Below are 144,179 nucleotides of genomic sequence, written 5' to 3' on the forward strand. Positions count from 1 at the left end.
GAGAGAGAGAGAAAAGGAAAGACGAGAGAGAGAGAAAAGGAAAGACGAGAGAGAGAGAAAAGGAAAGACATGAGAGAGAAAAGGAAAGACAAGACGAGAGAGAAAGTAAAGGAAAGACGAGAGAGAGAGAAAAAACGAAAGACGAGAGAGAGAGAAAAGGAAAGACAGGAGAGACAGAGAAAAGGAAAGACAGGAGAGACAGAGAAAAGGAAAGACAGGAGAGACAGAGAAAAGGAATGACAGGAGAGACAGAGAAAAGGAATGACAGGAGACAGTGAAAAGGAATGACAGGAGAGAGAGAAAGAGAGAGAGAGAAGGAAAGATGAGAGAGAGAAGAAAAGACAGGAGAGAGAGAAAAGGAATGACAGAAGAGAGAGAAAAGGAAAGACAAGAGAGAGAAAGAGAGATAAAAGGCAAGACGAGACAGAGAGAGAGAGAGACAGAGAGAGAGAAAGACCTTTCCGGAAGGAACAGGAGGAGTTATGCAGCACAGGAACAGGCCCTTTGGCCCATCGTCTCTCTGCTGGCCATCAAGCACCTATCTATTCTGATCCCATTTTCCAGCACTTGCCCGTAGCGTTGTATGCTGTGGCATTTCAAGTGCTCATCTAAATACTTCTTAAATGTTGTGATGGTTCCTGTCTCTCCCACCTCTTCAGGCAGTGTGTTCCAGATTCCAACCACCCTTTGGGTGAAATTTTTTTTCCTCAACTCCCCTCTAAACCTTCTGCCCCTTACCTTAAATCTATGCCTCCTGGTTATTGACCCCTCCGCTCAGGGAAAAAGTTTCTTCCTCCCTTACCCATCAATGCCTATGATAATTTTGTATACGTCAATCAGGTGCCCCCTCAGCCTTCTCTGCTCCAAGGAAAACAACCCGAGTCATTCCAGTCTCTGTACAAAGTAGAAATGCTCCAGCCCAGGCAACCTGGTGAATCTACTCTGCTCCCTCTCCAGTGCCATCACAACCTTCCTATAGTGTGGTGCCCAGAACTGTGCACAGTATTGTGCCTAACTAGCATTTTATACAGTTCCATCATAACCTCTCTGCTCTTATATTCTATGCCTCGGCTAATAAGGCCAGTATCCCATATGCCTTCCTAACCACCTTATCTACCTGTGCTGCTGCCTTTAGTGATCTATATGGGCAAATACACCAAGGTCCCTCTGACCCTCTGTACTTCTTAGCGTCCTACCATCCATTGTATATTCCCTTGACTTGCGAGTCCTCCCAAAATGCATCACCTCACACTTATCAGGATTCAATTCCATTTGCTACTGCTCCGCCCATCTTACCAGCCCGTCTATATCGCCCTGTAATCTAAGGATTTCCTCCTCACTATTTACACCACCACCAATTTTCATGTCATCTGCGAACTTACTGCTCATACCTCCTATATTCAAGTCTAAATCATTAATGTACACTACAAACAGCAAGGGTCCCAGCACCAATCCCTGCGGCACACCACTCGTCACAGGCTTCCACTTGCAAAAACTACCCTCGACCATCACCCTCTGCCTCCTGCCACGAAGCCAATTTTGGATCAGATTTGCCAAATTGGCCTGGATCCCATAGGCTCTTACCTTCTTAACCAATCTCCCTTGCAGGACCTTATCAAAAGCCTTACTGAAGTCCAAGTAGACTACATCAACTGCCTTACCCTCGTCTGCACATCTAGTGACCTCCTCGAAAAATTCAATCAAGTTAGACACGATCTCCGTCTGACAAAGCTATGATTATCCCTGATTAATCTCTGCCTCTCCAAGTGGAGATTAATTCTGTCCCTTAGAATGTTTTCCAATAGTTTTCCTGCCACTGATTTTAGACTCAGTGACCTGTAATTACCTGGTTCATCCCTGCTACCCTTCTTGAATAATGGTACCACATTCGCCGTCCTCCAGTACCTCGACTGTGGCCAGAGAGGATTTGAAAATTTGTGGCAGAGCCCCTGCTATCTCCTCCCTTGCCTCTCATAACAGCCTGGGATACATCTCATCTGGGCCTGGAGATTTATCCACTTTTAATCCCGCTAAAACAGCTAATAGTTCCTCCCTTTCAATGCTAATATGTTCGAGTATAACACAATCCCCCTCTCTGATCTCTACACCTACATTGTCCTTCTCCATAATGAACACAGATGATAAGTAATCATTTAAAACCTCACCTATGTCCTCCAGCTCCACACACACATTGCCTCTTTGGTCCCTAATGGGCCCTACTCTTTCCCTGGTTATCCTCTTGCCCTTAATATACTTATAAAATGCCTTGGGATTTTCCTTTATCTTGTGTTTTTTCATGTCCCCTCTTCACTCTCCTAATTACTTTTTTTTTTAAGTATCCCCTACACTTTCTATATTCTTCTAGTGCCTCCACTGTTTCCAGCGCTCTGAATCTGCCGTAAGCCTCCTTTCTTTCCCCGTATCCAATACCCTATATCCCTTGGCATCCAGGGTTCCCTGGACTTGTTGGTCCCATCCTTCAACTTAACAGGAACATGTTGGCCCTGAACTCTCACTATTCCCTTTTTGAATTATTCCTACTGGTCTGATGTAGACTTTCCTACAAGTAGCTGCTCCCAGTCCACTTTGGCCAGATCCTGTTTTATCATATTGAAACCGGCCTTCCCCCATATTAGTGCCTTTATTTCCTGTCCACCTTTGTCCTTTTCCATAACTACCTTATGGAAAGAGAGCTGAGGAGGCTTGAGTTAGCTAGAGGGTGGCAGAGTAACCCCAGTAATAGCATGGCCAATATGGAGAAGAGTAATTCGGGGCTGTGTGCTGAGTTTTTAAACTTTTCCCAATTGATTCCAAAATTCAACGAGGGAGACGTGGGAGCATTTTTTCTATCTTTTGAGAAACTGGCAAGGCAGTTAAAATGGCCGGCTGAGAACTGGACTATACTGCTACAAAGCAAGCTCACAGGAAAAGCCCATAAAATTTATTCCCCGTTGCCAGATGAGAGTTCATCAAATTATGAACTGACAAAAAATGCTATCCTCGAAGCATATGAGCTCGTACCAGAAGCCCACTGCCAGAAGTTCCGAACCCTATGGAAACCAGCTGATCAAACTTACTCTGAGTTTGAGAGAAGTAAGCAGCTGGCTTTTGACCAGTGGTTGACAGCTCTTAAAGTGCAGCACAGCTATGAAAACCTGAGAGGTAATTCTCCTCGAGGAATTTAGAAACTCTCTCCCACTTTTCATAAAGACCCATGTGGAGTAACAAAATGTACATAGAGCGAGGCAAGCCGCAGTACTGGCTAATGAATTTGCTCTAATATACAAGTCGGTTCCCTAGGGGAAAACTTTTCTTAGTCACCCTCACAAACCCGAAAAGGACAAAGGGTGGGAAGGTGATAGGAGCCCAAGCAGTCCTGGGAGAGAAAGAAAATTTGAACACACGGGGGGCCCCCCTCAAGCCAAAACAGATAGTGCTGTAAGTAAGAGTAAGATCCGAAGACCTGTGTGCTTCCATTGTAATAAGGCAGGTCATCTGAGAACTGATTGTTGGAGGGGAGAAAGTGGTGGCTTTCCCAGTAGTGAAAGAGAAACCAAAGGAGGAGAGAGAGACAGGGCAGTGGCAGGAGTCTCCTGCAGTTCCCCTGAATGTGTAGTGAATCGGGCCATGACCAAACCATAGAGGAGACTGAATTGGCACTGCAAACAGATGACCATGCGGTCTGTCTGTCTGAAACTTTCTTTGGAGTGCTAGAGGACCCAGGAAATGGATTAAATGGACCTTCCCTAGCTGAGGCGCAGCGAGCCGACCCAGTACTGAGAGTGTTAGCACAGGCTGTCCGAACTGAAATTGAAGCAGAGTGAGTCTCTGATTGCTACAATTCAAAAAATGAGGCACTGATGAGGAAGTGGAGTTCTCTCCACAGACCTGAGAACAAAGAGTGGACAGGAGTTCACCAGTTAGTGGTGCTGCAGAGGTACCAGAAGGAAATATTAAGAATGGCTCATGAGATTACAATGGCTGTGCATGTTGGTATACGAAAAACCAAAGCCTGCACAAGACAGCAGTTTTTATTTGTCGAAACTTCACAAAGATGTGGTGGAGTACTGTAGCAGTTGCCACATGTGCCATATTGAGGGAGAACCCCAACCTGCAGAGAAATCTGCACCCCTAATTCCTGTATCAGCTTTTGGGAAACCCTCCAGCAGAGGGCTGGTGAATTGTAAGCGATTCCAGCCGAGAACAAAAGGGGACAGACAGGCACAGGGCTGGCAAAAAGTTAGAGAGTAAAGGGGTAAAAGGGACAGGTTAAAAGAGGTTCGAGAGGATTCCCAAATGAAAACCCCTAGTGTCCAGTCAGCCAACCCTGAAATGTTTGAAAAATTAGCTCCCACATCCTCCTTTGTAAATGCAGATACCAGAAGGGTTGCTAACAGCATTTACAGAAACCTGCAGGGACAAAGAACGTCCTCAAAAGGACAGATAAACCGTGAGGGTGACGTCTCACCTAGTTGAAGTGCCGCAGGGGAGTGCAGTAGAATCTGGACAAATACCTGCAAGCAGGAATGCCCCAGAGGACAAAGAGAAGATTAGCAAAGAATCCACCCCGACAATCAGGAGAAAAGGAAACCAACAATGCCCTAAAGTGAGTAACCCTTGTATGACTCACTAGAGCACTGAAAGTGAGGTCTGAGTGGTTCCACCCACTGCTGCCTCCCATGATCAGAGTTCCAAACCAGGGCTAATTAAATCTAACCATCCCCCTGCAGACCCCAACAGGAACAAATGCACCCTAGACATTCATGGAAATGTGCAAACTTCAAACCTCCCCAAAATTCACATGTTTATTGGGATGCCCATTCCCAACGTATTGCAAGCGGATAGTAAAGAAACTTTAAACCCCTTGGGCAACACATAACTATTTCAGAACCACCTCAAGAAAAAGGGGCAGCTTAAAGCAGCACTGCTACAAAGGAAAGACAGGCTGTAACAATTTTAAAATTCCTGAATGAATGAGAGAAACGCATGTGTGCTTTCCTTCTAATTTATAATGACATGCTCCCCTAAAGTCGCATTTCATTCGGCAAGAGGTGGAGGTGTGACGGAAACCACACCAGCCAAATGGAAACATATTAATTTCGTCATATGGAACATCACTGGAACTTTTTACTGGACATTGAACATAACTTGTTTAATAAGAGCTGAACAGCTAAAACACAGCTGCGCATTTGCATTCTGAGAGACAGTTGCATAGACAATGGGAGTGCTCCCTGATTCATTTAGCGAGATGAGTTTTGTCAATAGTGATGATCAAAAGACATCGAGAACCATTGTCTGTGTAGGAGCCAGCAAACCTCACCCATCCCCCCACCCCCACGTGTGTCCAGTAAGCTTTGAAGAAACAACAATCCTCACAGCCGATGCTGTGCCAAAAAGCTGGTCACATGACTAACCTGCTGGCCAAACTGGGGACTTTTTGAATTGTGCCACATGGAAAGAGCAGACTGCAATTTGAAGACAAAAGGGAAGGAAGCTATCTCCCAGTCTCTCTCCCTCTCTCAAGCAAAGTCCCAGGGACCCATGGAAGCAATTTAAGCCTCAATACAGAGGGCCTCTTCAGCCTTCTGGTACCAGATAAGCGAGTTTGAAAGTGTGCATTGGGCCCCAGCAAGAACTACAAGACTTCAATTCCAACCAAAGACTTTACAGCAAAACTAAAATCAGTAACTGAATTCCATCTACGACTCCAAATCCTCCCCCTTTAATTCTTTCTCCCCCTCTCTGTGTGTTTATCTCATATGCATGCTAGCGTGATTACATCACGTATTTTTAGTAATTTTAACTGAGTTAGAATGATAAGGTTAATAAACATTCACCTTTCTTGTTTAAACCAAAGAAAGCGCGACTGATTGGTTCATTTACAATTACAGAGAGCAGTAAGGACTCGCTGAGATGTTCAATTAAAAACACTGTTTTAAAAGTTAAACCCTGTTATGGCCAAACCAGGAAAAAAGCCAGAGGGGAGCCTGAGACCCCTTCATCACCCGGTTGTAACATGAGGTTTCCCACTGTATTCGGGTGTTCCAGTGCTTTTCCTTTAATCTGCAGGAGTAATGGCCGCCATCTCTGGACACGCCCTCACAGGCGATCGACCTTTTTCTTCCCATCTCGCCTGCCCAGTGCACCATTAAACACTGAATGCACCCTCTCCAAAAGGTTCCTCACCTGATCCCCGACTGTCGCTTGGTACTGTAACTCACAGCCCGATCGCAGGACCTGGATTTTGCTGCAGACCACCACACTTATGTGGTGCAGCCTGAATGCCTGCACGGCTGACTGATTGTCCAGGTCTTCCTTCAGCTATGGAGCAGCTCTGGATCTCTTTGCAGTCTCCCTTTGAGATCTGCTGTCTTCTTGGTGCTACTGTTACCACCATATTGTGTATTGTTATTAGCATAGTTCGAGCCTGGTTTACAGATGTCTGAGTTTTTGTATAGTTTAGCATTTATTTTATATACATAACTATTTCCACTTTGATTAAGCGTGTCCAGGTACCACCTCTCACGATGCTTCTAGCTTCTTCCAAGCCTAATACCCACTGACACACAGCATCCTACCCTCTCTCTTACAGGAGAAGCTCATCACCCACAAAAGCAGGGAGACAGAAAGGACCAGTGGAGGACTACCAAGCATCCATCCCCTGAGCACCCTCAAGATGGTCCACAGGGCATTGGGCACGAATACCACAGAGCCAGTGGCACCTGGCACTGCTGAGCCCATCTGAGATGATGTACCTTCTCCACTTACTCCTCACCATCAAATGGAAACTGCCAATGGAGTGACTGTGGACCTTCTGCTTTCCTCACCACCCTTGGCACCCCCAGCCCCTGCCCCCAAGCCTGTCCACACCTCTACCCTTCCTTATGCTTTTGTCCTTTCAGATAGTCAGGAACTGCTGGCTGCTCAGCCACTGCAGCCTCAGGTGGAAGAGCGAGAGGAACAGCACAGCTGTGAGGAAGAAGCACCGAAACTTGACCTTGCAGCCACCAACTCAGAAACTGGCACTGTGCAAACTTCAGAGGGTAGTAGGGTCCAGATCTGCACATCTGAGTGTCACCAGGCTTGAGCGGGCCTGCAGCCAGGTGAGAAGGAGAGATCAGCTCATGCGTGAGCAGTACAGAGGGTGTGGTCACAGATGAGTTGAGGATCTCATTGCGGCGGACAAGAGGATGGTTACAATGCACACCGAGATACTTGGTGCATTGGCAGGCCTGCCAGATAGTCTACAGTCAATAGCTAGAAGCATGAAGGATCCAGCTCCACTGGGCACAGGGAATCAAGCAGAACTTGTGGCCCATCCTTTCCACTATGCAATGCTGCTAGACCCATGATGGAGCATCTAATAGTTGTTCTCAGTTTCTACTACAGCACAGCCTCTCAATGCATAATCACTGCAGTGGAAACTCAGCGGTCATGAGATTCCTAGCTGCTGGCATGCAAGCTTAGACTGCTCAATTACTCATACCCCATGAACTAAAAAAAAAAATGAAGTCCCCTCTCCTTCTGTAATGCAGCTTTCACCTCCCTGACGATTCTGTGGACAGCAAACTGCGGCACGTTGCTAATGTCGCCTGCTTCCACCTGGATTGCGTAGAATGCAAGGGCAATGGTGGTCTTCACAGTCACTATGAGGGCCATTCTTGCCCTGGTTTGAGGCTCCAGGCCGTCATAAAGGAAATGGCACGATGTTATTACTACATCCTTAATGAAGCCTCCTGAGGCACTGCGCCTGGCTCACCCCAACAGAGGATTTCTGCTCCTGGAAGATGTTCTTGGGTTAGGGCCTTCTAAACAGACCCCTCCTTCTCCTCCTCCCTCGCAGAGGTTCTCGTCTCTGCCTCCATCTTTGCATGTTCTGCTCATCTTGCAGAGCAAGTAGCACTGCAATTACTGTCCAATGCAAGGCAATATAATTCTCTCAGCCTACAGTCAGCCAAAACCTCCAAATTGCTCCAGGAACTCACCACAGTGCTTCCGCCAACTCTGTCTGAGCACTGGTCAAAAGAACCTCAGCTGCAACTTGTTGAGTGGCCCTTTAAATAGCCCCAAAAACATAATACTTCAAAACGTTTTTTGTTTCAGGAATAAGTATGACGTTGCCAGCACATTCATTGACCAAGATTGGTTACCTGGCATTGCATCAGCCTGTTGACACCATTGCGATCATGATTGCACATGTTCAGCAAATCCAAGCACATGCACGAGACGCAACGGTGTGCACCCCTCCAGTTGAGTAAAGCTGCGCGAAGCGGCCAGTGGCACCTTGTGCACTGGGACTCATCGGGTAGGCCTTTGTAGTGAGTGATGCTGAGCGACTGAATTTCACAGCCATGGTTTGCCCTGTTGTCAAAATGTCCTGCTGTCTGTCAATGCCATCCCAACTCCAACATATCTGCTGACACAGTAGTGTAAACGTGTGCTTTTCTGGTCTTTATGACTCAGTACCATTCCAGGATGGGCATCCACCCATTGAACCATCTGGGGTTTGAACAACAGAATGCTATTTTTTAATTTCAGTATTGATTAAAGTTGGATAAAACTGCGGCCAGAGATAAATTCAAGTTGGACAGATATCTAGAAATTTAAAGGCTGAGAATACAGCTCTCTACCTCTCACCCAGTTCATACTTACTCTGAACTCTGAATACAAATTAGGAGAAAATGGTTACATATAAAAAATGTTTGCTGGCTACAAGGATGGCCTATGAAATGCATTTGAGCAGTTGGAATTGCTGTTTTTGTATCAGTGACAATTTAATTTGGGTTCTCAAAGATTCTTGTGCTTCTATAAGCCTCTTGCTGGGATAAGAAACACAGATTAGTCGCAAAGTTGCCAGCAGCTGCCTCACAGCTGGTCTCCTGGAATCCAAATGAAAATCACAGGTATAAAAAAGCAGCTATTCAGCTCCCAGATGAGCATACACAAAACTGCCAATCTTGGACTGGCCACAGGATGGAAGAGGAGGGAACTGGCCCAGGAGACCTTTCTGGTTGTTATTATACAATCCCAAACAAAATTAATTGGTGCTTGGAAAATTATGGGCTAATAAATGTAAGTATAGATTGATTAAAAACAAATTGTGCTTGATAATTTGAAGTTCTTTAATGCAGTAATTGAGAGGGTTGATGAGGGTAGTGCGGTTAAATGCACTATCAAAAGGTGTTTGACAAAGTGCCATAAGATTAAAAGGACAGTGACTGCGTGGATACAAAATTAGCTAAAGGACAGAAAGCAGAAAGTAGTGCTGAATGGTTCATCTACAGACTGGAAGTATGTATTCAGTGTTATTCCCCCAGGGGTTCCTATTGGGACCACTGGTCTTTTTAATGTATATTAATGACCTAGATTTGGATATACAGGGCTTAATTTCAAAGTTTGCAGATGACATGAAACTCAAATGTAATAAACAATGAGAAGGATAGTAACAGACGTCAGCAGGACAGACTGGTGAATTGGGCAGACACATGGCAGATGGAAGTTAATGCGAAGTGTGAAGTGATACCTTTTGGTGGGAAGAATAAAAAGGTAATATAAACTAAAGGGCACAATTTTAAAGGGGGTGCAGGAACAAAGATCTGAGGTGTATGTACAGTAATCTTTGAAGCTGGCAGGACAAGTTGATCAGGTTGTTTTATAAAAAAAAGCAGAGTACAAAATCAAGGAAGTTATGCTAAAGATTTATAAACTGGTTAGACCTCAGCTGGAGTGTTGTGTTTAATTCTGGGCACTGCACTTTAGGAAGGGTATTAAGGGTGCATAAGAGATTTATAAAATGATACCAGGGAAGAGGAACTTCAGTTATGTGGACAGACTGGAGAAACTGGGGTGGTTTTTCTGAGAGCAGAGAAGTTTAAAAGGAGATTTGATAGAGGTGTGTTCGAAATCATGAATGGTTTTCAGAAGTGTAAATAAAGAAAAACTATTGCCATTGGCAAAAGGGTTGATAAGCAGAGGATACAGATTTAAGTTGTTTGGCAAAAGAATTGGAGGCAACATGAGGAAATACTTTTTTACCCAGGAAGTCATGGTCTGGAATGCATTGCCTGAAAATGTGGTCAAAGCAGATTCAGTAGTAATTCTCTAAAATTAGAGTTAGGCCATTTAGAAGTCAAATGGGGAAGCATTTGTTCACAGGAAGGATAACAGAAATCTGGAACCCTCTCCCCCAAAAGGAGATTTGATGTTTGCAAAACCGAGCTCGAGATTTTTCTTTATAAAGTAAGCATATCAAGGGATATGGAACAAAGGTAGGCAAATGAAGCGGAGGCACAGATTAGCCATGATCCAACTAAATGACAGAACAGGTTCGGGGGGCTGAATGGTCTACTCCTGTCTCTAGGTACTGCTTCTGTTATCCTATTTTCAGATTGACTATGGCCAACCAGTTTCTCAAGCCCAATGCTTGCAGCCAAGATAATTGGATTTGAACCATTTGTAAGAATTAGCATCAAGTGCTTACCCAATATGCTCTTTTCCACTGTCTATCCCCAGACAACAAAAAGTTACCTGAGGGGGGAAATATGGATGCAATTAATAATTTCTTTTTAAAAAGCTATTCCATTTATATAATTTACACACTTTAAAGTCCTCAGATTGGTAATCTCCTCCGCCCTCTATCCAGTGGCCTCCCAGTAAGGAAAATTAACCTGGGAAGCAGCTGTCAAGAATTATACTGGGGGGAAAAATGCAGGCACCTATCAATAGATTACAGTCTAGCTATTATGAGACTATTTATACTTCATTTCACTCAAACTACACTCTCAAAGAGAAGAGTTCTTCCAAGTGGTTCAAATCTCAATTATACTTCTCAAAGCATTTCTGCACAACAGGACTTGAAGTTAAATATTTCTGTGTGGTTATATACTATACACCTAGAGTGCCAAAACACCATTTATGGGGCAAATTCTTAATTGGTAGGGAACCATACATAGTGTTTGTCATTTTTAAACAATATGGTTCAGTTTTAGACAATCTGTTTTCTGAATTGCACTGGTTTGCTAGAATAGCATTTTCACTTTAACCATTTCTATCCCAGTTAAAACAAGCACTAAACATCTGTTGAAGCAAAGCATTTATTTTCTTAAGGTTCTACCTTTCCTTCTTAATAGATGTGTGCACATGGATGACCAGCTTCCTGGTATTTGCCAATACCACTATAGGCTGCCAGGACTTTTTAAAAAAAATATCCCATTTGTTCTTGAAATGTGGGCAACACTGACAAGGCAGCATTTGTCAGGCACTGAAGGACGACATAAAATGTTGGACTAGAATCACATGAAGGACATTAGTGAATCATGTGGTTTTTTTTTTAAACAATCCAGCAATTTCCACAGTTATTGTTTCTGGTGCCAGCCCATAAATAACCAGGTTTATTTCACAACTTGCCATGAGGAGATTTGAACTTACAACATCTGGGCTGCAAGTCAAGTACTATAACCACTGGGCAACCAGACCATGTACTTCCTGCTGATCATCTTGGCAAACAAGGCAATGGACTCTGTGTTAATAGCATATGTGCACACTGGTAGTTACTATTGACTTTTATCTTCCAATTGTCACCCCCTTTCTGAGGATGAAGATTTGTCCTACAACATACTCACGCTACCAGACTGCCAGTGAATTACCCAATAGGCCATTCTTCACCTGACTGTTGCTGAACTATTCAATCAGACAGTATCACAAGTGAACATGATCATAGATTCACCCAACATCCACATAAATGCACTTTATTACACCAGCTACCGCAGGGTGACCAAGATATTGTGCAGCCCTAGGAGACTAGATTTTACTGGACAGATTTTTGTCTCTCCCTAGTCCGGAAGGACTGAGATGAACTATAGCACTCCCATTACTGCCCTGACTGAGAATGGCAAATGCAACACAAACCAGGGTTCAAACATTGGTCCCTCCTGTCCTGCATTTAATCATTGAGTCACTAGGGAGGTCACCTATTTCCATGATTTTCTTCCTCTTTAGTCCTTCACACTGCATGGGTTCCAAACTTTCATCGTCGCCTCCATGCATTCACATACAAGCCACAATAGCTTGTGCACTGACTCTATTTGATTGCCTGCCTTCTTAAGGGCACTTGATCACAAACTCCAGCACTCTAGTTGGGGTATCTACTACACAGGGGCACAGCCTCCATATAAGTGGTCAATCATTTAGGAGTGAGATGAGGAGAAATTTTTTCACTCAGAAGGTTGCGAACCTTTGAAATTCCCTACCCTAGAGGGTTGTGGATACTCCATCATTGAGTGTATTCAAGGCTGGGGTAGGCAGATTTTAGATCTCTCAGGGAATTAAGGGATATGGGGTGCAAGAGATAATTGGAATTGAGGCTGAAGATTAGCTAAGAAAATATTGTGTGATGCTCGAGGAACCATACGGTCTACTCCTGTGACAATTTTTTATGTTCTTATTCTTGTGGCATATTTCCATGGGGCTCACAAGAAGCTGTTTGACCTTCAGTTCAAACTAAAATGTAGACTGGATTCTCTTCTTTCAGTAGATCTCAGGTACATGGGAGAGCAGCATACAGAAATCATTGAGCTCTCAGCCATGTCCTTTCATAGTTTAACAGTACTGGTAGAGTCCAATGGGTACTGACACTGAAGGAATCTCCCCAGGGCAACTGCACTTACATACTTACAATCTCACCATGTAACCAATAAATGAACTTGAATTGCTCAGAGAGAAACTAGTTGAAGTATTTAGTTGTGTTAGTAAAACTACTTGTTAGACTAAAAGCAATCCCAAGCTCCCGTCTGAAGTGCCAGATCACCTCCAGTGTGTACTGCATAGCAGAATAAACCTTGCAGCTTCACTGGGAAAACATGACAAGCCTGACCACAAGGAATTGTAGGATTGGGTTATGTTACAGCATTAGTAATCTAGAAGTCTGGACTATGCTCCAGGGACATGAGTCCAAACCTAACCTCAACATCTGGGAAATCTAAATTCTATTAAATAAATCTGGAATAAAAGCTATTAATGGTGACCATGAAACTACCTGATTGTTGTAAAAACCCATCTGGCTCACTAATGCCCTTTAGGACCTATATGTGACTCCAAAACAGCAGCACTGTGGTTGACTCTTAAATGTCCTCTGAAATGGGCTAGCAAGCCAAGAAACTGTATCAAACTGCAACAAAAAAGTTGAAGAATAAAACCAGACAGACCACCTGGCATCGAGCTAGGCACCTGATGCAACAAAGGCCCAGCTGGTTTGCAAAATCCTCCTCAATAATAACTGGATACTCGTGCCAAAATTTGAGAGAGTTCTTCCCGTCTAGTCAAGCAACAGCCTGACAGTCATACTCACAGAATTAGGCTTGGGCTGATAAGTGGTGACATTTGCTTCAAAAGTACCAGACAGTGATCATCTCCAATGGTTCAGTCTAATCACCCGTCCCTTGACATACAATGCAATTATCATTGCTGAATTCCTCATATCCCTGGAGGTCATCAACTTTAACTGGACCATGACTACAACAGGTTACCGCCTAGGAATTCTGCAGTGAGTGACTCAGCTCCTGATTCCCCAAAGCCTGTCCACTACCTACAAGGAAAAGTCAGGAGAGTGATATAATGTTTCCCACTTCCCTGTATGAGTGCAGCTCCAACACTTAAAAAGCTCAGTATCATCCAGGACAAAGTTGCCTGCTTGATTGACACCCCATCCACCACCTTCAACATCCACTCTCCCCACCACTGGCACACAGTGACAGCAGTGTGTACCATTTAAAAGCTGCACTACAGCAACTCATCAAGGCTCCTTCGACAGTACCTTCCAAACCAACAACCTCTACCACCTAGAATGAGTGTATCAGGTGCATGGGAATACCATCACCTTTAAGTTCTCTCCCCAAGTCTCAAACCATCCTGAGTTGGAAATGTATTGCTGTTCCTTCACTGTCGCTGGGTCAAAATCCTGGAACTCCCTCCCTAACAGCACTGTGGGTGTTATCTACACCACACAGACTGCAGCAGTTCAAGGCCGTTGCTCATCACCACCTTCTTAAGGGCAATTAGGGAAGGGGAATAAATGCTGGTCTTGCTAACGACAGCCACAGCTTATGAATGAATTTTTAAAAAGTACACTTGTTGGGAAGTAATTGTTTTACTTACACCTAGTTTTGTGCTGCAGACTCAGCCAATAAGAACAGAGCAGACACTCTTCTCTAATTTGTCTCATAAAAGGGCCATTATTTGGGTACACAAGCTACACTGCAAAATCGACGTCTAGTGCAAATAACTGTTTCCCCTAGACTGTGTGTATATATGATAAAGAGGAGGTACTTAAAAGGTTAACAGTCTTTGAAGGAGAAAAGTTATCTGGGTCTGGATGGGAATCATCCTAGGTTACTGAGCAAGTAAGGGTGGAAATTGTGGAGGGTCTGACCACTATCTTCTAATCCTCCTTGGATATGGGGGTGATGTCAGAGGACTGGAAGATTGGAAATGTTACATCCCTGTTTAAAAAGGGGAGGATAAGCTTGGCAACTACAGGCAAATCACACTAATGCTGCCGTTGGGGAAACTCTGATAATCCGTGAATAAAATTAATTGACATTTAGAAGAATATGGGCTAATAAATGAAAGTCAGTATGAAGTTGTCAAAGGCAAATTGTGCTTACTAACGTTATCAAGTTCTTTGATGAAATAATGAAAGGGTTGATGAAGATAGTGTGATTGATGTCATGTACATGGACTTCAAAAGGCATTTGACAAAATATCACATAATAGTCTTGTCAGAAAAATTAAAGCCCATGGGATTAAAGGGACAGTGGCAGCATGGATACAAAATTGGCTACGGGTCAGAAAGCAGAGTTGTGCTGAATAGTTATTTTTCAGACTGGACGGAGTTATATAGTGGTGTTTCGGGGGGGGGGACAGCATTAGGACCACCGCTCTTTTTGACATTAATGACCTGGATTTTGGTATACAAAGCATAATTTTAAAGTTTGCAGATGATACAAAACTCAAATGGAGTAAACAATAAGGTGGGTAGTAAACTTCGGGGCCACATAGACAAACTGCAAAATGGGCAGATAAACTGCAGATGAAATTTAATGCAGAGAAGTGTGAAGTGATGCACTTTGGTAGAAAGAATGAGGGGAGGCAATACGATTTTTTTTTTTTTAAGTTCATTCACGGGAGGTGGGCATTACTGGCAAGGCCAGCATTTATTGCCCATTTGTAATTGCCCTCGAGAAAGTGCTGGTGATCGATCATCTTGAATACAACTGAGTGACTTGTTAGGTCAATTCAGAAAACAGTTAAGAGTTAACAACATTGCTGTGGGTCTGGACACACAGGTTAGACCAGGCAAAGACAGCAGAATTTTCTTTTCTGAAGGACATTTGTGAAACAGATGTGTTTTTACAACTATGCAGTAGTTTCATAGTTACCATTACGATACTAGCTTTTTATTCCAGAATTTATTTCATTAATTGAATTTATATTCCCCAGCTCCCATGGAATTTGAATTCATATCTCTCGATCACTAGTCCAGGCACACATGCTACTGTACTCCAAATAGTACAATTATAATGGAGGTGCAGTTACAGGGAAACCTGGGGAGTACGTACATGAAACTTTGAAGGCAACAGGACAAGTTGAGAAGGCTATTAAAAAATCATACAGGGCAAGAAAGTTATGCTGAATCTTTAGCTACAGTACTGTATTCAGTTCTGGGCACCACATTTTAGGAAGAATGTCAAGGTCTTGGAGAGGGCACCAAAGAGTATTACTGGAATGGTACTGGGAAAGAGGGACTTCAGTTATTTGGAGAGACTGGAGAAGCTGGGCTTGTTCTCCTTGGAAAAGAGCTGGTTAAGAGGAGGTTTTACAGAGGTGTTCAAAAATCATGTCAGATTTTGAAATAAGGAGATTCAATATTAACATTTAAAAGAGAACTGGATAAATACTTGGAGGAAAAAAATTACACGGCTCTGGGAAAAGAGCAGGGGGGGTGGGATTAATTAGATAGCTTTATCAAAGAACTGGCAGAGACACAATGAACCAATCTGCCTCCTTACATAGAAATCATACAGCAGAGAAGGAGGCCATTCGACCTATTATGTCTGTGCTGGACGAAAAAGAGCTAAGCAGCCACTTTCCAGTTCTTGGTCTGTAGTCCTGTATGTTATGGCACTGCAAGTGCATATCCAAGAGCTTTTAAATGCAATGAGGTTTTCTGTCTCTGCCACTCTTTCAGGCAGAGTTTCAGATATCCAACACACTGGGTAAAAAAAATTCTCAACTCCCCTCTAATCCTTCTGCCAATTACTTTATATCTATACACCTTGCTTATTAATCTACATGCTAATGGAAATATGTCATACTATCCACCCTACCTTTTTAAAAAAAATTTCATGGCATGTGAGCATCACTGGCAAGGCCAGCATTTTGTTGCCCATCCTTAATTGCCCTCGAGAAGGTGGTGGTGAGCTGCCTTGTTAAATTGCTGCAGTCCATCTGGTGCAGGTACACCCACAGTGCTGTTAGAAAGAGTGTTCCAAGTTTTTTACCCATCGACAATGAAGGAACCCATTGTCCTTTACGTGTTACTAACTTGCACCCTGCTTTGAAAAGAGACTTTGATCTGGGTTCCTTGTCCTCATGGAAACCGAGACCTCTGGCTTCTCTGGGCAGAATTTTTGTAAGGTCACATGTTTCCTCTGAATATCTATTTTACACTGCATTCAAGATCACAGTTTTTAAAACATAACCATAATACAAAGTCCACATTCATAACACCCAATGTTCACCCTATCCATTATCTCTATCATCTCGGCTTCTACTGACATTTTATCAGCAGCCTCTTCCGAACACCGAAACAAAGTACTCATTAAATATTCTAGCCTTGCCCTGCACCTCTAAGCGTATAGCACCATATTCATATGCCAGTATTTTATGTTAATTGCCATTCTATTCTCGCACCAAGGTCTCTGTAAATGTAATTGTAATACGCACTAGGATAGCCTGGGGTGACTCTAGTTATTTACCTCCTCACTGTGGTAAGTATGTAGCATTCATTCAACAGGCTGAGACTGGAAATTCATCATGCGAGGAACACAACCTTCTGTCTTACCTGATGAAAAGTTATTGACCTGAAATATTAACTGTTTCTCCACAGATGCTGCCTGTCATAAGTATTTCTGGCATTTTCTGTTTTTATGTCAGATTTCCAGCATCCAAAGTCTTTTGCTTCTGCCTTACCTCTCTTATGCGCAACATAGTAGTGTTCTGACATCTTTTTCTTAAAAGATTTAAGCTTCACCTAAGCATAATTTAACCCACTGCTATAAATAGAGACGTGCATTTATATAGCACCTTTCACGACCACTGGATGCCTCAAAGCACTTTACAGCCAACAAAGTATTTTTTGAACTGTAGTCATTGTTGTAATGCAGGAAATGCAGCAGCCAGTAGGCACACAGCAAACTCCACAAACAGCTATGTGATAATGGACAGATAATTTGTTTCTGTGATGTTGACTGAGGGATAAATATTGGCCAGAACTCCCTATTCTTCTTTGAAATAGTGCCATGGAATATGCAACATCCACCTAATGAAGCAGATTTAAGTTTAAGGTTCAATTCAAAAGACAGCACCTCCAACAGTGCAGTATTCCCTCAATACTGCACTGGAGTGTCAGCACAGATTTTTGTGCTCAAGCCCTGGAGTCGGACTTGAACCCCAAGGTATAGAGGCAAGTGTGCTGCCAACTGAGCCATAGCTGATGCAGCTGAAAAAGAAATCAAATGTAAATTATAAATCAGAACTCAACTCTGAATGTTTTCAAACTTAAGGCCCACTAATTAGTGATTAGTGAACTCCTGAACCAGCTATGAATAACTAGGGGGAAAAAAACTAAGCATTATTGTCGCTTGCTAAAACACAAAGAAACTACTGGAAAAAAAACGAACAGAAGATCTTGTGCACAGCTGCATTATACAGACTTGTGTTTGCTTATGAATAAACAGTCTAAATCACTAAATAAACTCAAAGTCAAGCAGGAAGTTTCAGAATCCATAATGTGGGTGGAATTCAGTTGGCTTTTCTGAAGGTCAGTCAGTGGGATTCAAAGAAAAAAAACTTACTTTGTGGAAAACACGAGATATCCCCTGGAGAGGACTTTTAATTTAGTGACATTGATATTTACAAGAACATTCAAAAGCAACTTTAAGAGTCTCCTTTTAGTCAAAGATAGTACACAGAGAAATTCTCTTGGTCTCTGTCATTCTCAAGACAACAAACTGACATGGCTAGTTTTCTCTCTCCATCGCTTGTTTGATGGTGGTAGTTTGTCAATTCTCGAGGAAGGCCACGTAGTCAGTTAGTCTGGCCAACTGTTGTTCATTAGGAATCTGTGGTACTGGAGGAGGTTCTGTCAAAATTACAAAAAAAAAAATCACTTTATACATTGATGTTAATATCATTTATAATGTGGGGGCTCAAATGAATGTAATGGACACTTGGGTGTTTAGCTTAAACAGCATAAGTGCAGGGAGTAGCAAATGCTACAAAGGATAAACAGGAAAAGACATATTAAGCACTAAAAGCAAGTTCCTTTTATTTCCATGCATGGTTATCATTTGTTTTTCTTTTGGGAAAAAAAATCTCCTTGCAAACATTAATTAAATTACATCTGCAAAACATCTGTTGAATTGCAATCACACGGATGCAGAAAGAAAATCCGTCAACACATTTAAAAACGTCAAATGGAAGGCTGCATTCAAAAGTCACATTGAAGTCACTAAGTAAACTTGAGAAGGTGTCTTTCTCATTGGATTTTTTATTAACAGCCAACCCATGAAATGTGACTCCAGGAAGCAAGGCAAACAAAAAAAATAAGTGGTTTGGAGATGCAATCAGATGCAGACATAACTTTAAAGGTTTTTAAGCCAAACCAGACTATTTCTGTCAGCTTGCTTTAGGGGAAATGATTTACATGTGAAGTATAAAGAAATCTTTCCATTCGCTGAAAGGCAGATACACAACTGTTTTTACACTGCAATGACATTTTTTTAAACAAGTAGAGCAACAGCACCACCTACCCGTTTTTTTGGGTATGACCATTCGTGTAGATGGATCTGCCTGCCACCCTTGTTCTAATACAGCTGCAAGTAGAATAGAAGGGAAACTAGATTGAGCTTTAGAAAGATAGAAAAGACACCATTAAAGAAACAAAACAGATGTAAACTAGACCAAAAAAGACATTTTTACAAGCAACTGTGTCATGCTTAAGACATATATAGTTAAATTCCAGGTCCTCCCACACCTTATATTGCACAGTGAAGCACAGAAGCAGGCCATAGAGTCCGTCAACTCCACGCCAGCTCTCTGCAAGACCAATTCAGCTACTCGCACTGCCCTGTCCTTGCCTTGGAATGCTACAAATTTATCAAGTGCTGATCCAATTCCCTTTTGAAAGCCACAACAGGGCAGTTGGATGAGAAAGGGAGAGGCAGGACGGGTGGGAGCGAAGTAGGGAGGGCAGACGACGAGGGAGGGAGGGAGGGCGGCCGAGTATTCTCCCATTAATAGTGTATTCCTTTTCCTCGTTTGACCTCCCCAAATGCATCACCTCTCACTTCTCCAGGTTGAATTCCATTTGCCACTTTTCTGTCCATCTGACCAGACAATCACTATCTTCCTGCAGCCTACAGCTATCCTCCACGCTATCCACCACACGGCCAATCTTTGTATCATCTGCAAACTTCTTAATCATGTGTCTTACACTTACATCCAAATCGTTAATATATACCACAGAAAGCAGGGGATGCAGTACTGCACCTTGCGGAATGCCACTGGAAACAGCCTTCCAGTCGCAAAAACACCCATCAACAATTGCCCTTTGTTTCCTGCCACTGAGCCAATTTTGTACCCAGCTTACTACATTCCCCTGGATTCCATGGGTTTTTATTTTTTTAACCAGTCTGCCATGTGGGACCTTGTCAAAAGCCTTGCTAAAATCCATGTAGACCACATCAACTGCTCTACCCTCATCAATCTTCCTTGATACGTCTTCAAAAAATTCAATTAAGTTAGTCAGACACAATCTTCTCTTGACAAATCCATGCTGACTATCCTTGATTAATCCGTGCCCTTCTAAGTGACAGTCTCTCAGAATTGATTCCAATAGTTTGCCCAGTACTGAGGTTAGACTGACTGGCCTGTAATTATTCGGTTGATCCCTCGCTCCCTTTTTAAACAAAGGTACAATGTTAACAGTCCTCCAACCTCCAGCATTACACTTGTATCCAGTGAGGACTGGAAAATGTTCAGACATTTCAGACTTTCCGCTATTTCCTCACTGGCTTCTTTTAACAGCCTGGGGTGCGTTTCATCTGGGCATAGTGATTTACCCACTTTCAAAGATACTAATCCCATTAATACGTCCTCCCTCCCTATGTTTATCACATTCAACACTTCACACCCCTCTTTCTGAACTACAATATCTGGATCGTCCCCCTCTTTTAAGACAGACGCAAAGTATTCATTAACAATACGAACATCTTCCGCCCCTACACATAGGTTACCTATTTGGTCTTTTATGGGCCCTACTCTTTCCTTAGTTATCCTCTTACTCAATGTATTGATAAAACATTTTTGGGTTCATCTTGATTTTGCTTGCCAACATTCTTTCATGCCCTCTCTTAGCTTTCCTAATTTCCTTTCTGATTTCAACCCTCCACTTTCTATACTCCTCTTGGCTTTCTGTAGAACATAAAGATTTCCTTTTCTGCCTTACCTTATCCTGTAAGCTCCTTAACACGCATGGGGCTCTAGATTTGGCTGTCTCACCCTTTTTCTTTGTGGGAACATACTTACTCTGAACCCCTTGAATCTCCCATTTGAATGCCTCCCACTGCTGTGACATCAATTTCCCTTCAAACAGCAGTTTCCAGTCCACTTTTGCTAAATCACTCCTCAGCTTAGAAAAATTAGCCTGGCCCAAATTGAGAACTCCTGCTCTATCCTTGTCCTTTTCCATAATTATGTTAAAACTAACTGAATTATAGAAACATAGAAAAATAGGAGTAGGCCATTCTGCCCTTCGAGCCTGCACCACCATTCAATATGATCATGGGTGATCATCCAAATGCAGTACCCTGCTCCTGCTATCTCCCCATCTCCCTTTAGACCTAAGAACTATATCTAACTCTTTCTTGAATATATTTAATGATTTGGCCTCAACTGTTTTCTGTGGTAGGGAATTCCACAGGTTCACCACTCTGGGTGAAGAAATCCCTCCTCATCTCAGTCCGAAATGGCTTAACTCTTATCCTTAGACTGTGACCCCTGGTCCTAGACTCCCCGCCGTCGGGAACATCCTTCCTGCATCTAGTCTGTCCAGTCCTGTTAGAATTTTGTAAGTTTCTATGAGATTCCCTCTCATTCTTCTAAACTCCAGCAAATACAGGCCTAATCGGTCTAATCTCTCTTCATATGTCAAGTCCTGCCATCCCAGGAATCAGTCTGGTGAATCTTCATTGCACTCCCTCCATAGCAAGAACATCCTTCCTCATGTAAGGAGACCCAAAACTGCACACAATAGTCCTGATGTGGTCTCACCAAGGCTTTGTATAATTGCAGCAAGACATCCTTGTTCCTGTACTCGATTCCTCTCACTATGAAGGCCAACATACCATTTGCCTTCTTAACTGCCTGCTGCACCTGCATGCTTACTTTCAGCGACTGGTGCACAAGGACACCCAGGTCTTGCTGCACCTCCCCCTTTCCCAATCTATCACCGTTCAGATAATAATCTGCCTTTCTGTTTTTGCCACCAAAGCGGATAACCTCACATTTATCCACATTATACTGCATCTGCCATGTATTTGTTAGTTCACTCAACTTGTCCAAATCACACTGGAGCTTCTCTGCATCCTCCTCACAGCTCCCACTCCCACCCAGCTTTGTGTTGTCTGCAAACTTGGATATATTACATTTAATTCCCTCATCTATATCATTAATATATATTGTGAATTGCTAGGGTCCTAGCACTGATTCCTGCGGTACCCAACTAGTCACTGCCTGCCACTCAGAAAAAGACCCGTTTATTCCTACTCTTTGTTTCCAGTCTGCCAACCAGTTCTCTATCCATGTCTGTACCTTACTCCCAATCCTACGTGCTTTAATTTTGCATGCTAATCTCTTGTGGGACCTTATCGAAAGCCTTCTGAAAGTCCAAATACACCACATCCACTGGTTCTCCCTTATCTATTCCACTAGTTACATCCTCAAAAAATTCTAGAAGATTTGTCAAGCATGATTTCCCTTTCGCAAATCCATGTTGACTTTATCTGATCCTGTCATTGTTTTCCAAGTGCTCTATTATTAATCATTATTTTATAATGGACTCTAGCATTTTCCCCACTACTGATGTCAGGTTAACCAGTCTAGAATTAATTTCTTTCTACCTCCTTTTTTAAATAGTGGGATTACATTAGCTACCCTCCAATCCATTGGAACATTTCCAGAGTCTATAGAATTTTGAAAAATGACCAGCAATGCATCTACTATTTCTAGGGCCACCTCCTTAAGTACTCTGAGATGTATATCAGGCCCTGGGGATTTATCAGCCTTCAATCTCGTCAATTTCCCTCACACCATTTCCCTACTAATACGGCACAGTGGTTAGCACCGCAGCCTCACAGCTCCAGTGACCCGGGTTCAATCCTGGGTACTGCCTGTGTGGAGTTTGCAAGTTCTCCCTGTGTCTGCATGGGTTTCCTCCCACATGCCAAAGACTTGCAGGTTGATAGGTAAATTGGCCATTAGCAATTGCCCCTAGTATAGGTAGGTGGTAGGGAAGTATAGGGACAGGTGGGGATGTGGCAGGGATATGGAATTAGTGTAGGATTAGTATAAATGGGTGGTTGATGGTCGGCACAGACTCGGTGGGCCGAAGGGCCTGTTTCAGTGCTGTATCTCAAAAAAAAATACTGATTTCATACAGTTCCTCCTTCTCACTAGACCCTATGTTCTCCAACATTTCTGGGAGGTAACTTGTGTCCTCCTTTGTGAAGATAGAACTAAAGTATGTAATTAATTGATCTGCCATTTCTTTGTTCCCCATTATAAATTCCCCCGTTTCTGACTGGAAGGGACCCACATTTGTCTTCACTAATCTTTTTCTCTTCACATATCTATATAAGCTTTTACAGTCAGTTTTTATGTTCTCTGCAAGCTTACTCTCATACTCTATTTCCCCCATCTTAATCAATCCCTTTGTCCTCCTTTGCTGAATTCTAAACTGCTCCCAATCCTCTGGTTTGCTGCTTGTTCTGGTCATTTTATATTTATCCTCCTTGGATCTAATACTATCCCTAATTTCTTTTGTAAGCCACGGTTGAGCCATCCTTCCTGTTTTATTTTTGTGCCAGACAGGAATGAATAATTGTTGTAATTCATCTATGCGCTCTTTAAATGCTGGCCATTGCCTATCCACGGTCAACCCTTTAAGTAACGTTCCCCAATCCATCATAGCCAACTCACGCCTCATACCTTCATAGTTTCCTTTATTTAGATTCAGGACCCCAGTCTCGGAATCAACTCCCTCACTCTCCATCTTAATGAAGAATTTTATCATGTTATGGTCGCTCTTCCCCAAGGGACCCCGCACAACAAGATTGTTAACTAATCCTTTCTCATTACACAATACCCAGCCTAGGATGGCCTGTCCTCTAATTGGTTCAACGTATTGGTCCAAAAAACCATCATGCACGCACTCCAGGAATTCCTCCTTTACAGTATTATGCTAATTTGGTTTGCCCAATCTATATGTAGATTAAAGTAATCCATAATTATAGTTGCACCCTTATTGCATGAGTCTCTAATTTCCTGTTTAATGCCATCTTCTATATCACCACTACTGTTTGGGGGTCTATATACAACCCCCACCAATGTTTTCTGCCCCTTGGTATTTCTTAGCTCCACCCACAAAGATTCCACATCAGGATTCTCTGAGCTCATATCCTTCCTCACTATTGTATTGATTTCCTCTTTTACTAACGCTACTTCACCTCCTTTCCCTTTTTGCCTGTCCTTCCTAAATATTGAATACCCCTGAATGTTCAGTTCCCACCCTTGGTCACCCTGCAGCCATATCTCCGTAATCACAACTATATCGTATCCATTTACATCTATTTGTGCAGTTAATTCGCCTATCTTACTGGGAATACACCGCGCATTGAGACACAATGCCTTTAGGCTTGTCTTTTTAACATTCTTAGTCATCTTTGCATTATTTCGCACTATGGCCCTATTTGTTTCTTGCCCTTGATTTCTATGCCTCCGCTTTTGCCTTTTTGTTTCCTGGCTTTCGTTTCTATCCTTGCTTTCTCCTCCTCAGTCTCCCCTCTCTGGTTCCCATCCCCCTGCCATTCTAGTTTAAATCCTCCCCAGTAGCACGAGCAAACGTCCCTGCGAGGACATCGGTTCCGGGCCTGCCTGGGTGTAACCCGGCCCACTTGTACAGGTTCCACCTTCCCCAGAACCGGTCCCGATGTCCCAGGAATCTAAATCCCTCCCTCCTGCACCATTTCTCCAGCCACGCATTCATCTGGTCTATTCTGCTGTTCCTATACTCACTAACACATGGCACAGGAAGTAATCCTGAGATTACTACCTTTGAGGTCCTGCTTTTTAATTTAGCTCCTAACTCCTTAAATGACTGTTGCAGGACCTCATCCCTTTTTCTACCTATGTCGTTGGTACCGACATGCACCACGACCACTGGCTGTTCACCCTCCCCCTTCAGAATGTCCTGCAGCCGCTCAGAGACATCCTTGACCCTCGCACCAGGGAGCCAAAACAGCATCCTGAAGTCTTGTTTGCGGCCACATAAACGCCTGTCTGCTCCCCTTACAATTGAATCTATTATAGGTCTCCCAGACTTTTCACCCCCTCTCCTGTGCAGCAGAGCCATCTGTGACGCCACAAACTTGGCTGTTGCTGCTTTCCCCTGGGAGGCCATCTCCACAACAGTATTCAAAGTGATATATCTGTTTGCGAGGGGGATGGCCACAGGGGACTCCTGCACTACCTGCCTGCGCCTACTACTCCGCCTGGTGGTCACCCATCCCTTTTCTGCCTGTGCAGCCATTACCTGCGGTGTGAACACCTCGCTAAACGGGCTATCCACGACATCCTCAGCATCGCGGATGCTCCACAGTGAATCCACCCGCAGCTCCAGCTCCATAATGCGGGTAGCCAGTAGCTGCAGATGGATACACTCCCTGCACACATGGTCGTCAGGGACACTGGAAGCGTCCCTGATTTCCCACATAGCGCAGGAGGAGCATAACATGGGTGCGAGCTCTCCTGTCATGACTTACCTTTAGATTACTTAGTTACTCCTTACTAATTTACAGTAGGGGCCTTGTTCTACTCCAAAGACTACCCACTACAATCTAAAATCCTTGATAAATTACACTAATTTAAAAAAACACACTTTAGTAGTACTCACCTTATCACTTATACAGGAGGTTTTGGGGTTTTTTCCAAAAAAACTTTTCTTTTTTTAAGCTATTTAAATGCAATGACAGCTGTTACTTACCCAACCAATCAGCTTACAGATTTCCTGTGATGTCACTTAGTCTTTTTTTTCCTCTTTTGAATCTCTGCGGAGACACAGACAGAGTGAAGGAGCCTGCCGCCGCTCTGGTCACCAGGTAAGTAAGGGCCTCAAGCCCCGCTCTTTCCTTTTCAGGTCCCGCTCCGGATCAGCCTCCTCCCAGGTCTGCCTGCCGCCGCTCTGGTTCTCGGGTAATTATGATCACTACCATCAAAATACCCTCCCCACTGCCACTCCTTCCACCTGCCCAGCTTCATTTCCTGAAACTAATTCCAAAACTACACCCTCTCTTATTGGACGTGCTGATTATTAGCCAAAAGGTTATCCTGAATGCACCTCAATTCCTTTCATACTAAAACTATCCCAGTTAATATTGGGGTAGTTAAAATCCCCCATTACTGCCCTATTGTTTTTGTACTTCTGAGATTTGCCTATATATCTGCTCTTCTATCTCCGTCTGACTGTTTGGGGGTCTATAGTACACTCCCAGCAGTGTGATTGCCCTTTTTTTGCCCCCTTAGTTCAATCCATATGGCCTCATTTGATGAACCTTCCACCATGTCATTCCACTTCACGGTTGTAATTATTTTTTTGACCAAAATTGCCACTTCCGCTCCTTTCTTATCCCCCTCTCTACTGTGTCTGAAAAAGGAGAGAGAAAGATGGATAGAGACAACGAAAGGCTGGCCATCTGATTGTCAACTTAGGATTTGTATAACAAATGCAGAATAAAATCTGTAGAATCTATTTAGTTATTTTGAAGCTAATAGGGAAAAGCTAAGCTGATAGCATACTTGGTTTCAACGTTTTAAGGACTTCCTCAGAATTAGAGCAAGAAATCAATGTACCAAATTCTAATAAGTACGTCAGCCAGGAAATTATGTTGTGCAATTACTGTATGAACCGCTAACATATAAATTCTTAACTGCTTTTTTTAAAAATATGGAGACACTAAACGATTCTTTAGCAAATCTTAACCAGATTAAAGATATAAATTCAAAGAAGTTGAATGATTTGTAAATCACCACATTGCCTCTGTGTGGACATTACATGCTGTTTGCAACATTTGATATTACACTATGTTTGGTGCGTCCTGTAGTTTTTTTTTTATAAAAGCCTCAAACTCTAAAAACCCAGAGACCATTTACCTGGCACAGTTGGCTTTTATTGCCTCACAACGTACTTCACAGTTCTCTGCTGTACAATTAATTTCAATGGTTAAAACCCCACAACCTTCACACTGGAGTTCAAAACCTGCACCAATCTCCACCTAAACTACTTTCTTCAACAGTGAATTGAAAGCTGAGCAATGGTTTGATTGACATTTTGTTTAATATGATTTAGTCATATCCTTTACAGCATGTTACATCTGCTACACAATTTATATTTAAAAAAAATCTTGTCCAAAACATCTGGAACACAATAAGTTTTTACACTTGCAAATACATGAAAATATCGAGTGAATCACGCAATATTTAGGATCAGATCCCAGATGTACGAAGCAGTTCTTGTGGAACTGGAGTTCACAACGAGCAGCAAGGGCAACATGACCATTTTTAAATTCTTGGTTTTGTACACAACTATATTTGGTCATTTGCCTCAGAAATCAGTAAAAAAAAAAAATCCTACCTTTAACAGCATCTTCTACTGGAAGTCCCACAAAAGCTGCGAGATCATCGGCACTAATTGAGGTGTACGCTTGAGCTACAAGACCAAAGGCACGTCGTCTTGTAGCATCTTCAAAAGAAAATGAATAGGACAGCTGTGAGAGTGCTTAATCAGCTGCAAACCTGCACTGCTTACCTTTCAGTAAATGCCCGTTTGTTTTTATCTTAAAAATGAAGTACACTAAACTAACGTGATGCAAACGTCATAACACAACTTATCCACTGAAGCGAAAACTGCTTGGGAAAGCTATGAAAGGAGTGACTCACTTTTATTCTGACAACCGCATCATAATTTACAGAGAAGATTATGTACTTATTCTGCACTGATCTGCAGGAGGAGCAAACTTATCCGAGTACTCCATCATTAAACAACAATTTCATGATAAGTATGTCACACAAGAATTTACACAAATGTCCAAAACATCTCCTCTAAAAACAGAAAGGTTCCTTTTACAATAGTGCTTCCATGAAGTGCATACAAACCGACAGAGGGTGCAAGTAGTCTGTAGGTATCAATGTAAACCTTGGTACCTTTGTAACCTACTCTATAAAAATTTATAATGTGGCTCCTGGAATAGGACACAAGATTTGTAGAATCAAGAGGACTCTGCAAAAACATGCATATGATGAACATGGTTAACTGGCATAAATTTTATGGAGTTGAGCTTTTTTTGCTAACAAAACCTTAAGGTTGGAATCAACTGGAATAAAATTAAACACCAGCTACAACAATCCTTCAGCATTACAAACGGAATCATTCTTTCACGAGAGCTGGTTTTAAAAGGAGGAAAGATTGTTACCTTGGATGAGCTACAAAAAGGTTAAAACCAAATCCTCTCGTTTGGAGGCACCGAAACAGCTGAGGCAGCTAAATGGTAAAGCTTTCCTTTCCCTTTAAATTCAGGAAACCAGTGAAGATCAGGTGATATTATTGAACTCCAAACTAAGCCAGGGCTGAAGGGAGGAGAAGGAAATAAGTGGGACATTAAAAAGTCTGATTTTTAGTTGTTCTCACACCCTCACTAAACATTTTTGCTTTTGAAAAATGTGATAGTCGTAGAGAGATACAGCACTGAAACAGGCCCTTCGGCCCACTGAGTCTGTGCTGACCATCAACCACCCATTTATATTAATCCTACATTAATCCCTTATTCCCTACCACATCCCCACCTTCCCTCAATTCTCCTACCACCTACCTACACTAGGGGCAATTTACAATGGCCAATTTACCTATCAACCTGCAAGTCTTTGGCTGTGGGAGGAAACTGGAGCACCCGGCAGAAACCCACGCGGTCACAGGGAGAATTTGCAAACTCCGCACAGGCAGTACCCAGAACTGAACCCGGGTCGCTGGAGCTGTAAGGCTGCGGTGCTAATCACTGCGCTACTGTGCCGCCCTCAATTACAATGATATTGCTCAGGTTGTGCTAATTCAGTGAAACAAAAACAGGCTTGTATTTATATAGTGCATTTCACAACCTCAGGATGTTCCTAAGTGTTTTACAGCCAATGAGGTTGTTACGACCAGGTGAGAAATGTGTCCAGGGGTCTTCTGCTATCTTTACCTGGCTTTATTTTAACAGGGTTTTATTTTTGAACAGTGTTTAAAGCCACGCTTTTTGTGAATCCTTGTTCACAGCTTTCCAATAATAAGACAAAGAAACCAACACATCAGGTTCTCTCAAGTTTAAAGGAGAAAAACGAAATTTATTAAAACTTAGACTTAAACTTTAATACAGTTGATGCCTATGGATATACAACGTGCCCACGCGAGCATGCACACATGATATACACATGCAGGTAGGGACAGAAAAAAGAAATGATAAAGTGGAACAGTTTGAGGCAATACCTTGTTACTGTGCTTTGAGCTCACGGTATGGTCCTTTTGCAGGTAATTCTTGTATTTCGTTGGGGCCCAGTATTCTGCTTAAACCTTGTTCACATAGGAGACTTTTCTCTGAGGTTTATGCGTTTTCACAAGATTCAGTTCTGTGGGAAGGAGATGGAAGCAGGCAGGAGAGAGGTCTTCTCAAACCAGGAGCTCAAATCCTTGTTGGAAGTTCAAATTCCAGCAGCCAGCTAGTCATGTGACTAAAACTGGTCTGACCACTACTTCTGTGTTTGTGGATCCTGCTATCTTATCAGTCAACCTGGAATGCTAGTTCCCCACACCTTCAACGTCTGGTAATCAAAAGTCCATTGTTGGTTGAATGGGTCAGGGCAGTGTCCTTTGTCCCTTGTTCCAACACTGTCTGTAACTATGCAAATGTCTTTCCAGTCAGGGGCTTGCAATTTGAACTTTTAATGTTTATGTGGAATGTGTGCCTCAGTCTTGGCAGGTGGTGGCGGGGCTGGGGGGGGGGGGGGGGGTGGTGGGGGTGAGGGGTAGGAGTGCTTGGCTGACAAGGTACTTTCTGTAATGCAGTCAATGTTGTAATATAGGAAATGCTACAGCCAATTTGCACACAGCAAGCTCCCACAAGCAGCAGTGTGATGACCAAATAGGACACCCAGTTGCAATGGGTTAGATCTCCCAGACCTTTTCAAAAATCAATATCCTCTCCTCTCACTTCCAACCTGGATATCCGTTAATAAGGCATTTCCTGATGATCCTGCTGGTCTTCTACTTCTCCACAAGCTTCAACTTTCAAAACAGATTCAAGCCTTCATAGCCTTTTACTGTAACTGGCTTCCGAGAGCAGGTGTCTTCTATCGCTCTCGAGGCCGTAACCACAAATTTCATCTCTTACAACCTGTGTGAGGTTGCAACCGCTGTGTTCCCTTCTTCCTTGAGGCCACAACTGTTGAGTTCTTCTTACAGCTTGTTTGCCTTCAGAAAGTCTTAAATTTATCTGGACTCAGAAGTCAATAGCTTATTGTACTGCTTCAAAAATGCAGAGCCCAGAAGTCTGGTTTCACAAAGCCACTTGGGCCTTTCCATTGTTTCCAGGTGCTAACAGCTACCTAGTACATTTACATCTCCCAAATTACTGACTCCTTGTTTTACAACACGAAGGTCTGGGAGGGCGAAACCCATTGTTCTTCAGGTATTATCCCTGCAATATCTATTTTTGAGAAGAAATTCTTTGATTTGTGTTCTCTGTTGTCCTGGTAACCTTTCGCAGAATGGAGGTAAGGTCACTGACCTTCCAGACTCCATCCTGAACATTTAAAAATCACAATTTTTAAAACAAACATGTTACAAGGTCCAACGTTCAGAACACTGTGCTTTTGTGTATGAAATATTAGCAAAAGCAACTTTCAGATATTCCAACACAAGTTGTCGGAAACAAGATAGCGAAATGTATATTGATTTACAGCACGGCTGTGTTATTTTTTCAGGTTCCAAAGATAGGCGTAGCCACCTTTACAGAGGATCCACATATATGCAGGTGTCTTGGGTGAACACTTTTTTGCATTTGTTTCCTTGTTGTGGATGACACTAGCAAGACATTTATTACCCTTTTCTATTTATTATCCAGGCCCTGAAAAGGTAGTGGGCGAGCGAAACACTGTTAAAATTTAAAGTATGCGCCTAAAACAGGCTTCTACTTGTTGCACTATCCTGCTGAAACTGCAGCTGTACAACTAAAAATTATGTTTATATGACCTTTGGCTAATTGATACAGACTTGTGCAACTCATTCCACAATATTTGTTACTCCTTGACATATAAACACTGGTGGGACTCTAGGTTAAACACACACAGCAGTACAGATACATTCATTCTGGTTAGGCCTGAAATTCACACATTCTGGCCTATAATCTGAGCAACCACAATGATTGACCAGTCTGATAATCGCTAAATTACCTTGACAGCTGGATCTGCTTATTTTAAATTAAGCCACCTTTCCATAGCACAAAAATTACATCTAAAATCAAAGAAACTGGCTGATCCATCCAGACTGCCCTGGCACAACTTTTAACATCCATCTGCTTCTCCCACCCCCCCCCCCCCCACCCCCACCCATTGCTCCCACCAACCAGCCACCCAATCTCATTGTAACAAACCCCGCACTAATTTAGTGGAAGAAAATTCTTTGGGAAATTTCGCTCCAGCTCCCAAAGGTGATCCAACATGTTCCAGGAAACCAAGGTTATGAGGAAACACATACCCAAATACCCTCTTATCTTCTATACAATAAAGTCAATGCAACTCTTGCAGCATGATGTATCCTCTGTTGTAGGAAAGGGCATTCCTCTTGTTACGAATCATCAGTTAATTTAATTTTTTTCCCTCTGATTAAATTTCCCTGTTTTTTAAACCACCTGTCCGTAACTAGATTTGTGATTGAATTTCCTTCCCTCCCTTAAACCCTAATAATAAATGACCGTTTTAACGACACAGATTTTAAAGTTAAATCAAAGAAGTAGAGTTTATTAACATACTCCTAACCTCGGGAAGGGAATTTATCTTCGCCACACATGCTTACAAACATTCAGGGAAAGGTTAAAGACATTAAAAAAAGAGGCAAGGACATTTACTAAATAGAAACTTATCTTACCTACTAGCTAATAGGGATTTCATTTAAAACTAGTGTCGATGAATATCAAAAAAAGTCCAAAGATTGGAGATCATAGATTAGAAATGCCAAACAGGGGAGGAGCTGTTGGAGATATCTCTTCTCTTGCAAATTTCTTTTTCTTTGCACTCTCAAAGGTGATAATGGAGACAGCCAAATTGCTGAAGCCAACTTCTTTTTTGGACGGAGAGGAAATGGGTAGAAATCAGACCTTTTCTGCTGTTACTGCAGCTTATCTTCGAGTTGGTTTGTTTCTTGCTGATTTTTCAAAGTGTGGCTTCTCTTTAATTTTTCATGTTGAAAGGCCTTAGAGGAAAGTCTCTCCAGCTTCAAGCAGGCTGTGGCTTCTTGCAAGGAATTCTCAGGGAGAAGTACAAACTGAAAACATGCTGCATAAAATGACAGTTGACATTAATACTCAAATGCACAACATAATTTACAAGGGGGTTTCGCATCCATTCGTGACACTCTCAAAAAGCAAGTGGGTAAAACATCTATGGGATAAATATCAACTTGCACAGATAATGCAGTTTCTGTATTAAACTTGGCGCTCAGGCAATCTGGATGCTTTTCCTGGAGATCTTCACCAATGGTCCCCCTCCACCCTGCCCCAGTTTCTTATGAATTCCAAAACCCATCAGAAATGCAACTGAGCTCCACAACTGTGATGAGATAAAACACTATCAACTGCAAACTCTGAACTGGGCAGTGACCTAACCCAAGGCACTGCCAGTCTTTACTAAATCAGCCTCCTTGGGCCACAGTTATCAAAATGTCTCAACCTCCTGCCAAACACAAGCTATGCCAACAAAGTTGTTACAAACTTACATCATTAATACCCAAGTAAAAATTTTCAATACCATATGAACAGAGTACAGCAACTGTATTTTTTCATGGGAAATTACAGCTAACATACCCTCTAATTTGTTTTTGCAGCGAGCAGTCGATTTGTTTAATTATGCAGGCCCTTTATAATTTTGTGCAGTCCCACATGCGCACTAATTAAAATCTGTGTTTGCCAACAACACAACCACTAGGTGGCACAGTACTGGCACATGCACAGATGCAGCCTTATCGACAAATGTCATTGTCTGCAACGTTCAGGTAGAAAGCAATAAAGATGGCGCTGCTCAATTTGCCACTAGAATTGAACCCAAATCCCCTCACTCACCAATGGCCACGATCTCCACCTCAATCTCCACCCACAACAGTACCCTGCTCCATTCCACGATCGCCAACTCAATTGCTGCTTCTCTTCACTGCTCCATCCTGCCATCACCACCTCAATCGCCATGTTCAGTTTTCTCCTCACTCCTGTGATCACCACTTCCCTTCACCACGCCATCCCGCCGCTCGCTCTTCGCCTGGTGAACGGCAGGGAAGGGGAGCAAGCGGGGTCTGAGCGGCGGGGTGGTGGGGTAGGGGGCAAGACAGTGAGGTGGGAAGTGAGCGGTGAGCAGTCGGCAGCAGGAGAGAACGGTGGGATGGCGCAGCTAGCAGATGGGCGCAGCAGGGAGTGGTGAAGGGAAGCGGCGATCGCAGGAGGGAGCAAGGGAGAGGAGTGGCGATCGAGGCAGCGATCATAGGAGAGAATGGGGAGAGAAGTGGCAATTGAGGCAACGATCATGGAAAGGAGCATGGGACAGAAGTGGCGATCGCAGGAGGAAGTGCGGAAGAGAAGTGGCAAATGAGGCAGTGATCGCGAGAGGGAGCGGTGAGAGAAGTGGCGATTACAGGAGGGAGTGAGGAAGAGAAGCAGCGACTGAGGTGGTGATCACAGGAAGGAGCAGGGAAGAGAAGTGGCGATCACAGGGCTAAGTGGGGTACTGCTGGGTGGATGGAGGCGGCGATCGAGGCCTTTCTGGCGTGAGGCAACACTTAGAAGTCATTGTGTGTGATGTCATTACCTGATGTGCCGCCCGCAAGCGTGGATTCATACTGGCATGTTGGCAAATGTTTGGACAGACTGATGACGTCAGCAATCGCTCTGCGTTGTCAGGAGACACTCGGTATTTTAAAGGGGTCAACTTGTGCACAGCCTATGTGGGAACTTTCAGGTTGCTGTGCAGCCATGCAGCTTAGAGGGAACATTGGTGATAATGTTTGGAAAAGGAAATGTTAATAGGAATGAATGTTCAAAGTCAACTGATCAATGCAAGTTGTAACTATGCAAAGCTCCTACAAGAAAATTGACTGATCAACTGGTTAAACATCTTCTGAAAGGAGACCAATTGCTCAGCTGAGTAAGGCTATTATGTAACTGAGCCACACAGAGGTGTAAGGTCCTAGATTCAATAGGCAGTCTGTACTGAGTTGGTTGATGCGGATAGGGAAGGGAAAAATGTCAGGGTTTTTAAACAAGTGCTGCTAGACATGTTTGCATGTTGAAGTTAGGTGCTTGACTATAATATCCCTAGTGGCTGAAAAGCTTGGTGACACGCAATGTTTACACTCACACACCAACAACTGCCATTTGGATGATGCATGAGGGATACCAAGTTGCCATGGAATAGTACCCTTTGAAGGAAACAAACCTATTAAGCAAAGAAACGAAGAAAGAAAATTTGGTGGGAACAAAATGTTATTTGATATCTTATTTATAGCACATTGCAATCTCAGTTCCTACAGACGTAGTTTGACTGTGTGTAGACGTCCTGCAGAGAACTGTAAACTGCTCACTGTAATTAGAGCATGTTTGACCACATCAGGCTGCTTCTATACTATTAGAAAAAATTGATGACATTTCCCAGGAAATCCATAACTTTAAATGAATGCAACACTAAGCAGAAAGTAGAAATGGTTCGCTAGAGGGTTGAAAGATTGGGGGAGGGGAGGAGAAAGAGAGCAGGTTAGGCAATCAAAATGTAAGGGATGTATACCTGTCAGTTTTGGTACAGAATAACAAAGCTTAGCTTCTTTATCTCTAGGGATCAGGAATACCTTTAGCTGACCTTTCCCTTGGGAGTTATACTAAGTGCTGTATCATATATGAAATGGTAGTCTGATGGGCCAAATGGGCTTTTGTCATTTCATATTTCCTTATTTAAGCCTCTGCAGCACTTGATCCATTTGACAATTCACAGAGAAGCCATCCTGAGCATGCAGATCTAATCTACTGCATACTGACATACTCCAAGCAGCATGGGATCCACTCTACAGCTCAATGAGTCCACTCCAGTCAATGCAGGATCTCCTTCACAGCACACTGAATCTACTCAAGGAAATATGGGATCTACTCCACATTGCGCAGATGAGTTACTTTGAGTAGTACCACAGATAGTCCACATCCTGTACAGAAGGCACTCAAAACACCAGATCCACTCCGCAGCACAAAATGAAGCCATTCCAGAAAGTGCCAGCTCTATCCCAGAGATAAGAAGCTACTTCCACAAAGGCTTCAAAAGCTGCTCAGAGCCTAGCTGGCAACATCCTAGGGGCTATCACTGACCAGAAACTGAACTGGACCAGCCATATAAATGGTGTGGTTACAAGAGCAGATCAGGAGGTAGGAATTCTACAGCAAGTAACTCACCAAAATCTGTCCATCTACAAGGCACAAGTCAGGAATGTGATGGAATATTCTCCACTTGCCTGGATGGGTGCAACTTCAACAACATTCAAGAAGCTCAACACCATCCAGGTCAAAGCAGCCCGCTCGATTGGCACCCTATCCACCACCTTAAACATTCACTTTCTTCACCACTAATGCACAGTGGCAGCACCATATACAAGATGAAATGCAGCAACTCTCAAGCCTCATTCGACAGCACCATCCAAACCACTGACCTCTACCACCTAGAAGGATAAGGACAGCAGATACATGTGGATTTGTATCGCCGTTCCTTCTCTGTCACTGGGTCTTTTCCTAACAGGACTGCGGGTGTACCTACACCACATGGACTGCAACAGTTCAAGAAGGTGGCTTACCACCACCTGCTCAAGAGCAATTAGGGATGGGCAATAAACGCTGGCCTTGCCAGTGACGCTCACATCTCATGAAAGAATAAAAAAAGTTACAGAAAGCCAGATTTGTAGTTTAGAATCAGAAAAATTATCAAAGCGAAGTTAACAGACTATTCCGCTTCTCCATCCTCCCGCCATTGCAATGCACATATCCTGCTTCCTCAAACTCCAGGTCACACAATCTCCCTGAAAATACCTGAATTCTGAAGCACTGATCATACCTCTCAGTTCCTCCATGATAGGCTGGATGGTGTCAGACCATTGATGTGAGCTAATCACTGTGTAAATTCCAGGAAAGTCCCTTTGCCAGATACGCTGTCCCACAGACCAAATTGCTCCCAGCTCAGGATTAGCCTACAACATAGAAGAGAACAAAATATCACAGATAGCAAACAATTGAGAGTTCAGCTATTAACGTTAAGTATGGGAAAATATTTAATTGGCCTTGAACGACCTTGTCAAATTGAGAATGCTTTCTGAGATTGAGCAGTCAGCATACAGGTACAGCAAGTAATTACGAAAGGAAATGGAATGCTGGCATTAATTGTAAGGAGATGGAATTATAAAGTAGGGAAGTCTTGCTGCAACTGTACAGGGCATTGGTGAGACTACATTTAGAGTACTGCGTACAGTTTTGGTCTCCTTACTTGAGGGATATACTTGCATTGGAAGCAATTCAGAGAAGGGTCATTAGGCTGATTCTTGGAATGAACAGGGTGTCTTATGAGGAAAGGTTGAGCTTATAGTCTTTGTAGTTTAGAAAAATGAGAGGTAATCTTATTGAAGCATACACGATTCTGAGGGGGCTTGACAGGGTAGGTGCTGAATGTTTCCCCTTGTGGGAGAATCTAGAACAAGGGGCCACAGTTTCAAAATAAGGGATTTCCCCTTTAAGACGGAGGCGAGGAGGAATTTCTTATCTCAGAGGGTTGTCAATCTCTTGGAATTCTCTTCCCCAGAGAGAAGTGGAAGCTGGGTCATTCAATATATTCAAGGCTGAGTTAGATTTTGGATCTACAAGGGAGTCAAGGGTTATGGGGTGGGGTAGAAGGAAAGTGGAGTGAAGGCCACAATCAGATCAGCCATGATCTTACTGAATGACGGCGCAGGCTCGAGCGGCCAAATGGCCTATTCCTGTTCCTATTGCAGGAAGTCACTCCGTAGGCCCATATAGAAAACGTTTTGAGAAATGGCAGATACTGCTGTTGCCCAACATTTGAGCTGGATTTAACTGACCACTTTATATAAGCATTCCAGTCATCTATTCAGGACAGGTACATGGCATGTATGGTACTTCTAAGGTAACGTTCCATTAGAAGTGCTGGGCCGCTATGAAAGATTTTCCTAAATGCATGAAAAAAAATTTAGCAATGGGATTACTGCAAAAACTAATTCTTCTCAGCACCCATGGTGGCACAGCTGGTTACAGCAAACAACTGACCGCCACAGTCAGACCCCAGGCTCTACTCATGATCGTTACTGAGTTAGCCGATCTCAGTCGAGTAAAGTCTGTAAAGGGTTGAAGTGTTCAAAAGCCATTTGGTGCAGGATCTTACCAACGTTGAGAAAAGGAGAAACTGCAGCAGCAGCGGTGAGCAAATTGAGTAATAAAAACATGAACTGTAAATATTTGATGTTTGTATCAGATGTTTGTATTGTTACGACCTCAATGAGACCATTAACGTTAAAATACAAGCTATGAACCCTCAGACCAATTTAAAGAATTACACAATATTTCACTTAAGACTTTTATTATAACTAAAGAAATCCCCATTAACTAAACAGTACTTGTAAATCACTGATACCAGAAATTACAGTTAGTTATTTTCTTTACTGATTAAAACACTTGAAATCCTCACATCACACTTATACATTATGCAGTCTTCCTTCATGGCAAAATATTTGTGGTTAAAAGTCCCAAACTCCTCCCAGTTGCAATGGGTTGGATCTCCCAGACTTTTTGCAAAGTAAATATTCTCTGCGCTCACTTCTCCAAACACTTTTGAACTGGACATCTGTGAATAAGGCAATTCTTGGTATTCCTGTTGGTCTTCTACCTCTCCACAAACCTCACCTTTCAAAACAGGTTCATGTCTTCGCAGTCTTTCACTGCATCAGTCTTCTGAGAGCAGGTGTTCCCTCCCTCTCTCTCCTTTCAGGCTGCCACTGCTGGTTGTCTTCCTTTCTTAAAGCCCGCTCTGAGACAGCCACTGCTGCTTTCCTTTCATACAGCCTCTCCTAAGGTTGCTACCGCTGGTCTCCCTTCTTTCTTACAGCCTGTCTGTCTTCAGAAAATCTGTTAAATTTATCTGGAATCAAGAGTCAATAGCTCATTGTCCTTTTCCAATATGCGAAGTCCAGAAGTCTGGATTCAGCAGAGCCACCGAGACTTTCCATTATTTCCAGGTATTAGCAGCTGCCATGCACATTTGCATCCTCAGAATCACCGACTCCCTGCTTACGATCTAAAAGTCTGGGAAGGTGAAACCCTACAGGTGTTATACCCCTGCAGTCTGTTTCTTTTTTCCCCCAAATAAGTCTTTGATCTTGGATCTTGGTTGTCCTGGCAACCAAGATTCCTGCCATGTCTTCAGGCAGAGTGGATGTGAGGTCATATGACTCCTCTGACTCCAACTTTTACAAATCACAGTTTTAAAAACAATCATGGAACAAAGTCTAGGGTTCATAACAGTATTGAGGATTTAATTAGAAGGGAGTTGCTACACAGTATTTCTATGCGAGAATCAGACTGATAGTTAAGTAGTTCAGTGCAATAGGCTGTATTGAGTCTGCCAGATATACTCTTTTGCTGTCTAAGATCTGCAAATAACAGTTTCGAACTTGTGACAGAGCATTTACCAGTATAAATATTGCAATCTTTGTTGACTCAGGAAGGAAACATGACAGGGAAGAGCTTTAAATCATGCACTGATAAGAGCTATTTCAGTTGTACAAAATGTACGCACTTTCTCTTAGCATGGTGTAATGGAGCAAAGTCTACACTTAAAGAAACAACTTCAATTATATAATGCCTCAACACTTTTCAGAAATGTCTTCAAGCACTTGACATAGAATGAATAGTCAAATGTTATAAATCACAATGCACTTATAATGCGAAACATACGTGGTTGAGTACACATGGGTGGTATTACTGGCTGAGATTACTTCCAGGTAGGGAAGCAACATGGGGTCCCATGCGACAGAGGTCGAGTGATGTATGGACCCTGTGCAAATTCAGGGGAATCTATGATGGCAGTGATCATTCAGACTTGAGGTAAAGCAATCCATTGTAAACCTCATTTGCACAGCTTGTTATTGATTACTGTTAGTTTCATCAGAGAATGAGGAAACTCAGAAACCACTGATGCTTATCCCACCTGCACCCTAACTTTCCCATTTTACCATCCAGCTGTATTTTCAATGCCTCAACTGCTTTGCCCAGCAGATTTATTCCAAACAATGGGGCCAGAATTTGCTGTCAAAATAACAATGAGGCAAATGGCACTCACCATTATCTATGTGCAAATGGTAAAGCAACCTCAGGCAAGGGGCAGATGTGTGGTTAAACGCAGGTATCTAAAATTTGCTACTGGAATTGTGCCACGCAGTTTGCTTCGCAAAAACAGCATTTTACTGACTGGCTCCCCATTGACATGCAACAAACAGCAATATTTGCATGTTAGATTCAAATATAAATTTAAATTGGTGAGTAGCAAATTTAAAACTATTATATTGGGTCATAATTTACTGTAGCAGGGCATCAATGACTTGCGCCTGGATGTTTAGGTTTTAAATTTTTTGGTGTGGCAAATTTCTGAAAATGCAGGCTGGTAACAGCACAGTGAGGGAAATGGTATGTATGAGACCTGAGTGAATAGGACAAGCAACTGTGCATCTCCTTAACCCAGTCAGAATGAAGGATTGATACAAACTAAACTTACCACAGGAAGTTAAATCTGGTCATTTCAAGTCTAAAACAATGTGATAAGTAATTACCAATATCTGTGGCACTGCAAAATAACTATTACAAATGCGGAATCTAATTCTTTCTGCCCTATTCACTCAGGATCCAGATGTCCTATGTCCCTCAATATGCTGTTACCAGCTTGCACTTTGAGACTTGCCACTGTGACGGAAACCGCACCTTTCAGATGGAAACATATTAATTTTGTCATATGGAACATTATTTTGAACGCTTACTGGACATTAAACATAACTTGTTTTAAAAAGACCACAGAACAGCAGCTGAAAACATGGCTGCATATTTGCATTCTAAAAGACAGTGGCATGGATAGACAATGGGAGTACTCCCTGATTCAGTCAGTCAGATGGGTTTTGTCAGTAGTGATGATCAAGTCATTGAATGTGTAAGACCCAGCATTCCAGCCCCTCACCGAGTGTTTCTGGTAAGCTGTGAGGAATCCCCAAACCTCGCAGGCGAGGCTCTCTCAAGCAAAAAGCTAATCACATGACTAACCTGCTGGCCAACCTGGAGTTAATGGAATTGTTAACTGAACAGAAGAGTTTTTGGAAGAGACTGCAATTGAACTTCAAGGAGGAAGGACTCTCTCTCACGCAAAGTTCCAGGGACCCACGGAAGTAACTTAAGCCTCAAGATAGAAGGCCAGCAAAACAAGTTTGCAAGTGGGCCCGACTGGGCCCCAACGAGAACTGCCAAGACTTAACTTCAATCAAAGACTTTACATCCAACCCAAAACCAGTAACTCAACTCCATCTATTACTTTAAACCTTTTCCCTTTAATCTTTCTCCTCCTCTGTCTCTATTTGTATGGGTGTTTATCGCGTATGCATGTTCGCGTGATCGCATCATGTATTTTTAGTAGTTTTAACTGAGTTAGAGTTTTAAGGTTAATAAACTTACACCTTTCTTGTTTAAAATCTGAGAAAACCTGCCATGTTGATTTCTTTACAATTAGAGAGCAGTGAGCAAGGACTCACTGAGGGGAAGCTAAAAACAGTGTTTTAAAAGTTAAACCCTGTTACGGACAAACCAGGAAAAGGCTGAGGGGGGAGCCCGAGACCCCTTCCTCACCTGGTCGTAACAGAAATTTGAGGGCTAGTGTCAGGGATTGGACCCACAGACAAATGAGAAATTGGAAGTGGGAAGTGAATTGATCCAATCAAAAAGAGAAAAGTTTTAAATACAGGTTTTCTGGTGGTTGAGTGTGCTAGAATATTAACATGCCTGTGACTGAAGCCAGTAACTCCCCAAGCCAGGGTGAAGTAACTTGGGATAAGTTAAAGGTACTGTCGATGGAAGAGTTGAGAAATATGGCTGAGCAATGTGGGATCACTTTCCATGCCAAGGCCAAGAAACCAGAACTCCTAAGACTAGTGGCCAACCATTTTTCCTTCGAATCTGAAGCAGCAGAAACAGGGTTAGAAATAGACTCTGACAGGGTATTGCTAGCACAGATACAACTGCAACAGAAGAAGCTTGAGTTAGAAGACAGGAAAAGAGAGAAGGAAAGGGAGAGAAAGAGAAAGAAATTTCCAGAAGCAACAGGAGGAAAGAGAGCTGAGGAGGCTTGAGTTAACTAGGGGGCAACAGAGTAACCCCAGTGAAAACATAGAAAATAAAAGTGGTGCGGGGCTGTGTACGGAGTATTAAAAAAATTATCCCAATTGATTCCAAAATTCAATGAGGGAGACGTGGAAGCATTTTTTCCATCTTTTGAGAAACTGGCAAGGCAGTTAAAATGGCCAGCTGACAGCTTACTTTGCAGCAGTAGAGTCAAGCTAACAGGAAAAGCACATGAGGTTTACTCCCTGTTGCCAGATGAGAGTTCATCAAGTTATGAAGTGACAAAAAAATGCTATCCTCGGGGCATATGAGCTCGTACTAGAAGCTTACTGCCAGAAGTTTGGACCTTCAGGAAGCAAGCTGACCAAACCTGCTTGGAGTTTGACAGCAATAAACAACTGGCTTTTGATCAGTGGTTGAGGGCTCTTAAAGTGCAGCACAGCTATGAAAACCTGAGGGAGGTGATTTTGCTTGAGGAATTTAAAAACTCTCCCCTTCTCCATAACGACCCATGTGGAGGAACAAAAAATGCATAGAGCGAGGCAAGCCACAGTTCTGGCTGATGAGTTTGCTCTAAAATAGAAGTCGGATCCCCAGGAGGAAACCTTTCCAAATCACCCCCACAAATCCGAAAAGGACAAATGGTGAGAAGGCGATAGTAGCTCAAGCAGTCCTGGAGAGAAAGAAAAGCAGGGCACACAGCAGGCCCTCACCAGCCAAAAAGGATAGTGCTGTAAGTAGGAGTGAGACCCGGAGACCTGTGTGTGTCCATTGTAATAAAGCAGGCCATCTGAGAGCTGACTGCTGGAAATTACGGTGAAAGCCTGTCAGGTTAATCAGGGTACACCCACTCAGTGAAGAAGGAACCCTGATGGAAACACAGTTGAACAAGCTATGGCTTTAACTGGAGCAACAGAAAGGCCCAGAAAACATACTACTGCGGGTGCAGGGAAATTTAATAGGATTCCTGAAGGTCATCACGATTTTGTGTCTAAAGGAAGAGTAACACCATATTCCTCAAATGGGGCAAGCAAGTCCATTGTAATCCTCAGCGACACAGGGGCCACTAGATCCCTTTTACTGGGAAAAGGCCTGAACTTTCCCCCAGAGTGTGCATACCAGAGTAAATACCAGAATGATAGCAAATGGTACTGGAGGGCAGTGTACGCCCGTAGCTTTACACCAGGTGCACTTGCAGTGCGACCTAGTTTTGGGAACAGTGACTGTAGGAATTGATCCTAGTTTGCCTGTGGACGGGATTGACCTACTCCTCAGGTAATGATCTGGCAGGGGCGAAGGTGATAGCTTCCCCAGTAGTGAAAGAGACACCTCAGGAGGTCAGAGAGACAGGGCAGTGGCAGAACATGGTCCCCTGCAGTTCCCCTGCATGTGTAGTGAATCGGGCAATGATCAAACCAGCTCCCCTAGAGAAGACTGAATTGACACTGCAGGCAGATGACCATGAGGTCCGTCTGTCTGAAACTTTCTTTGGAAAGTTAGAGGACCCAGGGAATGGATTAAATGGATCTGCCCTAGCTGAGGCTCAGCGAGTCGACCCAGTATCAAGTTAGCACAGGCTGTACTGACTGAAATTGAAGCAGAGGGAGTCCCTGATTGCTACTATTCAAAGAATGAGGTACTGATGAGGAAGTGGAGTTCTCCTCACAGACCTGAGGACAAAGAGTGGACAGTGGTTCGTTCACCAGTTAGTGGTGCCACAGAGGTACCGGAGAAAAATATGAAGAATGGCCCATGGGATTATAATGGCTGTACGTGTCGGTATACAAAAAAACGAAGCCCGCATAAGACAGTGGTTTGACTGGCCAAAACTCCACAAAGATGTGGTGGAGTACTGTAGGAGTTGCCACAAATGTACATTGAGGGGAAACCCCAAACAGTGAAATCTGCACCCCTAAGTCTTTTATCGGTGTTTGGAGGACCCTCCAGCAGAGGGCTGGTGAATTGTAAGGGACCCCTGCCGAGTACAAAAGAGGACAGGCAGGCACAGGGCTGGCAAAAAGTTAAAGAAAGGGGAAAAAGGGACAAAAAGGACAGGTCAAAGGAGGTCAGAGTGGATTCTCAAATGGAAACCCCTACTGTCAGGTCAGCCAACCCCGAAATGTTTTAAAGATTAGACCCCTCATCCTCCTATGTAAATGCAGACACCAGAAGCACCCCACCAGAGTTGTAAACAGCATTCACAGAAACCTGCAGGGACAAAGAGTCCTCAAGTGGGCAGAGAAATTATGAGGGTGATGTCTCACCTAGTTGGAGTGCAGCAGAATCTGGACAAACATCTGCAAGCAGGAATGTCCCAGAGGACCAAGGGAAGATTAGCAAAGAATCCACCCCCACAGTCAGGAGAAAAGGGAAACAACCATACCCTAAAGTCAAAAGCACTTGCCTGACTCATCAAAGCACTGAAAGAGAGATCAGAGTGGATCCACCCACTGCGACTCCCATGATCAGAACTCCAAACCAGGGTTAATTAAATCTAACCCTCCCCCTGTAGACCTCAACAGGAACAAAGGCACTCTAGACAGTCATGGAAATGTGCAAACCTGCCCAAAAATCACTTTACTAAGATGCCCATTCCCAACATATTGCAGGCTGATATTGAAGAAACTTTAAACCCCTTGGGCAACACATAACTATCTCAGACCCACCAAGGGAAAAGGGGCAGTTTAAGGCAGCAAGGTTACCAAGGAAAGACAGACTGTAACAACTGCGCTCACAGAATTGTTTTTGGAAGAGACTGCAATTGAATTTCAAGGAGGAAGGTCTCCCTCTCTCGGTCTCTCTCTCACGCAAAGTTCCAGGGACCCACGGAAGTAACTTGAGCCTCAAGATAGAAGACCAGCAAAACAAGTTTGAAAGTGGACCCCACTGGGCCCCAACGAGAACTGCAAGACTTAACTTCAATCAACCCAAAACCAGTAACTGAACTCCATCTATTAATTTAAACCTTTCCCCTTTAATTCTTTCTCCTCCTCTGTCTCTATTTGCATGTGTGTTTATCATTTATCCATGCTAGGGTGGTTGTGTCATGTATTTTTAGTAGTTTTAACTGAGCTAGAGTTTTAAGGTTAGTAAATTTACACCTTTCTTGTTTAGATTTGAGAAAATCTGTCTGGTTGATTTCTTTGCAATTACAATTAGAGAGCAGTGAGCAAGGACTCATTGAGGGGAAGCTAAAAACACTTTTAAAAGTTAAACCCGGTTACGGACAAACCAGGAAAAGACTGAGAGGGGAGCCCTAGACCCCTTCCTCACCTGGTCGTTAACACCACGCAAAAAATTAAAAACCTAAACATTGAAGAGAAAGTCTCAGATGCCCTGCTGCAGCAAGTTATGACCCAATATATCTGTTTTAAATTTACTTCTCATCAATTTATATTTATGGCCGCTCTCCTACTCTCTCAGCTTAATTTGACTGTTCTGCATTCACCTAATCTATATAACTGGATATTTCATACATCTGCGTGAGGTACCTACCCAACTTAACCAATTTCTTTCCAGCCTGATGTGCTTGAGCTTACCATATCTCATCCCTATTTTACACTTAGGGTTAATCTTACCACCTTCTTCTGCCTCCGCTCTATGATCTTTCTTTGTGGTGTGATCAGAATTATCTAACCTGTCTCCATCAGTGAAATGTAAAGCCCAACATAATTTCTCCACTTCTCAACGCTTTTTAAAAATCACTTTGCCATAACTGTCAGCCTTTGCCAATATTATGCCACTGAAAATGACTAGTCTCTTTGGGAGTTCGGACAAGTGCAGAATACTGCGGAACTCCAGAAGCTGCTATCAAAGAGTCTACACTCCTTCATAGGGGCTTGGCCAAGATTTACACAGAGTGCTATCTCCCTTGTACACATGCATTGTCAAGAACTTCCATTCTAATGCCGTTGGGCTTGCTGTAACGGCCCTGCAAAAAGTTACATCCTATTGAATGAAATGTGAATGGGTTTTTAAATGGTGTGCTCACTTCATAATTACTGCTAAACACCCTTCGTGCTCCTGAAGATCTAATTTTATAATAATGGAATGTCAAATTTCTACACGATTAAAAACTAAACATTTTTAAAAACAATTCTTTTTAAGTCTATTTATCTTTATCTTAGCTTTTCAGTATTCATAATTTTATTTCACTTACGAAGGATTATTACTTTTAACTTTCTGGTTTGCTGTGTGTGAATAATTCAATTTGACTTGTTGCCTACCTGCTTGCTGACAATGCTGCTGCTGCACACCAAGACATCTCCTTGAGCTGGCATCAGATTTAAACTACCAAGGGGAAAGAGAAAATTCCTGCCACAGACATCACTAGATCTCCGAGGTCAGCGGCAAGCACACTTGCTTCATCACTGACTGCAAAATCCAAGCCATTATGTATTTAAAGAAAAGTGGCAAACCTCCAGTGGAATTGCTTGTATTGAGAAGAATATGCTAAAGTTTAATTTTGTTATGCTATGCAATGCACAATGCATTATCAAGGCCACTCACTGATTAACAGTGACTGATGACGTCAAATTCCGCTTTGATTGCATGGGATTCTAGGAGCCTTTTATCAGGGTTTTTGGGATGAAATTCGGCAATTCTATTGAGTTTCCAGTGAAAACTGTGGATCAGTGCCCTCGTTATTGTATGTTTCATTGCTTATATATATATTTTTTATACTGTAATTTGTTTTGAAGGCCACAATTTAGAGGTATGCAATATGCACTTGATTGGAGGTATCCTTATGGAGTCAAGCAGTAAGCAGGAGTGTGATGTTTAACAGCAGTTATGGAGGGGTGTTCCTGGGCTTCAGGAGCATTGTGGGTGATTCTAGTAAATTACAATTCTGAGGGGACAGAACCTGGGGTTTTGCAGTATTATGGACTGGAATGTGGAGTTTACCTTACTGGGTGATTCTTGAGTATCACAACAAAGGGAGGATTGAGTATTTTGAAATGTTGGGGGCTGAGTGCGTGGGAAGAGAGGAGTCCATATTCCAGTACCTGTGTCAGGTGGGTTGTTTGGTCTGGGAGCAATTTGGGAAGGACTGTGCATCAGCACCTGGGGGTGGATGGTACTTCAATACAGAGATAGACTGTAGGTTTTATTGTCTAATACACCGAGTGCAATCTTGCAATCTTGTAGCACTGCAGAAAGGGTGGGTGGTCAGAAACAGAACAACTGTGCTACATGAGAAGTGGCTAAACTGGGGGATAGGGGAATTTCATGGTGTGACAGAGGCGAGGAGGATACATCTTTTTTTCAACACTCTTGGGGGGAGAGAAAAACAAGAGGTGTGCCCCAAGGTCCTGGTGCACTAAGTAGTCTGCGAATAATGAGGGCTACCTAAGGTATAGCAGTCGGGAGCTCCAGGATTTGGCAGGGCTATGGAGGACATTTTGGAGATGCATGCAGAATCAGAAGGGCTGGGGAATAGTGAAATAATGTGTATGTAGCAGGACGGAACCACTGATATGGAGGACTCGTGGAATCTATGGGTATAGTATGAGGTCTGGAAGCACCAGGAGGAATTTTGGGATCTGAGAGGGGGAATCCTGGGTCTGGAAGCAATGAGAGTGGGATTTTAGGGCCTGACAGGGCCAGTTGGGGTACTCTTAGTGTGTTAACTCAGAGGTAGATCTTAAGGCTTGGCAGCATGAGAGGGCTCACAATATGTGGCATAACTGAGTTCGAGTGGGAGGTAGTGGGGGAGGGGTGGCGGGGAGCTGTGTCTGCATGGTGGGGAGGGGGAAGTTGTCTCCACAGTGGGCAGGGGTCGCCTTTAGGGTGCATCATTAGTGCAGGCAGGCCAAGAATCATTCTACAATTCACTGTATAGCAACAACTACTGCAGTATAAAGCCTTTAACAATGAAATACAAGGATTGAAAGGATTTCTCAGCTGAAATTTTTCTTGTAATACCTTGTTTGCATCAGGACTAAGTACTAAATGAATGTACATCAATGCGAAATACCCGTGTTAAGGTGGCTTCAGATGTTGGGGGCCCTCCTGCTGCTTCCAGACCTCACGAGTGCCCTCACTATGCCCACAGATGGCATGAGTACTCCATACCAGTCATAACCCCTCTTGCTATTAATAGTTTTGTGATCATTACTGAGCTGTAAGAGATGGCCGCCAAAAGGATTTAAAAATAATTGAATGATTTGGTTGGTTCAGATTCTGTTTTGCTGGTGGATTTTGGTTGCATTACTCACAATTGATGGAATATGAAATTTGAGTGAATGAAAAAGTATTGGTGACAAATTGGGAGCAAATAAAGACGACTCAGTCTAAGATGAAAAATATTGATAAACAGAATGTGTAGCATATTGTAACATTTTTATAATAATTTAAGATATAAATGTACTTTCAACCTAAAATAACAGTCATAATAACTCTGGGCAGAACATTTATCAGTAGGTTTGTAGAATACAAAATTGAACAATCCAATTGAGAGATTCTCAGTCAAAACCTGAGATTTAAAATGCTGCAAAAGCCAAAGCAAATGCTGCTCTGGGTTAAGTGGTACAATAGTAAGTGGTACAGTACCATAGAGGATATCTTACTGGAGCAGTAATCCAGAGGATAGGAATAAAGATAAGGAGACACGAGTTCAAATCCCACCACAGCGGCTGGGGGATTTAAATTCAATTAATTAAATAAATCTGGAACAAAAAGCTAGTATCAGTAATAGTGACCAAGTATCAGATTTTCATAAAAACTCAACTGGTTCACTAATGTCTTTTTGAGAAGGAAATCTACCGTCCTTACGGGATCTGGCCTATTGGTGACTCCAGATCCGCAGCAATGTGACTGACTCTCAACTATCCTCTGAAATGACCTAGCAAGCCATTCAGTTGTATTCAAGGTGATGGCTCACTACCACCTTCTCAAGGGCAATTAAAGATGGGAAATAAATGCCCTTGCCAGTAACATCCATATCCCATGAATTAATAAAAATAAGCTGCTATGGTCCTCTCCAACACCTGCAAAGCCCAATTCCATCCACGTCATCTCATGCTTCTGAAGCAAACAGCAGCATTGAAAGCAATGCTCCTAAAGCCATATACTCACAGTTTTGATGGCTTGAGGGATTCTCTTCCACAGGTACCGTGCAGTATTCCTGCAATAATTAATGGAAGCGCCAATTATTTGAATGTAACAATTTCATTGTCATTATAGCAATCAAAATCAAATTATCAAACTAAAACTCAAATTCCAACAGTGTTCACAGTGTCTCTGAATCTGACACCCAAAGTTGGTTTAAAAGCCATTACAAATTGACATGCAGAATGAGACTAGGAGAGGAAAAAAGTGATTGAAAATCATATACATATCTCAAAATTGTGTGCAGTTCTGTACTGTGAGCCCATATGTACTAAGAAGTGAGTTTAGAAAAGCCCAAAGCTATTTTAAATGAAGTCTTTAAAGCAAAGTAAAATTTCGTCCAGAATCCAGGTCCCAGCAGTGAAAAGTAAATGACCGACACACAGACCTTGGAGCATTCATTTTTAGAGAACTTCCAAGATCAAAAATATATAAAAATAAACTTTCAGTTCACTGAAAACAACCATAAACTCAACATGATGGGGGATTTCAGTTATGTGGAGAGATTGGAGAAGATTTTCTCCTTTAAGAGAAAGCTAAGAGGAGATTTGACAGAAGTGTTCAAAATCATGAGGGGTCTGGCACAGAGTAGATAGGGAGAAATTGTTCCCATTGGTGGAACCAGAGGACACTGATGAGGTGATTGGCAAAAGAGCCAAAAGCAGCACGAGAAATAACTTTTTTTTTACACACAGCCAATGGTTAGGATCTGGAATGCACTGCCTTTGAGTGTGGTGGATTGAGATGCAATCGTGGCTTCCAAAAGAGAATTGGATAATTATCTGCAGAGAAAAATTTTACGGGGCTACGAGGAAAAGGCAGGGGAGTGGGACTAACTGAATTGCTCTTGTAAAGAGCCGGCACGGACATGACGGGCCTCCTTCTGTGTTGTAACTATTTTATGATTTTATAGCACCATTTTAATTAGAGTCACACAGCACAGAAACTGGACCATCGTGTCCATTCTCCTTGCAAGTTTCAAATGTAAATATTACCTGGAACTAGAGTTATTGATATTGAAGTCACTGAACTTGATCATCATTTGCTTAAGTAGCTAAATTTTAACATGCAAAGAGCCCTCTTCTTTGTTTTGTTAGCCTTTAAATTGCTTGTTTACAAGTATTATTGCAAGGCATCTTTGATTTAGATATTGGCAGTAACTGGACATAGATGCTTTACCACAGTGACTATTGAGGCAGAGAATATCACATCATTTAAAATAAATTGCGTAGTATCTGAAAAGGAAGAATGTAAAAGGATACAAAGGAGTTAGTGCAAGTAACTCCAGTTAAAAGCATTGTTAAGAGCGCTTCCTTTCTTTCGTTAATTTTTTGTTGCCAACTGTGCAACAGCCCCAACAAACAAATTTCTCTGCAGCACCTGTGGAAGAGCCTGTCACTCCAGAATTGGCCTTTATAGCCACTCCAGGCGCTGCTTCACAAACCACTGACCACCTCCAGGCGCGTATCCATTGTCTCTCGAGATAAGGAGGCCCAAAAGAAAAAAAAGAAAATAAATTGCGTAGTATCTGAAAAGGAAGAATGTAAAAGGATACAAAGGAGTTAGTGCAAGTAACTCCAGTTAAAAGCATTGTTAAGAGCGCTTCCTTTCTTTCGTTAATTTTTTTTTGAGGACTTGAGATGCTGGAACTTTGTTTTTTTTTTAAAAAGAGGTCATCAGAAAGTTTTTTGGACTGAGCTTGTAAACAACAGTTACTGGAAGAATCAAAGAGTGCTAAAAGCAAGCCCTTACTGGAAGGCTGAAATAAAAACAAGAAATGCTGGAAATACCCAGCAGGTCTGGCAGCATCTGTGGAGGGAGAAGCAGAGTTAACGTTTCAGGTCAGTGATCTTTCACTGATGCTGCCAGACCTGCTGAGTATTTCCAGCATTTCCTGTTTTTAATTCAGATTTCCAGCATCTGCAGTATTTTGCTTTTATTTTAGCTTCTGCCTTATTGGAAGGCAGATAATTACCCAGCATGGTTTTTTTTTTTGACTCGGGGAAAGATGTTTACAAAGAAGTGACAGGTCAAGATTTATAGGAGTCAGGAGACTTGACTCTTGTGACATTGTTTTTTTGTTTCACTTTGGACAGTGGGTGGGTGTGTGGACAGTGTTACAAAAGACAGCTGGAGAAAACTTGCCAAAGGAGCCAACCCCAACTCAGCTTGTTCCAGCTCTTTAAAAAAGCCTGCCAACTTTTCCATCTCTAGAAACTGCCTGAAACCCCGTTGCTGCATTTTTCCTGGAAAGCCTGCCTAAACTAATCTTCAACGTTGCCTGACAAGAACTGTTCTAGAAAGATCCCAGTGACAGCCATCTACGCATATCTGGGATGCCAAGCCAAAACAAAGGACATCTGACATCTTTCCATATCTTTTCTTTTTTTCCTTCAAGGATTAGCAAGTATTTGGCCAAAGTTTTCTTTTTCTCTGTGTTTTTTGTGATAGAGTTCTAAAGAGTAAACCTCTATTTTTCCCGTTAACCAATGTGTGTGTGTGAGGGGTTAAGGTAAAAAGGGAACTTTTATATTTCAATCTGTGAGATAATGCTTTGCATGTTAGGACTTGTTTTATAATAAACAGATAATTTTGTTGTTTATTAAAGAAACCTGGTTGGTCTATTTTATTCTGGGATAAAAACAGAGTCTATGATTGACCATATTGGTAACTGGGAAAAAAGTTAAATATATGTTGTGACCTGTGGAGAAACTGAACTAGAAAAACAGAGCACTCCTCTTGCCTTGGTCGTCACAGCAAGATGGGTTGAATAGCTTTCTGTTAAACTCCAGAAAGCTTGTGATGGAAGGATAATGCTGGAACTTATCTTTACTTAGTTTCAGATTTATTGTACAGAGTAAAAGGATTACAAACATGTAGCTCCTCACTCAAACCCTCCACCAGTCTCAGTAAATGTTTGCTTATAAGTGCTCAAGTAAGACGCCAATAAACACCCTCCACCTGCATATAATCAAGCAACTGATAAAATTAACAGATTAACTGATTGTTTCTTTTATAATACAAAGTGGATTAATATGTTCAAACATTTCAAAATAAATTCCATATTATGCACAAATTATTGACCGCTCAAAGACCATTTCAAAATAAATCAAAATAAATTCCATATTGGGTACAAAGCATTACATTGTGAGTCGTCCCTCCTCTAGCACCCCAAACAATTTATTTGTACTCGCATTTCTTTTGTGAAACAACAAACAGCTGATGACTTGCATCTACCCATTTAAGTTTGGAGATTTCCTTTCTCTCCAGCATTTGTTTCAATCCAGTAAGGTCCATACACAGTCTTTTCTCACTCTCACTTTTTGCAGAGTGTACATTATCCCACAAAGAACGATTATCCACATACCATTCAAAATGGGTACCCTATATTCTATATGTCCTTTGTTCAGAATTTCACCCAAAATGTTTGACAAATAGAACTCCACATCCACTGCCTCCACAAGACCCAGTGTTTCTGCAGCGAAAGTGCTTTTAATGACCGGTTTCATTTTCTTAGTCTCCCAAGCTAAAGGACAACATTTCCCATTTTCACCCATCAGAAATATTATGAAACCAGCTGCACTCGAATACCCATCAGCAAGATTAACAGGTGAATCATTACTAAAAATTATTAGCTTCATATCCTTTGGATCACCTGAGGATGGGAACTTCAGTACACATTTCTTAAGATTTAGTTTTTTTTTAAATGTTTATTTGCCTTTAAAACATTCTCGACTTTTGGATGCTTCCTCATGGTGCTTAACTCCAGCACATCAAAACTAGTAATAGGCCCAGTCTAAGAGCACAATCAGTTTAACTGGCCAATCAAGCTTCGCAATTGCACAGTCTCTGCTTTAGATATATCTTCTTTCTGTGATGACCTAACGCGATTAATCGGGATGGGAATAACACTCTCTAAATAGGATTGTTGACTTAAAGATATTCCAGACTTAGTCTGCTTAATATCTAAACCAATATATTTAAAGGCCCCAAAGGCCTGACTCCCAATCTTAAATTCTGCCCTCCTATGAGCAACATATTTCTCAACATCCGCAGAACCACCCCTTAAGAAATCATCAGCGTACACCATGAAGATACCTGAAAGTTTCCCTTTATGATATCAACAAAAAAAAATTGCAGGATCTGCTTTTAGTTGAACACAACCAATTTTCAACAAAACAGATCTCACCGAGAAATACCACACCTTGCAAGCATCATTCAGGCCATATACACTTTTGCTCAGTTTCTATATTTTTCCTTCCGCATCTGCTGTCTCTTTAGGTGGATTGAGAAGAACTTCTCTCTGAAGTATCACCCTGGAGAAATGCTGCTTTTATGTCAATGGATCTAAACCCATCATGAATATGTAGTCAAAAGAGCTAAAAAGATTTTCAACATTAATTTGGAAACTGTAGGACAGTCTATATAACATCAGTATCACTCAGTCGCTCTTCAAAACTCTCGTAGCTAGCCTTATAAGTTCGATCGTGAAGGACTTTTTCAGTACAAATCCATCTATGTGACAAGGCTGGCTGTCACCTATCTGGTACGTCAGAATAAACTCCAAACTCTCTCCAACTCTAATTCCTTAAGTTTTGCTTCTCTTATTAATTTATCCTCAAGTTTATTGGCAGCCAATAAAACTTCACGGTCATGAGGACTTCTGTTTCTAATTCTATTCCGAGACTGCTCTCTAGCTTTTGTTTCATTGTGGAATCTGCTCCAACTCAGGCCTCTATTAGCACTTTGAAGTCTTTTGGGACTACTGCTAGAAGATTATTGGAGGCTCTTTCTCCAGTACGTGATCGCCTCCCTACACAAGAGTCACTTCCAGACCCACTATTAGAACTTGCACTGCGCTTTCTTTTCTTCTACTCTTTCACCCCATTCTGCCAGTCCATAGCTGTGGCTTCTTGGTCATCATCTTGAACATTTAACCAACATTTAAACTTGCCTGTAGATTTTCCTGCACATCCCACAATTGTTGCATCCCTCCATCTATTAGACCCGTCTCGAATATATGTCACCTGAGTACCTACTTGGGCCAATTGTCCTTTGGATGCAATAGCTCGAGCGTCATGATCCCTCACATTACTATCCAACCCTTGATTGACCTCATTCTGTTCCTCAGGACCTTCATCACAAAACACATGAGTATTTGAGGTACAAGGTGCATCATATCCCTCTACAAAATGTCAGAATCTGAGCAATTGATAACCAACCCCGATCAATCACGAGAAATGAACCTTAACAGTTTGATTTCCATGCTTAATAACTATCGTCTTACCATCATGACTGATTACCTTACCATTCCATTCCCTATGGCCCTCTCTTTTATAATACATCAAATCTCTTGCATTAAATTCTGCCTCAGATGGCCTTATACAATGCCTCAGAGCTCTCTGAATTTTCTGAGGCCTCAGCCTTGATGAAAGCCGGTCTCCCTGGCTGCAAAGCATTCAAATTTGCAGAAATAAATTGATCCAAGTGTAGTAACATCGAGAGCAGGAGGACTGTTGCACAGTACAGAAGACAATTTCGGATTCCGGCCATAGACCAATTGATAGGGACTATATTCTCCAACCATCTGAAACAAATTCTTCACATGAACCACCCATGCCAGGGCAATTGTCAACTTGCAGTCTGGCTGGTCAGCTAAGATTTTATACAGCATTTTATCAACCTCTGTATGATTCCTTTCATGGAGACCATTGCTGAAAGGTCTTTCAGCTGCAGTATTCATAACCATAATGTTCATATTTTCACATGTTTCTGAACTCGTCAGTGGCAAATTCCCCTCCATTATCAGTCAGAAACTTAGCTGGTGCCCCAAGAACAGTCCCTACCAACTTCTCCATAATTTTGTCTATAATCACCCTTTTGTCCTTGATATTTATTATTGTAGAAACACTAAATCTAGTTGCTAGGTCTATAAAATGTAGAATGAAAATATTCTTGCCTTTGTCCCACACCTTTAAATCCATGGTAACTACTTTGTTAAAGTCATGTGCCAATGGAAGGCTGACAATAGGATGCGATGGTGTCTGTCCTCAGGTACTTTAATCTTTATCATCCGCGTATACTCTTCATCAATCACATCTGCACCCTTTAGCAGGAATTTTAATCTTTGATATGGGTGAGTAAATTGTCAGTGTAACTTTAAGGCAATTTGCTTTTTATCTCTCCAATTCTTAACCCCTGATGCCATTAATACTGTTCTAACACTGACTAGAAACATCAGGTTTTGTTAAGGGGATACAATAATGCACTGACTGAACTGCAAATTCACTGAATTTCCAAAAGCAATTGCCTTATCATGCTCCATATCGAGTTTCATTGGTGCCTTTTTCATTGAAGGCTTACAGTAAAGATATCTCACTAGAGACTACAGCAGTACTGATAAAGTGGCTTACTCCAGCTATTTTACATGAAATTACAACTCTCTTCAGTGACTTCAATGTGTTGTCATCACCAAAACTAAAGCTGGTAGTACTTTTATACTCCTTAACCTTGCGTCAATCCTCACTACTGAGTGAATTCAGGTAACATTGCAACCAATCAGTTCAACACACTATCGATTTGCACGTACTATCCAATACAGCACAGCTGAACAAATCCACAACTAACACATGAATCACAGGACGAAAACTCCTTGTGACTAGTACAATTGGTTCAGATTCATCAGTACCTTCCTCCTCTGCCTCAGAATTCTGTGAGTTGTGTGTTATTTCAAGGACTCTTCCCCTCCACTTAGGGCAGTTCATTGCATAATTATACTTTGAGTCACATCTGAAGCACCTATCAGCTGCTCCTTGGGCATTCCTGGGATGCATTCGCCTACGATTGCTATGTTCCAATTCTGTCTTCCACTGTAAAAGGCAGACCTGCTAGAGGTCCTTTCGTCCTCATTCCTCCTGTCTTTAACTCTTCCATCGTACTTATGCCTGCTTCCAATATCTGGACCATTTTGAAATCTAGCAAACATCGAGTCCATTCTTTGCATCACCACAGAATGCCCTGCTTGTTCTTACTTCGCTGCAGAAAATGACTGCTTCCTCAGGAATTTCTTTAAGGCAGCAGACATTGGATCCAACAGGGAGTCTTTGTCCAAGAATCTAACCCCAGTTAGAACCAAGAGCCTATGCGACACCCTAGCACAATCTAGCAATTTAAAAGCTGGTACTTAACCAGGGATCCCCAAATTGAAATTCCACATCTTTTATACAGTCTGTTAAAGTTCAGAACATACTCCTCCATTGAATAACCATCTGTTTTCCAAAATCTTATCAAAGTTTGACCATGCTTCATAAGCATTCAATAGGTAATCTTTCTTGTAAGTTTCATCCAAAAATCCTAACATAAGATCCAACCCTTCATCTGTATCCAACTGACGAGCATCCAGTTCACAAAACACTTTACTTCTGATTTTACTTTTGGTAGGAAGTGACAACACCAAGGACATACCTTGTTTCCTCTTTGGTAGAGATGTATCCCATGTCGACATAACCACTTCATTCTTCCACTGGTAATATGGTTCAGACTCAGAACATCGGAGGGTAATCATACCCTGACAATTTACACTTGTTTTCTACCATATTTTCTATAATAGATCGCGAGATTTTAGTTTTCTATGTAAAAAAAAAATTCTTAGTTTCCAACATTCAGCTTTAGGCAACCATTCTCTGCTACAATGTTAAACTCCAGAAAGCTTATTATGGAAGGATAATGCTGCAGCCTATCTTTACTCAGTCTCACATTTACTGTACAGAATAAAAGGATTACAAACATGTAGCTCCTCACTCAAAACCCTCCACCAGTCTCAGTAAGTGTTTGCTTATAAGTGCTCATGTAAGATCCCAATTCACACCCCTCACCTGCATATAATCAAACAATTGATACGCAATTAACAGATTAACATCTTCTGTGCTGCACCAACAACTTGCATTTATATATCATCGTTAATGTAATAGAACATCACAAGACGCTTCACAGAGGCATTATAAAACAAAATATGTCACTGAGCCACATAATGAGGCACAAGGGCAGATGACCAAAAGCTTGGTCAGAGGTAAGTTTTAAGGAGTGTCTTAAAGGAGGAAAGTGAGGTTGAGAAGCAGCAAGGTTTAGGGATGGAATTCCAGAGCTTTGGGTCTAGACAGCTTGATGGTGGAGGGTTTAAAATTGGGGATACTCAAGAGGCCGGAATTAAAGGAGCACAGATATCTCAAGAGCTGGAGGAGATCACAGAGATATGGAGAGGAGATGCCATGGAGAATTTGAAAACAAGGATGAGAATTTTAAAATTGAGGCGCTGTTTAATCAGGTGCCCGTGTCGGTCAGCGAACACAGGGGTGGATGAATGGCATTTAGTGCGAGATAGGACATGGGAAGCAGAGTTTTGGATGACTTCAAGTTTACTAAAGGTAGAATGTAGAGGGTCGGCCATGAGTGAGTTACAATAGTCAAGTCTGAACGTAACAAAGGCATGGATGAGGGTTTCAACAGCAGAAGAGTAGAGGCGGGGCAGACACAGGCAATGTTACAAAGGTGGAAATAGGACGTCTTCATGACGGAGCGGATATGTGGTTAAAAGCTCAGCCTCGGTACAAATATGACAAGGTTGCGAACAGTATGGTTCAGCTGCAAACAGGTGCCATGGAGAGGGGTGGGATCGGTGGCGGAGTGGAGTTTGTTGTGTGGGGGGGGCGTTGGTGGTGGTGGTAGAGTACCAAATACAAGAGCTTCAGTCTTACCATTGGTTAATTGGGAGGAAATTCCTGTTCATTCAGTACTGGATGTCAGATAATCAGTCTGGCAATTTAGAGTCAGTGGAAGGACTGAGAGGGGTGGTGTTCAGGGCTGGGTGTCATCAGTGTAAATGTGGAAACTGAAGTGTTTTCAGACGATGTCACCAAGGGGCTGCATGTATTTGAGAAATAGGAGGGCTCCAAGGTTAGATTCTTGGGAGTGACACCAGAGGTAACTGAGGGAAAGGGAAGATCGATGGTGATTTTCTGGCAACAATTACATAGATAAGAATAGAACCAGGTAAGTACAGTCCCACACAGCTGAACGACAGTGGAGAGGCATTGCAGGAGGATGGTGTCATCAACTATGTCAAAGGCTGAAGACAGGTTGAGAAGTGTAAGGAAATATAGGTTTGCCTTTGTCAAGGTCACACTGGACGTCATTTGTGACTTTGAGAAGAACAGTTTCTGTACTGCAGCAGGGCCTGAAACCTGATCGGAGGAATTCAAACATGGAGTTCAAGGAAAGATGGGCACGAATTAGGGAGGTGACAACACGTTCAAGGACTTTGCAGAGAAAAGACAAACTGAAGATGGGGCGGTAGCTTACAAAGACGGAGGGGAATGAAGGGTTTTTTTTTCAGGAGAGAATAAATTTGATAGAACCTGAGGAGAGAACCAGTAACAATATCAGCTAACATGGGAACCAGGAAGGGAAGCTGGGTGGTCAGTAGTTTAGTGGGAATAGGGTCAAGAAAGCAGGAGCTGGGTCTCATGGACAAGATGAGCTCAGAGAGGGCATATGGGGAGATAGGAGAGAAACTAGAGAAAGATACAAGTTCGGGCTAGGGGTGGGGGGAAGCCTTAGAGGAAGTTTGGCCCTGTGGGTTAGGGGAAGGGAGGAAGTGACAAAGGCAGCTGATCAGATGGTCTTAATCTAGGTGATAAAGAAATCCATGAGCTCCTTGCACTTGTTGGAAGGGTGGAGACGACAAAGGAGAGGTGTTTAAGAAAACAGCTTGCGATAGAGAAAAGAAGGCAAGGGCTAACTTTGTATTTATTCCAGGATGATCCTGGAACAGTAAGCAGTTTTCGCAGATGAGAGTATGACCCGATAGTGCTTTAGGTGGTCCAGCCAGATCTGGCAGTGAATGGCTAAACCACTTGTCCGCCATATCCATTCAAGTATGTGCCCCTTGGACTTAAGGGAATGGAGATGAGGGCCATACTGAGGCGATGGTCATGGGGAAGTAGAGTAATGGCTTTAATGGAGACTAGGACATCAAAGGTGGAGAAGAGTGTGGTTGAGCAGATCAGTAGCTACAGAAACGTCATGGTGAACAGAAGGCCAAAGGCTAGACAATTGGGAATTTGAGAGCGCAGTTCCAAGTGAATTGGGGAAGTTATTTTCAGGGAGTGGATGAGGTGGTAGAGCTTGGAGACGGAAGCAGGATACAAGGAAGGAATCAGAGATGGCCTTATCTATCATTGATACTCTGGGGGTAGCAAGGCCACATGAGATGGCAAGGTCAAGCTGGTGGCTGTGAATATAGGTTGGGGAGTTTATGTGGTGTGATTAAGCACGGATAGGTAGGCACTGACCTAAGAGAGAGAGAGAGAGAGCGTGATGGAGGTTAAAATCACCAGGATGAGATGCCGCTCAGTGCAGATGCTGAGGGAGGAAAGCAGTGAAGGTAGCTCATTGAGAAAATGGGCATGGTAGCCTCAGAGCTGAATTTCACCTCCCTGTAATGCAACTCATCTCAAGTTTAGAAAGTGGAACAATGGGGTGAGAAGCTGCATGGGGTGTTCTGAACCAACATTAGAATCAGAGAATGGTTACAGCACTGAAAGCAGCCATTCGACCTGTTGTGTCCATGCCGGCTCTCTGCAACAGCAGCTCACCTAGTCTCACTCCCTTGCCTTTTATGCGGAGCTCTGCAGATTTTTTTCTCTTCAGGTAATTAGCCAAATGTCCACTATTTGCATGTTAAGTCCCAGGCAATTTCATACTATAAATGGGGTTATAGAGTATAACATTTCAGGGACTTTAATCATGGATCAGTCAGGAGGGTGGCCTCTATGAGTTATTTAAAGAGTACTTTGAAATTAATTACCGTGTGAACATGACTAGCGGTGACTGCTAAAGTATTAAATGCAGATGCTTTGTGTACGTGGGAGTGGGTACATAAATTCCGAAATGGTTCGCACGATAGCATCACTATCCTCTAAATATTTACTTATACAGATTTCTCTACACCAATAAAGCCCATTTTCCAGAATATAGCACAAAAATAAATCAAAGATCTCCATCCACTTCCCTCCATCCTTAGAGATCCCCCCCAGAGAGTCCGGGAACGCAGTACTGAGTCTCCATATTCTAACAAACAAGAGGACTATAAACACATTTCTCCATTTGGTGTTTGTGTGGATTTTTTTTTTTACTGGCAGCCACGTGTTATGCACATAATCACAGTACAAATATATTGCGCTGCAAAACAGAAGCAGTCCATCGAGTAGGAAAAACAAAAATTAGGCAAGAAGCTATTGGCTCAGTTTGAGGATTTAATATCTTTCAACAATAAGGGACTCATTACCCAACAGATTTTAAAACTTTGCAGTTTGCACTTGAGGTTAGAGTTACTTTAAGGGTTCCATACTGACCTTTTAAGATAGCCTTTTTTATGCCTGTTCATAATCCTACAGCCTTTAAAAAAAATTACAGCTGTGGAACATTTTTTCAAAGCCCAACCACAGTGTTGCAAGAACCAGTTTTACTACAATTGCTGATAAAACAATCTCATGCCTCTTGGCCAGGTTGTGTAATGGAAGCCTGGAAGAGGTTCAACCTCTAGTCAAAATAGTTATCGAACAAAAAGCAAAACCTCTCGATAGGCACATGGTTGAATAATTCAAGCATATTTCCTATCAGGCACAGAGTTCCCATCAGGGTACTGCCTTCGATTTTCTTTTAATACACAATCTAGAGGGGTCAGGGAAGGGATTGAAAAACAGAACCTAGTACAACTTGATCAGGACTGAGAAAATAATATTGAGGAGAAAGCTAAATACAGTCCTTCAGAAGAGTTTAATCTTACATATGTGCAAAATAATTTGCCTGGTATGAATTTCTCATCTAATCTGGGGGGACAACATGTAACACACTGCTGAAAGATTCCTCCAATGCAACACTCTACAAGAGAAAGAGCGAAAGATCAGATTCCTGCAGCTACCACGATATGTCAACCCTCTTTTGTATGGAAAATCTTAACAAGAGTCCTTCTCTCCAGGTTGATCAGCACCACTGACAATATCCTACCTGAATCACAATATGAATTTCACTTTCAATGTGGCAATGTCAACAGGGTCTTTGTAGCCAGGAAGATCAAAGAAAAGTATGAACACAACATTGTCTCTGTATACTCAAGTGTTTTGACAACTTATGCCAAGAGGATCTCTGGTAATTTCCAGCCAATTGCATAATGGAATAATAGACATTGTGACTGCTGACGGCAACTTCCCTGACCCATTCTTTATCTTAAAAAAATAACAAAAGTATGTTTCAGCACCTAATGATTCTGTGCAGCCATGCTTGAGGATGTAACCATAAACCAAGGCACTAGACTTTACATCAAGGCTTGAATAAGCAGAAAGCTCTTCAAGCTCAGACAATTCCAGACACAGGCCAAATTTAGAGAAAATCTTATCTGAGCTCTTACCTTTCAGACAACTGCACACTTCCACACTGCGAACAGCAAAATATCCATGACATAAACCTCTTCGCAGCTTTTGTAAAAAATAACAGTAATCAACAAGACTAGCCTTTGGCAAACTACTGCACATACATGCAAGTCACATGTTGAGCTCGCAAGTCAGCAACTTCACTTCCAATACCAGTTAGTGCTGCAGTCATCAGCAACTGACACGATTATCACCAGCTCCTGCAGAAAAATTGGGTCACAGAAGTACCGCAATATTCAAACATTTGAGGTGCCGTTGCTCTGCCTATATCAAAATCAGGAGTTAACTGATGTCAGACATACATGCAACATAGCTAAGAACTCCAATCTGACTTAAGGAGATTGGAATGCAATTACAATCATGCAAGCTGAATCATAGAAATCACAGTCATTATAGCAAGGATGGAGGCCATTCGGCCCATCATGTCAGTGCTGGCTGACAAGTAGCCATCCAGCCTAATCCCACTTTCCAGCTCTTGGTGCATAGCCTTGTAGGTTATAGCACTTCAAGGGCATATCCAAATACTTTTTAAACATTGTGAGGGTTTCCGCCTCTACCACCTTTTCAAGCAGTGAGTTCCAGATCCCCACCAGCCTCTGGGTGAAAGAAATTGCCCCTGAATCCCCTCTAAACCTCCTATTTCTTACTCTAAATTTATGTCCCCAGGTAATGGATCCCTCAACCAAGGGGAATAGGGCCTTCCTATCCACTCCAGCTGGACCCCTCAATTTTATACACTTCAATTAGGTCTTCCTTCAGCCTGTTCTGTTGCAAAGAAAACAATCCTAGTCTATCCAATTTTCCGCATAACTAAAATTCTCCAGTCCAGACAACATCCTCGTAAATCTCCTCTGTACCCTCTCTAATGCACTCACATCTTTCCTGTAGTGCGGTGACCAAAACTGCATGCAGTCCTCCAGCTGTGGCCTAACTAGTGTTTTATAGCATACAGCATAACCTCACAGTTCTTATATTCCAGGCATCGGCTAATGAAGGCAAGTATCCTGTATACCTTCTTCGCTACATTATCGACCTGTCCAGCCACCTTCAGGAATCTGTGAACATGTAGTCCATCTGCTCCTCTATACCTCAGTATTTTACAATTTGTGTATTCTCTTACCTTGTTAACTGTTCCCAAATGCATTACCTCAAACTTCTCCAGATTGAACTCCATTTATGTTTTATTTATTTATTTACAAATACAGCACTGAAACAGGCCCTTCGGCCCACCAAGTCTGTGCTGACCATCAACCACCCATTTATACTAATCCTATATTAATCCCATATTCCTACCACATCCCCACCTTCCCTCACTTCCCCTACCTACACGAGGGGCAATTTACAATGGTCAATTTACCCATCAACCTGCAAGTCTTTGGCTGTGGGAGGAAACCGGAACACCCGGCGAAAACCCACACGGTTACAGGGAGAACTTACAAACTCCGCACAGGCAGTACCCAGAATCGAACCTAGGTTGCTGGAGCGGAGAGACTGCAGTGCTAACCACTGCGCCACTGTGCCGCCCAACTAGTCCATTGATATCTTCCTGCTCTCTACAGCTTTCTTCATTATCAACTACATGCCTAATTTCTGTATCGTCTGAAAATTTCTTAATCATACCTCTTACATCCAAGTCCAAATCATTCATATATACCACAAAAGGCAAGGCACCTAGTACTGAGCTCGGTGGAACCTCACTGGAAACAACCTTCCAGTCACAAAAACACCCATCGACCATTAACCTTTGCTTCCTGCCTCTGAGCCAATTTTGGATCCAACAGGCCGCACCTGGAGTACTGTGTACAGGTTTGGTCCCCGTATTTAAGAAAGGATATACTAGCATTGGAGACAGTTCAAAAGAGATTCACTAGGCTGATTCCTGGGATGAAGGGGCTGACTTATCAAGAATGTCTAAACAGGTTAGGCCTTTATTCATTAGAGTTTAGAAGAATGAGGTGTGATCTTACTGAAACGTACAAGATTCTGAGGGGGCTTGACAGGGTAGATGTTGAGAAGATGTTTCCACCGGGGGGGCGGGGGGGTGGAATAGCGAACTAGGGGACATAGTTACAGAATAAGGTGACACACATTTAAAACTGAGACAAAAAGGAATTTCTTCTCTCAGAGGGTAGTGAATGCCTGGAATTCTCTACCCCAGGGAGTTGCGGAGGCTAGATCGCTGAAAGTATTTAAAGAGGAGGTAGATAGATTTTTGAAATATCAAGGAGTTGAGAGCCATGAGGAGCTGGCATGAAGTCTGGGGCAGATCGGCCATGATCTTATTGTATGGCGGGGCAGGCTTAAGGAGCCGAATGGCCTATTCCTGCTCCTATTTCTTATGTTCTAACTTGCCACTTTGCCTTGGATCCCACAGAATTTCACTTTTGTGACCAGTCTGCTAGGTGGGACCTTATCAAAAGCCTTGCTAAAATCCATATTGACTACATCAAATGCACAACCCTCATCAACCCTCCTTGTTACCTCCTCAAAAAATTCAAGACCCAACCTTCTCTTAACAAATCGTGCGGACTGACTTTGATTAATCCATGTCTTTCTAAATGAAGATTTATCCTGTCCCTCAGAAATTTTTCCAATAAATTTTCCCACCACCAAGGTTAGACTGACTGGCTCTAATTACTCAAACTACCCCCATCTCCCTTTTAAACAATGGTACAACGTTAACTATCTTCCAGTCCCCTGGCACACCTGTAGTCCGAGGGGATTGGAAATTATGGTCAGAGCCTCCACTATTTTTCTTACTTCCCTGAGCTGCCCAAGATACATTTCGTCTGGGTCTGGGAATTTATCCAATTTCAAAGATGTTAAACCCCTTAATAATTCCTTTATCACTATGGTCCCTAACAGGCCCTATTTTTTCTTTAGTTACCCTCTCGCTCTGCGTGTTTATTAAAAAGCCTTTGGGTTTTCCTTGATTTCATTTGCCAATATTTTTTCATGACCTCTCTTTTCTTTCCTAATTTCCTTTTTAAATTTCACCCCTACACTTTTTGTACTCCTCTAAGTGTTCTGCAATATTCAGCCCTCCCTCTGTATCTGTCATTAGCTTTCCTTTGTTTTCCTTTAAGCCCCTTGACATCTAGGGGGCTCTGGATTTGTTAGTTCAACCTTTTTTTTTGAAAGAAAGGAACATATTTTCTCTGACCTCTCCCTCTCTCTTCCCTGAATGCCTCCCACTGATCTGGCACTGACTTACCTTCAAGTAGCTGTTTCCAGTCCACTTTAGCCGAATACATCTCAGCTTAGTAAAATTAGCTTTTCCCCAATTGAGAGCTTTTATTCTTGGTCTATCTTTGTCCTCCATAACTACCCTAAATCTATGATCACTTCCAAAGTGCTCCCCAACTGATAACCCTTCCATCTGCCCAGCTTCATTCTCTAAAACTAAGTCTAGAACCGCTCCCTCTCTTGTTGGGCTTGCTATGTACTGGCTAAAAAAGTTCTCCTGAATGCATTTTAAGAACGCTGCTTCCTCTGTGCCTTTCACACTAATTCTATCCGTTACTATTCCTGTCCTATTGCTTTTGTTATTTCTCAGATTTGCCTACATACTTGTTCTTCTATCTCCCGAAGTCTTTGGGCGTCTATAGTACACTCCCAGTAGTGTGATTGCCCCTTTTTTGTTCTTCAGTTCAACCCATATGGCTTCATTCGATGATCCTTCTACCATATCCCTCCCCACACCTATAAATGTTTCTTTAAATCAATATAGTGACTGCCCCTCCTTTTTTTTTATACCCCTCCCGAATTAATTTGAAAATGTTGTAATCAGGAATATTAAGCTGCCATTTCTACCTCTCTTTCAGCCACGTCTCAGTAATAGCTATATCACATTCCCATGTGTTAAGCTGCGCTCTCAGCTCATCTGCCTTATTCCCTTGACTTCTTGCATTGAAGTATACACCGTTTAGTGCTGTCAAGCTCCCTTATTGTCTATTTTCTAGCCTTTGTTTCCCCTGCCTTCCAAACACACTTACTAAATTTCTGCCTTCCATTTCCAATGTTTTTTCTTCCCCTTCTGAATCCACTCTCAGGTTCTCATCCCCTTGCCAGGCTAGTTTAAATCCTCCCCAACAGCACCAGCAAAACCCCCATCGCAAATATTGATCCCGGCCCTGTTGAGGTACAATCTGTCTGGCTTGCACAGGTTCCACCTCCCGCAGAAGCAATCACAATGCCTCAGGAATCTAAAGCCCTTCCTCCTGCACCATCTCTCCAGCAACATATCTTTGAGCTCCTACTTTGCAATCCCTCTTCTAATTCCCTAAACTCTGCCTTCAGGACCTAATCCCTCTTTGTGCCTGTCCATCTGCTGTCGATATGGACCACGACCTCTGGCTGTTTATCCTCCCCCCTTAGAATGTCCTGCAGCCGCTCAGTGACATCCTTGACCCTGGCACCAGGGAGGCAGCATACCATCTAGGAGCCAATTCTGTGGCTGCAGAAGTGCCTGCCTGTTCTCCTCACTATCGAATCCACTACCACTCTTCTTCCTCGCCCCTGTGCAGCTGAGCCACCTATGGTGCTTTGGACTTGGCTCTGCCTGCACTCCCCACAAGAACCATCATTCTCACCAGTATTCAGAACTGAATACCTGTTTGAGAGCAAGATGCACTCGTGGGATCACTGCCCATCCCCTTCTGGCATTCGCCCATTCCTTCTCTGCCTGCACATTTCTAAGTTGCAGGGCGACCACTTCCAGAAACCTGCTATCCATGAAGCTCTCAGCCTCATGGATGCCCTGTAGCGACTCCACCACCATTCAAGCTCTGCTACCCTATCAACTCTATACTTCCAAAATTAGGCAAGTACAGAATCTAAACAGCAATAGCCTTAGAACTCTGTGGTGCCAGGGTGATCATAAAATCAATACTGTCTTGATAATATTTATGTTGTAACATCTCAAAATACAATTAATTGCTTTTGGAATGGATCACTTATTATATGGGTAAACTCAGCAGGCATTATGCATCAGCAACATCTGGCAAATACAAAGAAATGAGTGTTTGCAGTGTTTGGTAGAGCATCTACTTCCATTTAATTAGTGTCTTTAATATAGCAAAATGGAGGCATTAAAAAAAAGACACCAGTTCAGAGGTATTAGGAGGGATGGCGAAAGTAGTGGGCTTTAAGGGTGGTCTTAAATGACAGCGATGTGAACAAATGAAAGAGTTTAGGGAAGGAACTCCAAAGTATTGAGTTAAAGGCATTACCATCAACATTAGAAGCAAGGGGGAGGGAGAGAAAGGCATACAAGGGGCTGGTAGAATACAGGAATGGAGAGCTTGGAGGGCAAAGAGATATACTGGAGAAGGCTAGATAGAGAGGGGTGACTCCATGGAAGAATGTAAACACAAGGATGAGAATTTTAAAGTTGAAGTGTTGGGGTACTGAGAGCTAATGAAGGCTTGTGAGGAACCAGGATGGCTGGCAAGCAGGACAGCTGTTGAACATTATAGCAGCACATAAAAGAAAAAAGAATTGCATTTATATAGCACCTTTCAGGATCTCAGGAGATCTCAAATAATGTTATAGTCAATGAAATACTTTTGAAGTTTAGTTACTGTTGTAACATAGGAAATGCAGCAACCAATTTACACACAGCAATGTGATAATGACCAGATAATCTGTTTTTATTGATTATTAAGGGATAATATTGGCCAAAACACCTGGGTTAACTCTCCTGCTCTTCTATGTCCACCTGAGAGAGCAGACAGGGCCTCAGTTTAACATCTCTTCCAAAAGATTGCAACTCAGACAGTGCAGCCCTCCCTCAGTACTGGACAGGAGTGTCAGCATAGATTTTGTGCTCAAGTTCTGGAATGGCACTGGAACCCACATTCTTCTGACTCAGAGGCAAGAATGCTAGCCACTGAGCCTAGGCTGACACCGAGACTCTCACATGGACTGAGTTGGGCAAGGGGGATGTGGAAAGGGGGATGTGGAAAGGTGGAAGTGGGAGGTGGATGCTGTTATGGAAGAAATAGTAAAACGTCTTTGTGAAGACGGGACACAAGGTCAGAAACTCACCTCAGGGTCAAAAAGATTTTCAAAAGTTTGGTTCAGCCTGAGTTAGTGGCCAAGGAGCTTGGATGCTGGACAAATGGTCTGACAACACAGAAGCAGTGGAGGAGCGGAAAGAGGTGGTGCTGAGGTAGAAGTAGGTGTTAGAAAATATTGACTAAGGCACCATACTAGTGACATGGGATCTATTGCATCGACTGGAACAGGTAGCAAAGAGGTGAGGGCATTGGAGAGAGTACAGAAAAGATTCACAAGAATGGTTCCAGAGATGAGGAATTTCAGTTATAAAGATAGATTGGAGAAGTTAGGACTGTTTTCCTTGAAGAGAAGGCAGAGGGTGATTTAATGGAGGTATTCAAAATCATGAGGGGTCTGGACAGAGTAGTTAGAGAGAAACTGTTCCCACTCGTGAAAGGATCGCGAACAAGAGGGCACAGATTTAAAGTATTTGCTAAGAGAAGCAAAAATGACACGAGGAAAAACTTTTTCACGTGACGAGTGGTTAAGGTCTGGAATGTTGCCTGAAAATGTGGTGGAGGAAGGTTCAGCTGAAACATTTAGAAGGGAATTAGACAGTTATGTGAAAAGGAAGAATGTGCAGGGTTACGGGGAGAAGGCAGGGGAATGGAACTAAGGGAATTGCTCTTTCAGAGAACCAGCGCGGACATGATGGGCTGAATGACCTCCTTCTGCACTGTAACAATTCTGTGAACAGGTGTGCCTTGGTTTATATTACCTGAAAGATAGCCACCCCTCAGCCAACAAAGCACTCCTTCAACTTCAAAATCCTCATCCTTAGCGACAGATCCTTCCATGGACTCATTCTTCTCGACTCCGCAATTTCAAGTCCTTCATTCCCACTCTTATCCTTCATTCTTCCAACTCTGGTCTACTGCGTTCTCCAAGATGAAAGGCAGGACCTTCAGTCAACATAACCCTAAACTATGGAACTCTCTTGCCAAATCCTACACCTTGTTTCATCCTTTCTTAGCTTCAAAACTTACCTTCACCACAATTCCTACACCTGCCCAGGTAAGAACCTGAATGGCAAAGTAACTTAGGGGGCTTGCCGCATTAAAGGCATTAAACAAATACAAATTCTTGTAATGTCAGCTGAGATTCTGAAAGACTAGAAGCACACTTCCTGATTTAGAGACCACAGTGATATAGCCAGAGGTAGGGTATTTTATGGTACTGACTAGATTTATTTTAAGTATCAGCATGAATAGGCAAGAGAAAATTCTCCGATTAGGTCAATAAAGATTAATGCCCACCAATATACTAATTGCATCTCCTCAATTTGTCACCTCAAATTGTTCCCACCTGTGACCATTGATACTTAATTTTAATCACTTTTGAAGAATAATTCATTGTCTGTGAAGTGCTTCAGGACATTCTGAATACCTGAATAGCACTCCGAATGCAAGTTTTCCTTTTACCTTTTATATGGACAGGTACTATAGCAGCGAGCTCTTTAGGCATGCACCAGAGAATGGATTACTGCCATCGATACTTAATTTTAATGTTATATGACTCAAAATAAATCTTGGCGCACACAACCTAAATTACACACTGCCCAAATTTAGGTAGACAGAAGTTTACAGCTTACTGTTAAATGCTAAGTACACATCAATTGGAGACAGTGCAAAATATTTTCACGAGTCACCATGATATTTTATTAAAATCTTAATGACATTGAACCTTGCTCAAGCATTTGCGCCTGGTGGAGATGGATGGAAGTTAGACAGATTTGTGAGACACATTACCTCTTCATTCAATACTCACATGTCATTGTGTAAGAGATATAAAGCAAGCAGTTGACCATAAACCTGTGGTGTTGCTATTCCACCAGGAGCCTGCAAATTCAAGATAAAAGTGTATTAGTACCACTCAAATAAAAACTTTTCAAATCCAGTAAGGAGTTAATGCCAACATGAATAATGCCAACACCACATAGAATCATCAGCTCGGAGATGCTGCAGTTTCTATTCTGCACGTTGATGAAGTCTCTCAATGCTAAGCTTAGTTATTCCTCTAAGTCGATTTCTCCAATAATGTAATTAACCTGCACTTTATCAAATTGTCAAAGAAAATGATTTTTCTTATGAAAAAGTTCTAGATTTGCTCTTGCCCTATTATTTAGTCGTTAATGTACATTTGAGTTAGACACACTTTTTTGTGGGTGGTGTTGTCTGTTATCAGAACAATTGTCCTTTCATCTGTTGCGCTAGTATTCTGAACCAGTTCTAGTGCTTCTGCATACTGCATAAAACCGGCTCAGCGTCGATTTTCAAGCCTGCCGCATGCAGATGTTAATTTACAGATATCCTGTAACATGTACACAATCCATTGTTCTCCTCACACGAATACACTACCCCGAATTCATATAAATCACATCTCCGAAGATGCTTCACCAGTTTAACCAGTTCTGTTGTTCACTTAGCTGCCTGCTTTGGCAAATTTCACAGATTGTGGCACCAAGTAGAAGTACAGATGAGGCACAATGCATGTGAAGAACTAGCCTCTTCTTGCTCAACTAGTCTCCAAAGAGTTTACAATTTCAATATAAAAATCAGATAAATGACACTACCACAACCTGAACTTCAAGAAAAAAACAGCTGTAGCCAGGTAGACAGGAGCTAAATTTTAACTACCTGGAAGTCGCTTGACTAGTCATTGGAGTCCTTCCTCAAGGAGTTTGGTTCCATTGATGATCTGCCGTCCTTACCTGGTCTGGCCTACAAGTGACTCCAAACCCACAGCAATGTGGTTGACTCTTAACGGCCTCTGAAATGGCCTAGCGAGTTACTCAGTTGTCAAGGGCATTTAGGATAGGCAACAAATGCGGGCCATGCCTGCGATGCCCACATCCCATGAAATGTATATTAAAAAAATCAACCACAGTGATGTCTTCTTTAAAATGACTTACTTCTACTGTTTTGCTGCCCATTAGCAACTCCTAATTTTCTTGTTCTGTACTATACTCCATCTCAACTAATTGTCACAAAACAAGTGCACCTGCTGTCCTTCTCCGTAGCCTTGCAAGTTTTCTCTCTTCAGATAATTATCCAATTCCCTTTTGAAAGCCACGATTGCATCTGCCTCCATCACACTCTCTGGCAGTGCACTCCAGATTCTAACTACTCGCTACACAAAAAAAAATTACATGCCAGTCGATGATTTGTGGGCTCCCTTTTATGTTAACTGCCATTCTATCCTCATATTCTCTTTGCCAGTCATATTTTCCTCTTCACTTCCCCTCTGAACTTATTGTATTTGGCCTGGTTCTCGCTTGAAGAATTCACCTGACATACATCATACATCATCTTTATTTTGCTTCATCAGATTCTCTACCACCCTCAACACCCAAGAAGCCCTGGCGTTAGTTCCCTTACCTTTTGCCTTTGTTGGAATGCATCTAGCCTGCACCTGAAACATCTTAAAGATCACCCATTTCTCCATTACAGTTTTTTCTGTCAATCTTTGGTTCCATTTTACCCCATCTAGATCCCTTCTCATCTCAAAGAAATTAGCCCTCTTCCAATTTAGACTACTTTATAGGTTGTTCCTTGATCTTCTCCATTGCTAATCTAAACCTTATGATATGATCACTCGTACCAAAGTGTTCCCCCAGACACTTGGTCCACTTGGCCCATTTCACTTCCCAGCACCAGATCCAACAACGCCTCCTTCCTACTCGGACCAAGAACATACTGGTCAAGGAAGGAACGCATTTCAGAAATTCCTTCCCCTCTATTCCCTTTACTCGAACATTATCCCAATCGATATTTAGGTCACTGAAGTCCCCCAATATCACCTCTCTAATTCTTGCCCATCTCTGGGATATCCCTACAGATTTGCTCCTCTATCTCTCTCTCACTATTTTGAGGCCCACAGAATAGTCAGAGCGGCATCACCTTTTTGCTTCTCAACTCTAATCAAATGGAACCAAGAGGACATTCCCTCTTTCCAACACTACAATATGTTCCCTATTCAGTATTGCCACCCCACCTCCCTTTTCTCCTTCCTTATTTTTTCTGAACACTTTGTATCCTTGACTATTAAGCGCCCAGTCCTCACCAGTTTTAAGCTCCATTTCAGTTAGTGTCACTACATATTCCCAAATGGCTATTGGTGCTTGTCGCTCACCATGCTTTGTTACCATCCTTTGCGCATTTGCATACATCCATTGTAAACCAGTCTTTGTATTCCTCATAGTCCTCCTTAGCCTGCTCCTAATATGGTACTACTTCATTCTCTAGTACTATCCAACACGCTTACTCTTTCATGCACCTTATTCCTCTTTTCTACTTCCGTTTGTGGGTTCCCACCCCCCTGCCAATTTAGTTTAAACCCTCTCCAACCACACTAGTGAACCTCCCCACAAGAACATTGGTCCCAGTCCTGTTGAGTTGCAACCACTCTTGAATAGGTGCCTCCTGCCCCAGAACTGGCCCCAATGACCCAAGAATCTGAAGCCCTCCCTCCTGTAACATGTCTCAAGCCACGCATTGATCCTCCCTATCTTCCTATTTATACTCTCACTAGGGCGTGGCACTGGGAGTAATCCAGCGATTACAACCTTTGAAGCCCTACTTTTTAAGCTTCCTCCCTAGCTCCTGAAATACTGACCACAGGACCTCAGTACCTGCCCTCTCTACGTTGTTGGTACCAATGTGTACCACAACTTGCAGCTCACTCCCTTCCCACTGCAGAATAATCTGCATCCTCTCCGTGATGTCCTTTACCCTGGCACCAGGGAGACAACACACCATGTGGGACTCACAATGACAGTTACAGACGTCTGTCCCCTTAACTACGGAATCTCCTATGACTGCATTTCTACTCTTAGCTGTTCCCTCCTGTGCAGTCCCTTGCCCATTGGTGCCATGGTTTGGACTGCACTCCTTCAAGGTGTCGTCACTCCCAGCAGTCTCCGTTGCCAAGTACCAGTTTGAGAGTAGCAGACATCCCGAAGACTCCAGTACTTCCTGCCTCTTCCTACTGCGGCGGATGGCCATCCATCCACTATCCTGAACTCTCACTGCCTGTGGGGGTGACCACCGCCTGGAAGGTACGATCCAGGAAACTCTCCTGCTCCGATGCTCCGCGGTGACTGCAGACACCCCACAAGCTCGGAAATCCTGAGTTTGAGGTCAAACAGCTGGAGACACCTCCTACACACGTGGTCCCCTAAGATACATAAAATGTCCTTAGGTTCCCAGATGGTGCAGGAATTGCAAACAACAGGTCTCAGCTGCCCATCCATTATCTAAGAAAAATATCACTCATCCCTCTTTTATAATCTAGTTAGCACCTATCCTTCCATCCTTCGCTAACTGGCTTTCTGGTACAGAACATGGGAGCAGAGGACGGTTGCCTAAAAGTGAAGGTTGGAAGCAAAGAAAAAAAATTCAGAGACAAAATTACAAACCCAGCAGCCACTGTAGAAAATGGCAGAAAGCAAGTATTAATCATTGGAGTATGATTGCCCTCCGATATTCCTGGATTCTGAACCACATGGAAGAATGAAGTGGCTAGGTGGGCATGGGTTATGTCCCTGTCAGAAATGAAACGAGGTTGTCGTTGTTGTTTCCAAGAGGTAAAATCAGAAGTAATTTGTGAACTGGATGCCGGTCAGCTGGATAGTGATGAGGGTTTAGACCTTCTATTAGAGTTCTTAGATGAAATTTAGAAGATTATCTAAGCAATGCCTATGAGGCATGGCTAGACTTTGTTAATTTCAGAAAACAGATGGTCATTCTATGGAGGAATACATCATGGACTTTAACAGATTCTATAAAAGATTACAAAACGCAATTTGGGGATCCCTGAATTAGTACTCGCATTTAAATTGCTGGATTATACCAAGGTGGCTTCTGGTTCCAACTGGTATTCGGTTCTCGCAGAGGGAGACCCTGGATCAGATGTCTGCTGCCTTAAAAAAATCCCTGGGGAAACCGTCATTTCCTTCAGCCTTCATAGAACAAATGGAGCATTCCATGGTAATACAAAGGTTCAATGATTGCCAGATTTCGAAATGGTCCAGATACTGGACAAAGGTATCAATCTATATTGAGGATCAAAAACAGGCAGTGAGGATGGAAGCACCTTTAGCAAATCAAGTTATTATAGCAGAAGACAGAATTCGAGCAGGAATAGGCGAATGAATCCCAGATATGCCCAAGAACAGTTAATAGTTGCTTCAGGTGTGACTCGAAGGATCATTATGTGATGAACTTCCCAAAGTGGAAAGGAAGGGTCCTCGAAATGACACATGACAAAGAGAATTGAGAAAGAGGATGAAGATAATGCTGAATCCAAACAAATTATATTGGTCACAAGGAGTTTAAGTCCTGTGATGAATGAGAGTTGTGGACTCCTTTAACTCTGCCATGCGACATAGTGCTTGTACTTCAAATGCATGTAGAACTGATAGTGAATCAAGTTAACATTTTAACCTAAGTAGCGAGGATAGATACAAGTATAAGGAATATTAAAGTACTACTTGCTTTAGGTTTACTGATGAGAACACATTGAGTTCACTAAAGAGCATTGTAATTCCATGTAAAGTAGCTGGAGTAAGCCAGTTTACAAGTACTGATGTAGTCTCTAGTGAGATACCTATGTTGTTGAATAAACATTCTATTAAAAAGGCACAAATTTTGGAAAGTCAGTGGATCTGCAGTTTACCATGTCAGGACATTATTGCATCCCTTTAACAAAACCTGATGTTTCCCAGAACGTTAGACAAAAGTATGAATTGCATCTTTCTTTTTTTTCTTTTTTCTTTTGGGCCTCCTTATCTCGAGAGACAATGGATACGCGCCTGGAGATGGTCAGTGGTTTGTGAAGCAGTGCCTGGAGTGGCTATAAAGGCCAATTCTAGAGCGACAGGCTTTTCCACAGGTGCTGCAGAGAAATTTGTTTGTCGGGGCTGTTGCACAGTTGGCTCTCCCCTTGCGCCTGTCTTTTTTCCTGCCAACTACTAAGTCTCTTCGACTCGCCACATTTTAGCCCCATCAGGTGATAAGAAACGGAGAGAAAAAAAAATGTCTTAAAGTTACATAGACAATTTGTTCACCCTACTTGTCAAAGATTAAAAGTCCCACTAAAAGATACAAGTGTGGTTGATGAAGTGTATGCAAGGCTAATAGAAGAGATCAGTGAAAAGTGTGAAATTTGTAAAAGATATCAAGAGGAGGCAGCCACATCCAACTGTAAGCCTTCCACTGGCATGTGACATTAATAAGGTGGTTGCCATGGATCTAAAGATTATGGGGCAAACACAAATATTTTCATTCTACATTTTGTAGACCTGGCAACCAAATTTAATTTTTGTACAATAGCTAGTAAGGACGTCAGGGTTATAATAGACAAAATCACGGAGAAATGGATAGGGACTGGACTTGGGACACGGGCAAAGTTAATGGAGGGGAATTTCCCAATGACGAGTTCAGAGACATATGTGAAAACATGTACAATGTGGTTATGAATACAGCAGCTGAAAGTCCTTACAGCAATGGACTCTGAAAGAATCAGTGATGGATAAAATACTGCATAAAATTTTAGCTGATCAACTAAACTGCAAGTTCACAACTGCCCTAGGACAGGCAGCTCATGCAAAGAATTCACCCTTGATGGTTCGAGGTTATAGTCCCCATCAGTTAGTCTATGGGCGAAATCCCAAAACTGCTTCCTGTGCTGCAAGATAGTCCTCCTGCTTTAGAAGGTACTATAATTAGTTCCATTTTTTTCCTATACATTTGAATGCTTTACACGCATGGAGATGGGCTTTCATCAAGACTGAGGTCTCAGAGAAAACTTAAAGAGCTCTGAGGCATCATAGAAAACTATCTGACACGGAATTTAATTCAGGAGATTTGGTGTATGACAAAACAGAGGGTCATAAGGAATGGAAAGATGCTGGTTAGGTAATAGGTCGTGATGGTAAGACAGTATTTATCAAACAAGGCAATCAAACTGTTATGGTTCCTTCCTCATAATTAATCGGAATTTGATAGAAATAACCGAGGCACCTTGTATCTCAAATGCTCACATGTTTGGTACTAAAGGTCCTGAGGAACAGAATACAACAGACCATGGGCTGGATAGTGGTAATGTGAGTGATCATGACACACAGGGCAGAGCTATCACATCCAAAGGCCAACTGCCTAGATTGGGTACTCGGGTGACATATATTGCAGAGAGATCTACCAAATGGAAGGATGCAACAACTGTGGATAGTGCAGGAAAAGCTACTGGCAAGTTTAAATATTGGTTGAGTGTTCAGGATGATGGCCAAGAAACAAAGTCCATGGACTGGTAGAATGGGATAAAAGAGTGGAGAACAAGAAAGTGCACATAAATTTCTGGCAGCAGGTCCAGAAATGACTCAAGTCTGAAAACGATCACAAACTGAAGAAGCTTCGATAGCGCAAGAGGGAGATCTCACAGTAGTAGTCCCAGCAAACGTAAAATCGTAACTCGAAGCCATAGCTTGAATAATTACAAAATGAAATGAAGGTCACAGAACAGTCTTGTAACAGAAGCAGCAGTCCTCACAATTGAGAGGTTTTGGTTGCTGACAATAAACCTGAGGATAAACTAAGAGGTAAAACAAAGGGAATTAGGTCATTGGAGAGACTTTGGAGTTGATTTTGAGGTACCAGTTGAGGTGCAACCAGCTTTGTCACATAGGTGGACTTGTACTGAAAAAGTCCTTGCGGGCGAGATTTCTAAGGCTAAGGTGAGCTGCTAGCGGTTTTGAAGAGCAACTGGAATATACAGATGTTAGAGTGGGCTCTCCCATAGCTGGACAGGTAATCTTGAAAATCTTTTTAGCTGTTTTGGCCACATATTCATGGGATTGCAGATCAATCGACAAAAAAGTCGCATTTCTACAGGGCAATACTTTTCAGAGAGAGGTATTTCTGAAAGCGCCCAAAGAGGTAGTGGATGCAGAAGGAAAACGATGTAAACAAAACAAAAGCGTCTATGGCCTTAATGATGCTTCCAGAGTGTAGTATTTTTCCATGTGATCTGTTTTGCTCAAAATAAGTTGTGTTCAACTAACAGCGCATCCCGCAAAGTTTGATGAGGTATATTCATGATGTATATTGATGATTTATGAGGTGATACTGCAGAATTTATGAAATGAGTTATTAACCGGATTAAAATAGAACTTAAGATTGGGAGTCAGGCTTGTGGGGCTTTTAAATATATTGGCTTAGTTATTAAGCAGAGTAGGTCCGGAATAATTTCAAATCAACAATTCTACTTAGACAGCATTACTCCCATCCCGGCTAATCGTACTCGGTCATCACAGAAAGATGATGTTATATTTTAAAAAACAGAGCAATTGCAAAGCTTGATTGATCAGTTAAACTGGTTGGACACTCAGACTAAACAGATGCTAGTTTTAATATGTTGGAGTTAAGTACGACAATGAAACACCCTAAAGTCGAAAATGTTTCAAGGGCATATAAAACAGTAAAAAAAATTAAATCTGGAGAAATGCGTACTTTGTTCCAATCCTTACGTGACCCAAAGACCATGAAACTAGTAATTTTTAGCAATGCTTTACATGCTTATCTTGATGGGTATTCTAGTGCAACTAATTTCATAATATTTCCTATGGATGAAAATGGGAAATTTTGCCCTTCAGCTTGGGAAGCTCAGAAAATAAAAATGGTCGTTAAAAGCACTTTGGCTGCTGAATCTGGTTCTTGTGGAGGCAGCGGATATGGACTCTACTTGTCAAATATTTTAAGTGAGATTCTATACAACAGGGCATAGTGAAGACAGTATACCCATTGAATGTTATGTAGATAATGGGCAGACAGTGACGTTGTGATAATGTCATTGAACTAGTATTCGAGGGGCCCAGGCTAATTCCCTGGGGGCATGGGTTCAAATCTCACCATGGTAGCTGGTGTAATTTAAATCACTGGGCAAGTGATCTGGCCAGGTGTGTTTTTTTTGTCTGTAATAAAGCTCTGATGTAAAAATCCTTTTTTTTTTTACTTTTTCGGTTAAGCGGTGTACATTTATGTGTGAGTGTGAAAGGACTAAACTAAAAAGCAATGTAAAATTTGGTTACGGTAGGAAGGGGCCTTTAAAAGTTAATGTTGGATCTTTAAAAATTCGATCGCATGTTTATGTTTTACTTTATAACTAGTTAAGACTTGTTTTATAATAAACTGATAATTTTGTCATTCAGTAAAGAAACCCAGTTACTGTGTACTATTCTGGGGAAAAATAGTATCTGATTGACTGGTTCAGTTAAGTGAGAAAATTAAAATATGTTGTGACCTGTGGAGAAGTGGGACCGAATTAACAGTGCACTCCTCCCACCTCTGTCGTAACAATAGCAACTTTAATATATATAGAAAAATGTATGTTCAAAAGTTAATCAGGCATGGCTTAACTGATAGCAGGGGTTTCTAAATAGCAATGGGGAATTTCCACTGAGGGACAAGGAGACAAGATTTTTTTTAATGGAATTTTAAAAGTGGGCCAGTGAGGGTGAACGTGTCAAAAGAATGGGCAATTCAGTTAAGCAGGAGCAAGAAAACTTTAAAATAAATTAACTTTGGAACAGTTCCACTCTGGCACCAGCAAGGCAGTCAATAAAAACAAGACTTTCCCACAAATGGCATTTTGACTTTCAATATGACAAGAAGAGAAAGTAGACAGACATGGTATAATGTAGTTTTCAGCAGAACTGAGGGTGCAAACAGAAGTCACAAAATTTTAAATTGCAGCACAATTTCAAGTGAGGGAAAAACAGTATCCATGCAGAGAGGAAGAGTGGACATTCTAGGAACATAGCAAACAGTATAGGATTATGGAATCGTGAAGGGCAGGGCAGCGAATGCAGGTTGCGATGGAGTCCGCAATGCGAGACCAGTGGAGGAATGTGTATACATTGTTTTCTGAACAGATGACTTGTTGAATACTGTTAAGTGCACTGTCTCTGGTTTCTAAGCTTGTTTTTCTTCTGAGACAGACCCTGACTTGAAAATGAAACTAAAAACTTCAGGGTCCTGGAAAAACAGAACTGGTTGAAATCAGATAAAACAAACAGTCATTTGACCAGGGACATATGACGATAGCTATTCAAGCTCAGATTTCAAGAGAGATAGTTCAAGGAGGCTGCAGGCTATTTGGCAGTGTGGTTTTTTTAAATTCATTCATGGCATGTGGGCGTCACTAGCCAGGCCAGCATTTATTGCCCATCCCTAACTGCCCTTGAGAAGGTGGTGGTGAGCTGCCATCTTGAACCGCTGCAGTCCATTTGGGGTAGGTATCCCCACAGTGCTGTTAGGAAGGGAGTTCCAGGATTTTGACCCAGCGACAGTGAGGGAACAGCGATATAGTTCCAAGTCAGGATTGTGTGTGACTTGGAGGGGAACTTGCAGGAGTGGCGTTCCCATGCGTCTGCTGCCCTTGTCCTTCTAGAGGTCACGGGTTTGGAAGGTGTTGTCTAAGGAGCCTTGGTGCATTGCTGCAGTGCATCTTGTAGATGGTACACACTGATGCCACTGTGCGTCGGTGGTGCAGGGAGTGAATGTTTGTAGATGGGGTGCCAGTCAAGCGGGCTGCTTTGTCCTGGATGGTGTCGAGCTTCTTGAATGTTGTTGGAGCTGCACCCATCCAGGCAAGTGGAGAGTATTCCATCACACTCCTGACTTGTGCCTTGCAGATGGTGGACAGGCTTTGGGGAGTCAGGAGGTGAGTTACTCGCCTCAGGATTCCTAGCCTCTGACCTGCTCTTGTAGCCACGGTATTTATATGGCTACTCCAGTTCAGTTTCTGGTCAATGGTAGCCCCTAGGATGTTCATAGTGGGGGATTCAGCGATGGTAATGCCGTTGAATGTCATGGGGAGATGGTTAGATTCTCTCTTGTTGGAGGTGGTCACTGCCTGGCACTTGTGTGGCGCGAATGTTACTTGCCACTTATCAGCCCAAGCCTGGATATTGTCCAGGTCTTGCTGCATTTCTACAGTTTCTGGAGGAGTCACGAACGGTGCTGAACATTGTGCAATCATCAGCGAACATCCCCACTTCTGACCTTATGATTGAAGGAAGGTCATTGATGAAGCAGCTGAAGATGGTTGGGCCTCGGACACTGCCCTGAGAAATTCCTGCAGTGATGTCCTGGAGCTCAGATGATTGACCTCCAACAACCACAACCATCTTCCTTTGCGCTAGGTATGACTCCAGCCAGCGGAGGGTTTTCCCCCTGATTCCCATTGACCTCAGTTTTGCTTGGGCTCCTTGATGCCATACTCTGTCAAATGCTGCCTTGATGTCAAGGGCAGTCACTCTCACCTCGAGTTCAGCTCTTTTGTCCATGTTTGAACCAAGGCTGTAATGAGGTCAGGAGCTGAGTGGCCCTGGCGGAACCCAAACTGAGCGTCACTGAGCAGGTTATTGCAAAGCAAGTGCCACTTGATGGCACTGTTGATGACACCTTCCATCACTTTACTGATGATTGAGAGTATGCTGATGGGGCAGTAATTGGCCAGGTTGGACTTGTCCTGCTTTTTGTGTACAGGACATACCTGGGAAATTTTCCACAATTGCAGGGTAGATGCCAGTGTTGTAGCTGTACTGGAACAGCTTGGCTAGGAGCACAGCAAGTTCTGGAGCACAGGTCTTCAGTACTGTTGCCGGAATATTGTCAGTGCCCATAGCTTTTGCTGTATCCAGTGCCTTCAGTCGTTTCTTGATATCACGCAGAGAGAATCGAATTGGCTGAAGTCTGGTATCTGTGGTGCTGGGGTCTTCAGGAGGTGGCCGAGATGGATTTTTTTGCAGTCAAGCTGCTGAGACTGGAAAACTGATTGAGAGCTGGCCATTGGCAAATATGACTTGCGCAGCTGTTTTCAGGGACTTAAAGAGTTACTTAAGGCGACAGCGGTAGAGCAATGCCATCAAGGCCGTTGTGAACAGATCATTATTAAGTTCCAGATGGGTGCGTTGTTTTAGTGGAGATAGTATCGGTAGAATTCTGGATTGTAAGGGAACTGTTGAGTGGAAATAAGCGTTTGCATCTTAGAGGACAGGTGTTGGAACTTTACCTGAAGTAGTTCACAGTTTGGAGGAATTTTGCTCAGTGCCATCTTTGCTGAGAGGAGTGCCCAGTAAATCGGTGAGATCTATCTTTGTTGCATTTGATAACTGATATATATAATATATAATTTGATAAATATATATATATATATATATAAAAAATAGATAAGATTGTGTTTTGACTGTTAATACATGTTTAATTTGCATTGATTTTGGTTTGATTGTTACAAGAAAGATTTATAAAAGTGAAATCTTGCCCGTATGGTGTTTCTATTGGGGCCGTTTAGCAAATTTGATTCTTTTGATCTCTATGGGGATCATAAAGTGTTCAATCAACTGTCAGTCGAAAACTTTCCAAGTCTTACCAGAGCGCAGAAGTGGGAGAAGACAACAGGCAATGCAAAAAATGGGAAGCAGTTAAAGGCTAAGTAGGTATATATTCCTCCCTCACCCCATCTGAACTACTCGCTCAACTACTCAGCAGGTGGTGTGAGGCCAGAAATTCTCTCACTCGCAACCAGTTTTCCTCCTAGCTGCTCCTCCTACCCATTTCCCTCATAGACTCTGCTTTAAGATTTCACTTTTTGTTACAAAAGAAAAGCAATCAAATTAAGATGGGAAAGACACTTTTATCCATCTCGCACTCAGTTATCAGCAATCAGAATGTTTCTGTCAAACACATGCAATAATTCAATGTTTTTTTCTCTTCAATATTCAACTTTTTCTTAGAAAAAAAAACTAAAATGAGGAATACCACACAGCTTAACATAACATAAGAAATAGGAGCAGGCTATATGGCAACTCGAGCCTGCTCCACCATTCAATACGATCATAGCTGATCATCTACCTGAACTCCATTTTCCCACCCACTCACCATATCTCTTGATTCCCTGAAACACCAAAAATCTATCCATCTCAGCCTTAAATATACTCAACAATGGAGCATCCACAACCCTCTGGGGTAGAGAATTTCACCTTTTGAGTGAAGAAATTTCTCATCTCAGTCCTAAATGATCAACCTCTTATTGACACTGTACCCGTGTTCTAGATTCCCCAGCCAGGGGAAACAACGTCTCAATGTCTACCCTGTCAAGCCCCTTCAGAATCTTTTATGTTTCAATGAGATCACCTCTCTTTCTAAACTACAGAGAGTATAGACCCAATTTACCTCAACCTCTCATCACAGGATAACCTAGCAGCCAATCTAGTGAACCTTCTCTCTCCCGCCTCAAATGCAAGCATATTCTTCCTTAAATATAGAGACCAAAATTGTACACAGTATTCCAGGTGTGATCTCACCAGAACGCTGCACAAATGTAGTAAAGTTTCCTTATTCTTGTACTCCAATTCCCTTGCAATAAAGGCCAACATGCCATTTGCGTTCCTATTTGCTTGCTGTACCTGCATGTTAACTTTGTGTTCCTTGTACATGTACATCCAAGTCTCTCTCTGATCAACATTTAGAAGTTTCATGCCTTTTAAAAAATATTCTGCTTTTCTGTTCTTACTACCAAAGTGAATAGCCCATATTATACTCCAGCTCTCACCTTGTTACCCACTTACTTAACCTGTCTATCTTTTTGCAGTCTCTGTGTCCTCCTCACAGCTTTGTACTACTGTCAGCAAACTTGGATACATTGCTCTGTCTTTTCATCTAAGTCATAATATAGAATGTAAATAGCTGAGGCCCCAGCACTGATCCTTACAGCACTTCTCTAGTTACAGCCTGCTAACTTGAAAATGCCTCGTTTATCCCTACTCTCTGCTTCCTGTCCGTTAAACAATTCTCTATCCATGCTAATATATTGCCCCCAAATCCATGCACCCTTCACTTGCATATTAGCCTTTAGTGTGCCACTAAATGCCTTTATCAAATGCCTTTTTGGAGGCCAAATATACTAGATCTACTGATTCCCCTTTATCTACCCTACTTGTTAAATCCTCAAAAATATCTAATACATTTTACACACATTAATTTCCCTTCTGCAAAACCATGTTGATTTTGTCTGATCACACTATGATTTTCCAAGTGCTTCAAGACTTCCTTAATAATTGAGACGAGCACTTTCCTGTTGACTGATTTCAGGCTAACTGGCCTGTAACTCCCTGCTTGTTCTCTCCCTCCTTTCTTGAACAGTAGTGTTACACTTGTTAACTTTCAAACCGTTGGGACTGTTCTAGAACCTAGGGAATTTTGAAAAATCTTAAAAAATTTATAGGACACAAGACCAAAGCTACAACAGGGGGCATAATCAGTGCACTATTTTCTTCCTCACTCTTACAGCCTGTTTTCAAAAGAACTCAAAATAAACTTTAGCTGCATAAAGCTTTTGAAAATAGCTGTCTAACTTTTATTCAAGTATTGAAAAGCAATTAAAGATTGTTTGATACCATAGAAAATTATTCCAGTAATTCAGCTGACCGAACAATACTGCAGTATCCGAGGAAATCAGCTGTGCTCAAATTGCTCAAATATTTTTCTCCCCGTTGCCCCCACAATTTGTGTTTTAATCTGCTTCCATGATTGTTTCCCCTCTCCTATAGTGAGGTTCTGAATCAGAATTCTGTTGAAAGGTTATCGACCTGAAAAGTTAACCCCATTTCTCTCTCCACAGATGTTGCCTGGCCTGTTGAGTGTTTCCAGCACTTCAATTCAGATTTCCAGAATATTTTGCTTTTGTATTCGCTTTCCATGAGTCTTTCCTCCCAAGGTTTCTCTTGCAAGTGTCTTTTCATGTTCTGTATCAGTTCCTCCACTCGTGTCTTATACAGTCATGGCTCACCTTACCTCAAATCCCCAGCCTGTCAGTGACTACAATAAATATACATAACTCAGAGACTTTTCTCTCTCTTCATATAGACAGATAGACACCCACACGTCCCCCCCCTCCCCTCCCCTCCCCTCCTCCAAAGTTCCCACCCACCCACCCCCCGCCAGCCTATGTGACTCGGTGCGTTCGCCCCGCACTGCCAATAAGACTCAGTCAGCCGGTATCCAGACCTCAGTTTTGGCCCCGCCGGAATTCGCAGGCCCCCCTACCTCTAGTTCCTGGATCTCGCACTGCTCCAGCAGTTTGCTGAATCCCAGCGAGTTTTCCGCCATCACCGCAGTGGGCATCTTCCCAACCTCTCCCGACGTCACTCCCCTCCCCTACTTCCACTTCCGGGCGACAGCCCAGTGGTCACAATCCGCGCTTCCGGCTCCGCAGCGCCGCCCTACCGGTCGGGAGGAAGGTGCGCGCTGTCACTCAGGAAACATTGCAGCTGGAACAGTTGGTCTGGTTCAAGCACTGCAACTTAATCTGAAGCAATCCCGAAATAGTAAACACTGAGAACAGTGGCGGTTCATACCATTACAAACCCAATTTCTGTCAGTGACATACTGTTATACAATCAAATAGCACAGAAGGAGGCCATTCAGCCCATCATGCCTGTGCCAGCTCTTTAAAAGAGTTTGTCCCAATTCTCCCCTCTTTCCCCATAGCCATGCAGACTTTTCCTCTTCAAGTATATATCCAATTTCCTTAAGAAAGTTACAATTGAATCTGCTTCCAAGACCCTTACAGACAGCACATTCCAGATCATAACAACTTGCTGTGTAAAGAAATTTCTCCTCATCTCCCATCTGGATCAATTTGCAATTATTTTAAGTCTGTCTCCTCTGGTTACCAATCCTCTTGTTGATGGAAACAGTCCCTCCTTATTTACTCAGATCAAAGCATGTACTAAAATTTAAACCAAAATGTTTGATTAAAACTCATAGCAGACCGCTCCCAAAAATCAGTGATTGGGAAATACATTTTTAACAGCTTTCTAGTCATCTTTTGATCCATACCAGTTTTTGTTCCCATTTTAGCTGAGCTCGAGAACAAAACAATCTGGATTTATTTAGCACCCTTAATGTAGGAAAAAATTCCGAGGCACTTCACAGTAATGTAATCAGATAAAGATGAATACCAAGCCAAAGAAGAATAAATTAGGAGAGGTGACTGAAAGCTGGCTCAAAGACATCTGTTTACTGGAGGAACTAAAAGAAGCAGGAGGAGGGCTTTCCAGATCATAGGGCCTGGATAGAGGGGCACCAATTTTGAAGCAAAGGGAGTGATGAATGCACAAGAAGAATTCAGAGTTCTTGGAGGAACAAGGCTTCAGGAGGCCAGAAGGAAAGGATAGCTTGTGTGCTAGCTCACCTGAGGGCAAGGAAGCAGATGAGTTCTGCTGCAGGGGACACAGGTGAGGACTACGATGGGGCGGCATACAAGAGAATGCTGATGAGCATGCACACCGAGATGCTTGGTGCATTGGGAGACCTGCTGGACAGCTTCCTGTGACTGCAGGAGAAGTCCAGCTCCAATGTGACAGACAGTATCGAGAAGAGATTGGAGCCCATCTTTTCCACCATGGAAATGGTAGCCAACTCCATGATAGCACTGACACCCTACTAGTAACGTCAGATTGAAGTTCTGATCAAAGAACAAAGAACAGTACAGCACAGGAACAGGCCATTCAGCCCTCCAAGCCTGCGCCGATCTTGATGCATGTCTTAACTAAAATCTTCTGCACTTACAGGGTCCGTATCCCTCTATTCCCATCCTATTCATGTATTTGTCAAGATGCCTCTTAAATATCGCTATCATACCTGCTTCCATCACCTCCCCCGGCAGCAAGTTCCAGGCACTCACCTCCCTCTGTGTAAAGAACTTGCCTCGCACATCCCCTCTAAACTTTGCCCCTCGCACCTTAAACCTATGTCCCCTAGTAACTGACTCTTCCACCCTGGGAAAAAGCTTCTGACTATCCACTCTGTCCATGCCACTCATAACTTTGTTAACCTCTATCATGTCGCCCCTCCGCCTCCATCATTCGAGTGAAAACAATCCGAGTTTATCCAGCCTCTCCTCGTAGCTAATACCCTCCAGACCAGGCAACATCCTTGTAAACCGCTTCTGTACCCTCTCCAAAGCCTCCACATCCTTCTGGTAGTGTGGCGACCAGAATTGCACACAATATTCTAACTGTGGCCTAACTAAGGTTCTGTACAACTGCAGCATGACTTGCCAATTTTTATACTCTATGCCCCGATCGATGAAGGCAAGCATGCCGTATGCCTTCTTGACTACCTTATCCACATGCGTTGCCACTTTCAGTGACCTGTGGACCTGTACGCCCAGATCTCTCTGCCTGTCAATACTCCTAAGGGTTCTGCCATTTACTGTATACTTCCCACCTGCATTAGACCTTCCAAAATGCATTACCTCACATTTGTCCAGATTAAATTCCATCTGCCATTTCTCCACCCAAGTCTCCAACCAATCTACATCCTGCTGCATCCTCTGACAATCCTCATCACGATCCGCAACTCCACCAACATTTTGTGTCGTCCGCAAACTTACTAATCAGACCAGCTACATTTTCCTCCAAATCATTTATATATACTACAAACAGCAAAGGTCCCAGCACGGATCCCTGCAGAACACCAATTGTCACAGCCCTTCAATCAGAAAAGCACCCTTCCACTGCTACCCTCTGTCTTCTATGACCGAGCCAGTTCTGTATCCATCTTGCCAGCTCACCTCTGATCCCGTGTGACTTCACCTTTTGTACCAGTCTGCCATTAGGGACCTTGTCAAAGGCTTTACTGAAGTCCATGTAGACAACATCCACTGCCCTTCCTTCATCAATCATATTCGTCACTTCCTCAAAAAACTCAATCAAGTTAGTGAGACACGACCTTCCCTTCACAAAACCATGCTGCCTCTCGCTAATAAGTTTGTTTGTTTCCAAATGGGAGTAAATCCTGTCCCGAAGAATCCTCTCTAATAATTCCCATACCACTGACGTAAGGCTCACCGGCCTATAATTTCCTGGATTATCCTTGCTACCCTTCTTAAACAAAGGAACAACATTGGCTATTTTCCAGTCCTCTGGGACCTCACCTGTAGCCAATGAGGATACAAAGATTTCTGTCAAGACCCCAGCAATTTCCTCCCTTAGTATTCTGGGATAGATCCCATCAGGCCCTGGGGACTTATCTACCTTAATGCTTTGCAAGACGCCCAACACCTCCTCCTTTTTGACAGCAACATGACCCAGACTATCTACACTCCCTTCCCCAGACTCATCATCCACTAAGTCCTTCTGTTTGGTGAATACTGATGCAAAGTACTCATTTAGTACCTCGCCCATTTCCTCTGGCTCCATACATAGATTCCCTCCTCTGTCCTTGAGTGGGCCAACCCTTTACCTGGCTACCCTCTTGCTATTTATATACGTTTAAAAAGCCTTGGGATTCTCCTTAATCCTGTTTGCCAATGACATTTCATGACCCCTTTTAGTCCTCCTGACTCATTGCTTATATTCCTTCCTACTTTATTTATATTCCTCAAGGGCTTCGTCTGTTCCCAGCCTTCTAGCCCTTATGAATGCTTCCTTTTTCTTTTTGACGAGGCTCACAATATCCCTCATTATCCAAGGTTCCCGAAACTTGCCAAACTTATCCTTCTTCCTCACAGGAACATGCCGGTCCTGGATTCTAATCAACTGACGTTTGAAAGACTCCCACATGTCAGATGTTGATTTACCCTCAAACAGCCGCCCCCAATCTAAATTCTTCAGTTCCTGCCTAATATTGTTATAATTAGCCTTCCCCCAATTTAGCACGTTCACTCGAGAACTACTCTTATCCTTATCCACGAGTACCTTAAAACTTACGGAATTATGGTCACTGTTCCTGAAATGTTCCCCTATTGAGACTTTGACCACCTGGCCAGGCTCATTCCCCAATACCAGGTCCAGTACGGCCCCTTCCCTAGTTGGACTATCTACATATTGTTTCAAGAAGCCCTCCTGGATGCTCCTTACAAATTCTGCCCCATCCAAGCCCCTAGCACTAAGTGAGTCCCAGTCAATATAGGGGAAGTTAAAATCACCCACCACTACAACCCTGTTACCTTTACATCTTTCCAAAATCTGTCTACATATCTGCTCCTCCACCTCCCGCTGGCTGTTGGGAGGCCTGTAGTAAACCCCCAACATCGTGACTGCATCCTTCCTATTCCTGAGCTCCACCCATATTACCTCGCTGCATGACCCCTCTGAGGTGTCCTCCCGCAGTACAGCTGTGATATTCTCCTTAACCAGTAATGCAACTCCCCCACCCCTGTTACATCTCCCTCTATCCCGCCTGAAGCTTCTAAATCCCGGAACATTTAGCTGCCAATCCTGGCCTTCCCTCAACCAAGTCTCTGTCATAGCAACAACATCATATTTCCAAGTACTAATCCAAGCTATAAGTACATCTGCTTAACCTATTATACTTCTTGCATTGAAACAAATGCACTTCAGACCACCAGTCCTGCTGTGCTCAGCAACATCTCCCTGCCTGCTCTTCCTCTTAGTCTTACTGGCCTTATTAACTGGTTCCCCCTCAGTTATTTCACCTGCTGACCTACTGCTCTGGTTCCCACCCCCCACCACACTAGTTTAAACCCTCCCGAGTGACGCTCACAAATCTTGCAGCCAGGATATTTGTGCCCCTCCAGTTTAGATGCAACCCGTCCTTCTTGTACAGGTCCCACCTGTCCCGGAAGGGATCCCAATGATCCAGATATCTGAAACCCTCCCTCCTACACCAGCTGTTCAGCCACGTGTTTAGCTGCACTATCTTCCTATTTCTCGCCTCATTGGCACATGGCACAGGGAGTAATCCCGAGATTACAACCCTGGAGGTCCTGTCTTTTAACTTTCTGCCTAACTTCCTGAACTCCCCCTGCAGGACCTCATCACTCTTCCTGCCTATGTTGTTGGTACCAATGTGTGCCACAACCTCTGGCTGTTCACCCTCCCCCTTCAGAATGCCCCTTGTCTGTTCAGAGACATCCTTGACCCTGGAGTCTCTTTCACGTCCACAGAAGTGCCTATCTGTGCCCCTGACTATAGAGTTCTCTAGAACTATTGCTCTTCTGCGCTTTGCCCCTTCCTGCTGAACAACAGAGCCAGCCATGGTGCCACTGCTCTGGCTGTTGCTGTTGTTTTCCCCTGATAGGCCATCCCCCCAACAGTATCCAAAACGGTATACTTGTTAGAGAGGGGGATAGCCACAGGAGATTCCTGCACTGACTGCCTGCCCCTTCTCGCGGTCACCCATCTATCTGCTTGCACCTTGGGTGTAACCACTTCTCTGAAACTCCTGTCTATGACGCTCTCTGCCACCTGCATGCTCCTAAGTGAATCCAGTTGCCGCTCCAACCGATCCATGCAGTCTGTGAGGAGCTGCAACTGGGTACACTTCCTGCAGATGTAGTCGTCCGGAACGCTGGAAGCATCACGGACCTCCTACAACTCACAGGTGAAGCACTTTACCCCTCCAACTGACATTTCTAGCACTAATTAATAAATTAATTTAAAATAAATACTTAAATACTTATTAAATGCTTACTAAATTAAGTTACAATAAACTATATGGTCCCTGGTGCTAGATTTCTACTATAAATATTAAATGCTAAATACAGTAATCTCCTCCCTTCGGTTTAGTTACTCCTCTACTTATAAATTAATTAGTTAATTCGGGTTAATTAGTTTATCAATGTTTTATTTTCAAATTCAGTACAGATTCCCTACCAGCCAATCAAGGAACAAAGAACAGTACAGCACAGCAACAGGCCATTCGGCCCTCCAAGCCTGCACCGATCTTCATGCCTGTCTAAACTAAAACCTTCTACACTTCCAGGATCCGTATCCCTCTATTCCCATCCTATTCATGTATTTGTCAAGATGCCTCTTAAACATTGCTATTGTACCTGCTTCCACCATCTCCCCCGGCAGCAAGTTCCAGGCACTCACCACCCTCTGTGTAAAGAACTTGCCTCGCACATTCCCTCTAAACTTTGCCCCTTGCACCTTAAACCTATGCCCCCTAGTAACTGACTCTTCCACCCTGGGAAAAAGCTTTTGACTATCCACTCTGTCCATGCCACTCATAACTTTGTAAACCTCTATCATGTCGCTCCTCCACCACCGTCGTTCCAGTGAAAACAATCCGAGTTTATCCAACCTCTCCTCAAAGCTAATGCCCTCCAGACCAGGCAACATCCTGGTACCAGACCAGGCAACATCAGGTCACAGCTTTCCTGTGACGTCACGTTTTCAGTTTTTTTTTAGTTTTTTTTCCACCCGAGGTAACTTACCGGTCCAGAACTCCGCCCTTCGAGTCTTCTCCCTGGATGTAGGCCGCAAATCCCCAAGGTAACGTTTTTATACTTACCGGTCCGGAACTCCGCCCTCCAAGTCTTCTCCCTGGATGTAGGCTGCGAATCCCTGAGGTAAGGTTTTTATACTTACCAGTCCGGAACTCCACCCTCCAAGTCTTCTCCCTGGATGTAGGCCGCAAATCCCTGAGGTAAGGTTTTTATACTTACCAGTCCGGAACTCCGCCCTCCAAGTCTTCTCCCTGGATGTAGGCCGCAAATCCCTGAGGTAAGGTTTTTATACTTACCAGTCCGGAACTCCACCCTCCAAGTCTTCTCCCTGGATGTAGGCCGCAAATCCCTGAGGTAAGGTTTTTATACTTACCAGTCCGGAACTCCGCCCTCCGAGTCTTCTCCCTGGATGTAGGCCGCAAATCCCTGAGGTAAGGTTTTTATACTTACCAGTCCGGAACTCCGCCCTCCGAGTCTTCTCCCTGGATGTAGCAAAAGTAATTTTTGTCACTTCGGACCCCCAGGACACGCATCAAGGGAGCGCCGAGAGGCAGGGGCTGGGACAGATGGTAGCTCACCTCGCGGCGCGGACAGCCAGCTCAAAGGTCACAGACCTGAAACATTAACTCTGCTTCTCTCTTCACAGATGCTGCCTGATCTGCTGAGTATTTCTAGCACTTTGTTTTTATTTCAGATTTCCAGCATCTGCAGTATTTTACTTTTATTTTGATATTATCCAATTTTATGTGCTTTTACTCATAGCATACGAGATTTACCTTTGGAAAGTAAGGGGATGTTGTATGACCACTTTAAGGGTGAGTCCCTTTAAGAACTAAGTATGCTAATGAGCAAATGCCAGGATGTAGTCATCTGACTAGAAGCCTTAGTCACTCTGCACTGCAACACCCTGGGCAAAGGTTCTGTACATAGTTTGCTCTGTATTATATAAACTAGATTAGCTGTTTATAAACCTTCTAGAGATCGTCAAGGAACTGAAATCCACGTACCTCATTATGTGGCTTAAGATAACACAAAGAAACTCATCATACCCCCAAGCAGTAAAGGCAGCGGAAGCGTTGCTTCAGTATGCTAAAGGTCAGCTTCACGATGTTCCTGGTGGCTCCGTGGCTCTTTTTTATACAAGCATTGTCCTCATGTGGTCAGGTGGTAGGGTGGAGTCATGAGCCATATGTATAGCAAGATAGCCTTTGGCCCTGGACAGCCACCCTCTGGTTGTTCTTCGAGGCAGGAAGATGGCAGGAATGGCAGACTGCCTCAGAAAGAAGACATCATGACTGCTGCTAGGAAAGTGGGCATTCACTGACATGATGTACTGTGCATGGTCACACAACAGCTGCACAATAATTGAGTGGTAGCTCTTGTGGTTCTTATTCCTCTCCCACAGAGCCATGTGTGTGCAGTCAATGGAGTCCTGCGCTATCAGAAAACCCACTGTCCTGGTGAAGCCATGTTCCCTCTCATTCTACTTCTCCCTGCTGAAGGAGAAAATGATGTGTTCGCCTCTCCTGGCATAGATGGCCTCTGTTACCTCCTGGCTGCCACACTGGGAGATGTTGCATATGCATCATGCTCCCATCCGGAAAGGTCAGATGTGTAGAAGCTCACTGCTGCTGTGACTTTTTTTTAATTCATTCATGGGATATGGGCGATGCTGGCCAGGCCAGCATTTATTGCCCATCACTAATTGCCCTTGAGAAGGTGGTGGTGAGCTGCCTTCTTGAACCGCTGCAGTCCATTTGGGGTATGTATACCCACAGTGCTGTTCGGAAGGGAGTGCCAGGATTTTGACCCAGTGACAGTGAAGGAACGGCGATATAGTTTCAAGTCAGGATGGTGTGTGACTTGGAGGGGAACTTGCAGGTGGTGGTGTTCCCATGGATTTGCTGCCCTTGTCCTTCTAGTTGGTAGAGGTCGCGGGGTTGGAAGGTGCTGTCTAAGGAGCCTTGGTGCATTGCTGCAGTGCATCTTGTAGATGGTACACACTGCTGCCACTGTGCGTCGGTGGTGGAGGGAGTGAATGTTTGTAGATGGGGTGCCAATCAAGCGGGCTGCTTTGTCCTGGATGGTGTCGAGCTTCTTGAGTGTTGTTGGAGCTGCACCCATCCAGGCAAGTGGAGAGTATTCCATCACACTCCTGACTTGTGCCTTGTAGATGGTGGACAGGCTTTGGGGAGTCAGGAGGTGAGTTACTCGTCTCAGGATTCCTAGCCTCTGACCTGCTCTTGTAGCCACGGTCTTTATATGGCTACTCCAGTTCAGTTTCTGGTCAATGGTAGCCCCTAGGATGTTGATAGTGAGGGATTCAGCGATGGTAATGCCATTGAATGTCAAGGGGAGATGGTTAGATTCTCTTTTGTTGGAGATGGTCATTGCCTGGCACTTGTGTGATGCGAATGTTACTTGCCACTTATCAGCCCAAGCCTGGATATTGTCCAGGTCTTGCTGCATTTCGACACGGACTGCTTCAGTATCTGAGGAGTCACAAATGGTGCTGAACGTTGTGCAATCATCCGCGAACATCCTTGCTTCTGACCTTATGATTGAAGGAAGGTCACTGATGAAGCAGCTGAAGATAGTTGGGCCTAGGACACTACCCTGAGGAACTCCTGCAGTGATTTCTGGAGCTCAGATGATTGACCTCCAACAACCACAACCATCTTCCTTTGCATTAGGTATGACTCCAGCCAGCGGAGGGTTTTCCCCCTGATTCCCATTGACCTCAGTTTTGCTAGGGCTCCTAGATGCCATACTCGGTCAAATGCTGCCTTGATGTCAAGGGCAGTCACTCTCACCTCACCTCTTGAGTTCAGCTCTTTTGTCCATGTTTGAACCAAGGCTGTAATGAGGTCAGGAACTGAGTGGCCCTGGCGGAACCCAAACTGAGCATCACTGAGCAGGTTATTGCTAAGCAAGTGCTGCTTGATGGTACTGTTGGTGACACCTTCCATCACTTTACTGATGATCGAGAGTAGGCTGATGGGGCGGTGATTGGCCGGGATGGATTTGTCCTGCATTTTGTGTACAGGGCGTACCTGAGCAAGTTTCCATATTGCAGGGTAGATGCCAGTGTTGTATCTATACTGCAACAGCTTGGCTAGGGGCACAGCAAGTTCTGGAGCACAGGTCTTCAGTACTAATGCCGGAATATTGTCAGGGCCCATAGCCTTTGCAGAATCCATTGCCTTCAGTCGTTTCTTGATATCACGTGGAGTGAATAGAATTGGCTGAAGTCTGGCATCTGTGATGCTGGGGACTTCAGGAGGAGGCCGAGATGGATCATCAACTCGGCACTTCTGGCTGAAGATTGTTGCAAATGCTTCAGCTTTATCTTTTGCACTGATGTGCTGGGCTCCCCCATCATTGAGGATGGGGATATTTGTGGAGCCACCTCCTCCAGTTAGTTGTTTAATTGTCCACCACCATTCACGGCTGGATGTGGCAGGACTGCAGAGCTTAGATCTGATCCGTTGGTTGTGGGATTGCTTCGCTCTGTCTATCGCATGCTGCTTACGCAGTTTGGCACGCAGACAGTCCTGTGTTGTAGCTTCACCAGGTTGACACCTCATTTTGAGGTATGCCTGGTGCTGCTCCTGGCATGCCCTCCTGCACTCTTCATTGAACCAAGGTTGGTCTCCTGGCTTGATGGTAATGGTAGAGTGGGGGATATGCCGGACCATGAGGTTACAGATTGTGGTTGAGTACAATTCTGCTGCTGCTGATGGCCCACAGCGCCTCATGGATGCCCATTTTTGCATTGCTAGATCTGTTCGAAATCTATCCCATTTAGCACGGTGATAGTGCCACACAGCACGATGGATGGTATCCTCAATGTGAAGGCGGGACTTCGTCTCTCCAAGGACTGTGCGGTGGTCACTCCTAACAATACAGTCATGGACAGATGCATCTGCAGCAGGCAGATTGGTGAGGACGAGGTCAAGTATGTTTTTCCCTCGTGTTGGTTCCCCCACCATCTGCCGCAGACCCAGTCTAGCAGCTATGTCCTTTAGGACTCGGCCAGCTCGGTCAGTAGTTGTGCTCCCGAGCCACTCGTGGTGATGGACATTGAAGTCTCGCACCCTGAGTACATTTTGTGCCCTTGCCACCCTCAGTGCTTCCTCCAAGTGGAGTTCAACATGGTGGAGTACTGAGTCATCAGCTGAGGGAGGGCGGTGGGTGGTAATCAGTAGGAGGTTACCTTGCCCATGTTTGACCTGATGCCATGAGACTTCATGGGGTCCGGAGTCGATATTGAGGACTCCCGGGGCAACTCCCTCCCTACTGTATACCACTGTGCCACCACCTCTGCTGGGTCTGTCCTGCCGGTGGGACAGGACATACCCAGGGATAGTGATTGAGGTGTCTGGGACATTGTCTGTAAGGTATGATTCCATGAGTATGACTATGTCAGGCTGTTGCTTGACTATTCTGTGGGACAGCTCTCCCAACTTTGGCACAAGCCCCCAGATGTTAGTAAGGAGGACTTTGCAGGGTCAACAGGACTGGGTTTGCCGTTGTCGTTTCTGGTGCCTAGGTTGATGCCGAGTGGTCCATCTGGTTTCATTCCTTTTTGTTAACTTTGTAGCGGTTAGGTACAACTGAGTGGCTTGCTAGGCCATTTCAGAGGGCATGTAAGAGTTAACCACATTGCTGTGGGTCTGGAGTCATATGTAGGCCAGACCAGGTAAGGACAGCAGATTTCCTTCCCTAAAGGACATTAGTGAACCAGATGGGTTTTTACAACAATCGACAATGGTTTCATGGCCATCATTAGACTAGCTTTTAATTCCAGATTTATTAATTAAATTCAAATTCCACCTTCTACTGTGGTGGGATTCAAACCCATGTCCCCAGAAAAATGCCCTGGGTCTCTGGGTTACTAGTCCAGTGATAATACCACTGCGCCACCGCCTACCCGTACCTTTCACAGCCACTGACAACATCCTCACCCTGGTGTGAGTCTCTAGGTCACCCACTTCTGTGACCACTTCTTCATTGAACCTGAGTTGCATCAGGCACTGCTCTTGGGTTAGATAGCCTGGCAGGTGTGCTGTAATTGAAGCATTAAGGGGACTGTGGAGAGCTTTGTGATCCCAAACAACTATGCTTGTGGTAAGTGTCTGCAATTTGACATACTTCAGCTCAGGTTTGTTGAGCTGGAGTCTGAGCTGCAGACATTGTGGGGCATGAGGGAGGGGCAGTTACCTGGACACTTTGAGCTGAATTTTCCCAGCACAATGGTGGCGGGCTTGTTGTGGGGGGTGGGGGCGGTGGTGGGGGGAGGATGGTTGAGGGCTGGCAGAATAGGAATGGCTCCCCAATGCATTCCCACTGCTTTGAACGTTTCCCAGGGGTGACCTAGGAAACGGATACGCTGCCTGCTGAATGGAGGGAGGCAGCTAATTTGCGTATCTAAGGCCCCAGTTAGGGGCAGTTTAGAGGGCTTGCTGGCATTTTGCCAGTGATGCAGCAGCCATCTTGAGGCACCCTCTCAGCAACTTTCAAAACTTTTAAATTAAAAATGACCGCAGCTGCTGGGTCACCCTGCGCCCACAGCAGTAGCCACGCAGGTGGGGAGGGCCTCAAGGCCTGCCTAGAATGCTAGACCCCGGTGAGCCACTGGGAGGGCGCTTCTATGGAGCTGGTTTGTTCCCGATGCTGCCCTTAATTGGCCATTCACTTACCTTAATTGGCTACTCGCAACTTGCGGGCGGTGAGCCCTTCCATCCCCGATCTCACCTGTGGAAAATGGCCTGGGGGCAGGATGGTGCCAGCAAGCTGGCTGGCGCCACAAACTTTCATGCCCGCCCATCATGTAGGGGTGAAAATTTTGCCCATGGTTGCAACATGACCAAGGTTGGGAAATAGATTTTCCAGGGTTCACATTTCGAAAAGGAGGAGGACTAGCACTGATATTAAAGGATGACTTAGGTTTTTGAGGATATCAGTAGAAGGGTAGGTAAAGGTGAGCCAGTAGATGTAATGTACTTGGATTTCCAAAAGGCATTCGATAAGGTGCCACACAAAAGTTAATATGCAAAATTATGGATTTGGGGGTAACATATTAGCATAGATAGAGGATTTGTTAGCTGACAGGAAGCAGAGAGTAGGGATAAATGGGGAATTTTCAAGTTGGCAGGCTGTAACTAGTAGAGTGCTGCAAGGATCAGTGCTGGGGCCTAAGCTATTTACAATCGATATTCATGACTCAGATGAAGAGACCAAGAATTATGTATCTTAGTTTGCTGATGATACAAAGCTATGTGAGAATGCAAGCTGTGAGGAGGACACAAGAGGCTGCAGCCAGTATAGGCAGGTTAAGTGAGTGAGCAAAAAGGTGGCAGATAGAGTATAATGTGGGGAAGTTTGAGGTTATTTACTTTGGTAATAAGAATAGAAAAGCAGAATTTTTTTTCAAAGGCATGAAACTTCTAATGTTGATGTTCAGAGAGACTTGGGTGTGCTTGTAGAAGGAACACAAACTCAGCTTGAAAGTACAGCAAGCAATTAGGAAGGCAAATGGCATGTTGGTCTTTATTGCAAGGGGACTGGAGTTTCAGAATAAGGAAGTCTTTCAACAGTTGTACAGGGTTTTGGTGAGACCACACCTGGAGTACTGTGTGTAATTTTGGTCTCCACTTTTAAGGATGATATACTTTCATTAGAGGCAGTACAGTGAAGGTTCACTAGGTGGGTTCTTGAGATAAGAGGCTGAGTAAATTGGGCCTATACTCTCTGGAGTTTAGAAGAATAAGAGGTGATCTCATTGAAACATACAAGATTCTGAAGGGGCTTGACAGGGTAGAAAATGAAAGGTTGTTCCCCTGGCTGGGGAATCTAGAACATGGGGGCACAGTCTCAGGATAAGGAGTCAATCATTTAGGACTTAGATGAGGAGAAATGTCTTTACTCAAAGGGGTGTGAATCTTCGGAATTCTCTATCCTAGAGGGTTGTGGATGCACCATCGTTGAATATATTTAAGGCTAGGGATAGATTTTTGATTTCTCATGGGATCAAGGGATATGTGGAGTTGGTGGGAAAGTGGCATTTAGGCAGAACATCATCCATGATTGTATTTAGTAGCTGAGCAGACTGGATGGGCCTTCTACTCCTCTTCCTATTTATGTTCTTATGTTAGGTGGAAGTAAGAGAAGTGCTCTCAAAAAACCCGTGGTGGGTAAGCCCTTCGTGCAGAGTCCTCCTCCTCCTCCGTCTTCAAAGAGCTTCACCTCTCTGCAGCCTCTGCTTTATTTTTCAGTCACGTTGCATCCCCAGAGGTACTGCAACCACAGTCCCATACCTCATGCAGAGCTATATCATGAAATCCTTTGGCCTCCCTGAATGTATGCAGCAACTCATTACTTAATCTCCAAAAACAATCCACAGCACTTCCAATAACTTTGCCACAGCAGACTTAAGTCAAAAGCACCTCCGGGCGGCACAGTGGCGCCGTGGTTAGCACCGCAGCCTCACAGCTCCAGCGACCCGGGTTCAATTCTGGGTACTGCCTGCGTGGAATTTGCAAGTTCTCCCTGTGTCTGCGTGGGTTTCCTCAGGGTGCTCCGGTTTCCTCCCACATGCCAAAGACTTGCGGGTTGATAGGTAAATTGGCCATTATAAATTGTCCCTAGTACAGGTAGGTGGTAGGGAAATATAGGGATAGGTGGGGATGTGGTAGGAATATGGAATTAGTGTATGATTAGTATATAAATGGGTGGTTGATGGTCGGCACAGACTCGGTGGGCCGAAGGGCCTGTTTCAGTGCTGTATCTCTAAACTAAACTAAACCTGAAAGTTGGATGCTTAGTCCTTTAAAAAAAATGCTCGTGGGACCCCCTCATGCTGCTGCACTTATGTTCAGCTGAGAGCGATTAGCACAGGTATTTGGTGGAGATATGCAGAACAAGCTTGTGAAACGTGCAGTCAGTCCTCTCCTCACGCTACCGGTGCATGCATGGCACTCCTGTGCTAGCGCCATGCAAAGGCATGATGCACTGGAAGTGCCCGACAGCACGGCCTATGCAACTTTATATCTTCGAGGCTTCCATAGCGCTGGCACCAGTCCAAAATCGCAGCCGAAGTATTCTCTTGGGTTTTCATCACCAGTCACTCCCATAAGCAGACTCTACATCCCATATAATTCAGAGATCACACTTTTTTGTTCAATATCTAGTTAAACAATGGCATGACTTGGGGATCCTGACAAGAACCCTTATGCCTTGTACCATCGAAAGAAATATGATATATGCCACCACATGAATACTTCTGTATTTTGATGGAAAACAAACTGAAATAGCACCATATCAAGCTGGGCACAGATTCAGCCCAATAGTTAGTTTATTTACATAAAATACATGCAAAAGCAGTATACAGTTTCCACAGTGAGAACATGTATTTCTATCAATTTCTTGAGTTATGTAAACAACGGAGGTACAATTTGCTTGCTTTCTAAACAGGAACTCCATTTTTCTAGCTTAATCGCTCAATGTTAAGCTGTTTCAGACTTTCAAAGTATAGATCATCTCTTTGTAGTTGGCTGCCAAATTCACAGACTGGAATTCTCATGTCTGGAAGAGGTCCTTACAACTGTGTGTAGACAATATTGGGAAGAATTTGTTTGCGTAGCAACGCTTCTAGCAAATTTATCCCCCCTTGAGTGAAACAGTTCTAATCCCTTACTAATTCTAATGTTAATTCTAGCAGCGTAGTAGGTTAAACAAATGAAGTACAATAACACAAACAAAATTCAATGTTACATAATAATATATCAGTTATAGTTTATATACTGTGTAATTTATCTTTCTCTAATTTACTGGCTGTTAGAAGGCCTAATATTTAGACTCAATGTTTTACTTTCATGGCTGTTGCTCCGATCACAGATTGTAGTATATATTTTTGAATGCACCATTATTACTGAACTTTTACTGGTTGCACAGCTGTAAGTCCCACTTTATTTTCTCTACTCTCATCCTTAGGCATGTCCTCCTCCTTTGAGCTCCTCAATGTCTCCTGGTGTTACTTAAAATTCTTAGCTCTTGCTGTTCCTCATCTACAGCTGCCCCACAGCGACAACAACCCCAAACACGATCAGCTTTCACATGTACATTGATGACATCCAGCTCTATCTTTCCACCATTTCCTCTACCCACTGACCACCTCTGCCCTTTCAGAATGTCTGTCTGACACCAAGTCATGAAACACTCAAAATTTCCTTTAACTGAACACTGTGAAGACCAAAGCCATTGTCTTGGCCACCTGCTATAAAATCTGCTTCCCTGCCACTAACTTTATTTCCCCACCCCACCTCCCATGCTGAATCAGCCAGTGATAAACTTTGGAGTCCTATTCCACCCAGAGCTGAGTTTCAAACCCCACATTCCATTCAGCATTCAAACTATTTACTTCCATTTCCGTAATATTGCTCACCTCGACCCATACTTCACGCCTACTAATCCTCATCATCTCGTTTGCCACCTGCAGACTCAGTTTCTCCAGCATTCTCCTTGTTGGTCTCCTACTTACACTCTCCATAAACTTCAATTTTTCTGAAGCTCATCTGCCTGCACGCTGTCGTGTACAAAATCCCACTTTCCCATTCACCCAATTCTCTCTGCACTGTGTTGGATGGCTCTGCATTGAATTTGAAATCATTGGGCTCATCTTCAGGGCCTCACCCTGCCAATGACCTGAGCCTCCTCCACGCTTATCTTCCCATCTATTTGGTTCTCTAACTGAACAGTTGTGCAACTCGTGAAGGCCAGGGTCACAGAGGTCCAAACTTATTGGAAGACCCTCAATATAAAGTTGTTGATCCATTTTCCATTCAACAGCCAGACAAATTGACAGCCTGATTGGTGGCTGGAAGTAAAGGCCAGTGGCAACAGCCCCTGGGGATGTTCCTCACAATCAGGAGGGGAGAACAGAGAGGCTGCCAGGGGAGGCCAAAGACTTAAATTGAGGAGCCAGGGGAGCACTCCTCCTCCTGGCCTACTAGGAGTGCTGGAAAAGCACTCACCCTTTGGAGCCAGCAGCTCCTGCCTCCCTTTCGTTGTCCTGTTTCCCTATCGCGAGAAGCCCACGTAACAAAAATGAATTTTAAGTTGGGCTTAAACGCCACCCTCCCAGTGGAACTCGGAACCCAATTTAAATATGTTAATGCAGTATCCCACCTCGCCACAGGACACTCAGATGTCACAATATTCACCTCAATAAAAAAATCAGCAGGAACATGTAGGGGGCACTTCCCCCGTATTTAAGACTTTAACCACCAACACCTCGCCAAGGTCTACCATCCCAATGACGTGAGACGGACATTGGGTCAAAGTGCATTTCATCTGAGCTATGGGATTCATCATGTGGCTCATCAGGTGATGAGTCAGGTGATTCCTTAGATTAGTACTTTGTAAGTAGCTGAAACCCAAGTTACAAGCAATGTATTTTCTTTACTTATTCAAACACTTGGAAATCTCACACCACATATACATTTACACAGTCCTTTTTGATGACAAAATCCTTTTGTGGTCAAAAGTCTCATACTCCTCCCAGTTGTAATGGGTTGGATCTTCCAGACTTTTCAAAAATCAATATTTTCTTCACTCCCTTTTCTGAGCACTTCCAACCTGGACCTCCATGGATAATGTGATTTTCAGTGATCCTGTGGGCCCTTTACTCCTCCGCAAGCTTCAATCCTCTGTAAGAGGTTCCGTCCCCATACCCACTAAGTTCTTGGACTTTGGGAATTACAAGAACAAAATTGCACACGACACAGGTTTGACTGAACCACAAATTTGTTTAATTAAAAAAAAACACAAAAACCTTCCTAACACCCCGTTACAAAGACCTCTAAACTAATTTAAAGCTTTTCAAAAAAAAACCACAGGCAAAACCCCACGTTTCTGCCCCAATTTCACTCAATTCAAAACTCAAACCCTTCCAGGATTTGGTTGCTACGCTTAAAATTGTTTTAAAACTCTCAGCCTCAAATACCCCTTGGATTTGGCTGATAACTTACAATCCTCCGGTGAGAATTGTAGGTCCACGAGCCAGGTTGACCATTCCTGACTCTCCTTCATGACTGCAGCCCCCACAGTACAAACCCCTTCAAGATTTGACTGAAAAACTTACAATCACCCACACGGCTGGCCATTGGGCCGAAGGGCCTGTTTCAGTGCTGTATCTCTAATCTAATCTAATCATTACCAATGTTGATTGTAGGCCAGGAACTGAGATGACCAGTCCCCCTCCTTCTTCACATAACTGCAGTGTCAAACCCTTCGATCTTGTCCTTTTTATGATGATCCTTATTGAAATATCATAAACACATCTCCTGAAGCCATCCTGCTGGATGGTCAGCATTTAGCACCTTTTAATCTCTTTCCTCTGTTACCTGCCTGGTCCAGACAGATACATTTAGTGCTGGTGTGATTTCCCTGACCAAGAACAATGAACTCCACCAAGGTGAGGTAATCCAGGCTCTAAAGCTAATAGCCATGAAAGAGGTTTCTCTCCTGTCTTGACAGGAGTGAATGCTGTGCTCTGGGGCCGGTTAGTTGTAACAAGGCCTCCTCAATCACTTAACATGGTGGCAGCTGTGTCACTGTTATGATCATATCCCAAATTCTAGTCCTTTAACAGTATCAGTTCTGTTGTGATGTTGGGATGTTTGAAAATTGACTCATTGGAATGCAGCCTGCCTCTGTGTGCTTTGTGTTGGGGTTTGGCTCTTATTCACAGTACTAGTGTCCGTGGGGGTTGCAGTTCCTTCCTCATATTCCACAAAGTCCAGTTTTAAAGTCCAGTTGTGGGGGGAGGAATTCTGATCCCACATCTCAAAACAGGTTCATATCTCCACAGCCTTTCGCTGTATATCTTCAGTGAGCAGCTGCCACTGCTTGGTGTCTTCTCTTACAGCTTGCCTTCAGGCTTCACGCCAATGGGATGCCTTCGAACAGCCTGTTTGATGCCACAACCTGGTGGTTCCTTCCTTACAGCCTATTTTCTCCAGAAAGACTGTTAAATTTATCTGAACTTAGAATTCAATAGTTTATTCTTCTGCTCCAAAAACAAACTGACCAGTAGTCTGAGTTCTGCAAGCTATTCGGGCTTTCCATTGTCCCAGGTGCTAACACCTGCCTGGTTAATTAGCATGTTCTCAATGGCTGACTCCTTGTTTTACAATCCAGAGGTCTGGAAGGGCGAAATCCATTGTTCTTCAGGTGTTAGTGCTGTAGTCGCTGTTCTTCAGAAGACAGTCTTTGATCTGTTCTCTCTGTTGTCCTGGTAACCTTTTGCAGAGTGGAGGTGAGGTCAGCTGACTTTCTGGACTCCATCTTGAAGTTTTAAAAATCACAATCTTTAAGACATAATCATGTTACAAGGTCCAGCATTCATAACAGTCTCTCAAAATGGTGTCTCCTCCATGATGATGTCATCAGTTGCATCTGTAGCCTGGTCTCTTAAAAGTAAGGTTACTTTAAGGTGAGATCACCAATACACTGCATTACATATTGGAGTTGGGAGGGGCAAAAATGACTGCTTCGAGAGGCTAATCTTCTTTTTTTTCTTTTGGGCCTCCTTATCTCGAGAGACAATGGATACGCGCCTGGAGGTGGTCAGTGGTTTGTGAAGCAGCGCCTGGAGTGGCTATAAAGGCCAATTCTGGAGTGACAGGCTCTTCCACAGGTGCTGCAGAGAAATTTGTTTGTTGGGGCTGTTGCACAGTTGGCTCTCCCCTTGCGCCTCTGTCTTTTTTCCTGCCAACTACTAAGTCTCTTCGACTCGCCACAATTTAGCCCTGTCTTTATGGCTGCCCGCCAGCTCTGGCGAATGCTGGCAACTGACTCCCACGACTTGTGATCAATGTCACACGATTTCATGTCGCGTTTGCAGACGTCTTTATAACGGAGACATGGACGGCCGGTGGGTCTGATACCAGTGGCGAGCTCGCTGTACAATGTGTCTTTGGGGATCCTGCCATCTTCCATGCGGCTCACATGGCCAAGCCATCTCAAGCGCCGCTGACTCAGTAGTGTGTATAAGCTGGGGGTGTTGGCCGCTTCAAGGACTTCTGTGTTGGAGATATAGTCCTGCCACCTGATGCCAAGTATTCTCCGAAGGCAGCGAAGATGGAATGAATTGAGACGTCGCTCTTGGCTGGCATACGTTGTCCAGGCCTCGCTGCCGTAGAGCAAGGTACTGAGGACACAGGCCTGATACACTCGGACTTTTGTGTTCCGTGTCAGTGCGCCATTTTCCCACACTCTCTTGGCCAGTCTGGACATAGCAGTGGAAGCCTTACCCATGCGCTTGTTGATTTCTGCATCTAGAGACAGGTTACTGGTGATAGTTGAGCCTAGGTAGGTGAACTCTTGAACCACTTCCAGAGCGTGGTCGCCAATATTGATGGATGGAGCATTTCTGACATCCTGCCCCATGATGTTCGTTTTCTTGAGGCTGATGGTTAGGCCAAATTCATTGCAGGCAGACGCAAACCTGTCGATGAGACTCTGCAGGCATTCTTCAGTGTGAGATGTTAAAGCAGCATCGTCAGCAAAGAGGAGTTCTCTGATGAGGACTTTCCGTACTTTGGACTTCGCTCTTAGACGGGCAAGGTTGAACAACCTGCCCCCTGATCTTGTGTGGAGGAAAATTCCTTCTTCAGAGGATTTGAACGCATGTGAAAGCAGCAGGGAGAAGAAAATCCCAAAAAGTGTGGGTGCGAGAACACAGCCCTGTTTCACACCACTCAGGATAGGAAAGGGCTCTGATGAGGAGCTACCATGTTGAATTGTGCCTTTCATATTGTCATGGAATGAGGTGATGATACTTAGTAGCTTTGGTGGACATCCGATCTTTTCTGGTAGTCTGAAGAGACCACGTCTGCTGACGAGGTCAAAGGCTTTGGTGAGATCAATGAAAGCAATGTAGAGGGGCATCTGTTGTTCACGGCATTTCTCCTGTATCTGACGAAGGGAGAACAGCATGTCAATAGTCGATCTCTCTGCACGAAAGCCACACTGTGCCTCAGGGTAGACGCGCTCGGCCAGCTTCTGGAGCCTGTTCAGAGCGACTCGAGCAAAGACTTTCCCCACTATGCTGAGCAGGGAGATTCCACGGTAGTTGTTGCAGTCACCGCGGTCACCTTTGTTTTTATAGAGGGTGATGATGTTGGCATCGCGCATGTCCTGGGGTACTGCTCCCTCGTCCCAGCACAGGCATAGCAGTTCATGTAGTGCTGAGAGTATAGCAGGCTTGGCACTCTTGATTATTTCAGGGGTAATGCTGTCCTTCCCAGGGGCTTTTCCGCTGGCTAGGGAATCAATGGCATCACTGAGTTCCGATTTGGTTGGCTGTATGTCCAGCTCATCCATGACTGGTAGAGGCTGGGCTGCATTGAGGGCAGTCTCAGTGACAGCATTCTCCCTGGAGTACAGTTCTAGGTAGTGCTCAACCCAGCGGTCCATCTGTTTGCGTTGGTCAGTGATTATGTCCCCCGATTTAGATTTGAGGGGGGTGATCTTCTTGATGGTTGGCCCAAGAGCTCTCTTCATGCCATCATACATTCCTCTGATGTTTCCGGTGTCTGAGGCCAGCTGAATATGGCTGCATAGGTGTTGCCAGTAGTCGTTTGCGCAACGCCTAGCTGTTCTTTGTGCAGTACTTCTGGCTGCTTTAAGTGCTGCGGATGTTAAATCGCTGGGGGCTTTCTTGTAGTTCAAAAGTGCAATGCGCTTAGCGGCTATGACAGGTTCCAGCTCTTCATTATGAGATTGAAACCAGTCTGCATTTCTCTTCGCACTTTTGCCGTAGGTGGTCAAAGCTGACTCATAGATGGCGTCTCTGATGTGGGCCCACTTGGTCTCAGCATCCCCTGTGGGAGTGTTTTGAAGGGCTGTTACAAGTGAATTTAGAAATTTTTGTAACAGCTGTGGGTGAGAAATTCTGCTCGTGTTGATGCACGGGTGGCCCTTCTGCTTGGAATGATGCAACTTCTTTGGTCTGAGTCTAACCTTGCTGCACACCAGGGAGTGGTCGGTGTCGCAGTCCGCACTGTGGAAGCTGCGTGTGATTTGAACACTGTTTAAGGCGGCTCGCCTTGTGACAATGAGGTCTAGCTGGTGCCAACGACGTGATCTTGGGTGCCTCCATGAAACCTGGTGACAGGGTTTAGTGTGAAAGAACGAGTTGGTGATGCAGAGGTTATGATAGGTACACAACTCAAGCAGTCTCTGCCCGTTCTCATTCATCCTTCCAACGCCATAGCGCCCAAGGCAGGAGGGCCATGAGTCATGGTCGGCCCCAACCCTGGCATTAAAGTCCCCCAGCAGGAATAGGTGTTCGGTGTTGGGGATGCTGCTAATGATGTTATGGAGTTGTTCATAGAACTGGTCTTTAGCTTCAGGTGCGGAGCAGAGTGTTGGAGCATAGATGCTGAGTAGGTGTACTGGACCAGAGGTGGTGAGCAGTCGGATGGACAGTATGCGTTCCGAGCCATTTGAGGGAGGCTCTATCATGCTGAGCAAGGAGTTTCTGATGGCGAAGCCCACTCCATGCTGTCTTGGTTCTTCAGGATCCCTGCCCTGCCAGAAGAAGGTGTAGTCTTGCTCTGCTAGAGAGCCACTCGCGGGGAGGCGAGTCTCCTGAAGTGCTGCAATGTCCACATTGAATCTACTGAGCTCGTTGTTAATGATGGCGGTCTTCCGAGAATCGTTGATTTGTGTAAGGTCTTCCGACAGGCCAGGACACATAGTTCTGACGTTCCAGCTTGCAAAGCGAAGGGCTGGTACCTTCTTTCCTTTTTTCATGTTGTTTGGTGCGGTGTATCAGTCCACCTTTCGGGCAATGACCCTGAGCTCCAAGCACCCATTGAAGCAGGCAGACTGTGGCGGGACAGAACCTTATTGACCGGGGGCTGCCCGGTTTGAGGCGGGCGGTAGCTGTCCAGTGAGGTGCAATGACCTCTCCCACCGACAAAGGCAACCCGTGGCGCCCAGTTTCTACGCCAATTTATCTGGACTTATAACCCGTAACTGCTGCCTTCCGTGTTGTTTCAGTCGCTGTGAGGCGACTATGGAGTGACCTCTCCATGGCGCATGCCTGGGCAAATTTATGGAGGTTGAGAGTTGCCCAGTCGTCAAAACCCCCCTCTCGGCCTTTCTGGTGGGGTCCAAAGGAGTGCAGGACACGACGTTTGGCACCAGTATGGCTGCAGGAACTGCCGGAAACATGCCAAAGGTGACACATGACCGCCTACGGGGTTCCGCTCCGGATTTTCTGTTAGGGTTTACTAACCTTGGCAAAGACACATAAGATTTTTCATGCAACTGAAAGCATGGTAGTGCTGAATTTTACTGATCAGCGGATGACCCAACGTCGGGGAAGCTACTTGGGTGGGTGGCATGCACGGATAACTGGCAGGTATTACTCGACAATTTTATCAGGAAGAGTTAATAAGGACCAGCAGGTGGGGGAGCTGACCCATTAATGTGACTGGTGGGTGATGGTGCCAGCAGCTCACATGGAGGCAACCTTTTTAAAGGCACATGTACAGCATTCAGGAAGGCTGAAGACACAGGCAAAAGCAGGGGTCGGCAATGTGTCTTTACACGGACACCAGCGTTTGTGGTAAAACATTTTGAGGTCCATGACTGGTAATTTCACGGATAGGAAATTTCCCATTGGCTTCTTTGTCTAGACCAGTCTGACTTTAAAAAAAATTGCAGCCATCAGTTTCACAGCTGGCAGGTGCTTACAGCAGAGACTGCGCTTCTGAACTTTGGACAAGTCCATGGTTTTCCATGGACTTTTAAAAAAAAAATCAGGACCACCAGAAAACCCCAAACTTGTCTGATGTTCTGAAGAACTGTCTCTGCTCTAAGCACCTGTCAGCTGTGAAACTGACAGCTGAAATTTGAAAAAAAAGAACCAATCATGGTGTTGCTCTATGGAGAGTTCCAATTCTCTGCAACAGAGAGAGGGGAGAGGGAGAGAGAGAAAGGGGAGAGAGAGGGAGAGAGAGGGCAGAGTGAGAGGGGGTAGAAAGAGAGAGAAAGGGGGAAGAGAGAGGAGGAGAGAGAGAAGTGAGGGACAAAGAGGGGACAGAGAGGGGGAGAGAGAGAGAGGGGTGGAAAGAGAGGTGGCAGAAAGGGAGGGGGAGAGAGAGAGATGGGGAGAGAGAGAGAGAGGGGAAAGAGAGAGCAAGGGGGCAGAGAGGGGAGAGAGAGGGAGAGAGAGAGAGGGGTATTAATTGTGTGATTATATGCGGGTGAAGGGAGTTAATTGGGGTTTTAGTTGAGCACTTACGAGCAGGCACTCACTGGGACTGGCAGCAGGATTTGTGTGAAGAGCGCCATGTTTGTAATCCTTTTATTCTGCACAATAAATGTGAAACTGAGTAAATATAGGCTCCAGCCTTATCCTTCTAATAACAAGCTTTCTGGAGTTTAACATGGTAGCAGAGGATGGTTGCCTATGCTGAAGGTTGGAGAATAGGATTTTTTTTTGGATAGAAAACTAAAGTCACAAGGGCCATTGTGAAAAATATGGCAGAAAGCAAATGCAAATTGTCAGGGTATGATTACCCTTCAGTGTGTTCGGAGTCTGAACTATATGACCCAGTGGAAGAATGAAGTGGATATATGGACACGGGTTACATCTCTACCAAAGAGGAAACAAGGTATAGCCTTGACGTTGTCACTTCCTATCAAAAGTAAAATCACAAGTAAAGTGTTTCCTGAACTGGATGCTCGTCAGTTGGATACTGATGAAGGGTTGGATGTTCTGTTAGGATTTTTGGGTGAAATGTACAAGAAAGATGACCTATTGAATGCCTATGAAGCATGGTCAAACTTTGATAAATTTCAGAAAACAGATGGTTAGTCAATGGAGGAGTATATCATGGACTTTAACAGACTGTATAAAAGATTGAGCAAATTCAATTGGGAGATCCCTGGTTCAGTGCTAGCTTTTAAATTGCTAGATTGTGCTAGGGTGTCGCATATGGACAGGCTGCTAGTTTTAACTGGGGTTCAGTTCTTTGACAAAGACTCCCTGTTGGACCAAACGTCCGCAGCCTTAAAAAAATTTCTGAGGGAACAGTCATTTCCCTGGTAGACCAAGCAGTGACACAAAAAATGGAGGACTCAATGTTTACAAGATTTAGAAATAATCCAGGTGCTGGAAGCAGGCATAAGTACAATGGAAGAGTTAAAGACAGGAGGAAAAAGGATGAAAGCACCTTCAGCAAGTCTGACTATTACAGTGGAAGACAGAGTTGGAACAGCACTCTAAGGTGAATGAATCCCAGGAATGCCCAAGGAACAGTTAATAGGTCCTACAGAGTGACTCAAAGTATCATTATGCAATGAACTGCCCTAAGTGGAGGGGCATAGTCTTCGAAATAACACATAACACACAATATTCTGAGGAAGAAGTGGAAGATACTGATGGATCTGAAGGAATTGTACTAGTCACAAGGAGTTTAAGTTCTGTGATGAATGTGTTGGTTGCGAATTCGTTCAACTGTGATGTATTAGATAGTGCTTGTACATCAATTGTGACAATTGTGCAGCGTGCAGGAAAATCTACAGGCAAGTTTAAACATTGGTTAAATGTTCAAGATAATGGCCAAAAAGCCAGAGCCATCAATTGGCAGAATGAGGTGAAAGAGTGGAGCGTAAGAAAGCGCAGTGCAAGTTTTGATAGTGGGTCAGGAAATGACTCTTGCGTAAGGAAGCAATCACATACTGGAGAAAAAGTCTCCGACAAAGTGCGAGGGAGATCTTCTAGCAGTACTTTAGAAAGACATCAAAGTGCTAATCGGGGCCGTAGTATGAACAGATTACACAATGACACGAAGGCTAGAGAGCATTCTCGGTATAGACCTAGAAGCAGAAGTCCTCGTGATCATGAGGTTTTAGTGGCTGCCAATAAACTTGAGGATAAACTAATAAGAGAAGCAAAACATAAGGAAATAGAGAGTTGGAGTTTGGAGTCTATTCTGAGGTACCAGATAGGGGACAGCCAGCCTTGTCACATAAATGGATTTGTACTGAAAAAGTCCTTCCTGATGGAACTTATAAGGCTAAAGCGAGGTTAGTTGTGAGGGGTTTTGAAGAGTGATTGGGAGACACCGATGTGAGAGTGGACTCTCCTACAGCTGGAAAAGTAATCTTGAAAATCTTTTTGGCTCTTTTGGCCACATATTCATGGGAATGTAGATCCATTGACATAAAAGCTGCATTTCTGCAGGGTGATACTTTTCAGAGATAAGTGTATCTGAAACCACCCAAAGAGGCAACAGATACAGAAGGAAAATTATGGAAACTGAACAAATGTGTATATGGCTTTAATGATACTTCCAGGGTGTGATATTTCTTAGTGAAATCTGTTTTGTTGAAAATTGATTGTGTTCAACTAAAAGCAGATCCTGCGGTGTTTTATTGGTATCATAAAGGGAAACTTTCAGACATCTTCATGATGCATGTTGATAACGTCCTGTGGGGTGGTACTACAGATTTTGAGAAATATATTATTGATAAGATTAGGGCAGAATTTAAGATTGGAACTCAGGCTTGTGAGGCCTTTAAATATTTTGGTTTAGATATTAAGCAGAATAAGTCTGGAATAAGTTTGAATCAACAATCCTATTTATAGTGTTATTCCCACCCTGGCTAATCGTGTTAGGTCATCACAGAAAGATGATGATCTATCTAAAGCACTGATTGAGCAATTGCGAAACCTGGTGGGTCAATTAAATTGGTTGGACTCTCAGACTAGGCCAGATGTTAGTTTTGATGTGCTGGAGTTAAGCACGATGATGAAACATCCAAAAGTGAGAATGTTTTAAGGGCAAATAAACATTGTAAAAAACTAAATCTTAAGAAATGCGTACTGAAGTTCCCATCCTTAGATGATCCAAAGAACATGAAACTAATAATTTTTAGTGATGCTTCAAATGCTAATCTTGCTGATGGGTATTCGAGTGCAGCTAGCTTCATAATATTTCTGATGGGTGAAAATGGGAAATGGCCTTTAGCTTGGGAGACTAAGAAAATAAAACAGGTTGCTAAAAGCTTGTTAGCTGTGGAAACACTGGGTCTTGTGGAGGCAGTGGATATGGGTATCTATTTGTCAAATACTTTGGGTGAAATTCTGAACAAGGGACATCCTGAAGATAGGATACCCATTGAATGTTATGTGGATAATCATTCTGTGTGTGACAATGTACAGTCTACAAAAAACGTGAAAAGACTATATATTGACCTCACTGGATTGAAACAAATGCTGGAGAGAAAGGAAATCTCCAAACTTAAATGGGTAAATGCAAGTCATCAACTCTTTGATTCTTTCACAATAAGAAATGCAAGTGCAAAGAAATTGCTGGAGGTGCTGGATGAGGGGCGTCTTACACTGTAAAAACCTTTGTGCCCAATATGGAATTTAATTTTGATTTATTTTAAAATATTCTTTGAGCATACTAATCTAAGTTGTATTGTAAAAGAAAGAAGGGAATCTGTTAATTTTGGGGAGAGAGAGGGAGGGAGAGAGAGAGGGGTGTTGGGTGTTAATTGTGTGATCATATGCAGGTGAAGGGAGTTAATTGGGGTTTTAGTTGAGCAATTAAAAGCAGACACTCACTGGGACTGGGAGGGGGATTTGTGTGAAGAGCTACATGTTTGTAATCCCTTTACTCTGCACAATAAATGTGAAACAGTAAATATAGACTCCAGACTTATCCTTCTATAACAAGCTTTCTGCAGTTTAACATTGGGGGGGGGGAAGACGACACGGAGGGGGGGGGACACGACAGAGGTGGGGGGGGGACACGACAGAGGTGGGGGGGGGGACACGACAGAGGTGGGAGGGGGGGACACGACAGAGAACAGGAGGTAGAGAGAGAGAGCGAGAGACACAGACAGACAGAGAGGGAGAGAGAGCAATCAAGATCATTCTTGACAGATAGACATCTATCTGGAATACTCCGCATCACTACAACATGTATGCGGGCAAACACTGATTACTTGTGCAAGCAAAAATCTACCAGGTATCTCACTACATCACTGTCCAACATAGTGACAATAAAGTAAGTCAATAAATTAGTCTTCTCATTTAAAGCTTCTTCATAAAAATGCATATTTGTTTTTTTGATTCACAGTAAGATAAATTTTTAATGTCTTTATCCAAAATTGTCTCACCTGCCCCGTGTGTAACACAAAAATTGTAATGTGGCTCCTCATGCAAAAAGGTTGGACACCCCTGCTTCAAGCCTTTAACCTTGTGTTTTAAAATAATCTAGCAGCTGGATTATTTTAAAACACAAGTTTAAAGGCTTTTGCTATGTAAACTCATTTTAAAATGGCAAAAGTCACTTGGGGAATGTCTCAATTTCTATGCTCTGGCACGCATTACTTTCACCTGGGACACAAGCTCAATGACATGATGAAAGTTGCTGGACTTTTACTTCTAGATAAATGTCTCAATTCTGATGCTATCCATTTTGAACCATATTGTTCCAGAACTTGTATTGAGTGAAAAACAGGCAAGAAAATCCAAAGAATCTCCAGAAGATAGTACTGTAAGTTCCTCGTGAGTACAACAGAACAGTGTAACGGGACTGAGCGATATTGGCAAAAACAGGATACTGCTGATCCATATACAATAGTTAATAAATATAATATCACGGATTGCTTTAATAAACCTTAATCTATGATGAACTGTCTACGATTCCTTAACTAAATCGATGCTGCATTTGCAGTTTTTAAAACTGTCAGGGAAGACAGAGTAAAAAATTATTATGTTTCAATGACCATGTTAAAAACAGTCATTAACTTTTTTTTGCTGTGAATTGGATTAAAGGGCAAGTTTTACAAGTTTATCAATAATCAGTAATTGCAGTGTGCATCATTTACTATCCAGTTTGAGGACAGATAATCCAGGTTGCCAATGTCATTTGAAAGTTGCCTATATCATATAATTACATTACGTTAAAAGTGCACGTATGCTAACAGGTAATAGATTTGGCTTGGACATAAGTTCGCTAGTCTGGAATATAATTTTACAGATAGTGACTAAACATTTTGTAACTGAATAATACATGCAGTAACAACCGCTCAACTTTTTGCAGAAAAGCTTTTTGTTAATAATTAGCTTGTCAGAGCTGTATTGGAATCAACAGTGACATCGACGTAGCCACAAGTAAATTTAAATAAATCACTTTAGTGGAGAAACTGAAAGGTGCTCTTTATTTGTAAATGTGTTTATCTAATTCTGTCACTAGCTTTGGTGTGTAAATGACATTTTGTCCATGAGAGATTCTGTTGTTTCTGCGTTTTAGAATGCAAGACCTGGCTTAACAGCCTGCCAAGCTGAATAAACTAGTTCTTGGGTATTATAATCTTAAGGAAGAAGTTACTCTACAACGTGATGTTTCTCAATTAGGACATGAAGCAGCATTGATGCAGAATGGACAACCAGTCATAGGTACATCAAGTGTTTTAACAACAGCAGAGATAAGATGTGCACAGATCGAGAAAGTACTTCTAATGATCATGTTCAATTGTGATAAGTTTGAACCTTTTATCTATGCCTTAATGTGGTGAATATTGAAATGGACCATTGTCTGTTGGAAGTTGTAGCATCAGTCATTTACAAGTTCATAGTTTGCAAACCACTAAACACTGCACCTAAGAGACTTCAAAGAATGCTGTTAAGACTGCGAAAGTCTGAAAGTGCCTAATTAGAAATATGAAGAGAATCCTAGCAGATAGATTGAGCACAGCATCCCTGCCAGATGTTAACACCTGTAATTTTAAATGTGAGCTCGAAGAAATTAATCATCACAAATAGCTTCCAATTGGAGATTCACACTGGCAATAATTTAATCATATTGCAGCAGATGACCCAGTTCAAAACAACTAGTTTTTCATCTTGATAGGATGTTAAACCAGGTCCTGGATTCTAAAATGCAGAAACAACAGAATGTAATCATTCAGCACGGCTGGTTTGGGATCAAGTTAGAGATAGCTGAATGCTTCCATCCTTTCTTTGACTTTTGAGATGAACTAACTGTACAAAGGAATTTCATACTCAAAGGACAGCAACTTGTGATACCAGCAGCATTTAAGAAAGAGTGATGTCTGTAGTTCATTCAACGCATATTTGCATAAAGGGTGACATCCGTAGAGTTTGTGACAGCCTCTATTGGCCAAGGATGTCAACAAAGCTTAAACATTGCTTTGCAAAGTATGATATACATTTGGCTCATAAAAGTTAGAATTAGAATTAGAACATTACAGCGCAGTACAGGCCCTTCAGCCCTCGATGTTGCGCCGACCTGTGAAACCATCTGACCTACACTATTCCATTTTCATCCATATGTCTATCCAATGACCACTTAAATGCCCTTAAAGTTGGCGAGTCTACTACTGCTGCAGGCAGGGCGTTCCACGCCCCTACTACTCTCTGAGTAAAGAAACTACCTCTGACATCTGTCCTATATCTATCTTCTTTGGGCCTCCTTATCTCGAGAGACAATGGATATGCGCCTGGAGGTGGTCAGTGGTTTGTGAAGCAGCGCCTGGAGTGGCTATAAAGGCCAATTCTGGAGTGACAGGCTCTTCCACAGGTGCTGCAGAGAAATTTGTTTGTCGGGGCTGTTGCACAGTTGGCTCTCCCCTTGCGCCTCTGTCTTTTTTCCTGCCAACTACTAAGTCTCTTCAACTCGCCACAATTTAGCCCTGTCTTTATGGCTGCCCGCCAGCTCTGGCGAATGCTGGCAACTGACTCCCACGACTTGTGATCAATGTCACACGATTTCATGTCGCGTTTGCAGACGTCTTTATAGTGGAGACATGGACGGCCGGTGAGTCTGATACCAGTGGCGAGCTCGCTGTACAATGTGTCTTTGGGGATCCTGCCATCTTCCATGCGGCTCACATGGCCAAGCCATCTCAAGCGCCGCTGACTCAGTAGTGTGTATAAGCTGGGGGTGTTGGCCGCTTCAAGGACTTCTGTGTTGGAGATATAGTCCTGCCACCTGATGCCAAGTATTCTCCGAAGGCAGCGAAGATGGAATGAATTGAGACGTCGCTCTTGGCTGGCATACGTTGTCCAGGCCTCGCTGCCGTAGAGCAAGGTACTGAGGACACAGGCCTGATACACTCGGACTTTTGTGTTCCGTGTCAGTGCGCCATTTTCCCACACTCTCTTGGCCAGTCTGGACATAGCAGTGGAAGCCTTACCCATGCGCTTGTTGATTTCTGCATCTAGAGACAGGTTACTGGTGATAGTTGAGCCTAGGTAGGTGAACTCTTGAACCACTTCCAGAGCGTGGTCGCCAATATTGATGGATGGAGCATTTCTGACGTCCTGCCCCATGATGTTCGTTTTCTTGAGGCTGATGGTTAGGCCAAATTCATTGCAGGCAGACGCAAACCTGTCGATGAGACTCTGCAGGCACTCTTCAGTGTGAGATGTTAAAGCAGCACCGTCAGCAAAGAGGAGTTCTCTGATGAGGACTTTCCGTACTTTGGACTTCGCTCTTATCTATCACCCCTCAACTTAAAGCTATGTCCCCTCGTGTTTGCCATCACCATCCGAGGAAAAAGACTCTCACTATCCACCCTATCTAACCCTCTGATTATCTTATATGTCTCTATCAAGTCACTTCTCCTCCTCCTTCTCTCCAATGAAAACAACCTCAAGTCCCTCAGCCTTTCCTCGTAAGACCTTCCCTCCATACCAGGCAACATCCTAGTAAATCTCCTCTGCACCCTTTCCAAAGCTTCCACATCCTTCCTATAATGCGGTGACCAGAACTGCACGCAATACTCCAGGTGCGGTCTCACCAGAGTTTTGTACAGCTGCAGCATGACCTCGTGGCTCCGAAACTCGATCCCCCTACTAATAAAAGCTAACACACCATATGCCTTCTTAACAGCCCTATTAACCTGGGTAGCAGCCTTCAGGGATTTATGTACCTGGACACCAAGATCTCTCTGTTCATCTACACTACCAAGAATCTTCCCATTAGCCCAGTACTCTGCATTCCTGTTACTCCTTCCAAAGTGAATCACCTCACACTTTTCCGCATTAAACTCCATTTGCCATCTCTCAGCCCAGCTCTGCAGCCTATCTATGTCCCTCTGTACCCTACAACATCCTTCGGCACTATCCACAACTCCACCGACCTTAGTGTCATCCGCAAATTTACTAACCCACCCTTCTACTCCCTCTTCCAGGTCAGTTATAAAAATGACAAACAGCAGTGGCCCCAAAACAGATCCTTGCGGTACACCACTAGTAACTAAACTCCAGGATGAACATTTGCCATCAACCACCACCCTCTGTCTTCTTTCAGCTAGCCAATTTCTGATCCAAAGCTCTAAATCACCTTCAACCCCATACTTCCGTATTTTCTGCAATAGCCTACCATGGGGAACCTTATCAAACGCCTTACTGAAATCCATATACACCACATCCACTGCTTTACCCTCATCGAACCTGTTTGGTCACCTTCTCGAAAAACTCAATAAGGTTTGTGAGGCACGACCTACCCTTCACAAAACCGTGCTGACTATCACTAATGAACTTATTCTTTTCAAGATGATTATAAATCCTGTCTCTTATAACCTTTTCCAACGTTTTACCCACAACCGAAGTAAGGCTCACAGGTCTATAATTACCAGGGCTGTCTCTACTCCCCTTCTTGAACAAGGGGACAACATTTGCTATCCTCCAGTCTTCCGGCACTATTCCTGTCGACAATGACGACATAAAGATCAAGGACAAAGTCTCTGCAATCTCCTCCCTAGCTTCCCAGAGAATCCTAGGATAAATCCCATCTGGCCCAGGGGACTTATCTATTTTCACACTTTCCAAAATTGATAACACCTCCTCGTTGTGAACCTCAATCCCATCTAGCCTAGTAGCCTGAATCTCAGTATTCTCCTCGACAACATTTTCTTTCTCTACTGTAAATACTGACGCAAAATATTCATTTAACACTTCCCCTACCTCCTCTGATTCCACACACAACTTCCCACTACTATCCTTGATTGGCCCTAATCTAACTCTAGTCATTCTTTTATTCCTGATATACCTATGGAAAGCCTTAGGGTTTTCCTTGATCCTATCCGCCAATGACTTCTCGTGTCCTCTCCTTGCTCTTCTTAGCTCTCCCTTTAGATCCTTCTTGGCTAGCTTGTAACTCTCAAGCGCCCTAACTGAGCCTTCACGTCTCATCCTAACATAAGCCTACTTCTTCCTCTTGACAAGCGCTTCAACTTCTTTAGTAAACCACGGCTCCCTCGCTCAACAACTTCCTCCCTGCCTGACAGGTACATACTTATCAAGGACACGCAGTAGCTGCTCCTTGAATAAGCTCCACATTTCGATTGTTCCCATCCCCTGCAGTTTACTTCCCCATCCTACGCATCCTAAATCTTGCCTAATCGCATCATAATTTCCTTTCCCCCAGCTATAATTCTTGCCCTGCGGTATATACCTGTCCCTGCCCATCGCTAAGGTAAACCTAACCGAATTGTGATCACTATCACCAAAGTGCTCACCTACATCTAAATCTAACACCTGGCCGGGTTCATTACCCAGTACCAAATCCAATGTGGCATCGCCCCTGGTTGGCCTGTCTACATACTGTGTCAGAAAACCCTCCTGCACACACTGGACAAAAACTGACCCATCTAAAGTACTCGAACTATAGTATTTCCAGTCAATATTTGGAAAGTTAAAGTCCCCCATAACAACTACCCTGTTACTCTCGCTCCTGTCGAGAATCATCTTCGCTATCCTTTCCTCTACATCTCTGGAGCTATTCGGAGGTCTATAAAAGACTCCCAACAGGGTGACCTCAACTCTCCTGTTTCTAACCTCGGCCCATACTACCTCAGTAGACGAGTCCTCAAACGTCCTTTCTGTCGCTGTAATACTCTCCTTGATTAACAATGCCACACCCCCCCTCTTTTACCATCTTCTCTGTTCTTCCTGAAACATCTAAATCCCGGAACCTGCAACATCCATTCCTGCCCCTGCTCTACCCATGTCTCCGAAATGGCCACTACATCGAGATCCCAGGTACCAACCCATGCTGCAAGCTCACCCACCTTATTCCGGATGCTCCTGGCGTTGAAGTAGACACACTTTAAACCAGGTTCTTGCTTGCCAGTGCCCTCTTGCGTCCTTGTAACCTTATCCCTGACCTCACTACTCTCAACATCCCGTACACTGGCACTACAGTTTAGGTTCCCATTCCCCTGCTGAATTAGTTTAAACCCCCCCGAAGAGCACTAGCATATCTCCCCCCCAGGATATTGGTACCCCTCTGGTTCAGGTGAAGACCATCCTCTTTGTAGAGGTCCCACCTACCCCAGAAAGAGCCCCAATTATCCAGGAGACCAAAACCCTCCCTCCTGCACCATCCCTGCAGCCACATGTTCAACTCCTCTCTCTCCCTATTCCTCGCTTCGCTATCACGTGGCACGGGCAACAACCCAGAGATAACAACTCTGTTTGTTCTCGCTCTAAGCTTCCACCCTAGTTCCCTGAATTTCTGTCTTAAATCCCCATCTCTCTTCCTACCTATGTCGTTGGTGCCTATGTGGACCACAACTTGGGGCTGCTCCCCCTCCCCCTTAAGGATCCCAAAAACACGATCCGAGACATCACGAATCCTGGCACCTGGGAGGCAACACACCAACCGTGAGTCTCTCTCGTTCCCACAGAACCTCCTATCTGTTCCCCTAACTATGGAGTCCCCAATGACTAATGCTCTGCTCCTCTTCCCCCTTCCCTTCTGAGCAACAGGGACAGACTCTGTGCCAGATACCTGTACCCCATTGCTTACCCCTGGTAAGTCGTCCCCCGCAACAGTATCCAAAACGGTATACCTGTTGTTGAGGGAAACGGCCACAGGGGATCCCTGCACTGCCTGCTGGTTCCCTCTCCTTCCCCTGACGGTAACCCATCTACCTACTTCTTTTACCTGAGGTGTGACTACCTCCCCATAACTCCAAGTAAGGAGCCATTACTACAACAGAAGATTGTGACCGGGCCTTGGACAAAGTTTGGGACCGATCTTTGTGTTACATGGTCTTACCCTGCTCATTGTGTGTGAATATTACAGTAAATCTACAGAGGTAGCCAGTCTCACATCTGTTACTATGAGCAAGGATTCAAGAGATGTTAACAATATTTGGGATATCAGACATCCTAATAATGGACAATTGTCCACAACTTGCATCCATAGAATTTGCAGTGTTTGCTAAGAGATGGGGTTTTAGATACATGATGTCATTAGCTCACCACCAATGTTCCTGTTAAGCTGAGCAGGTCCACGACCGCGCAGCAGCCTGGAAGGGACTGCGCAGGCCTTGTGCTATGCTAACCAATGCACAGTCATCATTGCGCAAAAAATTTAAAGTGACCGCAAACTGACAAAAAACTGGCCGTGCAAAACACCTTAATTTTAAAAAGGAACATTGCTCACTATCCATAGCCCAATGGCAAAGCTGGGAATGCCACCAAGACCGTGAAACAACTCTTCACGAAATGCAAGGAGTCTGGTCAACCAGGGTTTCTAGCTCTGTTAGATTGGTGCAACATGCCAAGTGAAGGGATTGGTACAAATACTACACAGAGACTTATGGGGCATAGGAAATACACCCTGGTGATGCAGTGTCGATGAAACTCCCTGGTCATATGTTTGAAGTGCCAGAGCATGCACACCTGTGATGGGTCCTAAAAGTTATATAGTGTGCAGGTTGGAGGCTCATCGTGCCACAGGAATTTCTGGCAATTGTTTCATGCTAATGAGGCACCTGTAAGCGAAACTCCTGAGATTGAGGACTTTTCTGAAATGCAGGCCCCAAATGGTCCCCTAAAGTCACCACAATCTCCGAGAAAAGATACAAGTGAAGTGCCTGTTAGTTAAACGCCAATCAGAGATCTGCAAGGCAGTGTCAGTCTCCATCTCAGTCCACGGTCTATTTGTTGTTATAGTGCCTGCTTATGCTTGTTTGGATTAAATTTCAGAGTTCCTCTCTGTGTGTTTTTAAATTCTGAAGTATGTGATCTTTCATTGTGGGAAACAATGCAACATGAGACACTTGTGTCTAAGTGCTTGGTGTTTGAGCTATGGGATTCATCATGCGACTCATGTGGTAGCTCCTGGAAACTGCTGAGAGTTTAACTTGTTATAGAACATAGAACATAGAACATTACAGCGCAGTACAGGCCATTCGGCCCTCAATGTTGCGCCGACCTGTGAAACCATCTGACCTACACTATTCCATTTTCATCCATATGTCTATCCAATGACCACTTAAATGCCCTTAAAGTTGGCGAGTCTACTACTGTTGCAGGCAGGGCGTTCCACGCCCCTACTACTCTCTGTGTAAATAAACTACCTCTGACATCTGTCCTATATCTATCACCCCTCAACTTAAAGCTATGTCCCCTCGTGTTTGCCATCACCATCCAAGGAAAAAGGCTCTCACTATCCACCCTGTCCAACCCTCTGATTATCTTATATGTCTCTATTAAGTCACCTCTTCTCCTCCTTCTCTCTAACGAAAACAACCTCAAGTCCCTCAGCCTTTCCTCGTAAGACCTTCCCTCCATACCAGGCAACATCCTAGTAAATCTCCTCTGCACCTTTTCCAAAGCTTCCACATCCTTCCTATAATGCGGTGACCAGAACTGCACGCAATACTCCAGGTGCGGCCGCACCAGAGTTCTGTACAGCTGCAGCATGACCTCGTGGCTCCTAAACTCGATCCCCCTACTAATAAAAGCTAACACACCATATGCCTTCTTAACAGCTCTATTAACCTGGGTGGCAACTTTCAGGGATTTATGTACCTGGACACCAAGATCTCTCTGCTCATCTACACTACCAAGAATCTTCCCATTAGCCCAGTACTCTGCATTCCTGTTACTCCTTCCAAAGTGAATCACCTCACACTTTTCCGCATTAAGCTCCATTTGCCATCTCTCAGCCCAGCTCTGCAGCCTATCTATGTCCCTCTGTAACCTCCAACATCCTTCGGCACTATCCACAACTCCACCGACCTTAGTGTCATCCGCAAATTTACTAACCCACCCTTCTATACCCTCATCCAGGTCATTTATAAAAATGACAAACAGCAGTGGCCCCAAAACAGATCCTTGCGGTACACCACTAGAAACTATACTCCAGGATGAACATTTACCATCAACCACCACCCTCTGTCTTCTTTCAGCTAGCCAATTTCTGATCCAAAGCACTAATTCACCTTCAATCCCATACTTCTGTATATTCTGCAATAGCCTACCGTGGGGAACTTTATCAAACGCCTTACTGAAATCCATATAGACCACATCCATGGCTTTACCCTCATCCACCTGTTTGGTCACCTTGTCAAAAAACTCAATAAGGTTTGTGAGGCACGACCTACCCTTCACAAAACCGTGCTGACTATCTCTAATGAACTTATTCTTTTCAAGATGATTATAAATCCTATCTCTTATAACCTTTTCCAACATTTTACCCACAACCGAAGTAAGGCTCACAGGTCTATAATTACCAGGGCTGTCTCTACTCCCCTTCTTGAACAAGGGGACAACATTTGCTATCCTCCAGTCCTCCGGCACTATTCCTGTCGACAATGACGACATAAAAATCAAGGACAAAGGCTCTGCAATCTCCTCCCTGGCTTCCCAGAGAATCCTAGGATAAATCCCATCTGGCCAAGGGGACTTATCTATTTTCACACTTTCCAAAATTGCTAACACCTCCTCCTTGTGAACCTCAATCCCATCTAGCCTAGTAGTCTGTATCTCAGTATTCTCCTCGACAACATTTTCTTTCTCCACTGTAAATACTGACGAAAAATATTCATTTAACACTTCCCCTATCTCCTCCGATTCCACACACAACTTCCCACTACTATCCTTGATTGGCCCTAACCTATCTCTAGTCATTCTTTTATTCCTGATATACCTATAGAAAGCCTTAGGGTTTTCTTTGATCCTATCCGCCAATGACTTCTCGTGTCCTCTCCTTGCTCTTCTTAGCTCTCCCTTTAGATCCTTCCTGGCTAGCTTGTAACTCTCAAGCGCCCTAACTGAGCCTTCACGTCTCATCCTAACACAAGCCTTCTTCTTCCTCTTGACAAGCTCTTCAACTTCTTTAGTAAACCACAGCTCCCTCGCTCGACAACTTCCTCCCTGCCTGACAGGTACATACTTATCAAGGACACGCAGTAGCTGCTCCTTGAATAAGCTCCACATTTCGATTGTGCCCATCCCCTGCAGTTTCCTTCCCCATCCTCCGCATCCTAAATCTTGCCTAATCGCATCATAATTTCCTTTCCCCCAGCTATAATTCTTGCCCTGCTGTATATGCCTGTCCCTGCCCATCGCTAAGGTAAACCTAACCGAATTGTGATCACTATCACCAAAGTGCTCACCAACTTCTAAATCTAACACCTGGCCGGGTTCATTACCCAGTACCAAATCCAATGTGGCATCGCCCCTGGTTGGCCTGTCTACATACTGTGTCAGAAAACCCTCCTGCACACACTGGACAAAAACTGACCCATCTAAAGTACTCGAACTATAGTATTTCCAGTCAATATTTGGAAAGTTAAAGTCCCCCATAATCACTACCCTGTTACTCTCGCTCCTGTCAAGAATCATCTTTGCTATCCTTTCCTCTACATCTCTGGAACTATTTGGACGTCTATAGAAAACTCCCAACAGGGTGACCTCTCCTCTCCTGTTTCTAACCTCGGCCCAGACTACCTCAGTAGATGAGTCCTCAAACGTCCTTTCTGCCGCTGTAATACTTTCCTTGATTAACAATGCCACACCCCCCCCTCTTTTACCATCTTCTCTGTTCTTAGTGAAACATCTAAATCCCGGAACCCGCAGCATCCATTCCTGTCCCTGCTCTACCCATGTCTCTGAAATGGCCACAACATCGAGATCCCAGGTACCAACCCATGCTGCAAGCTCACCCACCTTATTCCGGATGCTCCTGGCGTTGAAGTAGACACATTTTAAACCAAGCTCTTGCTTGCCAGTAAATTTATATACTTTAATAAAATGTTGGTACTCTTTGTAACAAATCAAGGCTAAACCTACACTGTTAAAGAGGTATCAACACAACACCCCCACCCACTGCAAGCCTCTCCTGCCCATCCCGCATTTATATCGAGTCCAATGTATCTGTGCAAGTCAGTTCTGATAATGGCCACCAGACGGTGTCCTGCGACCAGTTAAAATAATCCATTACTTTTTTTCCCTCCCAGTTGCTTTAAATAGTCTTCAAGAGTTTTCCAGTTATTATCTTAAAGAAACTATTAGCCAGGAGTTTTCTCGGAACTGTTCCTCATCCACCGCCATTTTCACCAGAGATGTTTTGTACTTTAACGTTAGGGCAGTGGAATGGGAAAAGCTCCAAATTTCCAGTTAATAATTATCAAGAGAAGCAACCAAGCATTGTTTTTTTTGTCCTTGAAAAAAATTCAACCCCGAATCTGTGTATAACCTTTTGCAACACCCCCTCATTTTGAAACCACTACTAACTTTGCCGCCTGACATGATCATGAGATAATTATGAATGAGAAAGACCTTTAGCAGGATCTCAAAATTAACGCCAATTTTGTTAAGTTAACGTCACCCTCTCTGGTTTCCTGGTTACCTTAAAAGGGACAAAACCTGACCAACTTTCTTGACTTCTTTGACAGAGTGACAGCCCGAGTAGACGGCAGGAAGTTCAATGGTGTGGTGTGCCAAAAACCTTTTTATAAAGCTCCACACAAAAAGACTATTAATGAAACTCAAAGCCAGGGTAGACTCTTGAAATGGACAAGGGGAGGAAATAATGGGCACTCAAGGACAGTTATGTCAGTGTGGGGGACATACTGAATGTGGAGCTGCAGGTTCAGGGTGTTGGGGCCATTCTAATTTACATAATTGGTCAGGACTCAGGATTAGATTCTCCTCTACCATCCTACCCCAAAATCAGATCGGATAGCAATGGAGAATGAGGCTGAATTTGGCAATGGGACCTATTTCTGCTTCACCGCCTCATTTCCCCCCCCACCGCACCCGCCCCCCCCCCCCCCCCCCCCACGTCCTGCACCACCCCAGCACCCACCCCCATGCCCGTCCTGTCCCCACTGAGACTGGAAATGGCCAAAGTTCCTGGTGCAATTCTATCCCATCCTCTCCCCTTGTGTTACAGTTGTTTCCCTAGATAACTTGGAAAAAGTGGCAGTAGGTCCCAAGATGTTAAAAAGAGGGCAGGGGGGATGGTGTAATTAGGATTTCTCTGCAATAATGAATTAAGATGGGTTGAAAGGTCTTCATCCATAATTATCTAAATTATATAGGATGTCAAAATTATCTTTTTTTGGAAGGCTTTATCTGAGCTGTAATAAATTAGGAGTTCTTTTGTTAAAATTCCCTTGTTATTTCAGTCATTGCAGTTCAGCTAAAAACATGTCAGACACAAGATGCCAAAAGTTGTGCCTGTGTTGAGTTTGCTGAACCCAGTCAGCAAAGTAGTTGGGTAGAGAGGGGAGAGGGTTCTTATTATTAATTCCTAAACACTGATGATTGCTGGAGGTGTGGATGTCTGCTGGTGATTCCATCTGCCTCATTCTCCTGATCAAATATGCTGCCAGCACTCACTGTTGAAGCTAAGCATGAAGAATGACCACTTGGCACTAATGGATTATCACATGTCCATGGTGACTTGTATGATGTTGACTATGTCAACTTGATCAGCCCCCATCCACCACATTAAACATTCAGGGCTGGATTCAGTATGGAGGCGGGAAACAGGAACTGGGTCTGGTTTTGGGTCTGAAACCTACCTCCTCTGGGAGGTTGGTTCAGATTGTAATTTTCAAGTCAGAAAGCCCTTAATTGGTATGGAGACGGATTTCCTGTCCTTTTAGAGCCAGTGGGATTGAAAATGGCAGTGGGTCAGATCAAGTGTGGGGCTTATGTAGACTTCCATGGCAGCCATCATTGAGGTCGTTGGTTGTCCTGAGGGAGAGATATGCCTTCCCCCGCATCAGAGAGAGCTGGAGATCTGGCACTAGGGGCAAGGCAGACACTTGCTTCATCCATGCCCACCTGGATCTAATGCTGGAGGTCGTGAGAATTGGGATGTTGATGGATCTCACTGGCCGGTCCTCTTGATGGTCACGTGTGCACATGATGTCCTGCACCTGGGGGGAAACCAGTGATGGAGGTTGAACCCAATGCCCACTGTCAGAGTAGACCCACTTGTGTCAAAGTGGGTGTAGTCCATAAAGGGCATTATTCACCTGCCTGAAGGCTTAATGAGTTGCCAACTGTGAGATGCCATCTAGATCTACAGCTGATCCCTGGAACGACCCAGTTGCATAGAAGTTTAGGGAGATGGAGACTTTATCTGCAGGTAAGGGACTGCCATGAGGGTCACGAGGCCTTAGGCCTTTGTGAATCAGAGCGCACAGGACTGAGATCATCTGCCTGGATAGGTGCAGCTCCTACAGCACTAGTGCTCTATCATTTGCAGGTAGCAGACTCTTGAGTTGTTCACCCGATGTCTTGGGTACCACTTTCCTCCCCTTGAAGGACTCCACTGTACTCCTCTGGCCTCCTCTTGTCCAGGAGGTGGCACCTGCTGCAGCTCATCCTGGCTGCTCTGTCCAATGTCAGAGTAGCCTGTGCCCATCTGAACTCCCTCAGCTGTGCTTTATCCATTCACCAGACCTTCCCCTGCCAATCTCAGCTGCCCAAGTGATGCCCGTGGGCTCGCGACCCTTTCCTGCCACACACCAATGAAAAATTCAACTCTTCCAGCTGCAGCAATATCCACACTGAGGCACATCTGAAGCAGATGAGCTCTATTTGCTGCCTCCGCTTTATTTCAATCAGCCCTTCCCATAACCCTTGTGGCCCTCCACACTGTTCACATCTTCACAATCCTGTTGTATTCCCCCATTGCATCTTCCCCCTTCCCAACCTTCAAAAACCAGTGAAGTGATACTGACAAACCTGTTAATGAACTTAACAGGCACTTAATTGGAAGTGTCACCGACCATACCCTCGCTGCCGGTGTCCTTTTATAAATGGCTGCACATTCCGGAGGGGGCGAGTCCAAGTACTGACCTCTGAACGCGATCTTCAAATTGCACTCGCCTCCGCTCCTGCACTCAGCGGGCTTTGAAAATCCAGCCCTCAGTGTCCAGCTAGTGAGAAACACAAAGGAGGACTGTAAAATCTTCTTTAGGTCTGTGAAAAGGAGAAGATTAGCAAGGACAAATGTGGGTCCATTACAAGCATAGACAGCAGAATTTGTGGTGGAGAATAGGGAAATGGCAGAGAGACTAAACAATTACTTTGTATCTGTCTTCACAGAAGTAAACGCAAAAAGTCTCTCTGAAATACTAGGGAGCCGAGAGTCTTGTAAAAATGAGGAACTGAAAGAAATTAGTATTAATACAGAGGTAGTACTCAAAAACTAATTTAATTGAAAGTTGATAAATCCCCTGGACCAAATGAGCTATACCCCAGAGTATTGAAGGAGGTGGCTAGAGAGATAGTGGATGCATTGATGGTTATCTTTCAAAATTCTGTATAGATTCTGGAAGGGCTCCTGCTGACTGGAAAGTAGCAAATGTCACTCCACTATTTAACAAGGGAGGGAGAGAGAAAGCAGAACTACAGACCTGTTAGTTTGACATCAGTAGTAGGGAAAATGTTAGAATCTATTATAAAAGGATGAGACAACTAGACATTTGGAAAATAATGATATGATTGGGCAGAGTCAACACAGATTTAATGAAAGGGAAATCATGTTCGACAAACCTTTTGGATTTTTATTTTGAGGATGTCACTTGTAGTATAAAGGAGAATTAGTGGATGTGATGTAATAGGATTTTAGAAGGCATTTGATAAAGAGGAGGTTAGGAAACAAAATTAGAGCACATGGGATTGAGGTAATATACAGTTATTGATTGAGAATTAGTTAAGAGAGAAAGCAGGGAGTAGGAATAAATGGGTCATTCTCAGGACGGCAGGCTGTGTTACGACCGAGGCGTGAGTAATGCACTTAATTCAGTTCCATTACTCCACAGGTCACAGCATATTAGTAAAGTTTCCCACCTACCAGAAAAAAACTAGCCAAATTAATCACTCATTTATCTCCAGAATAAAAGCACACCAAACCAGGTTTCTTTAAACAACAAAATTAGCTATTTATTAATAAACCATTTTAAGCAAGAGATGAATATAAAGATTTTATCACTCCTTAATCTTCCTAACCCTCATGCACACAGATTCAATTACCAATGGTTAACTGGGGAAATGGTTATATTGATCTTATAACAATTTCTTAGGGAAAATAAAATAACTAGGTTGTAGCTTCTAGTAGTATTTTCCTGGATCAGTGAGGTGTCCCATAGTCAGATGCCACTTGATGTCTCTCCAGGTGAAATTAGTGAACAGTCTATGGAGGGTAGGTGTTCAAGGTAGTTCATCTTCAGCAGGCATCACACAGATCTTTCAGCAACAGGTTTATTTAAAATTTAAAGTAGCAGTTTAACTGTAGAAACTTGCTTGAAAGCTCAGGAACTTCCAAAGCACAAAAGTCAACAGGACTTACTCTCAGCAAAGGAGTCTCCTCCACAGAACACAGTACTACAGAATTCACTCTCAAGGCAGGGATTCTTGACTGGAGACAACAGCAACTTGCCACACCCAAAACAATGCAGCAGTTCTCCGCAGAGTGTAACAAATCTTCTTTTCTCTGGGTCTATTCCTCTCTCTTCAGGCATGCCAAAACCTCACCTTAAAAGTAACACTTTTTCCCTTGGAATGCTAAGACTATTTTATAGAGAATAGGTCTTTTCTCTGGTCTCTGGGCTCTCAGCAAATCACAGCTCCAGCCACTATTCTGTTTCCCTCTGGTCTCTCCCACTGCAGAATTGAAGCTGAGAGCCTTTTCTTTTTACAAACAATAAGAGTCACAAGACAATCGTAAACCCATCAGGTTGCTTGGATACAGATTGCCGTGCAGCTGCACTTCAAATACCACAAGTCTCTGCAGTGACTGTTCACAGAAAGTAGCAACATTTCTTAAAGGCACGCAGATCCCTTAGTTTTTTTAGAAAAATCAAAACTCTTATGACAGCTGTTACTGGTGCGGTACCTCAAGGATCAGTGCCTGGGCTACAAGCTGTTCACAATCTATATAAATGATTTTGATATGGGGACCAAATGTAATATTTCCAAATTTGCTGATGACACAAAACTAGGTGGGAATATAAGTTGTGAGGAGGATGCAAGGAAGCTTCAAGGGGATTTGGACAGGCTAAGTGAATGGGTAAGAACATGGCAGATGGAATATAATGTTAATAATGTGAAGTGATCCAAGTTGGCAGAAAAAACAGAAAAGTTGAGTATTTCTTAAATGGTGCGAGATTGAGAACTGTTGATGTCTGAAGGGTCCTGGGTGTCCTTGTTCATGAGTAGGTGCAGCAAGCAATTAGGAAGGCAAATGGTATGTTGGTCTTCATTGCAAGGGGATTTGAGTACAGAAGTACAGGTGTCTTGCTGTAATTTTTTAAAATTCATTTTGTGGGATGTGGGCGTTGCTGGCTAGGCCAGCATTTATTGCCCATCCCTAATTGCCCTTGAACTAAGTGGCTTGCTAGGCCATTTCAGAGGGCATTTTAAGAGTCAACCACATTGCTGTGGATCTGGAGTCACATGTAGGCCAGACCAGGTAAGGATGGCAGATTATCTTCCCTAAAGCACATTAGTGAACCAGATGAGTTTTTACAACAATTGATAATGGTTTCATGTTCATCATTAGACTAGCTTTTTTTTAATTCCAGATTTTTTTTTATTAATTGAATTCAAATTTCACCATCTGCCGTGGTGAGATTCAAACCCATGTCCCAAGAGCATTAGCCTGGACTCTGGATTACTAGTCCAGTGACATTACCATTACCCCACTGCCTTGGTGAGACCACACCTGGAATATTGTGTACAGTTTTGGTCTCCTTATCTAAGGAAAGATATACTTGCCATGGAGGGAATGCAACGGAGGTTCACCAGACTGATCCCTGGGATGGTGGAATTGTCTTATGAGGAGAGGTTGCAGAAACTGGGCCTGTATTCTCTAGAGTTTTGAAGATTGGGAGGTGATCTCATTGAAACTTACAAAATTCTTAAAGGGCGTGACAGGATAGATGTGGTTAGGCTGTTTCCCCAGGCTGGTGAGTCTAGAACCAGGGGACACAGTCTCAGAATAAGGGGCAGGCCATTTCAGACTGAGATGAGGAGGAATTTCTTTACTCAAAGGTGGTGAATCTTTGGAATTCTTTACCACAGAAGGCTTAATCATTGAGCATATTCAAGACAGAAATCGATAGATTTCTGGATATTAATGACATCAAGGAATATGGGATAGTAGGGCAAAATGGCGTAGAGGCAGATGATCAGCCATGATCTGTTTGAATGGCAAAGCAGACTTGATGGGTCAAATGGCCTACTCTGCTCCTATTTCCTATGTTAATATGTTTCGATGTTCACCAATGGTGCACTTCGGCTGCAGTGTGTACTATCTTTCGGATGCACTGCAGTATCTCACCATGGCTTCTTTAGCAACACATCCCAAAGCTCCTTCACCTTGGAGGACAAAGGCAGCAGCTCCATGGGAATATCATCACCTCCAAGTCACATATCATCCTGACTTGGAAATACATCGCTGTTCCTTCACTGTCTCTGGGTCAATAACCTGGAACTCATACCTAATAGTACCATGGGAGAACCTCCACCACATGCAATGTAGTTCAAGAAGGTCCGCCATCACCCTCACAAGGATGACAAGGTATGAGTACTAGATGCCGGCTTTGCTCCAGTTATCTATATTCTGAGAATGAATTATATAAAAAAGATGATGAACCCTATCAACCATTGTGTTAGCTTTCATTACAGTTGTGACCTTGGATCCTCTCTTAAACTGAGATATGTTAACGTGCAGTTACATGAGGATTTACTTGGTCAATTATTCCACATTGATCATAGAAACGTGCTCATAAAAATCCAGCAAAACTCAATCTGTTTTAACCAGAAATGAAATATGGATGGAAGTACATAAATCCTTTCACAGTACACCAATTTAGAAGCAGCTGTAGTCTTGCATCACTGTTCATGAACTGTCCTCCAATTCACATTGTATTAAACCCCAAATCCCATCACACTGAAATAAACACGTCCTTATATCTCAGTAGCAACAGTTACAGATGGAGGGAGGAGCTTGAAAGATACTGAAGACGCCAAGGATGAAACAGAGAAACAACAATCTCATAGGAATAATCCAATGACATTAAAGGCCAGTGCATCTGTGCAATGAATTACTTTCTAAATTTTAGCATAATTTATTAATAAATAGTCCTGGCTATCTACCGGGCTCCTCCTGAGCCCTTTTATTACTGTAGTGCTGTTCATATAATGCCACACTTGTGAAATCACTCTGTCCTTTTGACCTCTGACATGCATTTTGTTGTCCCTGTTGCTCTTGTGCAATAACTAATAATGGTAGCTTGGCCAACTGCAAAGCTGCCTGAGAGTGTGGTGGAGGCAGGTTCAATTGAAGCATTCAAAGGGGAATTAGACAGTCATATGAAAAAGAAGAACGTGCATGTTTACGGTGGGGGTGGGGGGAGAGAAGGCACCAGGTGAATTGCTCCTTCGGAGAGCCAATGTGGACATGATGAGCCGAAAGGCCTCCTTCTGCGCTGTAACAATTCTGTGATTCTGTGATTTTCTGTGAAAGGTTGTCTACATTGAGACTAGAAATGAGAAGGTGGACAAGTGTCCGTATTCATGGCATTTTTCAGTGTAGCACGTAGGGAAAGCTCAGTGCCTCGGCACTGCAGAGAGGAAAAGGGTGCGCAGATCCATTATAACAGGAGTCCACGGGTGCTTGGGGGTAGCGGGGGTGATGAGGCCTGAGCTGTTGTGAAGTTGGGAAACCCAGAAGAGCAGGGGCAGGATCTTCTGTTTTGGGACCGAACCCCGACGTCATCAAATGTGGGTCCCTACCCTGCATCTTGTCGGGAACAGTCCTCCAACAATGATTTTACCAGGATTGGCCAATTAGTGGCAAGAGGGCCAACTCGCCATCCGGATGGGCTTTCGAAGCTGGAGAGCCAACAGGAGGCTCCCCATCACGGAAGGAGCTGCAGCCTGCTGTTGCAGGTAAGGGAGAGAGTGGGCACTTCCATCTTGAGGCACCTTCTCAGCACTTTTTAAAAAACTGGAATAAAAAAATGGCCACAGCTGCCGGACAACCACAGGGCAGCCTATGGCTGCAGCCCTGGCCAGGTAGGCGGTGAAGCCTCAGAATCATCCTGGAGCGCTGACCCCACCCTCCAACCTGCTTCCAGGATGCTGCCTTCAGGCAGCTGCCGTGTTGCCAATGCCTCAGGAGGCCCATTGGCTGCCTGGGAAATTCCAGTTGGTCTCTGATTAATGGCCTTAATTGGCCTTTTAATGACCTTAACTGGCTACCACCGCCGCCTACAGGTGGGTAGCCATTCTGTCCCTAAATCTGGCTTGGGGCAGGGTAATGCCAGTAAACTGGCTGGTGGTGCAAAATAATGCACGCACCTGCCTCAGTTCCCTTCCCCAAATTGGGGTGAAATCCTGCCCCTGGTTTCCCAAATGCCCTGCAGAATTTAACTGCAGGGCTCCTTTAAGTGGGGTTCTCACCCACAGGAATTCTGCTTGACAGGCTAGAGGCCTTTTGGACAGGAAGTCTGCTTCACAGAGCTGAAGCCTACAAGAGCATTTCGGTGAATTAGGGGAGTGAGAGAAATGGAGGGCAGAGAGGTTCCGTATGGCAAGGGGGGCTCAGGATCGCGGGGATTCCACATCATGTGTGGGTTGATCTGGGTCGTAGGGAGGTTCTGATTGTTGCGGTGGTGGGGGTGGCCCCTGGTGGGCAGAGAGTCACAATCACGGGGGAATGGCCAGCTAGTGGTCTGGGGGGCCCATGGTGGTCCAAAGGATCACAATTACAGGGAACGGTCAGATGGTGGTCTGGAGGGGTCCCGATCGTGAGGGAAGAAGTCCGATGGTAGTCAGGCGTCCAAAGACAGATCTTGGGGATTGGTTTACTGGATTAACTTGTTGGGCCTGGAGGAACAGGAGGAAGCAGTCCATTCCTCCTCGCCCACAAGCAGTGCTGCAAAGGCATTTACCTCATGGAGTCAGCCCCACTCACCTCCTTCAAGCTGTCAAATTTTACGAGGCCTGGGAAACCCATCCACCTGCAGTTAAAAAATAGAATTGCTGTTAAAATGAAGCCACACAGTCTGATTATAATACTTAATTGACTATCCCGCTTCTCATGAGTGGGTTGGAAACCTGCTCCTTGTCCTGCCTCCATTAAAACCAGAAGTGGACAGGTGCGAGTTGGGTTCGGTTAATGTTCCAGATGGTTTTTATTTTAACCTCTGACACTCTTCAATGTATACCCAGCATGGATTAAAACACAATGCAATTACCCAAACCGCCCTTTTTGGGGAGTTAAGATGCACCCCATTGCAGTCCTGATTGGCTAACAGCATGAATCAGTAATAACAGATTGGCCAAAAGCAAATAAAGAAAGAACTATTCTATGCAAAGGGTTGGGAAAATATGCAATGTACTATCAGAGAAGCTGCAAAATCAATCGAGGTGATTAAAAAGGTAAATAATTATTTTCAGTGAGGTATGCACTTGTGGATGTACAAAAGCAAAATGGGTCTATTTCAGCACAGCACTTTTTAACGATAGCAAGCAAAAACCATTGATGATTCAAATTATTTTGCAGCCATCCTAATCTTAGTATGCAAGGACCTCTGTACAAAACAACCCTTTGTTTATGAATGATTGGCTCCAAACTGGAAAGCTCACTCAAGGAGATCCAAGGACTCCCAGCATGGGAAATGTCAAAGGTGTAGTGGATGATATTTTGAGGTTGGATTGAAGGCACATTGCTGGGTCAGAGTAAAAAAAGTTTGCCTCTATAGCTGATGGATGCTGTGACTGACCTATGGCCTCCTGTAATGGAAACTGTTCCATCTACAGCACTAACACTGTGAGAAACAGGAAAAGCCACCAAAAACCGGAGAGTGAAAATATCAGTCGGTGCAAATCCAAGCATGGGAGGAGAAGCTCAGCATTCCTGTCAGCATTGTTTTTTTTGTCAAGCTTGCCAGGCTTGTGCTTTTCCAGCTAGACTGCAACCTTGAAGCTATATCTCTGTGTAGCAACATTCCCATCCCAAAAAAGTATAGTAATGGCTTCATTTCACATCCTTTCAAACAGTTGGAAGAAACAATGACTTGAACATATATTATTGCCATTCCTACATCATTGCTGAGACAAAACGCTGAAAATCCTCATCTAACACGATTGTGACAGCATCATCATGATAGGAACTGCAATGGTTCATGAAGAAAGCCGACCACCTATGCGGAACTGGGTATTGACAATAAATTCAGCCATGCCAGTATCAAAAACATTTTCACACATATTCTAAATGAAAAATAAAAACAAAATAAAAGTTTCTGAGTCTTATCACCAGTAGTTCATTGCATGATATGGAACTGAGTCATATACAAATTTCACTTGTAGTTTATTGAATAAAGGCCTTGGTCATTGCAGTACTAAACCATACAGGTCAAGAACGTGCCAGTTTGATCTGCAGCCTGTGGTAAGTTAACTGATCTCCATATGGATGCTGCAAATAAGCTCAGAGCCCCTGAATAGGGAATGAAAAATAATTGGTCAGGGTTCCTGTGACCCAGGGTCACTATTCAGTTATCTCAGCTAGCAAATGCTTTGTATGGACAGGATTGAGTTGTTTCTAATGCCCCATAAATATCCTGCCGACACTCACTATTTAGGGGAACTGCTGTAAAATGGCCACTTGTGTGAGATAACATTGTGCGTGGAATGGCACCCAGCATGAATCAGTAGAATAGGGGAAAAAAGGAGGAAAAACACTGGAAAAGTTTCCAGTCCCACAAGAACATGGTTACAACTTCCCTCAGAAATGCCATAGATAACCACTCAGTTGTATCAAAACTGCTACCATTGTCTCAACCACCACCTTCTCAGGACCACTAGAGATGGACAATAAATGCCAGCCTTGCCAGTGGCATCCACATCATGAGAATGAATATGATTTAAAAAAAATATGATTCATGTATGTGACATGGTGGGTATTACACCAATGTTAAAATAAGAATTGTATAATGGGCTGGAAGGGCTGAAATGGGAACTTATTGACAATTCTGAAATGTTCAAATAGATTTTCAATTTACTGCCCAGGCATAAAAGTGGCATTATGGATCAGCTGCCATTGAATACAATGGGTATGAAGATCAGTCGGTTTCTATAGTGGCTGGCTAATCCTCAAGTTTGCGCCTGAATGACAAATTGAAAATCCACCCGAAAATGCTTAATAAAATGTGATGGAAGTAATCCTACAATAGAGTTAATTTGAAGTGAAAAACAGCAGGAAATACAAAACGGCTGCAAACTTTATAAACCCATTAGTTAAAGTTACTGACTGAATTTTGCCTGTCTGTCATTGTAACTCTGCTGATTTACTATGTACGAATTTGATTTAAAGGGACACTGTTGACTGACAGATTTTTGTCAACAAAGATTGCATGCAGTCTACTTTGCACTGTCTTCAGCTTACTGAGACCTGGCATTGAACACTCCTCAATGTAGACAGAGTACAGATTAAGTACAAATTAAAACACATTGTAAATCTCCCTTTTGTGTTGACCTAACCACCTCTCTTAGATTAGGTAAAACAGTGGCTTAGAAGGACAAAGGAACAGGAAACACTATTGTTTCCCCACTATCTTCCCTGCCTATGGCAGAGGCAGAACCTCAGTCTATAAGTACTACTAGGCTCATAAGCCAGGCAAGAGGAAGAGTGCAATTGTGAAATCCATTCTTTCATGGGATGTGAGTGCTGCTGGAAAGGCCAGCATTTGTTGCTCATCCCTAATTGCCTTTGAGAAGGTGGTGGTGAACCACCCTCTTCAACTGCTGCAGTCCAACTGGTGTAGGTACACCCACAGTGCTGTTAGGAAGGGAGTTCCAGGTTTTTGATCCAGTGACAGTGAAGGAACGGCGATATAGTTTCAAGTCAGGATGGTGTGAGACCTAGCGGGCAACTTGCAGGTGGTGGTGTTCCCATGTGTCTGTTGCCCTTGTCCTTCTAGATGGTAGAGGTCAAGAGTTTGGAAGGTGCTGTCGAAGGAGCCTTGGTGAATTGCTGCAGTGCATCTTGTAGATGGTACACACTGCTGACACTGTGCATCGGTGGTGAAGGGAATGAATGTTTAAGGTGGTGGATTGGATGCCGATCAAGTGGGCTTCTTTGTCCTGGATGGTGTTGAACTTCTTGAGTTTTGTTGGAGTTGCGCTCATCCAGGCAAGTGGAGAGTATTCCATCACACTCCTGACTTGTGCCTTGTCGATGGTGGACAGGCTTTGGGGAGTCAGGAGGCAAGTTACTCGCCACAGCCTCTTATCTGTTGTTGTAGCTACAGCATTTATGTGGTGCTCCAGTTCATTTTCTAGGCAAGATAACTCCCAGGATGTTGATGGTGGGGGATTCAGTGGTGGTAATGCCATTGAATGCCAAGGGGAGAAGTTTAGATTCTCTCTGTGGGCGACACAGTGGCGCAGTGGTTAGCACCACAGCCTCACAGCTCCAGCGACCTGGGTTTGGTTCTGGGTACTGCCTGTGTGGAGTTTGCAAGCTCTCCCTGTGACTGTGTGTGTTTCCACTGGGTGGTCTGGTTTCCTCCCACAGCCAAAGACTTGCAGGTTGATAGGTTAAATTGTAAATTGCCCCTAGTGTAGGTAGGTGGTAGGAGAATAGTGGGGATGTGGTAGGGAATATGGGATTAATGTAGGATTAGTATAAATGGGTGGTTGATGGTCGGCACAGACTCAGTGGGCTGAAGGGCCTGTTTCAGTGCTGTATCTCTCTATGACGATGACTCTTGGAGATGGTCATTGCCTGGCACTTGAGTGGCGCAAGGACAGCAGCTTTTCTTTTCTGGGCCATTCCCTGAAAGGAGCTTGAGGCAAATGTTATTACATAGAATCAACAGCATAGAAACAGGCCATTTGTCCCAACTGGTCCATTCCTGTACTTATGCTGCACACACTTATTCATCTAACCCATATCTGCATATCCTTCTATTGCCTTCTCCCTCATGCTCTTATTTCATTTCCCCTTTAAGGCATCTATTCTGTTCACCTCAACTATTCCTTGTGGTAGCGAGTTTCACATTTTAACCACTCTCTTGGTAAAGATATTTCTCCTAAATTCCCTATTGTATTTATTAGTGATTACCTTATGTTTATGGCCCTTACTTTTGGTTTCACCAACAACTAGTTATAGGACAAATGTGACCACAGTGCATTTTATTAGGTGGAGAAAAGAACGCTTTCAGACATTGAGATACAAGAACTGGGCTGAAGCTGCATAATAAACTCAAAGGTCAAAGACAGGCTGAAATCTAGCAAGGAACTCAATGGCTTAGTTAGTTTGAAGTTGTAAATGTGAAGATATAGCCAGGCTTCAAACTACCCTTTGAGTAAATATATACAAATACAATTAGTAAAGTCTTTTTTAATTCCCTCTACATAACATTTCTTTAATAGTTCCATTGCTCATTTCAAACTGAAATATTTACACACCACACAGAGCTCAAACTACTGCCATTCAACAATTGCATGTTTTGTTTGGGGGGGACGTTTCCTTTTGTTTCTGTTAGCTTTGAACCCAAATTCCAGAATAATCTGGTTGGAATCAGCCGAACCAGTACAAACGATGATGGAAACATAGGGGAGGTACGCCCAAAGCAAGTTACTCTCTCATTTTCCACGATCACTAGAATCAGGTGCTGCTTACAAATTTAGTCATGTTTCCTGGTCAAAATTGCAAGACTCCGCCGATTACATTGGTCAGGTAAGGCTCTTCAAATTAAAAAAGCAAAAACTGCAGATGCTGTAAATCTGAGATAAAAACAGGAAATGCTGAAAATAGTCAGCAGGTCTGGCTACATCTGTGGAGAGAGATGTTCTGATGAAAGGTCATCGACCTGAATTGTTAACTCTGTTTCTCCCACCACAGATACTACAAGACCTCTTCAAATTGCATTCATTTTCTTATGCACAAAAGCACTAGTAGGCATGATCAAAAAAATATCAAAAAGTACTAAATTTATAAGAAGTTGGCTCGTATGCATATTTGAAACTATATTTTGGCCCAATTTCCCAATTGTATTCAAAGTGAAAATTCTACTCTGTTATCTTTTTAGCCAATATTTCTAAAATAGTTTAGTGTTTTTATTTTAGTGTTTAATGCACTGCTACTTCTCTTTCAGGGATGCCCACCTCAAAGAAGTTCTGCTCTTCTCTCCAACGGGATTTTCGTTTGTCTCTTTTACCTTGTTCACCTTCATTGCTTTCTATTTTCCTCCTGGTGTTTGATAAAGTGCCGACCAAAATTTGTTTTCACAGTTACATCTCCTTCCTCAGTGACTGTCTCCGGCTCCGACTTATTCCACATGGATTCCAACTGAAGTTTCATCCTTCATGTTTTGAATCCACCCAGGATTACAGGTATCTCCGAGAAATACAACGTTCCTCGAACTGCTGTTCTCGCCGCATCCTGAGATTCCACACTCAGTGCCATGCGCCGCCACATGTACACACTGAACCTCTCTCTCCAGAAGCACATCCTCACCTTATCTCAAAGCTGTTCTACTCAGCAGTTTCATTTCATCCTTTGTCTCATCCGACGCATTAACAAAAAACTTTTTTTCTTCCTTTCAGGTGTTAAGGAACTCAAGCTCCAGCAGCTGATGGGGACTAATTCCCCTCCAGATCCTTCTTCTCCTTCACTTCCCTCTGACCCCACCATTTCTGATCTGACCCCTTGCCGTGTATTCAGTATACCTTCTGACCTTCCCCTCTCTGACGCTGAACACTCTGTACTCAGCAAAGGACTCAGTTTTATCCCCTTACGCCCCCACCTCAATGAATTTCGCACTCATCATGACGTTGAGCTCTTCTTCCGTTGCCTTCGCCTCCAGGCTCACTTCTTTGACCAGCAGCCCTCCCCCAACCAGCAGACCCATTCACCCGCCTCCAGCATTCTCCCTCTACCTGGACCCCTCCCTCTGGCCTCTTACCCGCTCTTGATCTTTTCATTGAAAACTGTCGACGAGACATGAGCCATCTCAACTTCTCTGCCCCCCTCACACATTCTAACCTGTCCCCCTCTGAACTTGCCACACTCCGTTCTCTCAGGTCTAACGCTGACATTGTCATCACACCTGCAGACAGGGGAGTGCTGTTGTTGTCTGATGTACCGACCTTTACCTTGCAGAGGCTCAGCGCCAACTCTCAGACACTTCTTCCTACTTCCTCCTGGACCATGACCCCACCACCCAACAGCAAGCTACTGTCCACAGGACTGTCATTGACCTCACCTCCTCTGGAGATCTTCCCTCGACAACTTCCAACCTCATAGTCCCGCAACCCCGGACAGCCCGCTTCTACCTCCTTCCCAAAACCCACAAACAGGACTGTCCCGGCAGACCCATTGTTTCAGCCTGTTCCTGCTCCAATGAACTTATTTCTTCCTATCTTGACTCTATCTTTTCTCCCCTGGTCCAGTCTCTGCCCACCTACATCCGTGACTCTTCTGACGCCCTACGTCATTTTGACAATTTCCAGTTTCCTGGCCCTAACCGCTTCCTCTTCACTATGGATGTCCAATCTCTCTACACCTCCATCCCCCACCAGGATGGTTTGAAGGCTCTCCGCTTCTTCCTTGAACAGAGGCCCAACCAGTCCCCATCCACCACCACCCTCCTCCGCCTGGCTGAACTTGTTCTCACATTGAACAACTTCTCCTTCAACTCCACTCACTTACTTCAAGTAAAAGATGTTGCTATGGGTACCCGCATGGGTCCTAGTTATGCCTGTCTTTTTGTGGGATATGTCAAACATTCCTTGTTTCAGTCCTATTCAGGCCCCCTCCCCCAACTCTTTTTCTGGTACATTGATAACAATCGGTGACGTTTCCTGCTCCCCCCTGGAACTAGAAAACTTTATCAACTTTGCTTCTAATTTCCACCCTTCTCTCACCTTTACATGGCCATCCCACAAAAAGACAGGCATAGCTAGGACCCATGCGGGTACCCATAACAACATCTTTTACTTGAAGGAAGTGAGTGGAGTTGAAGGAGAAGTTGTTCAATGTGAGAACAAGTTCAGCCAGGCGGAGTGGGGTGGTGGTAGATGGGGACTGGTTGGGCCTCTGCTTAAGCGATTTACTTGTACTTCCCTTCCCTTCCTCGACTTCTCTGTCTCCATCTCTGGGGATAGGCTGTCTACTAATATTCATTATGAGCCCACCAACTCTCACAACTACCTGGACTACACTGCTTCACATCCTGCCTCCTGTAAGGACTCCATTCCATTCTCTCGATTTCTCCGTCTCCAACACATCTGCTCTGATGATACTACCTTCCATGACAGCGCTTCTGATATGTCTTCCTTTGTCCTCAACCAAAGATTCCCCCCCAATGTGGTTGACAGGGCCCTCAACCGTGTCTGGCCCATTTCCTGCACCTCTACCCTCATCCCTTCCCCTCCCTCCCAGACCCACAACAGGGTTCCCTTTATCCTCACTTTCCACCCCACCAGCCTCCACATCCAAAGGATCATCCTCCACCATTTCTGCCACGTCCAGTGTGATGCCACTACCAAACACATCTTCCCCTCCCCACCCCTGTCAGCATTCCGAAGGGATCATTCCCTCTGCGACACCCTGGTCCACTCCGCCATTACCCCCACCACCTCGTCCCCTTCCCACGGCACCTTCCTCTGCAATCGCAGGAGGTGTAATACCTGCCCATTTACCTCCTCTCTCCTCACTATCCCAGGCCCCAAACACTCCTTTCAGGTGAAGCAGCGATTTACTTGTACTTCTTTCAATTTAGTATACTGTATTCGCTGCTCGCAATGTGGTCTCCTCTACACTGGGGAGACCAAACGCAGATTGGGTGACCGCTTTGCAGAACATCTCCGCTCAGTCCGCAAGCAGGACCCTGAGCTTCCGGTTGCTTGCCATTTCAACACTCCCCCCTGCTCTCATGCTCACATCTCTATCCTGGGATTGCTGCAGTGTTCCAGTGAACATCAACGCAAGCTCGAGGAACAGCATCTCATCTACCGATTAGGCACACTACAGCCTGCCGGACTGAACATTGAGTTCAATAATTTCAGAGCATGACAGCCCCCCATTTTACTTTCATTTTTAGTTATTTTTTCTTCCTTTTTTTTACATTCCTTTTTACATTTTTTACAATCTTTTTTTGCATTTATTTCATTTCATCTTAGTTTGTTCAGTTTGCTTACCCACTGTTTTTTTCAGGTTGTTTTTCTTCAGGTTTGCACTTGCTGCTGTTCAATATTCAGTGTATTCACACCTAATCTGTACTAATGCTTTGTCTTTCAACACACCATTAACATATTGTTTGCCTTTTCTCCGTGACCTTTTGGTCAGCTATGTGGCCTGGTCCAATCTGCACCTTCTCCTTTATTATCTCTTGCCCCACCCCCACCTCACTTGTTTATAATCTGTGACTTTTCTAATATTTGTCAGTTCCGAAGAAGGGTCACTGACCCGAAACGTTAACTCTGCTTCTCTTTCCACAGATGCTGCCAGATCTGCTGAGTGATTCCAGCATTTCTTGTTTTTGTTTCAGATTTCCAGCATCCGCAGTATTTTGCTTTTATTAAAGATTAAGGAGTTCTCTGTGTCCTGGCCAACAGTCCTGCCTCAAGCAATACATCAAAAATAGATTAGTTACTTATTGCCGATTTCCATTTGTGGAATGTTGCTGGTGTAGAATGGCAGCTCGATGCATGCAATTCAGAAGTATGTCATTATGTGAAACACTTTGAGATATTTTATTATGATAAGGCACTCTATAAATGCAAGTAATATTGCTAAAATAGATAATCAAAAGCCTGTTAAACGTTTCATTACTTTGCTGTGCCTTTTATTGCATTGTGTTGGTCAGTATCTCATTTCTTTGCAATGGAAATGTTGATGCAATTAATTATTTGGAGAGACCATCCAGTGAACTGACCTCTCTGTTGATCCAGAAACATGGATATGTTTTTATGAGCACAGTAATAATTTGTTGACAATGCTATCTCTTGCCTAAAGACAGCCATACAGCATTAGACCACACAGAAATAATCCAGGACATAGATCCTGCAACAGACATGTGATGCCTCATCTTCTGACGGTAAACCATTTATTTTTCTTCAGAGAAATTAGTATAAATCACTGATTTTGGTTGTGTCACTGCCTCCTGTTTCAGTGGAGCTGTCATCAAGAAACTGTGAATATAAATGAGCTTCAAATCTGAGGGCCTCAATATTTGATGCAGCTCTGCAATAAAACAAAACTGGGTGACCTATTCCAATTTGTATTGCATGCAATGCTGACTGGATCCTTGAAGCAAGACTAATCTTGCCAAGTATAACAAAGCTGATGAAAGGCCTGCAAACCTTGCGGATTAATCATTTGTGTGTAAAGCAGAACATCCTCAATAAAAACAAGAAATGCTGGAAATACTCAGCAGGTCTGGCAGCATCTGTGGAGAGAGAAGCAGAGTTAATGTTCCAGGTCAGTGACTCTTCATCAGAACTGGCAAATTAGAAATGTAATAGGTTTTAAGCAAGTAAAGCGGGGATGGGGCAAGAGATAACAAAAGAGAAGGTGTTGATAGGACAAGGTTACAGTGAATAACTGACCAGAAGGTCATGGAGCAAAGGCAAATAGTATGGTATGTGTGGTGAAAGACAAAGCATTAGTACAGAGAGGGTGTTAATTGACAGAAAAATGAACAGCCCTAGGCCCAAGCACAAACATGAAAAAAACAGTGGGTAGGCACAGTAGAAACAAAATAAAATAAATTAAACAAAGAAAAAAGAAAAAATAACTAAAAATAACAATAAAAGGATGGCTCGTCATGCTCTGAAATTATTGAAATCAATATTCAGTCCAACAAGCCGCAGCGTGCCTAATCGGTAAATGAGATACTGTTCATCGAGCATGTGTTGATGTTCACTGGCACACTGCAGCAATCCCAGGACAGAGATGTGGGCATGAGAGCAGGGGATGTGTTGAAATGGCCAGCAACCGGAAGCTCGGGGGCATGCTTTCGGACTGAGCGGAGATGTTCCGCAAAGCGGTCACCCAATCTGCGTTTGGTCTCCCCAGTGTAGAGGAGACCGCATTGCGAGCAGCGAATACAGTATACTAAATTGAAAGAAGTACAAGTAAATCGCTGCTTCACCTGAAAGGAGTGTTTGGGGCCTTGGATAATGAGGAGAGAGGAGGTAAATGGGCAGGTATTACACCTCCTGCGATTGCAGAGGAAGGTGTCGTGGGAAGGGGACGAGGTGGTGGGGGTAATGGAGGAGTGGACCAGGGTGTCGCAGAGGGAATGATCCCTTCGGAATGCTGACAGGGGTGGGGAGGGGAAGATGTGTTTGGTAGTGGCATCACACTGGACGTGGCAGAAATGGTGGAGGATGATCCTTTGGATGTGGAGGCTGGTGGGGTGGAAAGTGAGGATAAAGGGAACCCTGTTGTGGGTCTGGGAGGGAGGGGAAGGGATGAGGGTAGAGGTGCAGGAAATGGGCCAGACACGGTTGAGGGCCCTGTCAACCACATTGGGGGGGAATCTTTGGTTGAGGACAAAGGAAGACATATCAGAAGCGCTGTCATGGAAGGTAGTATCATCAGAGCAGATGTGTTGGAGACGGAGAAATTGAGAGAATGGAATGGAGTCCTTACAGGAGGCAGGATGTGAAGCAGTGTAGTCCAGGTAGTTGTGAGAGTTGGTGGGCTCATAATGAATATTAGTAGACAGCCTATCCCCAGAGATGGAGACAGAGAAGTCGAGGAAGGGAAGGGAAGTACAAGTAAATCGCTTAAGCAGAGGCCCAACCAGTCCCCATCTACCACCACCCCACTCCGCCTGGCTGAACTTGTTCTCACATTGAACAACTTCTCCTTCAACTCCACTCACTTCCTTCAAGTAAAAGATGTTGTTATGGGTACCCGCATGGGTCCTAGCTATGCCTATCTTTTTGTGGGATGGCCATGTAAAGGTGAGAGAAGGGTGGAAATTAGAAGCAAAGTTGATAAAGTTTTCTAGTTCCAGGGGGGAGCAGGAAACGTCACCGATTGTTATCAATGTACCAGAAAAAGAGTTGGGGGAGGGGGCCTGAGTAGGACTGAAACAAGGAATGTTTGAGTGTGGCAAGTTGAGAGGGGGACAGGTTAGAATGTGTGAGAAGGGCAGAGAAGTTGAGATGGCTCAAGTCTCGTCGACAGTTTTCAATGAAAAGATCAAGAGCGGGTAAGAGGCCAGAGGGAGGGGTCCAGGTAGAGGGAGAATGCTGGAGGCGGGTGAATGGGTCTGCTGGTTGGGGGAGGGCTGCTGGTCAAAGAAGTGAGCCTGGAGGTGAAGGCAACGGAAGAAGAGCTCAACGTCATGATGAGTGCGAAATTCATTGAGGTGGGGGCGTAAGGGGATAAAACCGAGTCCTTTGCTGAGTACAGAGTGTTCAGCGTCAGAGAGGGGAAGGTCAGAAGGTATACTGAATACACGGCAAGGGGTCAGTTATTCACTGTAACCTTGTCCTATCAACACCTTCTCTTTTGTTATCTCTTGCCCCATCCCCGCTTTACTTGCTTAAAACCTATTACATTTCTAATTTGTCAGTTCCGAAGAAGGGTCACTGACCCGAAACGTTAACTCTGCTTCTTTTTCCACAGATGCTGCCAGACCTGCTGAGTGATTCCAGCATTTCTTGTTTTTGTTCCTTAATCTTTAATGTCCATCTGAACCACTAGAATAGGTAGGCAGGACCATCAGAAGGACAGTGTTACGGCCAGGTGGGTGATGACATGGCTGCTTCCTACTGTTCTCACTTCCCAACTGACCACAAGTGATTTTGTTACTAATGTTTTAACCCCTCGTGTTTTATTTACCAAATCAACAGACAGTGACAGGCTTTCTTGTCGGTTTAAAACAGCAGATTAAATATTTATCAAACAATACTTGTTCCCTGAAAATGTTCACAACACTACTCATACACGTATTCACTCTCACATGTACTCTCAAGAGAAGATAGATTGAAAAGTACAGGGTCAAAGGTGTTCAGAGTTCAGGTTGTAAAAGTCTGTTGCTGCAGGAATAACCTGTGAGATCCCCTCAGAAGGTGAATTTTAAAGTTGCAAGCCTGTTTGCTGCTTGTCTGGTAATCATTGGGCTGTTGCAGTCTCCTGGCAGTTCACTTTGGGATGAAGATGATGTTGATGTCTTCGATCAATTCTCACTGGTAGAAGAGTTGTTTTTACAAAGGTACTTTCTTGTCTCTCCTGTAGCTAGCATCCAACTTGTCTCATCCAGGTTCAAATGTATTGGCTGGAACCAATCTCTCTCTCTCTCCCTCTCTCTCTCTCTCTCTCTCTCTCAGCCTTGCTGGAATTCAAGATGGCTTTTTGTTGCATGGTGTGTCTGAGGACAGACCAGACTGATGTTGTTGTCTCTAGTTCTGTCCTGAAAAGACTCCCCACTTTGTTCCTTAACACAATTGCCTTTTAAGGTGAATTCTACAAGGGTTGGTTTCACCCATATGACTTCAGGCTTCAATCCTAGCTGAGCTGTACAATGGTCTTGATGATGGCCCCATTCTGAGGAGATGAGGGTGGTTCACATTCCATTGTATTGGAGGATATTTGGAGATGAGAAGTCTGAGAAAGGTCTTGTCTCATTGTTTTTGAGTATAGCTCTAAAAAGGTGACTGATATCTTGTTTGTTAATCTGTTAATTGTGTATCAATTGTTTGATTATATGCAGGTGGAAGGTGTTAATTGGGGTCTGACTTGAGCACTCATAAGCAAACATTTACTGAGACTGGTGGAGGGTTTGAGTGAGGAGCTACATGTTTGTAATTCTTTTACTCTGTACAATAAATGTGGAACTGAGTAAAGATAGGCTTCAGCATTATCTTTCCACAACAAGTTTTCTGGCGTTTAACATGGTAGCAGAGGATGGTTGTCCAAAGCTGAAGGTTGGAAACTAGGAATTTTTTTTGAACATAGAAAACTAAAATCCCACTGGCTATTGTGGAAAATATGGCAGAAAGCAAGTGTAAATTGCCAGGGTATGATTACCCTCTGATGTTCTCTAAGTCTGAACCATATGACCAGTGGAAGAAATGAAGTGGATATGTGGACGTGAGTTACATCTCTACCAAAGAGGAAACAAGGTATGGCCTTGGTGTTGTCACTTCCTACCAAAAGTAAAATCAGAAGAAAAGTGTTTTGTGAACTGGATGCTAGTCAGTTGGATACTGATGAAGGGTTGGATCTTCTGTTAGAATTCTTGGATGAAATTTACAAGAAAGATGACCTATTGAATGCATATGAGGCATGGTCAAACTTTGATAGATTTCGGAAAACAGATGGTTATTCAATGGAGGAATATATCATGGACTTTAACAAACTGTATATAAAATTTAGGAAATTCAATTTGGAGATCCCTGGTTCAGTGTAAGCATTTAAATTGCTAGATTGTGCTAGGGTGTCACATATGGACAGACTCCTGGTTCTAACTGGGGTTCAGTTCTTGGACAAAGACTCCCTGTTGGATCAAATGTCTGCTGTCTTAAAGGAATTCCTGGGGTAACAGTCATTTCTTGCAGCCCTGGTAGAACAAACAGGGCATT

The 144,179-nt window shown here is 43.7% G+C and overlaps 1 protein-coding gene across 2 annotated transcripts; it reads right to left on the minus strand.

Annotated features, from left to right (window-relative positions):
- Positions 1 to 18,131: 18,131 nt before the first annotated feature.
- Positions 18,132 to 83,193, minus strand: cops8 (COP9 signalosome subunit 8). Of its 2 annotated transcripts, none has more exons than XM_068035872.1 (7): positions 83,074 to 83,193; positions 68,738 to 68,808; positions 48,390 to 48,438; positions 35,989 to 36,121; positions 27,245 to 27,352; positions 19,089 to 19,151; positions 18,132 to 18,418 (listed from the first exon to the last, which is right to left on the minus strand). In XM_068035872.1, the coding sequence occupies exons 1-7, from the start codon at positions 83,149 to 83,151 to the stop codon at positions 18,339 to 18,341; spliced, it is 582 nt and encodes a 193-aa protein (XP_067891973.1). In that variant the 5' UTR covers positions 83,152 to 83,193; the 3' UTR covers positions 18,132 to 18,338. The 2 variants fall into 2 exon arrangements, with proteins under 2 accessions (XP_067891973.1, XP_067891972.1); XM_068035871.1 differs by having other exon boundaries at positions 19,089 to 19,184.
- Between the last annotated feature and the right edge of the window lie 60,986 nt (positions 83,194 to 144,179).

The sequence above is a fragment of the Heterodontus francisci genome, chromosome 7, assembly GCF_036365525.1.
Source record: "Heterodontus francisci isolate sHetFra1 chromosome 7, sHetFra1.hap1, whole genome shotgun sequence".
In the NCBI taxonomy this organism is placed as follows: domain Eukaryota; kingdom Metazoa; phylum Chordata; class Chondrichthyes; order Heterodontiformes; family Heterodontidae; genus Heterodontus; species Heterodontus francisci.

Excerpts from the sequence above, each read along its gene's own strand:
- cops8 (XM_068035871.1), bottom strand. The coding sequence starts at position 83,151 with ATGCCCACTGCGGTGATGGCGGAAAACTCGCTGGGATTCAGCAAACTG. Across the intron at positions 48,439-68,737 it reads TATCTCTTACACAATGACAT|GAATACTGCACGGTACCTGT; the intron begins GTGAGTATTGAA and ends TAATTATTGCAG. Across the intron at positions 19,185-27,244 it reads AGTAGAAGATGCTGTTAAAG|CTCAATCTAGTTTCCCTTCT; the intron begins GTAGGATTTTTT and ends ATCTTTCTAAAG.